The 115678-nt window shown below is 41.1% G+C and overlaps 2 protein-coding genes and 1 pseudogene across 12 annotated transcripts; 1 reads left to right on the forward strand and 2 right to left on the reverse strand.

Annotated features, from left to right (window-relative positions):
• Positions 1-1615: 1615 nt before the first annotated feature.
• On the reverse strand, positions 1616-2403 carry LOC125174713 (60S ribosomal protein L7a-like; annotated as a pseudogene).
• Positions 2404-21447: 19044 nt separating this feature from the next.
• On the reverse strand, positions 21448-29040 carry ANAPC13 (anaphase promoting complex subunit 13). Of its 2 annotated transcripts, XM_047874372.1 has the most exons (4): positions 28902-28919; positions 28158-28248; positions 26307-26432; positions 21448-21838 (listed from the first exon to the last, which is right to left on the reverse strand). In XM_047874372.1, the coding sequence occupies exons 3-4, from the start codon at positions 26403-26405 to the stop codon at positions 21713-21715; spliced, it is 225 nt and encodes a 74-aa protein (XP_047730328.1). In that variant the 5' UTR covers positions 26406-26432; positions 28158-28248; positions 28902-28919; the 3' UTR covers positions 21448-21712. The 2 variants fall into 2 exon arrangements, with proteins under 2 accessions (XP_047730328.1, XP_047730329.1); XM_047874373.1 differs by lacking the exon at positions 28158-28248 and having other exon boundaries at positions 28902-29040.
• CEP63 (centrosomal protein 63) lies at positions 28683-108154 on the forward strand. Of its 10 annotated transcripts, none has more exons than XR_007155527.1 (17): positions 29210-29438; positions 39123-39191; positions 40122-40299; positions 51184-51279; positions 52506-52628; positions 57292-57405; positions 72264-72497; positions 72936-73075; positions 73896-74033; positions 75789-75903; positions 76766-76963; positions 86019-86105; positions 90056-90261; positions 91035-91314; positions 93701-94068; positions 96460-96487; positions 108024-108154. XR_007155527.1 is itself a non-coding variant. In XM_047874370.1 (15 exons), exons 1-15 carry the CDS (start codon positions 29278-29280, stop codon positions 93857-93859), a joined length of 2298 nt encoding a protein of 765 aa, XP_047730326.1. In that variant the 5' UTR covers positions 29210-29277; the 3' UTR covers positions 93860-94092. The 10 variants fall into 10 exon arrangements, 2 of the variants coding, with proteins under 2 accessions (XP_047730326.1, XP_047730327.1); XR_007155528.1 differs by lacking the exon at positions 108024-108154 and adding an exon at positions 99311-99951; XR_007155529.1 differs by lacking the exon at positions 108024-108154 and adding an exon at positions 32116-32153 and having other exon boundaries at positions 29317-29438; positions 96460-97464.
• Positions 108155-115678: the final 7524 nt, after the last annotated feature.

The following is a 115678-nucleotide window of genomic DNA, read 5'->3' on the forward strand; positions in this document are numbered from 1 at the left end:
TATGTGGCTTCAGAATGACATTCATCTCCAATTTTACCTGTTTCTTGGCTTGGTTCTTCTCTCTTCTGAATATTCAGGTCATTCTCAGCTATGTACTCACCACATAGTTACAAGATGGCTTCTAGCAGCCCACATGGCTATATCCATTCAGTGTGTGTGTGTGTGTGTGTGTGTGTGTGTGTGTGTGTGTGGTAAGAGGTATTCACCTCTGCTCCATGTTCACAACTAAGAAGATAATCAGTTTTCTGCTTCTGATGTGAGGATGTGTTGCCCAGAGTTGTGGCCACTATATTGTGATCATGAAGGGAGCAGGCTGACAGCTGAGGAGGACACAAGAACCTTAAAGATAGATAAGAACCTGGGTTCTGGGTGATTTTATTTAGTTGTGGAATTAATCAGCCGTGGATCTGGATTGGTTATATGAAATAATAAATTCCCTTGCTGCTTAAACTTCTGTTAGTTGAGTTTCATTTTACTTGCAACTGAAAGCATTCCAAATGATACAATGATATTGCAGGTTTCCTTGTTGGATACAGGATATTACCTGGATACAGATTTGCTTCTCTATTTGACAGCATAATACAAATTGGAGCCCAACGTTTTTTGGCTTGTAGTTTTCATTAGAATTATTGTTGAAAAGCCCAGCTTCACCTGGGCATTTTGACAAAAACAGAAGTGATACTCATCAGTTCACATATTATAGAGCATTTGAGTAATATTTCCAATATTTCTGGTTGCTTCTTCCCATGAAGGCTAGAAGCAAACCATAGGGACAGGGCAGGGAGGGGGCAGGAAGGGGTTTGCAGGGTGCACCTCACTCAGAGCATATCCAGTACAGAGGCTTCTGCTCATCCAGTGGGCACAGTCTGGAGTTGGTCAGAGAGGGACGCCTTGCCTGGAGAACACTTTCTCATGGCAAACATTTGGGCACCTGGGCTGAGACGATCTTGTCTAAGGCCTTTCAACTCAGGCTAGCACTGTGTGATGTAATGGTGTGGAGATCACCATGCCCACAGCGGGGGCCCTTTCTCTCAGTGTAATAATCACTGAAGTACTGAGCACCTGAGTAATGAAAGTTGTTTTTAACTTTTTTTAAATGTTTATTTATATTTGAGAGAGACAGAATATGAGTGGGGGAGGGGCAGAGGGAGATGGAGACAGCATCCAAAGGAGACGCGCGTCTCTGAGCTGTCAGCACAGATCTTGACACAGGGCTCGAACTCACAAGTCATGAGGTCATGACCTGAGCTGAATTTGGACATTCAACGGACTGAACCACCCAGGTGCCCCAATAAAGGTCTTTTAATAAAGATTTTTATAAAAGGATAAAAGTTCTTTTTTAATAAAAGGTTAAAAGTGATTTTTAAAAAGGTTTAAAGAGGTCTTTAAAAATCACTGAAATTAAAAAAAAAAAAAAAAAAGAAGAGTGTAATTATTACTGAAAACACCAGCCCATGGTTTCTCATTGAAGACTAATGTTTTCAAGGGCTAAAGGAATAACAATTTGGAAGTGCATTGGCTTCTCCCATCGTTATGCTCTATACACTCACTTTTTTTTTTTTTTGAAAGAGAACTTGTAATTACTTTAATGTACAGAAAACTCAACAGCATCCACTTACCCTAGTTTGGAAGCCAGTTCTTTGGCCTTTATCTTTTCCAACTTGGCAATGCAAGCCACCAACTTTGGACTCAGGGCATTGCCTCCCCAGTGACAATGGATCTCATCATATCTGTCATTGTCATGGGTCCTGATGGCTTCTACCAGCTTAGCTCCTTTGTCTTCCAAGTTAACTTGTGTGAAGGTGAGAGTGGTGCAGGTATTCCTGTGGACCAGATGCCCCAGCCTGGCCTTCCTCTTGATGATGCAGGAGGGAACCCCATCTTACGACATAGGGCAGCCAAGAAGACAACCCCAGCTCAGTGGGATCCACAGCACATGCAATCACTACCAGCTGAGCCTTCTTGTTTTCCACTAAGGTGGTGACAGTATTAACCCCAGCTTGAAGGACAGGTGGCCTCTTAATGGGGACATCCCCTTTGCTGGCAGCTTTCTTCTCAGCCTGGGCCAATGATCTCTGCTTCTTCTCTTGCTTTGTCTTGCTGTCTGTGGGCCAGCTTCAGCAGTTGAGTAGCTGTTTCATGATCCAAGGCCTGGGTGGACTGGTTAATTGCGGGAGGCACTTTTACACATTTATAGAGAACAGCCGTTTGCCGCTACAGCCCAACGTAATGGGGCCATTTGACCCAGTGGGTGAGGTCCCTTTTGGGCTGGATATCCTGTCCGATGCCAAAATTCTTGGGCTTTTTCTCAAATGGGATTGACAGCTTCTTGGCCTCCTGCTTCTTCACCACAGCAGGGGCCGGGGCCACCTTCTTCCCCTTAGCTTTTTTTCTTTTTGGCATCTTTGGTGGCTGGAGGAGAGAGCTATACTCACTTCTTTTAAAGAAGTATATGATGTATATGAATAGTTTTTGCTTGTCCCTCTAGCTTTTTAAAATGAAAACGATTTTAAAATGAAAATGGTTTGGAGGCACCTGCGTGGCTCAGTTGGTTAAGCGTCTGACTCTTGGTTTTGGCTCAGGTTATGGTCTTGCTGTTCCTGGGATCAAGCCCACATTGGGCTCTAGGCTGACAGTACGGAGCCTGCTCCGGATTCCCTATCTCCCTTTCTCTCTGTCCCTCCTGCATGCATTCATTCTCTCTCTCTCTCTCTCTCTCTCTCTCTCTCTCAAAATAAATGAGTAAAAACAGATAAAAAATAAAATTTCTAAAAAATTTTTAAAAATATGGGTGCCTGGGTGGTTCAGTTGGTTAAGCGTCCGACTTTGGCTTAGGTCATGATCTCGCGGTTCCTGGGTTTGAGGCCTGCATCCGGCTCTGTGCTGACAGCTCAGAGTCTGGAGCCTGCTTCAGATTCTCTGTCTCCCTCTCTCTCTGCCTCTCCCCTGCTCACGCTCTATGTCTATCTCTTAAAAAATGAATAAAAGTTAAAAAAATTTTTTTTAAATAAAATGAAAACAGTTTTACTCCTTCCCTCCCACACACACTTTCTCACGAGGAGATACATACTTACATGAATACTCTCAGACATCGTGTGGATCCACATATTTTGGGCATGTATATAAAGCCATTTATAGGGATTTAATCCATGAATCATAAACAGAAGATTCTCATTAGGAATGAGCAGTGGCCTCTTTAAGCTTGCATAGTGCTTATAGTATTTGAAGATGGAAAACTCTCAACGTTTTATAGGAGGCTTATAGATGCACAGTGGACTCTGCATTTTAATATTAAAAACTTAGAAATGGTAGTAAGTCCAAGAGGCAGTAATAATCTGATACGATAGCAGTGCTGTATTCAGGGCTTGGCATAGAGTAAGTTGTCAAAAACATTTGCTGAGAAAAAAATGACACTTTCTCTCCCATTTTTAATGACTGAAAAAGAGAAATAGTAGAGGTTTTCAGGGTAAAAAGTGACAAAGCAGAGCTTTCGGGAAAATCAGTGACTTCAGGATAAAATAGCAGGTATTCCCAGATCGTTAAGCACTGAAGCAATTTTTAAGTTACTCTGTAAACTTCAACAGGGCTGTGGACAGCCTCATGCAGATTTGTTATCTTTCAGTGAATGAAATTTCTTTTTTAGTGTCAAACTGGCTCTGTGTCGTGAGCCCATTTTTCTGGGACTGTAGGTGTTTTCAGCAACCCACACAAAGCCCTCAAGGGCCTGGGCACTCACTCCACTGCTGAGGCTTCCACTTTCTCCTCTTTTCTCTTCTTGCTCTCAAATTAGTGTGACTGAAACCCTATCTTTATGTGGGTCAGGGCTTCCTTTTTCCTTAAAATGTCTTTTTTTTTTCACTTTAAAAACAAACAAACAAAACCACTCTTCTATTTCCAGAAATTCTTTGCACTTCTTTATTTCCTGTTGGCTTATTCAGAGGCATTTTTTGCTAATGAAGTTTCAAGATGATTTCTTGAAACTGTTATAAAGTTATGTAACTTTGCTGATTTAAAACTATCTTCTTTGCTAACTTCTTAACTGTTGAGTCTCTTTCTCTTTTCAGAGCAAAGGCTCCTTCTTTTTTTTTGTTTTTTTCTCGATCTGAATTAGAATTTCTTTATTTTATTTTTTATTTTTTTTAATTTACATCCAAATTAGTTAGCATATAGTGCAACAATGATTTCAGGAGGAGATTCCTTAATGCCCCTTACCCATTTAGCCCATCCCCCCTCCCACAACCCCTCCTGTAACCCTCCGTTTGTTCTCCATATTTATGAGTCTCTTCTGTTTTGTCCCCCTCCCTGTTTTTATATTACTTTTGTTTCCCTTCCCTTATGTTCATCTGTTTTGTCTCTTAAAGTCCTCATATGAGTGAAGTCATATGATTTTTGTCTTTCTCTGACTGACTAATTTCACTTAGCATAATACCCTCCAGTTCCATCCACATGGTTGCAAATGGCGAGATTTCATTCTTTTTGATTGCCTAGTAATACTCCATGGTATATATATATACCACATCTTCTTTATCCATTCATCCCTTGATGGACATTTGGGCTCTTGCCATACTTTGGCTATTGTTGATAGTGCTGCTATAAACATGGGGGTGCATGTGTCCCTTCGAAACAGCACACCTGTATCCCGTGGATAAATGCCTAGTAGTGCAATTGCTGGGTCGTGGGGTAGTTCTATTTTTAGTTTTTTGAGGAACCTCCATACTGTTTTCCAGAGTGGCTGCACCAGCTTGCATTCCCACCAACAATGCAAAAGAGATGAGCAGAGGCTCTTTCTTAACTGATGATGGTCATAACAGCAAAACTTAAGTGGATTTTGCACTATATGGATCTCGGTTTCTCAGGATGTCAATCCATTAGGCATATTCCCCACCCTACTCATCCCTGTACCCCCGAGTCTGATCCCAGATTTAATAATCCTCTGTTCTGCAACAATTGTTATTACCTCCTGTTTTAATCCTGCTGATTCATACCGTTTCGCCAAAACCTACCTGTGGACTCCGAGGGTCTACTATGGGCTTGTTTGGGGGCTCCCGGGACATGCTGTCAAGAAAAGAACCTTGTACTGGATTTGGGGCCCAGTGCCTGATTCTGCCTTGGTTTCCCCATCTGCAAAGCATGGAGCCTGGAGTGGATGTCTATGGTTCCTTTAGTCCCAGGCCCTCATCTGCCCAAGGCATGATGCCAGCCATTCTATTTTCAAACACTTCAGAGAAGAAAATTCTAGAGTCCATGGTTCTTTAATTTTTCAGTCCAGTAATTGTACAAATTTCTTCCTTCCATCATAGAAATCTTTTCCCATTCAATCAAGGCCTGCTTCTGCAGCTACATGGTTGAGTGGCATTTGCACACCAATAGATGTAGGAGGCTTTCCTAGTCTTCTTCATAAATGCGGAATACCACAATTATTCATTTGTTTCCAGAATAAAGATTACAGGTACAATGGCATGGTGCAAGGAAGATGGGCTTGGGCTGGGGCAGAAAGCCCCTCTGTTTCTGGGAGATCCTGGCTCTCAGAATTTCATTTCCCCATCTGTCAGGTGGGGATCTGGCCATCCTGGCCGCAGGGCTGTTTTGAGGATGCATGGAGAGGATGCACCCAAATAAATCCCCACAGGAGGTGGCTATCCTCAAGGTATGGGATTATGCTGGAGTGAAGTCAGGGATCTGACTGTGCACCGAGACCCCTCAGGAGCGGCTTTCACCCCACGGAATCTTTGGTGGACTGCGGTGGGTTATAAACAAATGGAAAGAATAAAGTGGAAATAGAGCCTCCCAGAGAATCTGGCTCCCTGTGACTCAGTTGGGGGACTGCGCAGGGAGCCATTTATTTGGAACACTGTGGCTCCCTCCTGTGCCTTCCTCAATCCCGGGTTAAAAACAAAAGAAAACAAAAAAACAAAACAAAACAAAAAAACTTTCCCGAACTTTCCCATTCCTCTATGGCTTGGCTGCGAACTCTGAAATTCCATCCCGTATTTGTTGTCACCCGCGGGCCCGTTTCCATGGTTACCCAGATTCCAGGCGCTGGCCCAGGGCCCACCACAACCCATCCCTCAAAGTCTCCTTGGCGGAGGAGAAACATTCCTTCTCACTGCGCGCTCCGTCCCTCCGCAGCCCTGTCGCAGCCCCGTTCCTGTGTGATGTGCATGTTCCAGTGTTCTAGGTGGTTCTGTTCAGCATTGGTTTGAGGGTAAGCGCAACATAACAATTTGCTCCGTGTCTCTTTTTCCTCATTTAAGCTGAGGAAACACTTTCTTGTACCAAACATTATACCCTTGGCAAACTCTCCAGATGGTTCTCATTAAAATTCCAGTTCCTTTTTTTGCAATTCCTTTTTTCCCCATTCTCCACACACTGTTAGGTCAAAAATAAACACCAGGATGAGGACTGAATGGGAGGTCTTGAGTATAGCAGCTCAAATGAATGGAATCTTTTCAGAGCCCCCTGGTGTGGGCAAGAAGGAGCCCCCAGGTCCCCTTCTTACCAATGGCCACTTCCCCTTTCATGGGGCTTCATAAATATGCACTGGTGTGTGGGGGGGTATGTATTTGATATTAAAGATGCCCTTGGCCATGAGCTCTGCAGGCCTCTAGAGAGCCAGCTAGGTCCCTGCTCCCCAGCAAGTCCTGGCCCTGACTGTGCCTGCAGAGGGACTGGGCAGAAGCCTGCTGTCAATCCCAGTTCATGCACATGGAGGCCTCTGAAGGTTACTCAGGACACTGTCTTCAGGAGTGAGGCACTCTTGCTCTAAGAAGTCAGTGGGAAGGATCGCCAATGCTGTTTTGCTTTTCAGCAGCTGTGCAAGGCACAGGCTTTGCCCCCACCTCAAAAAAATCTGCTTGCACAGAAAAAGTGTGTGGGGGTCCACGGACGTGTATTTGATGTTTTAATTTCCAACTTTATATTATGAAAAAAGTTTCAAATCATGGAAAAGTTGAAAGAAGAGTGCAATGAATACCCATATCACTTCACCTAGATTCAGTGCATTACATTTTGTCATATTTGCTTTCTCCCTTTCTAGATAAATAGATGATAGGTGGATAGCTGACAGATCAGTCAATCTCTATATATCTTTTGCTTAGGCATTTGAAAGTTGGAAGCTTGCCCCTACAGTGTTTTATAACCTCTTAATTTATGTATTAATATAATTACATAATATATGACATTCTAATAAAATACATTCCTACTGTAAATTATTCAGACATTCAAATAGTGTAGATAGGAGGCACAAGTCCTGCCCAAGTCCCTCCTCCACCTGCGTCCCCCACCCCACAGAGTAGCTTGGTTTGTGTCCTTCTGACCTTTGGCTGTGTTTATACAGATATATGCATGTTTAAATAGAAACACATTGTGTTATATGTATTTTTAAACATAAATGAGATCATACTATACGTGCTGTTTTGCCATTTATTTTTCACTTGGAAGTATGTCTGGGATCTTTCCATATTAGTGCTTGGAGCTCAGCCTCATTCTTTAACTGCTGCAAAGCGTTCCAAAGAATGGCTGTGCAATAATTTTCTTAACTGTTCCCTCTTAATGGACAATCCAGCTAGTTGTTATTTTCTTTCCATTACTCACAATGATGCAGTTAATATCTGTGGAAAATGTGTTTTTGAGGACATGTAGCAGTACAGCTCTTCGGCCGATGCCTAGATGGCTGATGCCCTAGCTGGGTTAGATATGATGCTCACTTTATATTTGTGTAGAGTCTGCCAAACTGCTCTTCAGAATGGTTGCAACAACATACACAAGCTCCAAAATAGAGCCCATTTCCCCTTACCCTCAGCAACACTGAATTTTATCTTTGTTTTTTGTTTGTTTGTTTTTTTGTTTTATTTTTTTATTTTTTTATTTTTGAGAGAGAGAGAGACAGAGTGTGAGAAGGGGAGGGGTAGAAAGAGAGGGAGACATAATCCGAAGCAAGGATCCAGACTCTGAGTTGTCAGCAGAGAGCCTGATGCGGGGCTTGAACCCACGAACTGTGAGATCATGACCTGACAAGTTGGATGCCTAACCGACTGAGCCACCCAGGTGCCCCTATCCAACTTTATAATCATTCACATTCTTTTTTTTTTTTAATTTTTAACGTTTATTTATTTTTGAAGTGGGGGGCAGAGAGTGAGGGAGACACAGAATCTGAAGCAGGCTCCAGGCTCTGAGCTGTCAGCAGAGCCTGATGTGGGGCTCAAAAATCACGATCTGTGAGATCATGACCTGAGCAGAAGTCAGATGCTTAACTGACTGAGCCATCCAGACACCCCTATAATCATTCACATTCTGATCAATGAGAAGTCATTTCACTGTGGGTTTAGTTTGCATTTCTTTGATTTTTAATAAGTCTGACCATTGTGTCAGAGTTCAGCTGCAGATGACAGCAGCCAGTCTGCTTAGTTTATGTAGAAAGATCAGTAAAAAGAGAGTACAGGAACTGCTTGATTTAAAATATGGAATCAGATGCTTACAGTTTGTGAGATCAGATGAAAAAGTAGGACTGACCCCCAGAACTCCAGCTCAGAACCAACCTGCCAGAGGAGCCTCTACTTCTGCCATGACCAGGAAACTGGGATTCGGGAGGCTGTGCCCCAACTGCCGATTTGGTAATCTGGAAGCCTGGAGGCCTCAGACATACCTGGTATCCAGGACCACGCTGCCTCAGCTGCATTGTGGATACCTTACATCCTGTCCACAGTATCTATGGAGCTGGAGACTACATCTAGACAGTGAGATTGCTGCTCTGTTGATGCAGGAAAAAAAAAAAAAAAGCAAACCAAGCAAAAAATAAGCACCTCCCTTAACCCCGAGTGTCACCAGAGTCAGTCAGTCTCTTGAGGGTATCTATGGCCAGGGGAAGCCTGATTACATTTAGAAGCTCAGCTCTAAGGGAGCCTGGGAATTGTAGGCATTAGCTTTTTAGGCTCCAGCATGCAGCAAGCTACAAGGTAGTAGGCATGGAGTTGAGTGAATCAATCTGAAATATTGGCCATAATCCTATTTTCATGTTTCATATCTTTTTTTTTCTGCGAATCGCCTGGTTATACCTAGTGCCCGTTTGTCATTCGGGGTTATCTTTTTCTTATTAATTTATACAAAGCCTAAGCTTGGTAGGCTATCTGGAAAAGAATCTTTTGTCTGTTATGTATGTTAAAACCAGCTTCTACTCTTTTACCTTTTTTGTTATGTAGAAATCTTGAGCTTCTCTATTTTGTACTTTATGGTTCTTCGGTTTTTACTTAGGAAGGCCTCCCCTGCCTCAAGGTTCCTAAAGTATTTAACTACATTTCCTCCTAACATCTTTAAAATTTTTTTAGGTTTAATTCTTTAAACCATCTTGAATATATGGTTTGAGGTAGGGATCTATCTTAGTTTTGTTTTTGTTTACCCAGATTGTCCCAGCATAATTTGTTGAATAAATTTTTTTTATCATACTTTAAATCTGGAGAAGTTTGTAAAATATGGAATGAGCTCTTAGCTTTCTCTGATGCAGAACAAGGCAGTGTAAAGCTTTGAAAAAATTAACTTGTTATCATTTCACATTTTAGTTCTCTTTAAAAATAGGGGGTTGGCATTTCTAAAGCACAGATATGACAAAAACCTGATCAAAAGCCTGGTCAAAAACCTGATTGTGTCTCCTTTTCCTCAGGACCAAGGTCTAATCTCTGTTAAGAGGCTCTCTGTTCAGCAACCCCTATGGGCCTTTCCAGTATGATTTCCCTGCTTCTTCCCTAGAAGGGAGGTCATATGATTTGATTTGGCCAACAAAAACAGAAAACATGTGTAGATATCTGTGTCAGCACTTTCTCTGTGACACTGTAATAATTTCTTTATGATACTTCTCTTACTTACTGGTATTTCTCAGTGTGGTCACCATCGGTATCACAATTCTTTATTGCAATATATTTAACAGCCCTGGCCAACATACCACTAAATGCAGCAGTGTTCTCTGACACCCACTTCCCCATCATCCCAGTCATCGTGACTGCCAAGAAAACCTCCCACCTGTTTCCAAACATACCAGCTCTACTCTCAGTGAGAAGGAAGGAAGAGAGGGAAAAAAACACTGGGATTGAAACAGAAATGACAGGATATCATTACCATAAGGCCCTTTGCCAACTTTGCCTCTCATCTCTAGATGTCTAAATCTAGACTTTCAAAAGCTATCTTTTACATAAAGCTTTCCTAAATACCCATAGCTCTAGATTATTCCTTTTCCTTTTTTTAAAAATGCAATCCCTACCTAATGGGGGAGCTCAAACTCACAACCCCAAGATCAAGGGTCGCATGCTTCACTGACTGAGTCAGCCAGGAGCCCTGATTATTCCTCCTCTGATTCCCCTCTTCCAAGGCATTTTTTCTATATCTATTTATCCATCCATCCATCCATCCATCCGTCCATCCATCTATCCAATAGGTATTTAGTGAGCACTTATAGTGCACCAGGCACACTGACCACTTTTCTTCTTAGATTATTGCCCTTGGCATAAGTGTTTTATCTGGTCTACTATGTTGTAATCTCAGGTAGACTCCCACATCTGATCCACCTTGGCATCTCCTAGAGTGCTTTGCATAGAGCTGGCACTCCTGCGGAATGTCAGCAGAATGAAAGTTACTGAATGCTGATGCAGGTTTTAACACACACCCGAGATGTACATTCAAAATCAGTGAGAATATTTTTTAAACAATGCTATTCTGATGTTCACAGTATCTACATTATTAGTTTTTAAAAATTACCCATAATCTCACCACTTTTTCAGGAAGTAATGTTAGATATGACAGTTTCCTTCTTGGTCAGTCTGACCTTGTCCTTAGACACAATGACTGCCAATAATTGGCTGCCTTTCCTTCCAGACTTTAAAAAACATGTTTATGCAAATTCACATACAGATATGCCCACATGCACATGTATTATATTTAAATTAGCATTAAGGGGTTGCATGAAACACGAGTTTGAGCCTCAGTTAAAAATTTACAGAGTATGGGGCACCTGGGTGGCGCAGTCGGTTAAGCGTCCGACTTCAGCCAGGTCACGATCTCTCGGTCCGGGAGTTCGAGCCCCGCGTCAGGCTCTGGGCTGATGGCTCAGAGCCTGGAGCCTGTTTCTGATTCTGTGTCTCCCTCTCTCTCTGCCCCTCCCCCGTTCATGCTCTGTCTCTCTCTGTCCCAAAAATAAATAAACGTTGAAAAAAAAATTTTTTTAAAAATTTACAGAGTAAATAAATTATGATATCTAACTTAACTATATATCGTTTTATAACTACACCACAGTTTTGAGTACACTGTACTTATTTCACTCCCAACCCCTGGGATATAGGCTCAGAAAGGCTGCCACACAGGCTCCTGGCCACACAGTCAGTAAGTGGTGGAGCTAGAACTTGAATCTAGACCTTCTGCCTCCTAAGTCACTGCTGTTCCTACCATGCAAAATTTTTAATTCCCGAGGACTATTTTGGGAATGATTATTTACACAATAAAATTATTCTTTGCTTGACTTCAGAGTATCAATGTAGAATTCCTTTGAAATGCTTAAATGTTTTATTTTGTTGAAAACCCACAATAGCTAATGTTTTTCAAGTGCTCACCATATGCCAGAAACTGTTCTGAGTGCTTTACTTGTGTTGGCTCATTTGGTACCCCAATAAGCCTATCATGTGAGCAGTATTGTCAACCCTATCTCTGATCCAAAAGCAGGTTCAGAAAGGTAAATGACTTGTTTGGGAACAAGTAGCTGGTGCATGCTATGCTGGGTTCTGAACCTATATTTTTCTGCCTCCAAACTCTGTACTTTTAGCTGTTATATTTTGCAGCAGCCTGTATATGGTTTCCTTACACGTCATTTCAAGTAAGTAACTTATGTAAAATACACAAGGTGCAAGCCTGACATGTGTTCTACTTTAAAGGTATTTGTAGCATGAAAGAAGTCTAACGTGGAGGAAGATGTTTAGATAAGTGCTTAAATAAGAGCAAAAAAGCAAGAAGGAGAGGAAAGACACATGCACAGAGGAGTCTTGCCTGCTTGGTTAACTGAGAGAAAGCGGGAAACTGGGTGAGATGAGAGGCAGGTAGCAGTCCGTGGGCTCTGTGACCCAGACTGGGCTCATTTTTCTTGTGTATAACTGGAGCCACTGCTCCCTGTCCTCCTGGGCTGAGAACTCAGATTCGTGAGCGCCTCATCTCCCAGACGGCAGCCCTGGGTGAGCAGGAGCTGTGAGTGGAGGGGAAGGAGTAACTCTCAGCATCCACACAGCCCTGAGAGCTGAGAGCCAGAGAAGATGGGAGGAGAGCAGGGGGGAACACAAGAGCCAGAAAGATGGGACTGGAGAGAAGGGCCTCCCCAGGACAGCCCACGTCCCCATCTGTCTGGGCTGAGCTGGGGGAGGCCATATGGGGTCCTAGCTGATGATAGGAGTTAGGGCATCCCCACTGGCAGAGAGGCAGGGATGCTGCCTCCTCTCTTTTCCTCAAGAAGTCCCTCATAGTTAGATGGTGTGCCAGTGAGAGTGAGTACCAGTCCGCGTGCTTGGTGGTAGGGGCAGGGAGACTGCTTGAGACTAAGAGGACAGGGCAGGAAGCATGGGCAGAGATGCTAAGAGAGTGGAAGCAAGATCATGGCGTGGGTGGAGGAAAACCCCCTTTGCCCTTGGGTGGTGGCCCCAGGATAAAGGGGATCTGAGTCATCAGGGAAGGCATGGAGTAACTGGGATGGGTTTATACATCAACCACCCTCACTTCCTTTGGAGTCACTTGGTTGTTTTCAAATTCTCCACCCTTTGCCAGCTCCTGCCTCCCCTCATCATATCCAGTGTGTGTTGTGTGTGTATATGTGTGCAACTGGCTCTAGGTAAGAATAAAATTAGCAAAAAAAACCCCAGGAAAGTGTGCCTATTTTTGACCTATAAAAACAGCTTTTTAAAAAAGTTTATTTATTTTGAGAGAGGGTGGAGGGGCAGAGAGAGAGAGAGAGAGACAGAGAGAATCCTAAGCAGGCTCTGTGTTGTCAGCATAGAGCCCAACATGGGACTCAATGTCACAAACTGTGAGATTATGACCCAAGCCAAAACCAAGAGTCAGCTGCTTAACCAACTGAGCCACCTAGGGTGCCCCCAAAACAGATTTTTTTTTTGGTATGGTTCAACACAATAAGGTAAACTGAAATAAAAACCCAGGCAGAAGCCCTTCATGAACTTGTGTGTTGACCATTGTTCTCAGCTCTGTAATTGTGCTCTCATATCTTATTTCAGTCAGGGGCTCTATTCTGAGACAGCTAGGGCAATGGAGTGTAAGTTCATATAGTATTTGGCCAAAAGCCAGATAAGATTTAGGCACAGACATGCCCTGGGATTGGGTGATAACCTTGCTTCAAGTTCTCTCAACTGTCTACAAAACCTTTCTTAATGTACTTTGTACTGCTTCTTTATCTACCCTCTTACCCCATGGGTAGGATGGCAACAATGACAGAGGACTCAGTCAAGCTCAGGAAACAATTTCATCAATAGGTCTATAGGTTTTCATGAGGAACAGGAACAGCTTTCAGGATGCCTGGAGGTCTGCCCCAGCTTTTCTCCCATTGCTTCTCCTGGATGAGCCTACTTTTCTGATAGCCCGAAGGCACACAGTTCGTTTCTTGAATTCTCATTTCCAGAAATGTGAGGGCATTTTCTGGGTCCAGTTGGTCACTGTCCAACATGGAACCCCTATAGATGGCTGCCATAGTTTTAAGGACCATCATTGTCATTTATGGAGCCCCTTGTTCAATAATTGTTAAGAATCTCAAGACAGCCTCAACAGGCTGTTCTGAGTGTGAGCCCTGTGTTGCCACATGGGCTGCATGTCCATGAACTGGGTCCTGGTTGGCCCAGGTGCAGAGGCCAAGGCCACAAGATGTGAAGTCTCCTCAAGAGACCATCCAGTTGCCTTTCCATGCCAGCCACTTCCCCCCTTCCACTACTTTCTATACGAGCTCACTGACGGTGTGGCATGACAAGGAACTGGGGAACCGATTTAACTGTGCATAAAACATGGCCAAATCAGGACAGGAACTTTGGAAAGCAGTTTTTCTAGAGCCTAATGTATCATTCTAGAATGATGCCTAAATTCTCCAAATAATTTAACACAGAGAGCTGGGAAATAGCTTAATGAAAGTCCCCAGGCCTGACTATAAGTATGGGTTGGGGCCACAGGCTGGCACAATTCCTGATTCTGGCTACCTGTTTCTGTAATCAAAGTTCTGAACTGCCTTCACCTTCCGTGTGCCCTTATTTGGCTCCCCACAAAGCACAAGTGAGGAGCCCACTAAGTGAGCTGCCCAGTCCCAGGGTGGCCGCCCAGAATCCCAGGGATTCACACAAACCCCTGCCCAGCATGCTGGGCAACCAAGACCTGCAGAACCACTTCCAAGCAAAACACCACATTTATGCAGTGTCTTCAGCCTGTTCTACCAAGACCTGCCTGCGATTCAGACTTTCTCAAAAGAATTGTGCGCCCCCTGCTGGGAAAATAGCACTGACATTAAGTTGTTCACTATGGTCGCCCCAAATCTGAAAACACACCTTTAGGGAATTAACCTTGTATAAACCCAGAAACAACAGTATGACTCATAGTGATAAAGTTGTGAGTTATAGGAGTTATATACGGATGTGGCAATAAGTTGAATTTTTTAATGTTTTATGGCTCCTGGGTCCCTCACCATTTTTTTTTTTTTACCTCAATCATAGAAACAAGGTAAACATTTTGAAGTTCTAAGTGTCCCAATAGGATTTCCTGCCTATTTCAGAGAGGACTGGTCACAGAAGATTTCACAGGAGAGGCCACATGGTCCAGGGAGAGGACATGGGTTTGGAGATCAGCTAGCCTAGGTTGCAATTCATTTACTACTTAAGTGGCTTCAACTTGAGACAAGTTGTTCAATTTTGAGTTGCCATCTCATGATCATGAGTACAATAATATTCACCTTCAAAAGTGGATGTGAGGGCTAGAGATCTTGTGCCTGAAGCACTCAGAAGTGCTCAGTTTAACTGTGGCTGTTGTTGATTGTTACTCTATTGTTAAGAAGTGGGTCTAAGTGGGCTTCAAAGGATGGGCAGCTCCTGGACACAGATACTACCTTCCCGGGGGGTGGAGGCTGCATCTGGAGCCCTGTGTCTGGTTCAGAGGATTCACCCCTGGGTCATGATGCCAGTGCTCACACTGGGCACTCTAGTCTCTTTTGAACCCCACAACCATGCTTGGGGTGCTGGTGTCATGAAATACACCTCTCACTGGGCACATCTGGACAGTTCTCCCTCTAAGAGATAACCCTGGTCTAATACCACCTCCACCTTGTTAGCTCAAGCCACTGTCATCTCGCTCTCGAGCCAATGCAAAGCTCTTCTGTCATTCCACCTCTGTTCTCACCTGCTCAAATCCAGAGTAAGTTCTTTTTTTTCTTTTCAAAGTTTTATTTAAATTCTAGTTAGTTAACATGTAGTGCAATATTAGCTTCAGGAATAGACTTCAATGATCCATCACTTTCATACAACACCCAGTGCTCGTAACAAGTGCCTTCCTGAGCACCCATCACTCATCTAGCCCTTCTCCCACCACCTCCCTCCGTCAACTCTCTGTTCTCTGTATTTAAGAGTCTCTTGTTCTTTGTTTCCCTCTCTCTTCTTCCCCCCACCCCATATGTTCATGTTTTGTTTCTTAAAATCCACAGATGAGTGAAATCATATGGTATTTGTCTTTCTTTGATGTATTTCTCTTAGCATAATACACTCTAGCTCCATCCACATGGTTGCAAATGGAAAGATATCATTCTTTTTAGTTACTGGGTAGTATTCCATTGCATATATATACCGCATCTTTATCCATTCATCAGTCGATGGACATTTGGGCTCTTTCCATACTTAGGCTATTGTTGACAACGCTGCTGTAAACATCAGGGGGCACATACCTCTTTGAATCAGTATTATTGTATCCTTTGGATAAATACTTAGTAGTGTAGTTGCTGGATCTAAGGCTAAGACTTATAAGACTTGTAAGTCTAAGACTTAGCCTTATTAGTTCTATTTTCAGTTTTTTGAGGAACCTCCAACAATTTTTTCCAGAGTGGCTGCACCAATTTGCATTGCCACCAGCAGTGCAAAAATGTTCTCCTTTCTCCGCATCCTTGCCAACATCTGCTGTTTCCTGTGCTGTTAATTTTAGCCACTCTTACAGGTGTGAGGTGGTATCTCATTGTGGTTTTGATTTGTATTTTCCTGATGATGAGTAATGTTGAGTATCTTTTCATGTGTCTGTTTGCCATCTGGATGTCTTCTTTGGAAAAGTGTCTGTCTATTCATGTCTTCTGCCCATTTCTTGACTGGATTATTTGGTTTTTGGGTGTTGAGTTTGATAAGTTCTTTATAGATTTTGGATATTAACCCTTTATCAGATATATCATTTGGAAACTATTCTCCCATTCTGTCAGTTGCCTTTTAGTTTTATTGTTTCCTTTGCTGTGCAAAAGCTTTTTATCTTGATGAGGTCTCAATAGTTCATTTTTGCTTTTGTTTCCCTTGCCTCCGGAGACATGTGTAGTAACAAGTTGCTGCGGTCGAGGTCAAAGAGGTTGGTGCCTGTGTTCTCTAAGATTTTGATGGTTTCCTGTTTCACATTTAGGTCTTTCATCCATTTTGAATTTATTATTGTGTATGGCATAAGAAATTGGCCTAGTTTCATTCTTCTGCATGTTGCTGTCCAGTGTTCCCAGCAACATGCAGAAGAGCAAAGAAGGAGACTTTCTTTTTTCCATTGGATATTCTTTCCTGCTTTGTCAAAGACTAGTTGACCATATAGTTGTGGGTCCATTTCTGGGTTTTCTATTCTGTTCCATTGATCTATGTGTCTGTTTTTGTGCCAATGCCATACTGTCTTGATCACTAAAGCTTTATAATGTAGTTTGAAATCTGGAATTGTGATGCCTCCAGTTTTGGTTTCCTTTTTCAGGATTGCTTTGACTATTTGGGGTCTTTTCTGGTCCATTACAAATGTTAGGGTTGTTTGTTTTAGCTCTGTGAAAAATGCTGGTGGTATTTTGATGGGGATTGCATTAAATGTGTAGATTGCTTTTGGTAGGATAGACATTTTAACAATGTTTGTTCTTCCAATCCATGAGCCTGGAGTGCTTTTCCATTTTTTTGTGTCTTCTTCAATTTCTTTCATAATTTTCCTATAGTGTTCAGGGTACAGATCTTTTACTGCTTTGGTTAGGTTTATTCCTAGGTATTTTATTGTTTTTGGTGAAATTGTAAATGGGGTCAATTCCTTGATTTCTTTTTCTGCTGATATGTTTTTAGTGTATAGAAATGCAACAGATTTTGTGCTGATTTTGTATCCTCAGTTTTGCTGAATTCCTGTATTCTAGCAATTTTTTGGTGGAGTCTTTCAGGTTTTCTCCTGAAATTGGCAAATAGTGAACGTTTGCCAATTAGGATGTCTTTTATTTCTTTGTGTTGTCTGATTGCTAAGGCTAAGACTTCCAGTACTGTGTTAAATATTAATGGTGAGAGTGGCCTTCCCTGTCTTGTTCCTGCCTGTAGGGGAAAGGCTCTCAGTTTTTCCCTATTGAGAATGATATCAGCTGTGGATCTTTTGTATATGGCCTTTATGATGTTGAGGTATGTTCCATCTATCCCTACTTTGTTGAGGGTCAAACCTAGAGTAACTTCTATTTGACAAAATAAGATCTGATTGAGGCCGCTCTCCCAGCCCTCCCCCCAGCTTACCTGCCAGCCTTGAGTGTTTTTTTGTTTTGTTTTGTTTTGTTTTGTTTGTTTTTTGTTTTGTTTTCAATATATGGAATTTATTGTCAAATTGGTTTCCATACAACACCCAGTGCTCATCCCAAAAGGTGCCCTCCTCAATACCCATCACCCACCCTCCCCTCCCTCCCACCCCCCATCAACCCTCAGTTTGTTCTCAGTTTTTAAGAGTCTCTTATGCTTTGGCTCTCTCCCACTCTAACCTCTTTTTTTTTTTTTTTCCTTCCCCTTCCCCATAGGTTTCTGTTAAGTTTCTCAGGATCCACATAAGAGTGAAAACATATGGTATCTGTCTTTCTCTGTATCTGCCAGCCTTGATTGTAATGCCAGTCTCACCTTTGGGCTTTATGCAATTCACTCTCCCTGCCATAGCTCCTCATCCCTCAAATTCCACCCCCCGTCCTACTCTTTCCCACCCTTCAGGTCTTGTCTCTGAACTCAAGGTGGGTACATTAATTGCACACTTTCTTATTTTCTCCAGAGCAAATTGAGTCTTTTTGGTCTCATTCCGCTGTGCTACAGCAGAAATTATATCTGTGGTCACTAGGGTATCCTTTCTTCCTTTTAAGGTCTCACAAGCATTTGGGATGTTCATGAATGACCTCAAAAGTGGGTGAGGACCTCTACTCTTAAGCCCATCTGGGTCACTGCTGCTATCCTCATAGCCAATTCTGAGGGGCCCTGGAAGGAGGTGGCTTCAGTGCTTGGGGTTTTGCCTAGGCTGGAAGACACCTCAAAACAATGAACCTCTGAAGTACATCTCACTGGGTCCCACCAATGACTGGGGCACAGCCTTCCTCCACTACTCTTGAGAGGCTCCTCCTCCCCCTCTCCCCTGCATCCAAAACTAGGGGTAGGGTTGTTTTTGAACACACCTGTCCTCTGAAACAGCAAGCACAAAGCAACCACTTACTTGGAGTAGGAAAAATTCATAAACAAAATTAATATTTGAAGTTACGTGCTATAAAAGCTACTTGTCACAATGTCACACCGTGATTATCTAATCTAAGTCAGGTCCCCCCAGTCCCACTCTCTATACCCTGTAGTAGTTGCTATTGGGGCCCAGATCCCCTTTCCCTGGTCTGTCTGTGCACCCATTCTCTGACTACTTGCTCTGTGTTGGATGCCAAGAGCTCATGGCGGCATGTACTCTGGAGAGCCTCGTCCCCCAGCAACGCCTGGGTTATGCCCTCCCTGGGGGATGGTGGGAGGGGCAAGACCAATGACTGCACACTGCCCATTGAATACAAAGGCCCAGCCCCTTGCCTCAAAGTGGGAAAACTCTTGGTGACATCACATTGCATAGCACCTGTGGAACCTGGCTGAGGCTAGACTGAAGCGTGAGGCTGTATCTTTGCTCAGCTTTTTCCTCTGCTCTATCCTGTTTCCCTCTCGAGCCCCTCCTGATATCACAACCTCAGTAGATCCCCTACACAAGAAACTGTGCCTCAGGCTTTGCTTCTAGGTACCCAGCCTAAGTGACATCCTTTCCTCCCTTCCTAGCATGTCACAATTTAAAAGCATAGATTTGTATAACTCTTGGTTTAATGCCTGTTTTCCCCACTAAAAAAGGCTGGAGCCACGTGAGGTCCCTTTTACAGAAGACAGCAATGCACTGATTTGAACTGGAAAGCCACACGAACATAGCCTCTCAGGCCCTGCTCTGCAGACTTTCCCTTTTTTTTTTTTAAATTTTTTAATGCTTTATTATTTTTGAGAGGCAGAGACAGAGCATGAGCAGGGGAGGGGCAGAGAGAGAGGGAGACACAGAATCCGAAGCAGGCTCCAGGCTCTGAGCTGTCAGTAGAGTCCAGTGGGGGCTTGAACTCACGGACTGTGAGATCATGACCTGAGCTTAACCAACTGAGCCACCCAGGCACTCCCAGACTTTCCTGTTCAGGTGTTCTGGTACATTTGCTTGAAAAGCCAACCTACAGCAGCCACCTAGAATCTCTTGTGGCCATCTTCTTCAAGCCAGTCCTGGATAGGCAGATTCCAGAGCCGCAGGTGACAATCTGATGGGCTCTGGATTGGTCACCTAACTCCACACAATGACCCGTAGTTCTGGCACCACATCACAGATCAAACTTGGCAGACAGCTCTCAGGTGAGGGTAGAGGTCAAGCAGATAAATCAACAGCTATTTTACAGGCATCACAATCTGATTCAATGGAAATCAAGACAGCTTTCTTGTTTTACTGGCCTACCAGCATTCCCAGGAAAAGCTGGATTCCTATGAACATCCGCGGGGTTCCTAGATGGCAGTGTCTTCGGTATCACATACCTCAAGTAGAGTCATAGTATAACCCTTTTATTTAGAATCTGGAAGAACTGTGGCAGTCTAAGTACTTCCAAGTTTTTGAAAAACTTTTCTCTTAGTATAAATTTTTTCTAAACATTATAATTCTCTTTTCTATTGGGTTGTCTTTCATTATTGACGGACCGATGACTTGGGGTCTTTATTCTGAGAAGAAAGACTTCTAGGCAAGACACTGATGCACAGGGAATTAGCCTGGATGTATTTGGATTACAGGAGAGTTGCTACAACTGTTTCTGATGGAAACCCTAGAGCTACTTCTGACATATTTCTTCCTAAAAGCTAGGTAAACAGAAAGACCCCATAAAAAAAGATGAGAGACTTTTTTTTAAACATTTATTTGTTTTTGAGAGACAGAGTGTAAGTGGGTGAGTGGCACATAGAATCCAAAGCAGGCTCTGGCTCTAAGCCATCAGCACAGAGCCCAGTGTGGGGCTTGAACCCATGAACTGTGAGATCATGACCTGTGCCAGAGTTGGACACTTAACCAAGTGGGCCACCCAGGCGCCCCTAGTGTTTCTAGTTTTTGAAAGAGGGATACAGAAATATAAGCCAGGGGCTCTTTCTACAGTTCACAACCTGGGTAAGAAAATAAGAAACACCACTCAACAGAAGCATAATGACAGGAGATAAATGTCCATGGATATGTTTTTCACAACACGGGTTCTTATACAAAAGTGTAGCTGAACATGGACTTTGTGGTGTTTCCATTGTATCTGAAAGGACTCTTAGAAAATATGAAATCTTGTTACTGGGTAACACTAGTGGTCCGGTTTGCCAAAGGTCCTTTCCGGTGGCACCAAGTTAACTAGTAGGGAGAGCAGAGATACCTGCCAGATAACCTTTAATCTATAAACTTACCCAAAGTTTGAAAATGCCATGGAGAATCTTAGGAATCCCACCAATCAGCCAATAGGATCATCTAGACACGCGTTCCACCTGCAGGTGCTACAGGCCATTGCTCAGACTGCCTCTCAGAGGGAGGCACAGGACAAGTTAACACTCTCCTTACGTCTGGCTTCCTGTCTTTGCCCATCCCTCTTGTGTTTTTAATCACCTGTGTCACAGGACACGTGTAAGTAGTTGGCATGTGTTAAACTCTGAGTAGAGCAAAATCAGAGTTAAAGGTAAATGTTGAACCACTTACATTCAAACACAAGCTATTGAATGAAGAACTTTCGGTTCAAGGGCCAAATATTCTGCATTCCTGAGAAATCTGTTTCTCATTCTGTTAAGTATTTTCACATTGCACTTTGCTTCCACAAACTAAGTGGGTGTACATTTTTGAGTGTAGCTTTATCACTTCAAGATCTGAATTAGGAGAATGAAAGAAAATATGTAGTTTTTAATTTTTTAAATTTTTATTTATTTTAGAGAGAGAGAGCGCACGTGCATGTGTGCACCTGGGGAAGAGGCAGAGAGAGAGGGAAAGAATCCCAAGCAGACTCCACACCGTTAGCATGGAGTCCAATACAAAGCTCTATCTCAAAAACGGTGAGATCATGACCTAAGCTGAAATCAAGAGTTGGATGTTTAACCACTGAGCTACCTTAGTGCCCCTACATATTCTAAAAAAAATCCGTCCATGCAAAGGGAGCCAGGTGTTAGTTTCCTACAGGGGGAACATTCTCATGGAGGTACTGTAAGGCCAAGTCGGTCCACTTCATTTCTTGCTCTTTAACAGATTCTGTGGTGCCACCGTTGTCCTGTTCCGGTTCAGGAAGCTCATTCTGAAACGGTACAATGGACATTCAGAACGCTGGTATACTCTGCATTAATAAGCCCCTTAAAACTCAAGAGTACTTAGAATTAAAACCTGTGAGTTCTTAGAAACAGGCAGCATAATTGACAGAAATGTATCGTAAAGAAAGAACTAGGATAAAAAAACGTGAGGAAATATCACATGTATCGCTCACATGTGCCCTGATGTCTGTAGTAGGGAACGGCAGCACCACGACTCTGGTGCTTGTGCAAGAGGCAGTGGTGGCAGAAGGATGAGAGCACAGGCTTTTGGAAGCCACTGGGATCCAAGCCCACAATTCCACCCTTTGCTGGGTTACCTGGGCAAGGTATTCAGACTCCTGGAGCCTTTGTTTTCTCTTTGGCAATGGGAGGAAAAAGGAGCCATCACCTCATAGGATAGCTATGAAGACCAAATGAGATCAAGTAAATGAGATCAAGTGCTCACCACTGTGGGGGCCATCCAATGCTCAAGAAATAGCTGCTGTTATTACTAGTGGCTAGGATCACTGAAAAGACCCCCTACTGACTCTTTTCTGGGGAGGCTGCCTTAATAGAATACCACATTTGCTGGAATATTCCTTAAGCACAAGAAATGTATTAAGATAAAACAAAACAAACTATCCTGTCCCCAACATGCTCATATTATTATTAAGTGGCAAGCACTGAAAATGTAACATGATAGGTGAGACTTCCCTCTAGTGATGGAGCATAGCAACATAAATCCTGCAAATGACCAGTTCATATCCGGCCAGCAATTTTCTTAGAATGGTAAATCATGGGCCACACTTAGTATAGAATCTGACATATAGATTTTTCAGCATGAGATTTAATTTACATGTGACACTGTATAAGTTTGAGGCATATGACATGATGATTTGATACATGTATGTATTATGAAATGATTATTGCAATAAGGTTAGTTAACACATCCATCACCTCACATAGTTAGTTAACCATATTTTTGTATGTGTTGAGAACTTTTGATAGTTTCCTTGTAGTTTAAATTTAAATTTATTACTACCAGGATTTTGCTTTGTACCAGAGTTCACTGACACCAATATATGTCTTTTTAATTACCTGAATTTACACCTTTTGAGGGGGGGCAGCAAAGTGTTACCCAATACTGAGACTTAGGATTTCCCACTGAATTCCATTTTGCAGTATATGAATATAGTAATGTTTTTATCCTTTAAAATTATTCAAAATAGTGGGGCCCCTGGGTGGCTCAGTCGGTTGAGCACCCGACCAGCTCAGGTCATGGTCTCACCATCCATGAGTTTGAGCCCTGCGTCGGGCTCTGTGCTGACAGCTCAGAGCCTGGAACCTGCTTCAGATTCTGTGTCTCCCCCCATCTCTGCCCCTCCCCTGCTCATGCTCTGTGTCTCTCTTTGTCTCAAAAATAAATAAAAACATTTTTAAAAATTTGTAAAAATAAAATAAAATAATTCAATATATATAAAATGATTTACTTACAGTTTGTACGAGTATTATCTGAACCACATACATCTTTTTTTACAACATACAACATAATACTGAGATTCAAACACATCTGTACAAACTGCAAAGAACTATCATTTACTGTAACACAATGATACATTCAAACTTAAAGAGAAAGTTTGTTTCCAGTAATTATTTATAGCTGACAAAGCATAAACAAGTCCTTTGCTAATGAATTATGTGATTGGCAGAAAAGCAACTTTACTTAATTTCACCTTATCCGTGGTATATGTTCTGAAAAAGTGTCTTTCATTTGGTCACTACTGTCTCTTGCAATGAATGCCAAGGTTAAAAAAAAAAAAGCGTATGTGCTTGGAAAACAAATGCACAGTATCCTGAGGTATCATAAACCCAACCATCCATTATATGGTATACTGCCAAATGGCCTCGATTCTTGGCAGCTACTCCTATGAAAAGGCAGAGTCCTCTTTCCCCAGTTTCAGGTTGGGACTGGCCAAGTGCCTTACTTTGGCTAACACAGAGCAGCTGCAGTGTCAGTGGGCTCGCTGTCAGCCTGAGCTCCAGGCAGCCTCACCGTTGGGTCTCCTGCTGCTCTTGGAACCCCGAGACAGCCATGTGCAGTCTAGGCTGGTCTGCTGGATAATGAGACTTGGGCCTAAGCACCTCGCCATCCCAGCTGACGACCTGCTACCTACCAGATTATGTGACAAGTCTCCCGATGACCCAGCCTCCAGCTGGCCTGCTGGCTGACTGCAGAGCACAAGCAGATCCAGCAGGGATCAAGCTGGCAAGGACTGGAAGACCCTCTGAGCCCAGCCACAAAATCATGAGGTAAACTGCTATTGTTTCAAGCCACTCTGTTTGGGGGAGATTTGTTAGGCAGCAACAAAAGCTAACCAGTACACACATTGCCTCAGAATCACAAGACACAGGAAAAGACACAGATTCACAAGCAGGCTAGGCTACAGCCTGGATGTTAGCATAGAAATTTCTCTCCCTCAACCCCTTCCACAGCAGTGGTCCCCAAATCCTGCCATGAGCCTGTCCAGAATTAACCAGCTCCCCTCCAGTGTCGTGCCTTTGTTCAGGCCCTCCTCCCCTGCTGATACACTACTGCAATCACTTCCTTACTGGTCCCTCTGCCCAGTCATTTGCCCTCTTCTCCATGTCACACATCCTCTAACAACACTGCTGAACTGATTTTCCAAAACTCAAATTTGAGCATGGCAGATTTCTATTATGAAGACCACTTATTCCTGGCTATCCTCAGAATGAGGTTGAAGCATCGCATCAAATACTCCTCTCAAAATCTGGTCCAAGCCCATCTTTTCTGCCTACCTTAGATGACAAATATTTTCTCCATCCACAGTGAATGTCTCACCATCTCAAGCCTTCAAAACTCTGAGCCTTTGAACTTCTGTCCCCTCTGTTGGAGTGCCCTTGTCTATCCCCACTAAATTTCTGGCCCTCCCTTATGACCAGCCTAAATATTATATTCTCTCTAAAGCCCTTCCTGATGCCGAATGGGCAATCAGCCACTTCCTATCCTATGTAGCTGTTTACAACCCATTTATAACACTTACTGTAATTATTTATGTATGTTGCCTCTCTAGCACCCCAGGGGCAAGAACTATATCTGACGTTCACATAGTCTTATGGCATACAGTAGGCTTCAAAAAAATGCTTGTCGAATGAAAAAACAAAAGTTTATAAGACAGGATCTGCAGCCTTCACACAGACCTAGGTAGGAAGTCCCAACTTACCAGCTGTCGGGCTTTGGACAAGTTCCCCTCTCTGATCCTATTTCCTTACTGTAAAATAGGGATAACACTACTACTCTTGCAAGGGTGTTTCAAGGGTTAGAGATAACATACATGAAATCTCAACCTCGGTCCAAGGCATAAAACTGGTATTGAGTAAGTGACAGCTATAATTCTCATTATGCACTCTCTTTTGACTATTTTTCTAAACTTGAACTAAGCTGTGACTTATTATTTAATATGTGTATTATTCATTGAACATATTATCATCTCTTAACCTTAAATGAAAATGTAGGTGAGTTTAAGTTTATTTATTGGTCAACAGCAGTAGCAGTCTACTTGTAAGCTGTATTTCATTAACAGCTCCTCTCAAGGCACTTGGTGTGCTCTACAGAAAAAGTTCCCAGAGCCTGTTCTCTTTGTTTTTTGTTAGGCCTCTATGACATACATAGGATTTTAAATAAACATTTATAAATGCAAAACTTTTATGTTTTATTTTTTAAAAATGTTTGAGAGCAAGAGAGTGCTTGTGAGTGGGGGAGGGGCAGAGTGCAAAGGAGAGAGAGAATCCCAACATGGGACTTGATTCTATGAACTGTGAGATCATGACCTGAACCAAAATCAAGCGTCGGATGTTTAATCAACTGAGCCATGCAGGCGCCCTTACAAACGCAAAAACTTTTAGATCATTTATTATTACATGAGGTTCAACAAACACCTTGCAGGACAGTTCTCCAGAGATCAGGAAAGAAAAGAGTATCACAGGGCCCTTTTGGTTTAAATGCAAAAAAGCCAGGTGTCTTTCAAACATTTTCCAGGAAACCTAGGATAGGTGTGTATTTCAAGAGTGTGTCTCTAAAGATGTCAATTGATCAACCACAGGTAGACAAGTAGGAAATACAGAGTAAATGCCACTGCTTCGTGTTCCACTACATCTTGTGCATTAAGGTCTCATTATCTGGTTTACTAGCTTTGGTGCAGTGGACAGAATGTGGCTCAGAAGGCTTGGGTTCCAGTCCTGGTGTGACCCCTAACTGAACTCCTCATATCAGCTCTCTGAACCACATTTCTCTACAAATAAAAAGGTCAAGCTATCCAGGGTCTTCTAGAGTTAGAGGAGTCCACAGCTTTCATTTCTTTGCCCTACTGTTTTATTTGTCCATTGATATCCTACATCTACTAGCACACTCCAGATCATATGTCTAAGCCACCATCGCTGGCACAAATTATAGCCTACCAGTGGTATTGCAACATCCTCATACGGCAGCTTGTCTTCTCGCCAGGCATCGTCAATCAAATCCAAGATCCTTCCATCTCTCTGTACCTCACTGTCCATTCTTCTGCAGCTTTGATCTTGTCAGATCTATAAGCCAAAGAGGTGACCTCTTAAACATGAAGGCTGAAGGGATGATATAATCTAGCACTAGGACTCCCCAGGCTTTTTAGCCTGGATGTGTCTTTTGGTGTAACATCACCCTGGGAAATGGGAGAGACTCATCTTCTCATTTGGGTCAGGTGACAACTTATTTATAAGATCACAGTCTCTCCGTTCTGCCTCCCGCTCCCAGCCCTCCCCACTGCTGAAGGATGCTTTATAGCATATATAGGACAGAAATCAGATATAGCTCAATTGACAGACCAGTGTGACAGTGTGACCTTGTGTACAAGGCCACGGTATATCTGGAATGTAGCTTTTCTCTCCTAATATGCATGTTCACCTTTCCCTGTTCGGGATGCCTTTGATGAATCCCTGATTCATAACCAAATCTCTTCTCTGTCCCCTTTAGCCTTTTCCTGAAATATTTCTACAAGTCTCCACCTGCCTTGGCTCTAATATTAGCATCCTTAGGCACAGGAGCTAAATGAACACACTGAGATACTGAACTGGGCCACACAAAGTAACCAACTACAGATCTGACAGAAATCCTCAGCTGAGTTTGTAAAGGAAAACTGCCTCCCTTCTTAAAACAGTGCCCAACCAGAGTTCTGAAAGGAGCACCACCAGGTGAACAAGAGTAGCAGGACCCCATGCTGCCCATTTCTGCTTTCCTTTGGGGTTCCTTCCTGATTTTTTAATGCTGTACTCCCTTCAATGCCTGGACCAAGTGGTCAAGATGTTACTTAGCTCCTTGGCCATAGCTGATTCTCCATTTTTCTCCTAAACAGCTGCAGCCAGCATGGAGAAAACCTCTGGTTTCCCTGTTTCCAAGTTTGGGCTCTGCTCCTTCATTATGGGTTATCACCCTACTGTGCTTCCTGCCACAAAGTAGCCATCCTGATGGCCTGGAAGCCAATGGCACCGAAGGCACTTCCAGTCACTCCTAGTTTCTGAGGCTATGAACATTCACACAAGGAACAATCTTTCGGGGTGGACTCCAACTCCTTCAGACAGGTCTGTGCTTGTCCCCAACAGCATGATTGCAAGATAGCCCTAATGCCTAGGTAGTAATTACACAAGTTGGGTGGGATAAGAGTTTTTGACCTCATGGTAAAGATCCAGGCAAAACTGAAGCAGAAGGTATCCAGCTAGTTCTGTCTTCAGTGAAACAGATGAAGCCTTGATGTTTCACTCAAGAATTAATTCAGTACTACCCAGTAGATAACTCAAAGCAAGTATAAGGATATTGACTTTAGGAAACTTACATACAGTTCCAGTTATATTTTTGGAATCCCTGTCCTGTAAGAGCCCTTTTTCCTGCTGCCATTCCTTTGCCCTTGCTGCTGTCCCCTGGGATACCCTCATTTCTCTAGTTGATCAGAACTAGTTAATTTTCCCAGTCACACATAGATTGTGTGACTTTCTGTGAAGTGTTTTTCAAATCACTCTACCTTTAGCAGGCATTCTGCCCTTGAATGTTTCCTTCTTGTCCTTAGGACCCACCTAACAGGTTAGGTAGTCTTTCCAACAGTTTGCCAGGTATCCTTGTCTCCAATTAATATGTGTAAATTTTGCAGCAAGACTCAGCACATCTTTCCCAAATTTCGCCTCAATCTTTTTTTAGCCGTCCCTCTTGGAAACACCACTAACCCTGCCACACTTTCCAGACTTTGCACGTAAAAGCCTTTTTCCCCCATCACTAACGCCTACTTTTCCTTCCAAACTCAACACTGGGATCAGCTCATCTGGTCAACATTCCACTTCCAGAGTCAGACGCTAATGTGCCTTCACTCTTCAAGGGCTGGAAGAGAGGAAAGCATCGTAGATACGCAATGTCCCACACAAGGCCCCCTGTCCCAAGCACTTGCCACACTCGACAGAATGAACCACTACTACCTTCCTGAGCAAACTTTTCTTACACATTTAACAGTCCCAATGCCTGGAACGCTCTTTACAATCCCTTTGTTTCCAGCTAACCCCTAGTCAGTCTAAAAAACTTGGCTCCCAGGTCGTGTCCCGCAGGAGCTTGTCACACTGCTCATTACATGGTTTTCCCAGACCCTCCGTGCGTCCGATCCCCGGAGCAGGGGCACGTTTTATCTCATCATTGCACTTTATCGCTCTGGGAACAGGTAATTAACAAGATCTAAGTGTGACGGCCTTTTCGCCCTTACTAGAAATGACCCTCGCAGGCCACCACCATCCGTAAGAAGCGTGGGGCGGCTCAACAGTCCCGGCTTCCGGCTCCAAGATGGATACACCAAATGTGGAAGCGGGGGAGGCCCAGAACCGCCACGGAAGTGCCTTTCCACCCGCCCACGGCGTGCACCGGGGAAAGTGATTGTAAGGATGAAGTGAAGCCATCGGCCTCCACCCACGGGAATGGGGAAAGGGCGACGCTGAGGAAGCAACGCGTCGGCGTCCCTCCAGCCTAGGGGCGCAAGAAAGTCTTACCCGCGCGGGACCCAGCGCCGCACCCGCTTCTACCAGACCCCACCCTCAGCATCACGTGACCCAAGCCCTTTTCTCTCCGACTCCCGGATGTGGGTGAGCCCATTTGTTTGCGCGGAGGGGAGGTCTGGGAGGACGCAGCTTCGATTCAAAAGCGAGCGGGCAGTGGGCGGGACGAACGTGGAGACCGCGGAGGCTGGACGTCGGGTCGGCGGAGACGCGCGTGCGCGCCCCCGGCCGGAGGTAACGGCGGGAAGGCTCGGGGGCGCGCTCGCGGCGGCCCAGTAACTGCTTGTGCGCTTGTACGACGGGCGAGGGGCGGGCGTGCCCTAGCCCGGAGGCGCCCTGGCTGCGGTGGCGCCGCGGGCTGCGCGGCCGTATGGCCCGGGGCTGGCCTCCGCAGCAGCCCGCCGGCCACCAGCCCCGCCTTCGCCGGCCGGGGTCCGCTGCGGCGCCCCGCCCGTCCGCCTCGCTTCGTGTGCTGTGCGGACCCGCGAAGGCGAATATGGCCCTGCCCGGCACACAGTCCGGGCCAGCCAGGTTGTCAACCCCTCCCCCGAGGCCGGGCCGGCGGGAGGGCGGCCGGGGGTGGGGAGGGCGAGCTGCCGCCGAGCCCTCGTCTTCCGTGGCGGAGCCAGCTGCGTGCCGCTCTTCCTCTGCAGAGGAGGAACCCCCGGCACAGCCCTCCCGCCTAGGCTGCCGTACCTGGTTAGCTTCCCAGCATTGTTGTGACAGGCCCTTGACGGCACCTGATGCCGGTTCTCTAATGGGGGGGAGGGGGGGGGAACTTAAGCAGTTTTTGAAGTAAGTTAATGTCAGTACAGGAGGTACGGAAATGTGACAGAAATCGTGAAGGACTGAAGTTACGGATTGCTCCAAACAAATCAGGGGTGGGAAATAATCATATCTTAGAGTGAGGGTTTAAAAGGGACAGTTCCTTAGGAGCACTTCAATCTTGAAGATACTTGAAGACAGGAAATTCAAGCTCAATGGTTTTTTGTTTTTTTTTACGTCCCTTACAACATTAGAGAGTAAAAACGAGTCTGCTGGTAGTGACTAATCTTCATTTATAATTAGAGTACACTTATTTCCACAAAGTAGTTTTCGTTGAGCCTTACATCGGATTCATTAAGTTATTTTATTCCTTTAATAAAGCAGTACTGTAGGGTACGTGCACTGCTGTTATAGTTACCCACATGCTTGCATTTCATTTTATAGCTATGGAGAGGAAGTCCTAGTAAGGATCATCAACTACATGTAACTTTCAGATATTTATATTTAAATTTTTTTTTTAACATTTATTTATTTTTGAGACAGAGAGAGACACAGCATGAGCAGGGGAGGGTCAGAGAGAGAGAGGGAGACACAGAATCCGAAAGAGGCTCCAGGCTCTGAGCTGTCAGCCCAGAGCCCGATTCGGGGTTTGAACTCACAGACCGCGAGATCATGACCTGAGCCGAAGTCGGACGCCCAACCGACTGAGCCACCCAGGCGCCCCCAGATATTTATATTTAAACTTATAGCTGTAGTTTAATAAAGTGTATTCTCTTATTTGAAGTGCAGTACCGCCTTTAGATTTGTATCAGCTTCTTTCCCTTTATATCATTATCAGTGATTAGTAGAGTAAAAATGAAATTAAAATGGGTTAGAAAAAAATTAAAGTGAAATGAGTAGAGATTTATAAACATTTAGACACACCGTCCTTTAAAAATGTATGTAGATTCAGGTTTTACAAATTATTTGTAATATATGTATCTTAATTGTACTGAGGCCATTTTTCTCCCATTAGAAGGTGGACTTTTGCTTTGTCCTTCCCATTTTCATTTATGTAGTAGTGGTGGCCAGTTGAGTCAGCATCAGTAATCCACTCTATTAGAGATCGCTACTTTAAAAAAAAAAAGTCAACTTGATTTGAAATTCATCTGCAGCCAACATGAACAGTGGTTGCAGGGATCGAATTTATTTTTATGTTAGTTTTTTTTTTTTTTCCTCTGAAAGTTAAATTTGCTTTTTTGGTTTTATAAAACGACAATAGTGTCATCATACCTGTGAAAATTTATAAAAGTACCACGATGTCAATATTCAGTTTGGGTTGTTTTTTCCAACTGTCCCTTAAATGACTGTTTACAATTAGTTTGTTCGGATCAAAATCTCATAGAGATCCACATGTTGCATTTGGTTGATACATCAGTTAAATCTTTTTTTTTTTTTAATTTTTTTTTCAACGTTTTTTATTTTATTTTTGGGACAGAGAGAGACAGAGCATGAACGAGGGAGGGGCAGAGAGAGAGGGAGACACAGAATCGGAAGCAGGCTCCAGGCTCCGAGCCATCAGCCCAGAGCCTGACGCGGGGCTCGAACTCACGGACCGCAAGATCTTGACCTGGCTGAAGTCGGTCGCTTAACCGACTGTGCCACCCAGGCGCCCCCATTTAAATCTTTTTTAATAGAGCAGTTCCCTCATGTCCCTTTCTCCCCATAATAGTCTAGAGTTAACTGATTGTATCCACATGACATCCTTTAACATGTACATCCCTTTATTTCCTTTAAACCAATAGTTAGATTTAGAATCACATGATCCAGTATAGTAGCCACCAGCCAGGTATTTAAATTAATTAAAATGAAATCAAATTAAAAATTCAGTTCCCTAGTTTCATTATCCACATTTTAAATGCCCAATAGTCACAAGTGCCTGGTGGCTAACCTTGGAATGGTGTAAACATAAAATATTTCAATAATCACAGAAAATTCTGTTGAATAACACTAGAAGATTAGATTCAACCTTAATTTTTTTTTTTTTTTGGGGGGGTCAGGGTGGTGGGGGTAAGAAGATTTCCTAGGTGGTGCAGTAGACAATCTATTGCATTAATTATCAGAGAGGCATGAAATGCCTGAGTTGTCTCTCTTGTGTTAAGATTGAGCAGTGTAATGCGTTCAGGTATTGTTAGCCCAATCCATCCATCGTGAAATTCCCTATGAACTTTTCACTTAATGGGGAAATCTTTTCATGGATCTAGATTGCCTGTATCCATTATTGCATTAGGGATTGCAGAATGCTGATATTCTAATTCTCTCATTCCTTCAGTGTTTATTAGCTAGAAATCTTTTATGAAGAACAACTCTCCCCCACCAGCCATTTGACTACCATCAGCTATTTGAAATGTAGTTTGTACAGGAAAGGCAAGAAAAATGCTTAATTCTTTCCCTCTATTTTCAGACTACAGTAATGAGTTGGTGGCCTAGCAACCTCCAAAGGTAACCATGAGGGTTTTTGCATTTTTTTAAAAAATCATCATGGACTTGAATATATTTAAACTGTTTCAACTTACTGCAATTTTGTTTTTTGTTTTTTAATACCCAAATTTTCCTACCTTTGGGTAGAGGCATCTCCTTTAAGTTGGCTCCTGTCCACCTTGATATGACTAGTAGCCTTTGATAATTCCCTTTTTTCTGGTAAAAGCATGTTCCTCTCTCATTTATACATTAACGGCCACCAAAAAGACCTGGTTCCTTTGAGTGGAAGATGGTATTTAGAGACCACAGCCTGGGTGCTCTTGCTGCTAGTTTAGTCAATGGCTCTAGGATTTACGATGGCCAGAGTTAGAAAATACACTTATTGGGGCGCCTGGGTGGCGCAGTCGGTTAAGCGTCCGACTTCAGCCAGGTCACGATCTCGCGGTCTGTGAGTTGGAGCCCCGCGTCAGGCTCTGGGCTGATGGCTCAGAGCCTGGAGACTGTTTCCGATTCTGTGTCTCCCTCTCTCTCTGCCCCTCCCCCGTTCATGCTCTGTCTCTCTCTGTCCCAAAAATAAATAAACGTTGGAAAAAAAATTAAAAAAAAAAAAAAAAGAAAATACACTTATTATCATTTATTATTTTTTATTTAAAAAAAATTTTTTTTTCAATGTTTGTTTATTTTTGGGACAGAGAGAGACAGAGCATGAATGGGGGAGGGGCAGAGAGAGAGGGAGACACAGAATCCGAAGCAGGCTCCAGGCTCTGAGCCATCAGCCCAGAGCCCGACGCGGGGCTCGAACTCACGGACCGCAAGATCGTGACCTGGCTGAAGTCGGACGCTTAACCGACTGTGCCACCCAGGCGCCCCTATTATTTTTTAAATATGAATTTTTGAGAGAGGGAGAGCATGCGCGTGTGTGTGTGCGTGTGCGCGCGCACACACACACGTGAGAGAGGGGCAGAGAGAGAGGGACAATCTGAAGGAGGCTCCAGGCTCTGAGCTGTCAGCACAGAGCCCGATGCGGGGCTCAAACTCACGAACTGTGAGATCATGACCTGAGCTGAAGTCAGATGCTTAAATGACTGAGCACCCAGGCACCCCAGAAATACATTTTTTAAAACAAATATACAGAATTCACACTGATTATTTACATTTTAGGGTTTTTTTGTATTTGTTCTTATATGTGTGTCTTTTTGGCTTGCTGAAAATCTTAGAACCACATTAGGTTAACATAATTACTTTTTTCCTTACCCTATATTCTACATATTGGTTTTAAGTTAATGATACCAATTTTATTATTAACCATATGATTCCTAATAGTGTTTAGGATTTCTTTGCAGTTCTTTTTTATCTTTAATATATATCCCGCTTGGGCTATGTACAGTAAAACTTGCATTTTAAAGGCATATGAAACAATTGGCTATATGGTTTGTTTGCCAACTTGATAATCTAGTTGATACTTGTTTCATTTTGTTTCCAATTTTTAATATTCCTTTTTTAATTTGGATTTTTTTTACATATGTAACAAATTAGCATAGTTCTCAAAACAAGTACCTGTAAAACACAGATATCCAGACAAGTTTAGCTTTCATTCCTCTTTTCTCCACCCTGTTTCCCTTTGTTATAGGTATCATGTTTACTGGCTTTGGATTTATCCTTTGATAAAAACAAATGCATTATCTACTTGCTTTCCCCGTCTGGTAATATATGCCTTGTAGATCCTTCCATAGGAGTATGTTATCCCTTTTGACAGCTTCATAACATTCCATTGGTGGATGAATATTAAACTAGTCTCTCTCTCGATAGGGTTTTGTGCTATGTCCTACTGTTGCACATTGTGCTGCACCGTGTGTCCTTGTGCATGTGTGACTTTGTATTTTTGCCAATGTGTCTTTGGGATAGTTTCCTAGAAGTGGCATTGTTGGGTCAAAGGGTAAACGCATATTTCTCAGTTGCTAGGTATTGCCAAAATCTCTACAGAAATTATACCATGCTATGTTCCAAATTTGCCTACCATGTATGTGAGTGCCTGTTTTTCCATAGCCGTATCAGAGTATATTGTTAAATGTTTGAGCTTTTGTTAATCTAAATATAACTTCCTGTATTTTAAATTTGTATTTCTCTTACTTGTGAGACATCTTTTCATGTTTTAACTTAATTAAGTTTTTATTTTCATTTCAGTTAGCATACAGTGTTACATTAATTTCAGGTGTACACCTTAGTGATCGGTGCTTCCATACAACACCTGGTGCTCATCACAGCAAGTGCCCTCCTTAATCCCCATCTCCTATTTCACCCATCCCTCCACCCATGTCCCCTCTGGTAACCATCAGTTTGTTCTGTATAGTTAAGAGTGTTTCTTGTTCTCTCTCTCTCTCTCTCTCTCTCTCTCTCTCTGTCTCTCTCATCCCTATGCTCATTTGTTTTATTTCTGAAACATAGGAGTGAAATCATATGGTATTTATCTTTCTCTGACTTATTTTGCTTTGCATTATACTCTCCATCTCCATCCATGTTGTTGCAAATAGCAAGATTTCATTATTTTTTATGGCTGAATATTCCATTGCGTGTACATACCACATCTTCTTTATCAATTGTTGGACACTTGGGCTGCTTCCTTATCTTGGCTATTTAAAATAATGCTGATATTTTCATGTGTTTAAAGTCATTTGCATTTCTTTTTGTGTGAACTGCTTGTTCATATCTTCTGCCCATTTTCTATAGATTCCTCCCCCTGTCTGGTTTTTATTTATTTATTTATTATTTTTTCCCCTCAACTTTTAGGAAATTTTTATATATTGGATAATTTACCCCTTGTGATAAAACTTTCAAATACTGTTATTTATCTTTTGACTTTGCTTATTGGCATTTTCCCTATGTACAAGTGTATCTTTATCTACTCTGATTTCTCGGTCTTTCTTCTTATTCTTTCTGGACTTTGAGTGATAGTTTGGTCAATGTTTTAAAATTTCATTTTTATTTTGGAAAATTTCTTTGATACTTTGTGTTTTTTCCCTTAAGTTTAAGTAGGAACCTTTCTGAGGAATGATAAGTTATATTGATTGTTTATTGGAACAGCCAGTTTATCAGCCATAGTAAATCTGACAGAACCATGTCTTTGTAATCATAGTAACACCAAGACAGGTAAGGGACAGAGCATTGTTACCCTCCTTTAAATGAGACGTGATGGGTAGGCATAACCCTTTTATTAGTACATATCAATTCATAATTCTATCTGGAGTTTTATTTTCTTCATGTGTCCCATTTTGTGAGTAATTTGATCTTGGGCATATACTCTGAATATTTTTCCTGAATTGTAAAATGAAGAGGTTAAGTAAGAGGCCTTCAGATCCTTTCTAGCTCTTAAATTTCAATATACTAATGAATTTCAAAGCTATGCCTGTTATTAGCTATCCTATGTGGATTCTTTTTCCCCTAAGACTTTAAGTGTCTTTTCTCTGTTTCCCACCCTGCATTTCCTTTAACTCTCCTATTCTAGATATCACCACTTTAAAACAGCCTTTATTCCAAAGAAAAGTTGTAATTAATAACTTAAAAAGAGTTAACCATTAATAGCTTATGTCTGTTGATGTCTTGGTCTAACTGCAGAAATGACCATTGTAGAGCTACACCATTTCCATTTAACCACATTTAGTATTTTATGTTAGTGGCAAGGAGTAGCAGATGATCAAACAGTAATTAAATTGGTATTTAATATTATGAACTAAGAATATCTATATCATTATCACGTGGCACAGGCAAAGAAGAAAGCAAAGTGACATAGTACCTAGAGTTGAATGAAGCTCAGTTTGGCTAGCAAGGAATCAGTGATCTAGCCATAAGAAACTCAAATTAGAAAAGTCCATAGAAAATCTGGGTCCTTGCTGTTTACCTGATCCCAAGGAATGAGAACTGATGGTGTTTGGCAGCTATACAAATAGATGGTGAAGGTATTGGTAAAGAAACACACTAGTAAGATTATTTTCCACAGAGAAGGTTGATGGTTCCCCCACTCCACCATCATCCATTTTTGTAAAACAGAAATGTTTTTGTTTTAGTCTTAAACCATTTTTACTTCTGAAATGGCAGTTTTCCCAGATGTGGACTGTTTTCATTATTGTGTTACTGCCATCTGGTGTCCATGGTGTTGAGTTTGCATTTTTCCTGTATTCAGACTTTTTCGTTCGGTTTCATTTATTGCCAGTAAGACACTATTAAAGCAAAAGAAGATATGAGGGTATTTTTAGATCTGAAACTGTAAAATATATAAACATTGCACATTGGTTGGGACTTGGGAGTCGCACTGCCTAGGTTTGATCCTAGGACTATAATTTGTAGTTTACTGTAGTCAAGATAGCCTCAGTTTCCTCAAAGTAGTAGTATCTTTTATGAGCGTTGTGAAGAATGAATTTGACTGTATATACAACACAGAACAATTGAGCATTCAATGGCTGTTACCTTCTGTTATAAATATTGTTAGTTATTAATAATATCCAGAAAATGTTAATGTATATTAGTAAATGTGTATTACTAATACATTAATGTTTAAGAATTATGTGACCTAAAAAAGTATAATTTTACTGATCGTAATTTTGAATAACTGTAGTAGCACTGTCCTTAGGAATAGCTCTTTCTTTCTTTTCCTTTTTTTAAATTTTTTTATGTTTAGTTTTGAGAAAGAGAGAGAGCCCATGAGCGAGCAGGGGAGGGGTAGAGAGAGGGAAACACAGAATCTGAAAAGACTCCAGGCTCTGAGCAGTCAGCACAGACCCCAGTGCGAGGCTCAAACTCACAAACTGTGAGATCACGACCTGAGTTGAAGTCAGACACTTAACTGACTGAGCCACCTAGGCTCCCCAGCAATAGCTCTTTCTTACAGATTTAATAAATACCCATGTACGGTAGTCAAGAGCATGCTACTTACAGTGCACATTTGATGGGCTATTAGAATCCCATGAAACCTTGGAGATGATAGTTCATACCCCCTCATTTTACAGATGCAGAAACTGAAGTCCAAGGACACAAAGCTGCCTAGTTGCAGAGCAGGGCTATATCTTGGGTTTTCATCTACATGGTGCTATGTGAACTATGCACTGCCTCTCAGCTCCCCAGAGGGGAATAAAACATGGAATGTAGTTATACTGTAATTAACCATATGATGGTTTGAAAGAAAGTGGATTAGAACGTGACATTCTTTTTCTTTAGGTTTTTATTTTATTTAATGTTGGTGTAATATAATGGGAAAACCAACTGGAGAAAAACCCTCTCTGCCATATTTGTGCACAAATAGTTAGTTTAATACTCCTGTTAGTAACTTTAGAAATAAATGCAAATAACATGCAGTAGTTGTATTTTCCAATCTTGCATTCCTCTCTGTGTCTCCAGGACACCCTGTTCTCGCCTCTGTTGATAACATTTGTCACACGGGGGGGAACATTTTGGGTTTAATTTTTTCTTTCTCAAACTGGACTATTAATTCCTTGAAAAGGACCATTTCTTTCATCATTATGTACCTGTGGTTAGTACAACACTGAATTCTGTGTTAAATGAAGGAATCCCCTTCTCTTGTCTTTATAATAGATGAGGCGTTAGTACAAAGGGGCAGAACCTCCCACCACAGCCTTTGAGAATTCCGTAAAGACTAATTCAGGGTTGAGCCTTTGAAGGGTTAAGGAAAACAAGTAGTTCCTCAGGAATGAGAAGTGGTTTGACATTGGTTAATAGTTTTGTAGAGGTGAAGAAACCTACAACAGGTACTTCTTATTGGCAGGCACTTCCAAATTTAAGGGTAATCTTTCCCCTGTCCTTCTCACCTTCCTTTCTTTATGGTTCATCTTTACCTTTCTATGGCAGTCTGTTCTGTCTCCTTCCATTCTTCTCTGCTAGACTCTCCTCTGCAGTTCTCCAGCTATGACCAGGTTGCACAGAGGGATAGGGAAAAGGGAGGAGAGTTGTGATAAGTTCAGCCAAAAACATCTAGCATTTGCCATCTGAAATGCTACACTAAGCTCTGGAGCTGCAGAGGTGAATAAAAATCAGTTTCTGCCCTTAAGGGTTAAATAGTAAGGAAAAAGTGTGCAAAAACCTCATTCCCTGTGTAGTGTAACTCCTATGAAAGAGCTCTTAAGGACTCGCAGTGGGGGAAGCACAGAGGAGGGAGGACCCGTGGGGCTGCCTTTTGAGGGAAGGGAAGGTGTTCTGGGAAGCCTCACAGGCCTGCCATTTCAAGGGTGGGTAGGATCTCTTGTGATGGACCAAGGAGTTCAAGCTCAGGGCATTTAACCTTTTTATAGTATCAGTCTCTCTCTCTTTTAAAGGGCAGAGATCTTTACCTCTTTTTTTTTTTTTCTTTAAGTCTTTTCATTTATTTTGAGAGAGAGAGAGTGTGCCCACATAAAAGAAGGGCTAGAGAGGGAAGGAGAGAGAGAGAGAGGGAGAATCCCAAGCAGGCTCTGTACTGTCAGCTCAGAACCTGATGCAGGACTCAAATTTACAAACCCGAGATCATGACCTGAGCTGAAACCGAGAGTCAGATGCTTAACTGGCTGAGCCACCCAGGTACACCAATATCACCTTTTTATAATATCTCTTTTTTTAAAAAAGTAAAGGTATATTTTTCCTCTGATGTGTGTGACCCCTGATTACTTCCTCTCATTTTGTGAGGGGCTTTGTTGTTAGTGTCCTTCTGGGACACAGAACTGGTTCACAGGAATGCAACAATAAGGTATGATTTCTATCATGTGGGAAGGTTGTCAGTAGCATTCAGATCATTGTAAGTCATTTTCTTGTAGTCTGAAATGTATTTGGTCCTAGTATTTCTTGAAGGGATATTCCTGGACTGCTTCTACACCCATCCTAAGAAGTGGCTGCATTTTCTCATTGTTATTTGTTATTGTATGTTTTCATTCACATTCTTAGGTTTGTAAGTTGGAATGTTAGAACTTGAAAAATGAATTTTCTCCTGACTGATTGTTTTTGCTTTCCCAGTTGCCAAGACAAAGGGGATTTGGCGATGGAGGCTTTGTTGGAAGGAATGCAAAATCAGGGACATGAAGGGTAAGATTGCTTTTGACCTTAAGCTCCTCACTGAGTTTAAAAAGCGTATCCAAGTTATCCCTCTATTTTGTGCTTTGGCTACAGAAGCAAAAGTGCTGAGCAAAAGCCCAGTTGATCCATGTCATGTTTGTGGACGGCATCTCTCTTTGGGGTGTTGGCCTCATCTCAGTAGTGAAGCCAGTGAAGCTGGCTACTTGTTTTCATCCCCCTCTAAATTTTCTCCTCCCCAGAAGCAAACGTAGAAGTTCAGCAGTTTTGTACACTAAGAACAAATGCTTAAAAAAGTGTTTAAGCCTTAGTGATGATAGCTGTCTGTGGCCATTCCTGGACACCTGTTTGAACCCAGTGCACCTATCTATGTTTACTTCTTTTTCTGCCTCTGTAATATCTGGCACCTCCTGTAACTGTGAAGGATGTCAACAAGTTTACAATAATAAGGTCGGCTGCAGGAAGTTTCTAATAATAAGGCGGGAAGAAATCATTGAAATAAACCTGGCTCAACGATGAGTTTCTTGAAACAGCTCTTAAAATTGTATTATCACCTTCCCACTAGCCTACTCACTTCCAAGGCTTTTTATTTTTGTTAGCTAACAATGTGACAAGCTCGCCTGGATTCTTCCTGATAGCTCTCCTAAAACATTACAGAAGAGCTACTTGTTGGTCATGGAAGCCCCGCTCACAAGCCAGACTTAAACATCATCTCGTGTTTGAACAAACGATTTAGGCTTTAGGGTTGGCTATGAGAGGAAGACAGAACATGCAGTGGAATAAGTAATCATCTTAATATGAACATTAAAAGGAAAAGCTCGGAAGTCCTTTTCTTTGCTTCTAATAATTTCTTTACTGACACTGTTCCACCTCAGGTGGGTTTATGTCTGCTACGTTTTTACATGCGAAGGATAAGTCATGGGCATATGATCTTATTTACAGGGGATTTTTGACATCCTGTGAAGCAGAACTACAAGAGCTCATGAAACAGATTGACATAATGGTGGCTCATAAAAAATCTGAATGGGAAGGGCAGACACATGCTCTTGAAACTTGCTTGGGCATCCGTGAACAAGAACTGAAAGCTCTTAGGGGTCAGTTGGATATGAAACACAATGAGGTAAAGCCGTTGATTCACTCCTCTTTTTGATATTTTGACCTTGGCTTTTGTATTAAATATGTTTCTAAAATATTTGTTGAAGAAAGCATTTGTGTGTTGTTTCTGTATTACTTCAGTGGTTTCTTTTAGAAGAAAAATTCATTGTGAAAACATGTAAGAATATTAATATTTATTTCAAGGATCATGTTACTTTGGTCACATAGAGCATATAACCTCTTAAAGAATGTGCAAAGGGTGTTACACGATCTTTGTATAACTGTCATCCTATTAATGTTTGTATTATCATTCACCGAGTTTAGTGAACGTTGTTTTTGGCCTCATTGTATGACTAGTGTAAAAAAGTTAAGCCCAGAATTCAATAATTTGCCTCTCTGGGTTCCATTTAAAAAATCCAGAAAAACTTAAAGTTTTTTTTTTCTCTGCCCTTGTTGAAAATTAGGGGAAAAGAAAGGAAAGAGGAAAATAAAAATTCCTTGCAATCCCACCACCACTAGTTATTGGTGATTTGGGGGGAAAGTTTTATAATGTTTGTTGATTGACTTCCATAGTTTAGCTGGTACAGTAAAAAGAAGAACATTAAATATTAGAAAGGAAGCAGAAAGCACTTCTAGGCCCAAGAAATGCTTATAATGTCTCGCATGAGTGTCAATCTGAGAAGGATTGCAAAAGTTGTAGGAAGGGCCTGGCCCCAACCCTGACTCTGATGAATTTTCCCACCAGCAGGATCACCCATGTATGAGTGCTGTTACTCTGTTTATTCAGGAACACTCCTGTGAGGGTATACACTGAGATTGTGATGCTTTTTTTTTTTTTTTTTAATGTTTGTTTATTTATTTTGAGAGAGAGAGAGAGAGAGCATGCATGTGAGTGGGGAAGGAGCAGAGAGAGGGGGGAGAGAGAATCCCAAGCAGGCTCCATGCTGTCAGCACAGACCCCCAATGTGGGGCTCAACCCCATGAACTGCAAGATTGCAACCTGAGCTGAAATCCAGAGTTGGATGCTCAGCCACCTGAGCCACCCAGGTGCTCCAAGATTATGATTCTTTTGATGACAATTATCAAAAGTATTTTAGAAATGTTTCACGTAACAAGGAAAGAATTAGGCTTGTTATAAAGTGGTTTATGCTTGTCAAGGGAGTCTGTCAGTGGTTGGCCGTTTGCACTTTGGGTCAGAGCGGTACAGAGTAATATTGGCCGTGTCAAATTCAGTTTTCTGTGAAAGCCATTTGCCAAGCTAGAATGTGTTTTAAAATTTGGTAGAACTTTGAGAATGTATTTTAAAATTACACTTAATGCAAACACGTAGAAGGTGGTAAAAAAGTATATGGGATGGTAATTGTATTTGATCTTTTTAAACACTGTAATTTAGGTAGGGTCAATGCTCCTTGTCTGGTAAGCTACTTTAGCTACCACGTCTTTATTTCTCCTAGGGCAAAACAAAAGTAGTTTTGTTTAGTAAGTTAAATTGATTGTGGTTTCCTAGCTAAGAAAATCACCGTATGTACACATAGGTATCTAAGTCGTTTATTTTGTGAGAAACCCATTAAAGAAATTCCTATGTGTGTGATTTTGAGAATATTTAGTCACTCTGAGGCTGTTTAAACTTATTCCTGTAGCTTAGTTTTGATGTCAAGGGCATTATTGCCGTTACTTAGTACCTCAAAAAGAAATTAAAGGGATTGAATGGATAGGTTCCATGGTAAGGATTTGAAGATTACAATTCTGGCCGGGGGACATAAAAGAAATTTAGAATTGTAGCTGTCTGGTCAATTTACTGCTTCATTGATTGGGCTGCTGAAACTTGATTAAGTTTCTAGAAGTAAAGTGCTTTTACCAAATGCTAGTAATGAGAATCTATCCCATAGAGTTCATCTGTGAAATTGTGTTGGTATTAACATGTTTATAATCTGCTTTGATATAAGAGTTAGAAAATAGGACTTTAAGTTTTTGTCATTCTTATTTGTTTGAAAGTTACAGGCTTAGAAGCAGCCCTATGGTATGAACAAGTGCTACCCAAATGACAGGTGCATGGTGAGATACAACACTTTGACCAGAATGGACATCAGCACGTTGCATCATTTACTTCTTAGAACGTTTTGCTACATAAAAAATGCGAGTTACACTAAACAGTGTGTTTGGTGACATAATTGCTTCACATTCTGCCTCAAGCTCCTTATCTTGTGCTGGATTGCTGTAGTAACCAGCTCCAGCCTGTGTGCGCATGCGTGGTACTTGGAGGAATACTAGTATAAACAATTCATTTTGTAAGTGAGTGCTTTATGTGTTTTCTGATTACACTGTTGGGATTGAGTTGTTTGTTTTCTTAAATTTATTTATTTTTATTATTTTTATTTTTATTTAAGAGAGAGTGTGGGCAAGCTGGGGAGGGGGCAGAGGGAGACAGAATCTTAAGCAGACTCCACACTCAGTGTGGAACCTGATGTGGGGCTCAATCCCATGAACCTGGAATCATGACCTGAGCTGAAATCAAGAGTTGGAGGCTCAACTGACTGAGCCACCCAGGTGTCCTGGGATTGGGTTGCTGTTTTGGTTTTGGTTTTGGTTTTTAATTTTATTTAAATCCAAGTTAGTTAATATATAGCATAATAATGGTTTCAGGAGTAGAATTTAGTGATTTATACCTTACATATAACATCCAGTGTTCATCCCAACAAGTGCCTTCCTTAATGTCCAACACCCATTTAGTATATCCCCCTACCCACCAACCCTCCAGCAACCCTCAATTCTCTATAGTTAAGAGTCTCTTATAGTTTGCCTCCCTCCCTCTTGTTTGTAACTATTTTTTCCCCTTCCCTTCCCCCATGGTCTTCTGTTAAGTTTCTCAAGTTCCACATATGAGTGAAAACATATGGTATCTGTCTCTCTGACTGACTTATTTCACTCAGTGTAATACCCTCCAGTTCCATCCATGTTGCTGCAAATGGTAGGATTTCATTCTTTCTCATTGCCAAGTAGTATTCCATTGTATGTATAAACCACATCTTCTTTATTCATTAGTCGATGGACATTTGGGTTCTTTCCATAATTTGGCTATTGTTGATAATACTGCTGGAAACATCAGGATGCATGTGCCCTGTCAAATCACCATTTTTTTATTGTTTGGATAAATGCCTATTGTAATTGCTGGGTTGTAGGGTAGCTCTATGTTTAATTTTTTGAGGAACCTCCATACTGTTTTCCAGAGTGGCAGCACCAGTTTGCATTCTCACCAGCAGTGCAAAAGTGTTCCCCTTTCTCTGCATCCTTGCCAACACCTGTTGTTTCCTGAGTTGTTAATTTTAGCCATTCTGACAGGTGTAAGGTGGTGTCTCATCGTGGTTTTGATTTGTATTTCCCTGATGATGAGTGATGTTGAGCATCTTTTCATGTCTCTGTTAGCCATCTGGATGTCTTTGGAAAAGTATCTGTTCATGTCTTCTGCCCATTTCTTGACTGGATTATTTGATTTTTGGGTGTTGAGTTTGATAAGTTCTTTATAGATTTTAGATAATAACCCTTTATCAGATTTGTCATTTGCAAATATCTTCTCCCATTCCGTCTGTTGCCTTTTAGTTTTGTTGATTGTTTCCTTTGCTGTGCAGAAGCTTTTTATCTTGATCAGGTCCCAATAGTTCATTTTTGCTTTTATTTCCCTTGACTCTGGAGACATGTGTAGTAATAAGTTGCTACAGCTGAAATCAAAGAAGTTGTTGCCTGTATTCTTCTCTAGGACTTTGATGGTTTCCTGTCTCACATTTAGGTCTTTCATCCATTTTGAGTTTATTTTTGTGTATGGTATAAGAAGGTGGTCCAGGTTCATTCTTCTGCATGTCGCTGTCCAGTTTTCCCAACATCATTTGCTGAAGAGATTGTCTTTTTTCCATTGTATAATCTTTCCTTCTTTGTCAAAGATTAGTTGGCCATACATTTGTGGGTCCATTTCTGGGTTGTTTATTCTGTTCCATTGATCTATGTGTCTGTTTTTGTGCCAGTCCCATACTGTCTTGATGATTTCAGCTTTGTAATACAGCTTGAAGTCTGGAATTGTGATGCCTTTGGCTGTTTGGGGTCTTTTGTGGTTCCATACAAATTTTAGATTGTTCTAGCTCTGTGAAGAATGCTGGTAATATTTTGATAGGGGTTGCATTGAATGTGTAGATTGCTTTGGGTCATATAGACATTTTAACAATATTTGTTCTTCTGATCCATGAGCATGGAATGTTTTTCCATTCCATTATTTCTTCAATTTCTTCATAAGCTTTCTATAATTTTCAGTGTACAGATGTTTTACTTCTTTGATTAGGTTTGTTCCTAGATATTTCATGGTTTTTGGTGCAATTGTAAATGGGATTGATTCCTTGATTTCTTTTTCTGCTGCTTCATTATTGGTGTATAAAAATGTAACTGATTTCTATATGTTGATTTTATATCCTGTGACTTTTCTTAATTCATGTATCAGTTCTAGCAGTTTTTTGGTGGAATCTTTCAGATTTTCCATGTAGAATATCATATTGTCTGTGAAGAGTGAAAGTTTAACTTCTTCCTTGCTGACTTGGATGCCTTTTATTTCTTTTTGTTGTCTAATTGCTGAGGCTAGGACTTCCAACACTATGTTGAACAACAGTGGTGAGAGTGGACATCCCTGTCACGTTCTTGACCTTAGGAGGAAAGCTCTTAGTTTTTACCCACTGAGGACGATATTAGCTGTGGGTCTTTTGTATATGGCCTTTATGATCTTGAGGTATGATCCTTCTATCCCTACTTTCTTGAGGATTTTTATGAAGAAATGATGCTGTATTTTGTCAGATGGTTTTTCTGCATCCGTTGAAAGGAGCATGTGGTTCTTTTTCTTTTATTAATGTGATGTATTATGTTGATTGATTTGCAGATATTGAACCACCCTTGCATCCCAGGGATAAATCCTGTTTGATTTTAATATGTTGTTGAATCCAGTTTGCTAGTTTCTTGTTGAGAGTTTTTGCATCCATGTTCATCAGGGAAATTGGTCTGTAATTTTCCTGTTCAGTGGGGTCTTTGTCTGGTTTTGGAATCAAGGTAATGCTGGTCTCATAGAATGTGTTTGGAAATTTTTCTTCCATTTCTGTTTTTTGGACCAGCTTCAGAAGAATAGGTATTAAAACTCTTCTTTACATGTTTGGTAGAATTCCCCTGGGAAGCCATCTGAATATATCTGTTAAGTCCATCTGATCCATTGTGTCATTCAAAGTCATTGCTTCCTTGTTGATTTTGCTTAGATGATCAGCCCATTGTTGTAAATGGGATGTTAAAGTCCCCTACTATTATGGTATTATTATCAACGAGTTTCTTTATGTTTGTGATTAATTGATTTATATATGTGGGTGTTTCAAGTTGGAGGCATAAATATTTACAATTGTTAGATCTTCTTGGTGGACAGATCCCTTAATTATGATATAATGCCCTTCTTCATCTCTTGTTACATCTTTGTTTTAAAATCTAGTTTGTCTGATATATGTATGACTACTCTGGCTTTCTTTCGATATCCATTAGCATGATAGATGGCTACTTTCAACCTGCAGTGTCTTTAGGTCTAAAATGAGTCTCTTTTAGGCTTTTTTTTTTTTTAATGTTTATGTATTTTGAGAGAGCATGAGTAGGGGAGAGAGAAGAGATTGAGAGAACGAGAGAGAGAATCCCAGCACAGAGGCTGACATGGTGCTCAGTTCCACAGACCATGAGATCATGACCTAAACCAAAATCGAGTCAGACGCATAGCCAACTGAGCCACTGAGGCCTGTGGATTGGTTTTAACGGCCATTTCTGCTAGTGTTACCTCCTGACACCATGCAGTGCAGGTTGACCTAATGAAACAAACAAGTAAGGAATTTGGAGTCCTGGCTGTGCCTCTTTCCAGCTGATTGGCCTTGGACAAATATTCTAACTTCTCTGAGCCTGTTTAATCATGTGTAAAATTGGAACATAATGCTTATGTCCCAGGGTTGTTGTGAAGAGTGAGTTACTATTTAAGAAATCTTTTTGAAAACTTCCAATTGTGTCTAAAACGATCCGTTATTTCAGTTTTTTCTTCTGTCATCCATAGTGACAGTTTCAAACCTTGGTTCCCATTTCTCTGCCTAATGCCATCCCTTCTCAGCATTTAACCTCTTTTTTTCCTCTAAGAAATTGAAATATTGTTGAGTGCCCATTATGAACAAGACCCCTGGTACATAAATAAAAGTAAACAGTCTTTTCTTCACATTTAGTATTTATGCTTGCCACATGGAGTAAGTAAAAAGAAAAATGGTTCTGCAAGGTTGGTAAGAAAAAACAGTAATCACCTGGCTTACCCCTCTGAAGCTGGAATTCTGGCTGCTCGGAAGCACTCATTTCAATGCCTTTAAGTCTTTTGGTATTCTCCCCATGTTTCTAAGTAACATTTGATACTGATTTTTTTTTTTTTAATTTTCAGTTTTAGCTATTTATCTAATGACTTGTTACCATGAAATATAAGGGTTTTACTCTTTTACATACAATTTCCATCCCCTCATCCTGCCAGGATTGTATATCTTAATTTTTGGTTAGATCAGTATTTCATATTTACATCATTAAGATGGTAGATATTATTCACATCTGAGACAGATAGTCTAATGGTAAGCATATTTCTTACATAATTTTTTGTTTTCCTGGGAATTAATAATTATCTCATTTTCATTTACTTTTTAAAAATGTACCTATCACTGATTCTTCCCAAACTCTCTGACCCAAGTGTAAGTCTTCTCTGTGTGTTCAGACGTATCAGGTAATTTATTTATTTTTTTTTCTTTTTTGTGAAGATGTCTTTAGTGGAACTTGTCATTCTCGAATAAGGATAAGCAACGCTGTAGGCTAGCTGGAGAGCTGTCATTTTGGGAACTCCCTTCACCAGTATTCTAGAGTTTCTTATGCTTTTCTCCTTTTTGTCTTTGTATTCTGTCATATTCTTAATTAGTTTATTTCTTCATTTTTGGTAGAACATACTTTTGAGATCTTCTATGTCTAAAATAACCATAGTCTCTTTTTATGTCAGATTGAGAGTTTTATCAGCTGTAGAATTCTGCTTTCAAAGTAAATTTTATACAGGATGTTTTTAGTTAAATATGAATCTTTTAGGCTTTAGCATCTGATAATGATAGACTGGTTAATTTTGACCAGCCCACCCACTGAGAATAAGTAGGTAAGTTAGATTAAAAAAAAAAAAAAAAAAAAGTCTGCTTAAAGTAGAGTGCTAAACAAGCCGGTGAAGAATTTACCAGGCCAGGATCTGGGCTAAACCAGAGGTTGAGGCAGGAGCCCAGGGTTGGGGCAGTTATTAGCTGGACCTAGAGAAGGTAGCTCAGAGGGTAGAGACTGAATGGGGTTTTTGATAACTTCAAGGAGCTAAGAGAATAAAAGATTTGGTGTCCAAAGCAGCTGTGAACCCCTCCTTACTGTGGGTTGGGACCTCAAAAGGCAGCACCCTAGGAGGAAGGATGGGCTGGATATAAAACAGGCCCTCTTGAAATTGTCACTCAGCCACAGACATTTAGATCTCTGAAACAGTTTAAGGTCACCCTAGAGTGCTTCTGTCCCTAGGCATCTCCAAAGTTCTAAGTCTTCCAGGAACCTGGAAGAAGCAAACTTAATTTTTTTCCAGAGGGAAAAAAACCCCACTGTTCTGGGGCTTGAATTATTTCTTCAAATAATTTTTGCAAATACAGTGCCTGATACCCACTCAGAAAGTGACCCCTGACACACAAGAAGATAAGCAACAAAAATGCGAAAAAGCAGAAGCGACAGAAGATAGACACAGATACATGGCAAATCTAGATATTGGGCAAATACCATGCTCCAACTTTGCAATAGCTGTGTTCACTATGGTCAGGGAGGTAAAAGATAAGATTGAGCACTTCAAGAAAGAATTGAAAACTCTTCATATAAAATTTGTCATAAAAAATGAAATGAGGGGAAATTATAATATTGAAAAGTAAAATAACTCAAATTAAGGCCTTAAAGATTAAGAGATAATTAAGAGAGCTTGGATATAGGACAGAAGAAAATGTTTAGAATAAAGCACGGGCAAATGATGGAAAATATAGAGGGAAGATAAGAGAAAGAGGATGCAGTGAGAAAGTTTAATATGAGTGTTTTTGGAATCCCTGGAGGAGAAGAAAAGAGTATGAATGAGCAGAAGCAATATTTGAAGATAAATTAACCAAATGTGAGGAAGGCCATGTATTTATGAAGTCAGAGAATCTCAAGCAAGATAATAAAAAGGTTAGTAAAAAAATATTTACCTATGTTGAAAGCTAAAGACAAAGAGGAAGTCTGAAAGCAATCAGAGAAAAAAAAAAAGATTATTTAACAAGAAAAAAAGATTATCTATAAACAGCTCTGAACAGCTGACTTGTCAGCTAAAACAGTGAAAGCCGGAAGACAATAGAGTGATCCTTACAAAGAAATGACTGTTCTCCCTTGCCAAACCAAAATCTATATCCAGAGTAAAGATGACATAAAGATATTTCAAGTCAATAAAAATTGAGAGAATTTGTCATTGACAGACCAGCGCCAAGGAAATACTAAATGTTCTTCAGGCAGATGGAAAATGATCTCAGTTGGAGTTGAGCAGATAAGGAAGAAATGAAAGACAACAGTAAATATGTGGGTAAATCTAAATGAACAGTGACTGTATGTAACAACAGTAGCCTTTTCAGTTTTACATGTATGTGTAATTATGATGGCATTTAAGTCTGGTTGGGGGATAAATGGAATTAAAATATTTCTGTAGTCCTTGGGTTGCCTGGGCATTGGTAAAATGACTAACACTGGATTTGTTAAGTTGCAGACCTATGTTTTAATCTCGAGAGAACTATTAAAAGTATATATTGATATATTAATAGAGTATATATTTTCCAAGCTACTAGAGAGAGAATAATGAAATGATCAGAAGTTACCATTTCCAAAGAAGGCAGGAAAGGAGAGAAAAAGGATCATTGTGCTTATTAGGTACACATTGTACTTAATAAATGATAGATTTAAGGTTTCCCCTGCTATCTGAAGTTTCACCTTACACCACTTCTGCTTTTCAAAAGACTTAAGTTAGTACCTGTCTTTGCTAACTGAAAAAGCTGAAGAGGATTTTTACTTTTATGAAGTGATCGTTGCTTCTTTGCTTTATGCCATCTTGGCTTGTGAACATAGGTTTCATAGGAAGGCTTTCAGATAGTGGGGGGATCCTTGCAGGTCCATTAAATGTAATTGCATAAATGGCCTAATTAAAAGATACAAATTGTCCAACTGGATACAAATAATTAAACTCAATTATTTGGTGTTTATAAAGATGCACCAAAATTGAATTGTTCTTAAAAGAATTTTGTTTCTGTTTTTTTAAATTAAGATAAAACATTATATTGATTTCAGGTGTACAATGTAACGATTCAGTAGTTATATGTATTCTGAAGTGATCACCACAATAAGTCTAGGTAACATGTGTCACCATACGTGCTTACAAAATTTTTGTGTTTGTGATGAGAACTTTTTTTCCCCCAAAGATTTAGATGCCTCTATTTTCTTCTTTATTGATACTGCCTATTAGGATATGAATCTCTGAGGTATTTGGTGATCAGTATTTTTATCTTATTTTATTTTAAATTAATACATACAATATTATATTAGTTGTAGGTATACAACATAACAATCTACACATTACAAAATGCTCACCATGATAAGTGTAGTTACCATCTGTCACCATACAAAGTTATTATAGTATTATTGACTATATTCTCTATGCTGTACTTTTCATCCTTCTGGTTTATTTTATAATTGTAAGTTTGTAGCTCTTAATTCCCTTCGCCGATTTTGCCCATCCCCCTGCCTTCCTCACCTGGCAACTACCAGTTCTCAATATTTATGAATTTGTTTGTTTGTTTTGTTTTGTTTTGTTTTTTAGATTCCACATATAAATGGGTGATGAGAACTTTTAAGATGTAATTGTTTTGTTTGCTTTTTTTTTTTTGAATGTTTATTTATTTTTGAAAGAGGGAGAGAGAGAAAAAGCACAAGTGGGGTAGGGGCAGAGAAAGGGAGAGAGAATCCCAAGCAGGCTCCGTGCTTTCAGCGTGGAGCCCAATGTGGGGCTCAGACCCACGAACCGTGAGAACATGATCTGAGCTGAAGTTGGATGCTTAACCAACTAAGCCACCCAGGCGCCCCTGTTTACTTTGTTTTTTAACTTACTATATTGTGATTATTACCTCCTGTTCCCCATTCTCCCTCTCCCTCCTCACTAATTAATAGATGAAATTCTAACTGGTTATGGAGAGATGTAGAGAGAGACTGATGGGTATTGATGGAGGTGAGGGCTGATAACTAGCTGTGGCTGGTATCAAGCCATTGAAAAATGGTTGGGATAATGCCCTTACTCTGGTTGCTGGAACTGATTTCTTTGAAGTGGGGTAAATGGTAAAGCAGGTTCAAGCCTCCTACTGTCTTTGCATCTAACATGACTATTCTGCACTTTGATTTCTATATCTTTTTCTTGAAGTCTTACTGATTTTTGTTCAATATTCTTAGTTTCCAAGGTTTTTACAACCTTGTATCTCTTAATTTTTTCATGAGTTTTTTTAAATAAAAAATGTTGGAGAGAATAAGTCAAACAGAGCAAGTTTTCATGTAAATCTAGAAATTTTAGAAAGGTTCTATTTTCCATTTTTTGTCAGTGTTATGGATTTTTAAGTAATTAGATGTTTGATTTCCTGAGAAGTGGGGTATTACCATATACAGTTGAGAACTTGTTTTTACAGGTAAGTGCAAAGGTTATTTCCTATTTTAAGGTTTCAAGGATATTGTTTCAATGCCAATAATGAAAAATACTACACCTTTTGGCTTCTAGGTTGTAATGTTGCGTCAACAAGTAGAAGAACATGAAAAAGTTAAACAAGAGATGGCCATGGACTATAAGCAGGAGTTAAAGAAACTACATGAAGAAGTAAGATTTTAATTATATTATGTGTTGCATAATTCTCTCTTTAACCCTTAGAATTTTGTTAACGGGCCTGTTTGGACTTCATAAAACGAGAAGTGTATATATTCTCTGGGAGGTATAGGGTTAGAAATTTATTTCTTTGTTTTTAAATTCAGGCATAGAGTCTTGTCTAATTATATGTTTGGTGCTACCTAAACAGGGATTCTAAAATGTGTTTCTCAGTTGAGTACCTGAAAGAAATAAAGCCGTTTTTGTATAATACTATAAAATATTGATACCAAGAACTTATGTAAAAAAATTTAATGTTTGAGTTAAATCAGCTAGATTTTAAATAATGGAGAATCCAAAGTTTTCAAAAGCATTTTGGGATAAATAAGAAAAGTAAAAATTGTAGCAACTCAATGTTGCTAATTAACTCAATGTTGAGTTAAATCAGCTAGATTTTAAATAATGAAGAATCCAAAGTTTTCAAAAGCATTTTGGGATAAATAACAAAAGTAAAAATGGTAGCAACTCAATGTTATTCTCCAGATTAAGAAAAAACAACAACAACCTGCTTTTATTTTTATTTAATTCCAAAGCATTCCTCTCCTGCTTACTGAGTATCAGTGTTCCACAGGAGAATGACTCAAGAACCACAGGTCTAGAGAAAAGAAAAAAGAATTTTTATTTACTGCTTTTATCATGGGTGTGGTTTATGGGGTCCTTAAGTGCAAGGCTATTGTAATAAAAATTAAAGTTTTGTTTAAAAAATATTTTTCCCTTGATTTTTTCTTTGATGCAATATTTTTCTGTTCTAGTGTTTATTTATTTTTTTTTTTTAATTTTTTTTTTTTTTTTTAACGTTTATTTATTTTTGGGACAGAGAGAGACAGAGCATGAACGGGCGAGGGGCAGAGAGAGAGGGAGACACAGAATCGGAAACAGGCTCCAGGCTCCGAGCCATCAGCCCAGAGCCTGACGCGGGGCTGGAACTCACGGACCGTGAGATCGTGACCTGGCTGAAGTCGGACGCTTAACCGACTGCGCCACCCAGGCGCCCCAAGTTCTAGTGTTTATTTTTTATATGCAAGTTTGAGTCGTTTGTATTTAATTTGCAAATCTAACACACTCAGTCTATTTTCAATAGTCCTGTTTAGCACTGCTCTTGCTTTCATAATACCAATTTGTTCCACCACGACTGTTTACAAATTCTTAAATTTTAAGTCTAGAAATAACTGTGTCTACAGTTAGGCAGACTGAAAAGAAGCTATGAAAGACTACAGAAAAAGCATATAAGGGACTTCAGAGGAAACACCAAAAATCACAGGGAAGATCGATCTGAAATTGAGAGGTTAACTGGAAAAATAGAGGTATGTTCATGGTAATAATTTCTTCATAGTGGTTGGCAGACTTCCTGTAGGAAGGTGCTCTTTCTAGAAATGGTACTAGTTCTGAACCTGGTTTTCTGCCGTCTCCAGGACTGGCGTGGAGCTATTTCAGAGGTACATCCTGTCATCACCTGGTCTTCTGTGGTTAATGGGGTTATTACCTATCAGTAGTTTCCAGTGGGGCACTACCACCCTTTGAGGGCATTTGGAAATGTACAGACACATTACTTTGGTTGTCCAAATGACTGGGAGTGAAACTGGTGTTTAGGGGACAGGGACTAGGGATTCTAAACATGCCCAGGGCCACACTACACAGGAAGGGTTACTGTCCCCAAAATGCCAATATTGAGAAACATTGACCACCAGTCACTACCAGTCCTCCATGGGCAATGTCCTTGTCTTATTTACCACCTAATAGAATAGGGGTTAGTAAATGTTGAAATTACTTGGCTTTTTGTACAGAGTACTGTGCATATCAGATTGCTTATCCTCAGTTCCCATTTAGATGTAGTAAGCCATTTACTCCCTTCTTTGCTAACTTTCTTTTTATTAAGGCAGAGTAACTCTGGTTATTGTGTATGTTGATTTCCAGAGGACCTAAGGGAGGTGGTGAGTTAACACTGCCAAGAGTGAAGGAAGAAACAGCATGAGGCTGTCACTCTTTTCCGTGGTATCTGCCTCTCCCCTCCTCTGTCTATGCCATTGGTCCTCCAGTGTACTAAGAATCACCAGAGTCCTCTTTAGGCTGTCAGAGATTCTGCTCCAGTAGTATGATGTGGGGCCTAGGAATCTGTATTTTATCTAGCTCCCCTGGGTGTTTGTAATTTGAGAAGTATTGTTCAACATCTCTCTATGATTAGTTACAATTTTCTCAGAGCATCTGTCACCCACAAATACCATTATTACTATTTAGAATTGTAATTTCTATACTTAGTGTTCTTTTACATCATAATATTTTTCTACATTCGAGGAGCCTAGACTCAGAGGACTATGCAGATACTGCTTCCTTTCTAGGCATCTTCAGCGATACCTGAGGTTTTCTCCCCAGACTCCTCATCTTCCTCTTGTTCCTCATTACCACTTCCTGGCCATTCTCTTTTCTACCTTAAGACCCCATCTTTTTTTTTTTTTTTTTTCCAACGTTTATTTTATTTTATTTTTGGGACAGAGAGAGACAGAGCATGGACGGGGGAGGGGCAGAGAGAGAGGGAGACACAGAATCGGAAACAGGCTCCAGGCTCTGAGCCATCAGCCCAGAGCCTGACGCGGGGCTCGAACTCCCGGACCGTGAGATCGTGACCTGGCTGAAGTCGGGCGCTTAACCGACTGCGCCACCCAGGCGCCCCAAGACCCCATCTTTGATCTTCATGTCTTCAGCCTGTATCCCCTACCAGTATACATACAACCAAAGTCGTCATCTTCTGATCCTTGGGTTATTTCCCTAGCTTAGAGGTTTCAGCTTCCAGGACACTGTCACTGTCTCCAATAATACACTTACCATAATTCTTAAAGGTTTCAGTATCTACAAGGATGATACTTATATGACTCTGGTCTTTGAATTCCTTGTTGTTCTTTCCTCCATGGACATATTGATCTCCTCCTTATCTCATCCACCCATTCCCGCTACTGTTCCTTAGGTATCGTCATGACCAAACTTGCAACCCTCCTGGAATCACATTTTTAAGCATTTCATTCTTTGACTACCATCCTTCTCTTTTTAGCTCACTTCCTCTAGTCCCTTGACTCTCAATAGTCACTTGATCCCATCCCCAAGTGATTGAACTCTGCCACCTTTTCACTGCTGCATACCTATCTCATGCCTTCATGTGTCAGTCATTACCCAGCTTCAATTCCATGGTAACATTCCTTATATTCCCCTTCAGCTCCTGTGTCCCTCTCTTACTTCATCATATTTGCTTGGCAAAACCATAACTCTAGTTAAATCCAGCTTTCTGCCCAGTCTCTACTTGCCATGTGTGGTAGACCGTGGCTGGAGAAAAACATAATCATGCTGACTGGCCTCATTTTAAATTCATGGTCACTTCCTCAAATAAGTCCCAATGCTACCCAGAAACATACTATATTTCCCTTCACTCTGCTACTTTCCATAATGACTATTTCATACTTTCTCTTTTCTCAAACTTTCAACACTTTTTTCCACATTCTTATATTTGGGTGATGATCTTGCTTTCCATTTCATTGAGAAAATAGAAGCAATAAGAAGAGATTTTCACAGACTTCTGACACTGTATCTTCCCACCTATTTGCCTCTGTGCCCATATACTTTGCCTTCTTGCTGATGGAACTGCCCATACTCTCCCCGATCCTTACCCAAGACATGGCTCCAGCGATTCTTCTCTCTTCTGCATCCTCCCTTCCTTCATACTGGATATTTCCACCACCATCCAGATTTCTCCCCTCTTAAATCCTCTTTTGACCTCTCTTTCTCTGGATGCTGCCCCATTTTTTTCTTCATTTTTTAAAAATGTTTGTTTTTGAGAGAGAGAGCAAGCAGGGTAGGGGCAGAGACAGAGGGAGACACAGAATCTGAAGCAGGCTTCAGGCTCTGAGCTGTAAGCACAGAGCCCAACACGGGGCTCGAACTTTTGAAATCATCTATGACCTGAGCTGAAGTCAGATGCTTAACTGACTGAGCCACCCAGGCACCCATTTTCCTTCATTTTATAACTAAACTACTTTAGGCATCTGTACTGGTCTCCAATTCCTCATTGTCCATTTTTCTTGCACTCGCTCAATAAGGCTTTTGCCCCCTCAACTCTACAGAAGCTATTTACTTGGAGGTCACCAATGACTTGTACCTGAAAATAGTTCCTTGATTTGACTTAGAGAACAGCCATACTTTCCTGGGCTTTCTCCTACCTTGTTAACCAGTCCTCTCAATCTCTTTTGATCCCCAACCTTTTACCATTGGAATACCCTAGGGTAGTGTCATTGGACCTCTTCTTTTTTCTATCCATGCTCCCTCCCTTGGTGATATCATCCAGTCTTGTAGTTTTTAGCACTGTATATATGTTGATAATTCCCACTTTTATATATCCAGCCTTGACCTGTCCTTTTTGCTACAGAATAATTTTTCCAACTGCCTGTTTCAGCTGTTTCACATCTCCACCTTGATACCTAAAGCTGTGTCACACTTCATACTGGTTTTCTCTTCCCCATCTACCAACACCATTCCTGTTTCAGTTAATGGCAACTCCATTCCTCAACTTTTCAAGCCTAAAACCTTGGAGTCACCCTCGACTTCTCTTTTCTCCACACAGCAGCCAGAATGATTCTGTTGTAATTATGTCAAATCATGTCCTCTCCTCTACAAAAAACCTTCTAGTAGCTTCTCTCAAAAGCTGAAGTGATCCTGATGACCTACACAGTCTTGCTCCTTGTTAACTGACCTTTCTCTACCTACTTTTCCTTTTACTCCATTCAAGCCATACCTCGTTGCTTGCCCTTAAACATACCAGGACATTTCTACCAGTTCAACCTTTGTACTTGCCTTTCCATCTTCCCAGAATAGTATGACTTCATCCCTATCTCCCTGGGAATTTAAATGTTACTCAGTCTGGCCATCCTTTTTTTAAAATTGCAACTCCCAACTCTGAGCACTGTGTGCTCCATTTTCTCTAAAATAGGTATTATCATGTAATGTATTATATAGTGAATGTGTTGTCTATTGCCAATTGAATGGGGCTAGGATTTTGTTTGTTTTTGTTAACTGTTGTATCCCCGATCCCTAGAATAGCCCCTGGCATATATAGGAGAATGAATGAATGAGTGAATGAATGATTATCAGAAAGCTGGTTAACTGTGATTACCCCCAAGTTAGCATGAGACTTCTGGAGTTGAGGGTCCTAGAGAACAGTGATAGAAATCCCTTTGATTTTCATAACTCATAATTTCATATTTTATATTATCATAAATCATATTTTCATAATCATATTTTCATAAATATTGGGCTCATCTTCTTTGTTGTTCATGCAACTTGTAGTGACCCATCATTAATTTTGACTGTTCCACTTTGGGTTACAAATACCTGTTAAAATTTAGTACAGATCTCCCATTGTTATTCAAGTTCTTGCAGTTGTTCTGTTGAGACAGTAAAAATCTGGATATCAAAGGGTATTCTACTTTAGGAATCTATTTGGTTCCTGAATTTCAGATACTGAGAAGAATTGGGCTACGGAGGGACTCACCTGAAAATTTATTTGATCTGTTCAGTTTCTGTGTTTGGATATCAAGAATTGGTAGCAGGATCTCCTCATAATCATATTTTGAAATTTTAGTTCTCTTCAGATCAGTTTTCTGAAGAACATCACAAAAAATGATAACAACCTTTAGGTGGCAGCAAATCTGTGAAAACCATCCTGGACCCAGTATTCAGCATCTGTGCTTCATACTCTTCACCATTAGGGTGTTAAATTTAGAGAGACAGATCTCCAGAGGCTCAGTATGTCAGGAATTTAGTGTTGCTCTCCAGTTCTATCAGCTAAGTGAGTAATGGAGCTCCTGCTGGGGAGTAAGGTGTGTGTATACCCAGGGACGAGGGGAAAAATTAAAGTAAGAATGAATCTGGGAAGCATGACAGTAAGGAGAAGCACTTAGAAGTTAAGTACCTTAATTGCCTCTTCAGGAATTTCGTCAGAAATCACTGGACTGGGAGAAGCAACGCCTGATTTATCAGCAACAGGTATCTTCTCTGGAAGCACAGAGGAAGGCTTTGGCAGAACAATCAGAGATAATTCAGGTAGGTTTAAACCATTTTTAAAAAAGAGGCGGAGAAGTCTTGATGACATTGGCACTAGCTGAACGCAGTACACAGGTGCTCTCTCATATCTGCTCACGTCTTTGTGCCACATGCTCCTTTGCCTGCTCCCTCCCTCCCTTGTGCTCTCTTGCCCTCTCACTCTGGCTGTCTGGTTCTCCTGCTCACTACATGCTCACGTTCATGTCATTCTCCTAATCTTGGTCTTCCCTTTTTCTCCCCCTCTGTCCTTCCCCTTCTCCCTTTCTCTGCCTCTGTTCTTTCTGTTTTCTTTTCCATTTCTTTGGTGTTTGGCTGTTTCTGGCTCTTGCCTTGGCTCCACTTCTGTGTCTCGCTCGGTTTCTGATAGCTGGGGTACCTTGGCTGAGATGCCTCCACCAGGGAGCCTCAGATCGGCTGCTGTTTGCATACAGATACTAAGAGATTCATACTGCACTGATGTGCATACCAACTAAAAGTATCTTTGTGGTGACAGATACTTTTTAGAACTGTAGGAAAAACCTTTTTTTAAATGAACTGATGGCTTAAGCAGAACTAAAAAATTGCTACCTAATTTGGGGATATTGCTTCTTCGAATACACTCATTTTGTATGCTTTTCCAATTAAAAACCAAGAACATAAAAGGAAATGAACATAGAGGGGAGTAAATATTTGTGACCATTCATTGTGTGCCAGACAGAGTCTCAGTGCTTCTTCTAGAAGCAGTTATCTGGAATATATTGTTCTGTGTTATCTCTTTCATTTGATAATCTGTCAAGGTTGGTAGTTATCTCCGTCTTACAGAATAAGGGAATTACTGGAGAAATTACAAGAGCTGAAGGAAAACCTTAAAAAAATATATTAAAAAAAAAGTCTGCATTATTTTCTACTTTAAGTCTCAGTAATGTTTTGGCTTTTAATCATTCCCCTGAAATAACAGCTGGCTGATAACGTACCATGAATGCTGTGCTGTGAGTAACTTTGGTCAGGTGGCACGAGGGGCCTCCAGCAACCTCAAGGAGGAAAATTATTTACTAGGCTGCAGCAAGCTATGCAGTCAGAGTGGGCCAATAAAATCCTGGATGTCTAGACCAGAGTTTTTTTTTACCTGAATGCTAAAGCACTGTGCAAACATAAATAGTTATAAGATATTGTTAAATTCTTTTTTTTTAATGTTTATTTATTTTTGAGGGAGACAGAGCTCCTCCAGGGGAGGAGCAGACAGATAGGGAGACACAGAATCAGAAGAGGCTCCAGGCTCCGAGCTGGCAGCACAGAGCCTGACACAGGGCTCGAACCCACAAACTGCGAGATCATGACCTGAGCTGAAGTTGGACATTTAACCGACTGAGCCACCCAGCTGCCCCTATTATATTCTAATTGTAACCTTCAGGTTGAAAAAAAAAAAAAAAAGGAATCACGTCCTACTTTTTAGTTCTCAATTACTCATCTGTGGAGTGTGCTTACTATTGATTGCAAATCCTTTTTTCAAATTACTATTGTGATTACTCTGCATAATTAAACCTCATTGTTGGTAAAAGTGAGATTTTTATTTACCGTAATTCAGCTAGGCTAGAAGAAGAAGCCTTTAAAAAGCCAGCACTTGTTTTCCCTACTAAGGGTGTTTGAATTATTCTTCTGATACTCTGCCTGTTTAACTCAAAAAATGTTACTGATAATATATTTCTCTTTCTTCCTTAGCAAGCTAAACAAAATTAAATCTTCATGTGATTCAGGAGCGTCATTAAAAAAAAGAAAAAAACTTTTAAATGAATTTCTGTATAGTTGTTACCCAACATTAGATGGTTACCATCATTTTGTCAGTCTTTTTTTTTTAATTGTGGTAGAAAACACTTTAAAATTTACCATGTTAATGATTTTAAAGGGTATGGTATAGTAATGTTAACTATATGCATAGAGTTGTGTAACAGGTCTCTAAAACTTTTCTCACTTACAAAACTAGGCTCTGTACCCATTGAACAACAGCCCATTTTGCTAGTCTTATTTCATCCTTCTCTACTTTTTTATCTTTGGCTGGAATATTGCAAAGCAAATTACAGAAATTGTCATATTTCCCCACAGATAAGGACTTTAAAAAATTATAATATACTAGTACTACATTAACAGAATAAATGATCTATTAACATAATTCAGTGCTTACTCTATTCGGACTTCCCCGGTTGTCTGAAATTATGTCTTTTTACAGTTGAATGTTTAAATTGGAATCCAGTCAAGGTTGACACATTACATTTTGGCGATATGTGAATCACCATTGAACAATAAAGGGAGAAAATCTGGGTGATTGGATAAATGGATATCACATCTACACTTCCCCAAGTTTTTAAAAACTCTTGATGTAGACTTTTTTCTTATCCATTTTTTAACATTTAAAAGTGGAGTTCATAGTAACTTCTCAATCTTTGAGTCATTTATTTGTTCAAGTTCTTTCTTCTGGTCAGCTATTAAAGTTACATAATACATGTTCATTTTAGAAAAATGAGAAAATGTGGATGACATGAGAAGTAAATAAAATAACCCATAATTCTGTCCTTTAGAGAGTTAGTTACCATGATTTACATGTTGGTATAAATTTCTTCCAACTTTTACTATGCTTATCTGCAGTTATATACTGCAGTCATGTACCTTTAGTAGGAAAACATTGTTATGTGTGTGTGGGAATATGTATCCTTGGTTTTTAGATTCCACATATAAGTGAAATCATACAGTTTTTGTCTTTCTGTCTGACTTATTTCACTTAGCATAATGGCCTCTAGGTCCATTCATGTTGTCACAGTGGTAAGATTTCATTTTTTTTTTATGACAGAGTAATATTGCATTATAATAGAATATGAATATGTATGCACACACCCCACATCTTCTTTACCTGTTTATCTATTAATGGACACTTAGGTTGTTTCCATGTCTTGGCTGTTACAAGCAGTGCTGCAGTGAACATAAGGGTACATACATCTCTTTGAGTTGATATTTTTGTTTTCTTCAGCTAAAGACCCAGGAGTGGAATTACTGGATCCTATGGCAATTCTATTTTTAATTTTTTGAGGAGCCCTCAGACTTTTTTCTGTAGTGGCTGCACCAGTTTATATTCCCACTAGCATTGTATAACGTCTCCCTTTTCTCCACTCAGTAATACTTGTCTTTTTGATACTAGCCACTCTGACAGGTGTAATGTGATACTTCATTATGATTTTGATTTGCATTTCTCTGATGATGAGTGATGTGTAGCATCTTTTCATGTGCCTGTTGGCCATCTGTATGTCTTTGGAAAAATGACTATTCTATTTTATTTTATTTTATTTTATTTTATTTTATTTTATTTTATTTTCCTCTGCCCATTTTAAAATCAGGTTTGGTTTTTTGATATTAAGTTGTGTAAGTTCTTTATATATTTTGGATTTTAACTCCTTATCATATGTATGACTTGCAAGTATCTTCTCCCATTCAGCAGATTGCCTGTTTGTTTTGTTTATGGTTTCTTTTATTGTGGAAAATGTTTTTAGCTTGATGTAATTCCATTTGTATATTTTAGCTTTTGTTGCCCTTGCCACAGGAGACTGGTCCAACAAAATATTGCTAAGACTGATGTCAGAGCTTACTGCCTGTGTTTAGTGGCCCAGTTTCATTCTTGTGCATGTAGCTGTCTAGTTTTCCCATCATTTGTTGAAGAGACTGTTTTTCCCCTTTGTATGTTCTTGTCTCCTTTGTCATAGATTAATTGACCATATAAGCATGGGTTTGCTTCTGGTTTCTATTCTGTTCCATTGATATATGTGTCTGTTTTCATACCGGTATCTTACTGCATTAGTTACTATAGCTTCGTAGTATAGTTTGAAATTAGGGGCCATGATACCTCCTGCTTTGTTCTTCTTTCTTAAGATTGCTTTGGATACTTGGCATCTTTTGTAGTTCCATAGAAATATTAGGATTCTTTGTTATAGTTCTGTGAAAAATGCCATTGATATTTTGATGGGGATTGCCTTGAATTTATAGATTGCTTTGGGTAGTATAGACATTTTAATTCTTTTAATTTATGAACATGGAATATATCTTTCTATTTATGTTGTTTTCAGTTTCTTTCATCAATGTCTTATGGTTTTCAGTGTACAGATCTTTCACCTTATTGATTACATTTATTCCTAGGTGTTTTATTCTTTTCGATGCAATTGTAATTGCAATTATTTTTGCAGTGGCATTTTTCTGATAGCTCATTATTAGTGTGCACAAATACACTACTATGTTAGTATGTTAATTTTGTATCCTACAGCTTTACTGAATTCATTTATTAGTTCTAGCGGTTTTTTCTGTAGTCTTTAGGGCTTTCGTTATGTAGTGTCATGCTATCTGCAAATTGTGACAATTTTACTTTTTCCTTTCCAATTTTGATGGCCTTTTATTTCTTTTTCTTGCCTAGTCACTGTGGCTAGGACTTCTAACACTATGTTGAATAAAAGTGGTGAGAGTGGGCACCTTGTCTTATTCCTGATCGTAGAGGAAAAGCTTTCAGCTTTTTACTGTTGAGTAAGTAGGTTAGCTGTGGATTTGTCATTTATGCCCTTTATTATGTTGAGATATGTTTCCTGTATATCCACTTTATTAGGAGTTTTTATCATAATGGATATTGAATTGTCAAATGCTTTTTCTGCAACTATTGAGATGATCCTGTGATTTTATCTTTCATTTTGTGGTGTCTCACATTGATTGGTTTGTGGGTATTGAACCATCCTTATGTTCCAGGAATAAATCCCATTTGATCATGATATATGATCCTTTTAATGTATTGTTGAATTCAGTTTGCTAATATTCTATTGAAGATTTTTGCATCTGTGTTCATCAGGGATGTTGACTTGTAAATTTCTCTTTTTTTGTGGTGTCTTTGGTTTTGATATTAGGGTAATTAATGCTGGCCTCATAAAATGAATTTGGAAGCATTCCTTACTCTTCAGTATTTTGGAATAACTTGAGAAGGGTAGATACTAACTCTTGTTTAAATGTTTTGTAGAATTCACCTATAAAGCCTTCTAGTTTTGGACTTTTGTATTTTGGGAGTTTTAAAATTACTGCTTCAATTTCATTACTTGTAGTTGGTCTATCCAGATTTTCTATTTATGTGTGACTTAGTCTTGGAAGGTTGTGTGTTTCTAGGAATTTATCCATTCTAGGTTTTCCAGTTTGTTGGCATGTAATTGTTTGTGGTAGCCTTTTATGATCGTTTGTATTTTCTGTGGTGTCATTTGTAACTCTTTTATTTATTTTGTCCTTCTCTCTCTTTTGTTTTTTTTCTTATGAATATGGCTGGAGGTTTATCAGTTTTGCTTATCTTTTCAAAGAACCAGTTTTTAGTTTCATTGCTCTTTTCTGTTTTAAGTCTCTATTTCATTTATTTCCTCTGACCTTTATTATTTCTTCCTTCTACTAACTTTAGGCTTTGTTCTTCTTTTCCTAGTTCCTTTATGGGTAAAGTTAGATTGTTCATTTGAGATTTTTGTTTCTTGACTTAGGCCTCTATCTTTAAGAACTTCCCTCTTAAAACTACTTTTGATACATTGTTTCCATTTTCATTTGTTTCAAGGTATTTTTTTCTTTCAATTTTGTTGTTGTTGTTGTTGACCTATTAGTTGTTTATAGCGTGTTGTTTAGTCTCCAGGTGTTTGTGTTTTTTCCAATTTTCTTCTTGCAGTCAATTTCTATTTTCATATTATTGGGGTCAGAAAAGATGCTTCATATGATTTCAATCTTATTGAATTTATTGTGGTTTGTTTTGTGGTTTAACATGTGGTCTGTCCTGGAGAATGTTCCATGTACACTCGAGAAGAGTGTATTTTGCAGTTTTTGGATGACATGTTTCGTTTATGTCTGTTAAATCCATCTGGTCTAATGTGTCCTTTAAAGCCAGTGTTTACTTACTGGTTTTCTGTCTGGCTAGTCTATTCATTCAGGTAGGGTGTTAAAGTCATCTACTATTTATTATATTACTGTCAGTTCTCTCTTTATGTCATTTAATCTTTTCCTTATTACGTAGGTGCACTAAGCATTTTATAATACAATATTTTATTTAACTTTCACACTTAAGCTTTTCCTTTTTAAATATGACAAATCAACAAATGTATAGTAATAATGATTGCAAAGGAGTCCAGTCTACTATTAAATGTACCATAATTTACGTAACCAATCCCTAATTATAGAACATGTAGTTTTTTTTACTTTTTCACTCTTGTAAATAGTGCTTGGTTGAATGTCTTTATATAAACATCTAGGAGAGTATGTCCATTTATATTCTTAAGAAATGACCCTAGAAGTGAAATTGCTGCATCCGTGTAGTTGTCTTAAAGACTTTAATATATATTGGCAAAGTACTCTCTAAAGTTTTGTTGATACAGACTTTCACCAGCAGTGTTTGAGACTGTCCATTTCCTCATACTTTACCAATGTTGGGCACTATTATTTCTTTTAATTTCCCCTACTTCTAGACTTGTCTTTGCCAATCTTATAGGTGAAAAAATATGGTATCTGATTATTTGTTTTTAATTTGCATTTCTTTAATTATGAATTAGGTTGAGCATTTTTTCATGTACTTGCAGGCATTTCCAGTTTTTGTAAATGTTTTATGTCCTCTGCCCATTTTTCTTTTAGTATATTTATATTTTACTATTTTGAAATAGCTCTTCATACATTACCTATATTATTAGCCCTTAGCCGTTTTGTTGCAATTGTGGATATTTTCCTATTTGACCTTAATTTTTGCCTAATAGTTTTTTTTGGAAATACAGTTGTTTCATAAATAATTATTTAGAATTGCTTAGTTCTATTAATTTTTTCTTTAGGGTTTCTGTCTTTGATGTCATACTATAAAGCCTTATCTAAGCCAAGATTTCTTCTGCTTTATAATTTCTTTTTTATATATTTGATCTGAAAATTATTTTGTGACATGGTATTTGATACGCTAATTTTTTTTTTCTAAATGGTTATCCACATAATTTATTGACTGTTAGATTTTGAGAACTTGACAGAATGAATCTAAAATTGATGTGGAAAAATAAATGAATGGTACTAGGCAACATTTTTTAAAAAGAGGGTGATGTTCTATCAAATATTAAAAAATACAGTTGCTAAACAACATGACATTAGATACAATGATAGAATGATGGTTATATTTGCATAGGAAAGGATCCATTTAGTCACTGAAACATAAGGTTATTTCTGTGTGGAAGGCAAGCAATCACCGGCTGCTTTCTCTCTTGCCCATATACAAGTGTTGCAAGGAGATATTAAGGGAAATCTTAGAGAACATTAATAACATTAAAAAAATTAAAATATTAAGCCAGCACAGAGTATAAAATATTTAGCCCATAAATGGTATGTGAGAAAAATAGAGGCTGCATTAAATATATATGTTTTCCTTTTGAAATATTTAGATGAGCTGTATGATATTGTACGAGTCAGTTCTAAATCCACTTTTCAATTATGTATGTGTGAGTATAAATGTAATATTTTTTAAAGCATCATATTTCTCTCACAACTTACAAAGAAAAGATGATCCTAACTCAAATGTTAATCCATTGTCTAGGGAGAATTATCCGAGTTAATTAAATTGGCTCAGACCTACTGTTTTAAAGTTTGTGGTGACATAGACACGACAGTGATAAGAAGGTGTTACTGGGAGCGGTTCTCTTAATGGGCTCGTCAAGCTGCTACTTGGTGGAAATGCCGCAAGGCTGTGGCTGCGCTGACACGTTTGGAGTTGACACTGATGGGGAGGTTGGTGAAGATGGATCCCGCCGTGGCCATAGCTTCATACTGGGATCCTTTGGAAAATAAAAGGCCCTTGTTTCCCATGACACTGTTCTCAGGAATCTTGGCGGTCTGGGAGAGCCACACCCTTGAAGCACCAGGATTACAGACCCCAACCCAGCGAAGGATTTGACTGCAACCCTGGTTCCTAGCCCCTTCCTTACTCTTACACTTCAGCTGCACACCATCGGCTTTTATTTCCATCTCCCTGACAGAAATGGTCTTTTTTTTTTTTCAACGTTTTTTTTAATTTATTTTTGGGACAGAGAGAGACAGAGCATGAATGGGGGAGGGGCAGAGAGAGAGGGAGATACAGAATCGGAAACAGGCTCCAGGCTCTGAGCCATCAGCCCAGAGCCCGACGCGGGGCTCGAACTCACAGACCGCGAGATCGTGACCTGGCTGAAGTCGGTCGCTTAACCGACTGCGCCACCCAGGCGCCCCCAGAAATGGTCTTTTTAATTGTTTCTTTACTTTGAACACCTCTGCTGTGAGCTCTGTTGTTGAAATAATCCCACTCATTCCAATAGGATAGTTAGGATGCCACATGTTAGATTAATAAGAGGAAGTTCTGGATTCTGGTTCAAAAACTTAATGGCCGTGGTTAGTGCAAAAAAAAAAAAAAAAAACAGTTCAGAAATATATCAGCCTTCAGATACCTCTAACACTAGATATTTGAGAGAAATAATCATTACTTTATTTTTTTTTTTTCAACATTTATTTATTTTTGGGACAGAGAGAGACAGAGCATGAACGGGGGAGGGGCAGAGAGAGAGGGAGACACAGAATCGGAAACAGGCTCCAGGCTCCGAGCCATCAGCCCAGAGCCTGACGCGGGGCTGGAACTCACGGACCGCGAGATCGTGACCTGGCTGAAGTCGGATGCTTAACCGACTGCGCCACCCAGGCGCCCCAATAATCATTACTTTAGAAGTGATTTATATGATTGCTTCTGACTGTTAGTATTGGAAGAGGTATTTTTGAGATATTCTAGTGTAGTTCAGTGGAAATGTAATGAGAATTACATCTGTAACTTCAAATTTTCTTGGCAGTCACATTTAAAAAGTGAACAGAAAGAGGTGAAATTCATATATTTAAGTCGGCATACCAAAAAAATATCATTGAAGCATTTACATTTTTTTTGTTGACTGAGTCTTTGAGATCCAGGATGTAGTTTACGGTTTGTGTTCATCTCCTTTCAGACTAGCCACAGTCCAGGTGCTCAGTGGCAACACGTGACTGGTGACTGCCATATTGGACTGCGCAGGCCAAGTGTGTTAACTCTAGTTAATGAAAATTGAGACTTTGTACTGGAATGATTAGGTACTTCTTACTGTGCCTAAACACTGTACTTGTGTGCTACTGAAATAGTGAATCAACAAAAGAAGGTGGGTCCTTGATTCCTTACAACTAAGAAATTGGTGAGTTTTTAAGTGTCAGATCTAGACTCACTGGTTAAAGTATAACTTAGTTAAATTGTGACTCCAACCTTGAGTTTAAGAACTCAGATTTGAACTAAATAGTATTAAATAGCTATTGCAGTGTTAAAACGACAGTGCTAGTGTTTTGCAATTACGAATTTTTTCATCCTGAGAGGCCATTTGGGCAGAGGTTTTCTAGCTGTGTTCTGCCAAGGCCAGGGGCTGCCGTGCAGTTTAAGGTGGGCTTGGGGAGGTTCGGCCATCTCAGCAAGTTGGGCCCCCTCGCTTTCCTCCTCACCCTCGTGGCCCAGTCTCTTCAATTATTTATTCTGCACAAGATTCTGTAGAAGAGTTTCCCTTGAGGAAAAAAAAAAAGTTTATGTTGTATTTTATTTTATTTTTTATTAAAAAAAAAATTTTTTTTTCAACGTTTATTTATTTTTGGGACAGAGAGAGACAGAGCATGAGCGGGGGAGGGGCAGAGACAGAGGGAGACACAGAATCGGAAACAGGCTCCAGGCTCTGAGCCATCAGCCCAGAGCCTGACGCGGGGCTCGAACTCACGGACCGCGAGATCGTGACCTGGCTGAAGTCAGACGCCCAACCGACTGCACCACCCAGGCGCCCCTATGTTGTATTTTAAAAGTTTGGAAACTGTTGCATGCTTGGCAGTTGTTTTTACAGATCTAAAAATTCTTTGATATCCTTCTTTCACACTATTTTATGAATCTGGTAGAAAAAGGTTTTGGTTCTTTATGCTGGAATCTTGATCTATAATTTACACAAATACTATTTGTCTGTCTCTTTGCCTTTCTCCTTCCAGCCTTTCTCTGGCTTATGAGCATTATTGAGCATGTACTTGTGTGACCACAGTATAGGATTTTGGCCCTGTACAGTATACAGTAAAATCTTTCATCTGTAGCATATTGATTTCTCAGCTGACATTTCAGCTTAAATTAAAAAACATTTTTTTAATGTTTATTTTTGAGAGAGAGAGAGAGAGAGAGAGAGAGCGAGAGCGCGCATGAGCAGGGGAGGGGCAGAGAGAGAGGGAGACACAGAATCTGAAGCAGGCTCCCCGCTCTGAGCTGAGCTGTCAGCACAGAGCCCGACGCGCGGCTCGAACCCACGAACTGTGAGATCATGACCTGAGCTGAAGTCGGACACTTAACCACCGAGCCACCCAGGTGTCCCATCAGCTTAAATTTTTAAAATAAAATTGGATACCTTTACCTTTTAAAAATACTTAATTAGGGAAGTTTGACTTACACAGACGAATTATGTCCATCTTTGGTACGTAGAGGAAGTACCTATCTGGATGCAGGGTTAACACTTGTGAAAACTAGAAAGTTGGGAACTACAAACCAGTATAGCTGGGATACATAGCCTAGGAATTACCTAAGTCTGCAGGAATTTTATACTGCAGGTCTGTGAGATAGTCACTAAAGTGGTGTTATTTGTATGTACCTCAGTAGGTAAATCACTAGAAGAAACTAATTTGAGTGCAGTATGTTTAGTGAAGTCTTTTAGCTCAGGGAATGTCTAAAAATTGGTGACAGAACCAGTCCTTTCTCTCCTCCAAGCACAGCACCTTTTTCCTCGAGGAACAAAATTCCCCACTTCCCTCTACCCCAAATTTAAACATTTTGTGGTCAGTTTGAATCATCTGAATATGCATGTTTGTAATGTATCTGAAAATACAGAATAATTAACTACATGCAGCATGTTCTAGGGTGGGGAGAGAGGAGAATTTGACCTGGAAATTTAAGATGTTTAGTGGTTAAAAAAATGTTTATGAGCTTCCATAAGAAATAAAATAATGCATTATAGTTTCTATTTCCTATGTTGTAAAGAAGAGAGAAATCCTGTTTTCGTATATGATGACTCGTAGATGCAGTTAAACTTCTGTGCAGTGGGTAGAATAATGCAGCTGTCTTTGCAGTAAATGGGTAGCATCTCTTCTCCTGAGGAATCCCTTTACTTTCTTAATTTTTTATTACCCCTTCTCCTCAAGATATTTATTATATAATTATTAAGACTTTATTTATTTATTTTTTTAATTTTTTTTTTCAACGTTTATTTTTTATTTTTGGGACAGAGAGAGACAGAGCATGAGCGGGGGAGGGGCAGAGAGAGAGGGAGACACAGAAGCGGAAACAGGCTCCAGGCTCTGAGCCATCAGCCCAGAGCCCGACGCGGGGCTCGAACTCACGGAGCGCGAGATCGTGACCTGGCTGAAGTCGGACGCTTAACCGACTGCGTCACCCAGGCGCCCCAAGACTTTATTTTTTTAATGATTCTTTAAAAATTTTTTTTTAATGTTTATTCATTTTTTGAGAAAGAGATGGAGACAGAGCGCGAGGGGAGGAGGGGCAGAGATAGAGAGAGACACAGAATCTGAAGCAGCTCCAGGCTCTGAGCTGTCAGCACAGAGCCTGATGTGGGGCTCAAACCCACGGACTGAGAGATTGTGACCTGAGCCAAAGTCGGACGTTTAACCGACTGAGCGCCTCCCCCCTGCCCAGGTGCCCCAAGACTTTATTTTTTTAAAAGCAGTTTTAGATTTACAACAACATTAAGAGGGAGGTACAGAGATTTCCTGTATCGCCTCCTCCATTACCAACATCACTCACCAGCATGCTACATTTGTTACTAAGGATGAACTTACATTCACACATCCTGGTCACCCAAACTCCATAGTTTACTTCAGGTTTTATTCTTGATGTGTATGGCCTATGGGTTTGTACAAATGTGTAATGACATATACCGTCATTGTAATAGCATACAGAGTATTTTCACTGCCATAAAATCCCTCTGTGCTCTGCCTATTCATCTCTCCCCTCCCTCCACATCTCCATAACCACTGATATGTTTATTGTCTATATAGTTCTGCTTTTTCAAGAATGTCATATAGTTGGAATCATATAGTATGTAGCCTTTTGAGACTGGCTTCTTTTACTTAGTAATGTGCATTTAAAGTTCCTTCATGTCTTTTCATGTCTTGGTAGCTCATGTTTTTAGTGCTGAATAATATTCTATTCTTTGGATATACCAAAGTTTATTTATCCACTCATCTACTAAAGGACATTTTGGTTGCTTCCAAGTTTTGGCATTTATAAATAAAACTGCTGTGAACATACATGTGCAGTTTGTTGTGAAAACAATGTTTTCAGTTTCTTTGGGTAGATGCCAAGAAATACAGTTGTTGGATTGTGTGGTAAGAGTATATTAAATTTTGTAAGAAAACACTAAGTTGCCTTCCAAAAAGTCTGTAACATTTTGCATTCATACCAGCAGTGTATGAGAGGTCCTGGTGCTCTACATCCTCACCAGCTTTTGGTATCATCAGTGTTCCAGATTTTGGTCATTCCAGTAGATGTATAATTATTGTATTAATATGCATTTCCCTGATGACATCTAATGTAGATCACCATTTCATATGTTTATTTGCCTCTGTATATCTTTTTTGGTGAGATGCCTTTTCAGGTCTTTGGCCCATTTTTTAACGGGGTTGTTTGTTTCCTTATTCATAAGTTTTAAGAATTCTTACTCTAATTTCTCCCGGTCTATGGCTTGTCTTCTCATTCTCTTGATATTGTCTTTCACAGAGTGGAAGTATTCAGTTTAAATCAAGTTGAACTTATCAGTTCTTTCTTTCAGGGCTCATGTCTTTAGTGTTGTATTTAAAAAAACATTCCTATACCCAAAATTATCTAGGTTTTCTTCTATGCTATCTCCTAGGAGTTTTATAGTTTTGCATTTTACATTCACATCTTTGATCCATTTTGAGTTGATTTTTGTGACAGGTAGAAGGACTTTGTCTAAATTTATTTTTTTGCTTGTGGATTTCCAGTTGTCCCAGCACCATTTATTGAAGAAACTGTCTTTGTTCCATTGTATTGCCTTTGTTCCTTTGTCAAAGTTCAGTGGACCGTATTAATGGGGGTCCATTTCTGGACTCTGTATTCTGTTCCATTAAACTTTTTGTCTGTTTTTTCACTAGTACTATACTCTCTTGATAACCATAACTTTATAGTAAATCTTGAAGTCAGGTAGCATCAGTCCTCCAACTCTTTTCTTTTTCTTCAATATTGTTTTGGCTTGTCTGAGTCTTTTGCGTCTCCATATAAACTTTGGAATCAGTTTGTCAATATTCATAAAATAATTTGCTTGGATTTTGATTGTGATTGTGTTGAATCCATAGATCACATTGGGAAGAACTGACATCTTGACAATATTGAGCCCTCCTATCCATGAATATGGAATATCTCCCCGTTTATTTAGTTCTTCTTTGATTTAATTCATCAGAGTTTTGTAGTTTCCCTTATACAAATCTTGTGCTTATTTTGTTATATTCATACTTTAATTTTTTCAAATGTTATTGTAAATAGTGTTGTGTTTTTAATTTAAATTTCACATGTTCATTGTTGGTATGTAGAAAAGTGACTGACTTTTGTGTATTAACATTCTATCCTGCAACCTTGCTATAATTGCTTATTAATTCCAGGAAGGTTTTTTTTTTCTTTTTTCTTTAAGTTTTTATTTTAATTCCAGTTGGTTAACGTACAGTGTTATATTAGTTTCAAGTGTACAACATAGTGATTCAACAATTCTGTGTATCACCTTGTGCTCCTTGTGACAAGTGCACTCCTTAATTCCCATCACATATTTAAGCCATCCCCCATCTTTCTCCCCTCTGTTAACCATCAGTTTTTATCTCTAATTAACAGTCTGTTTTTTGCTTTGTCTCTCTTTTTTCCCTTTGCTCATTTGTTTTGTTTCTTAAATTCCACATATGATTGAAATTATATGATATTTGTCTTTCTCCGACTGACTTATTTCTCTTAGCATTATACTCTCTAGCTGCATCCATGTCATTGTAAATGGCAAGATTTCATTCTTTTTTATGGCTGAGTACTATTCCATGGTGTGTGTGTGTGTGTGTGTGTGTGTGTGTGTACACACACCACATGTTCTTTATCCATTTATCAATCAGTGGATACTTGGGTTGCTTCCGTATCTTGGCTATTGTAAATAATGCTGCTAGAAACATAGGGGTGCATGTATCTCTTTGAATTGGTATTTTTGTATTCTTTGGGTGAATATCCAGTAGTGTGATTACTGGATTGTAGGCCAGTTGTATTTTTAACTTTTTGAGGAATCTCCCAGGGTTTTTTTTGTTGTTGTCGATTCTTTCATATTTTCTACATAGATGACCATGTTATCCTTGAGCAAAGACAGCTTTATATCTTCCTTCCCAATGTGTATACCTTTTATTAACTTTTCTTGCTTTATTGCAAGGATATCCAGTTGGTGTTGAAAAGGAGTAGTAAGAGGGGATATCCTTGCCTTGTATCTGATCTTAGTGAGAAGGTTTTGAGTTTCTCACTGTTAAGTATGATGTTAGCTGTACAGTTTTTGTAGATAGTCTTTATCAAATTGAGAAGGTTCCCCTCTATTCCCAGTTTTTATCATGAGAGATTTTTGTTTTTTTGGGTCACGAATGGGTTATTATAAATGAACTATTATTTTATGTTTTTATGCAAGTACAACTGGGTTTTATTTTAGTCTTCCTTATTCATCATTTATTCTTTTATTGTTTCCCTTTTATCTATTGGTAACCTGTGTTTCTAGGCTCAGCTTGCCAATCGGAAACAGAAATTAGAGTCTGTGGAGCTGTCCAGCCAGTCGGAAATTCAGCATCTGAGCAGTAAGCTGGAGCGGGCCAATGACACTATCTGTGCCAATGAGTTGGAAATAGAGCGCCTCACCATGAGGATCAATGACTTAGTGGGAACCAATATGAATGTTATACAAGAGCAGCGGCAAAAGGAAGAAAAATTAAGGGAATCTGAAAAACTGTTAGAGGTGTGTTTTAAAATTACTTCCATTGCGGGGGGAGCACCTGGGTGGCTCAGTCTGTTAAGCATCTGAATCTTGGTATCAGCCCTGGTCAGGATCTCATAGTTTTGTGAGTTCGAATTCTGCTTTGGGCTCTATGCTGACAGTGTGGAGCCTGTTTGGGATTATTTCTCTCCCTCTCTCTGTCCCTCCCTTGCTCAATGCTTTCTCACTATCTCTCAAAATAAATAAATAAAATGTGTGTATGCATGTTTTTAAGAGAAAATAATTAACCTCGAACTAGGTTCCAGAATCCATGGTTTCTTTCTTACTCTGCTGCCAGCGGATCAGACATTGATAACTTTATTAATATGGTACCTGTTATAGTCTGACTCCCTGGCTTCCTTTCCTCATGAAATAGAAAAATTGTAATAACAACTGATTTTTTTCCTGAGCATTTTTCAGATTCTCCAGGAAGAAAAGAGGGAACTGAAGGCAGTTCTTCAGTCTCAAGAAAATTTCATCCATGAGGAAAGAATGCAGAAGGAGAAGCTACAAGCAAAATTAAAGCCAACTGACAGTCAACACACAGTACAGGCCGTGAGGTATATTTAATCCTAAATATTAATTGTAGCCATTTGGTTGTTTGGCATTGAGCACCAGTTTTAATACTGCATATTCATAATTTTGTGTTTGATCACATTATGGGTTTTCCTATTCAGTTTTAATTTCTGAGTTAAGTTTTTATGGTGTTATAAAATTTTGTGTGGTTAGTTTTTTTCTGCCTCCAGTTTGGGTCCTTAACCAAAAGACTGTAATGTTTAGAACGTTAGAAAGTGCTTGGTCAATCTGTAGCCTTGGTGAAACTCCAAATGTGAAAGGATTTAGAGTCCACATCCCCTGGGAAGCCTCTGTTCCTTGGTAAAATAGGTCATGATTTGTAGCTGCTTATCCACATCATTAATAAGCCAGCTATTGAGATAGCCCTTCTTAAAAAAAATCCTAAAACTCATTTCTATATATGAATTATTGCCATGAGGTTTGTAATAGAAAGTAATAGAGGAACTATGCTCCTGATTTAAGTCTGGTACACATTTCTATTCTTTACAGAACTTTCCTGTAACTTTTTAGTTTCTTTGGCTCAACGTGTCAAGCGGAAACCAAATTTTTGTTTTTTTTGTCTTTTTCCCTTGAAAAACAGGCCAAATCCCAGTTGAGAAAGGAGTAAACTGCTGCCGACTTCTTTGAGAAGCATCATCTCTTCCTTCTTTACTCTCCCAAATGTTCTCTTTGTAAAGCAGGAATCAAGCTGAAGAGTTCTAAAGAGTTTCATTACCAAAAACAGTTGAGAAATATGAACTGATTGTGCATTGTTTATTTGCAAAGATCAGAAACCTTGAACAGTCCTCTTGTGTCCTTTGTTAGGTCACCAGACGAGCCGCAGGCAGAAAGGAGGTACACCTCGCAAGGGCAGGAGGACTTGGGCAATGTGCTATCTCAGCTGGATCTCACCCACAATAGTGAAGAACTTCTGCAGGCAGAGGTGACTCGTTTGGAAGGCAGGTAGATAATTACATACCCTTTCAAGAATGTTCACGTTGTTAAAAATGATTTTTGATCATCATATTGAGAAACTAATATAACAGTCTTATTGAAAAAATAAGGTTTTTTCTCTAGTTTCCACAAAACTTCTTATTTCAGTGAGAAAACAGAAGTAAGAAAAGGAGGGATTCTTGATTTTTCTCCCACCAAATCTACCGGTCTGCCTGCATCTGTGCCCTTAGTCTGTTAGAGTGGATGAGTGGATGGATGACATGTCTGTCCCCTACCACTTCACTTGTGTCCTGTTCTTCTCTCTTTTACATTGTCAAGCTCTTCCTCTCTGCTCAATCATTCCCATGGGTATAAAGTAGGCTTAGTATTTCCTGTGTTGGGAGAAAATGGAAACCCTTCTTGAATCCTGTATCCCTGTCAAGTCGTTTCCATATTTCTCTCTTCTCCTTCAGAGTCAGATCTGTCAGAAGAGTTGTCTGTACTGATGCACTAATCTTGATCTTGCGTTTCTCCCCGTAGAATGCCTTCAGTTAGGCTCTACTGTCTAGCGGCCACCTCACTGGAGCTGCTCTCAGCGAGGCACCCTGGGCACGTGGCGCTCCTTCCTCCTATTCAGAAGTGCCCTTGGGTTGTTTCCTGGGTGCCGGTTGAAAACCTGATCTGTGCTGTAGTATGCCCATGCTTGCTTTGTTGTCATGCTTGTGAACTGTTTTTGTTTGTCATACCTCTAAACTTTGTGACTGGGAAGAGTTTGATATTTTGTGTGAAACATGAATCATGATCATTTGTACATGAGCACTTTCTGTATGTAAAAGATTTTAAACTGTACAAACTATTAGCCTTTAGGCAAAAAAAACAACAACAAAAATATTCCCATTTTACCCTTTTGAGTAAAACATTTTTTTGTGTTTACTGTTATTTCTTTGGTTGTTGGAAACCACCAAGTATTTTCTTTACTTATTAAATATCATGTGTGCACATATGTATGTGTGCACACACATACACATAGTTTATGCTTTATTTCTTTTGTACCTTGGAATACTTAACATATTCTTGGTTATCATTATCGGGGTGTATGTGTACACTTTAGATTGAATAAAATAAAGGTTATTATTCTTTTTGACATTGGAACTAAAATTTACCTTCCTATCATAGATTTTCCATCGATGCACTTTTTAGTATTTTAGGTATGGTTTACCGTGCTCCCACAGGCTCTAACGACTTACCTCATGTTTCTGACTTGCAGTGTGACCTTGGACCTGTAGCCTCTTTAAGCCCCCGTTTTCCCATCTCTAGCTAAGACAAGAGTATCTGTGATTCTTCTCTCTCTGCCTCAGTGTTTGACACACTGTACTTACATACGGGTACCAAATAAACAAGCATTCTACCACATTTAGAAGTAGGTAAACTTGAAATAAATGGACACAAACATCAGTGTTCAGTAATAAACAATGCCTTTAAAAATATTTTCTCTATCAAAGGCAAATTGAAAAAGGGACCCTTTTTTAGACAGTTTATTTATGTCATTCAGTTTGAACAAAATATTCCCTGAGAAAGGAGCAGAAGGATGTTATTAGCAGAAATGAGTGGTGAGATAACAGAGGCGTGGTGCCCTGAGGTTCTCATATCTGGTGAGGGATTGATTCTTAAGTAAGGGTGACAGGTTGGAAACTGTTTAAAGAAGAGTATTTTTTAGGTAATCAGTATGTGGGTTTCAGGATTTTTGCGTTAACGTCTGTGATCATATTTTTGTCATGCACACAGTTTGGAGTCTGTGAGTGCAACATGTAAACAGCTGAGCCAAGAACTAATGGAAAAATATGAAGAACTGAAGAAGATGGAAGTATATAACAACGAGTACAGGGCAGAGATTAAGAAGGTAAAAATCTGCCTGCGTTTGTAAAGTTGTGTTTATAGACTGAGCTGGAGGTTTGGAGGTCATCGGAGTTATTTTTAATGAGAGAAAAATGCAGTACAAAGAGCCACTTGATATTCAGGATTAGCTATGCACCTGGAATGTGCTTCGGTAACGTCTTCGTCATCCTCAGGGATGCTGTAGAAATGTTTTTGAGATAATTGAAGCCTGTCCTTTTTGAACGCTATACTTTATTTTAAACGTGTTTTGATGAAAAGCTTTCTAAAAGTTATACACTTTTTTGCTTGCTAAAAGATACTATATGAACTAGCATTTAATATTTTCTTACTGACTGGAGCTGGTTATGGCTGATTTTCCCATGCTGTGTGGTGTGGTTTTAATACCCTCACTGGCTGTTGAGGTATCAGAGCTGACTGTTTCCACACTGATGGGCCTTGGCTGTTACGTTTGTTGACTCGTATTTTTTATTACTTATTTGAGATTACTTCTAGTTTCTTCCTCTTCCATTTCTATTGTCTTCTGTGGACAAGGAAGCCATATAAACAAAGTTTTTAGTTTTGTACCTAAAGAGAATCACAGGTGTTGTCCTCTAAATAATGTGTGCATGGATTTTGACACTGGTTTTCAGCATTTGACTAACACATCTCTCCCTGATTTGCGATTAATAAATTATCATGGGTATAGCCATTAGACCTTTGGTGTAGACATACAACTTGGTAAATTGCTAATTTCTTGCAGACTTAAGGTAAAAATTCATGTCTTGAGGTAAGGTAAAAATTACCTTACTATTTTAACTATTAACATATCTGTCTATCTAATGTGCTTTGTCTTCATTTTTTATGCTTTCCTTTCTGTTTCTTTGTAGTTGAAAGAACAGATTCTGCAGGCTGAACAGAGTTACAGTTCTGCATTAGAAGGAATGAAGATGGAAATCTCTCAGCTGACTCGGGAGTTACACCAGCGAGACATCACTATTGCCTCCACTAAAAGCTCCTCCTCTGACATGGAAAAGAGACTCAAAGCAGAGATAAAAAAGGCAGAAGAAAAAGCAGTAGAACATAAGGTGAAGCTTGAACAAAAACTCTCTTCATTTGAAGTGTTTTTGAAGACTGAATTGAGTACAGAGATAATTTCCATAGTATTTTTTTTTAAATGTTTTAATGTTTATTTATTATTGACAAAGACAGAGCATGAGTGGGGGAGGGGCAGAGAGAGAGGGAGACACAGAATCGGAAACAGGCTCCAGGCTCTGAGCTGTCAGCACAGAGCCTGTCGTGGGGCTCAAACTCACGGACAGCGAGATCATGACCTGAGCCGAAGTTGGACGCTCAACCAACTGAGCCACCCAGGCGCCCCTCCATAGTATTTTTCTAAAAAAATGTTTATTTACCTTGAGAGAAAGAGTGTGAGTGGGGGAGGGGCGAGAGAGAGAAAAGTGAGAATCCCAAGCACGTGTATGGGAGCACTGAACCTCGAGCCCGACTCGGGGCTTGCTCCCACGACCTGTGAGATCATGACCTGAGCCTATATTAAGAGTTGGACACTTGGGGTGCCTGGGAGGCTCTGTTGGTTGAGCATCCAACTCTTGATTTCAGCTCAGGTCATGATCTTATGGTTCATGAGTTCAAGTTCTGCATCAGGCTCTGTGCTGACAGTGTGGAGCCTGCTTGGGATTCTTTGTCTCTCTCTCTCTCTCTATGCCCCTCCCCTGCCCTCTCTCTCTCTAACTAAATAAATAAACTTAAAAAAATTGTTTAAAAAGTAGTCAGACACTTTACCGACTGAGCCACCTAGGTGCCTCTCCATAGTATTTAATTCAGGAAATTTGTATTAGACTCCTGCTTTGGGCTGAGGGTGTGCTGGTTAACAAGCATTCTGTGAGGATCAGTGGGGAGGTGAGAGTGACTAGAGTAGAGAGGCTGTGTCTCTTGTATCTGGTGAGAGTGCGATGTGTCTGCGTTGACAGACTAGAGCACACAAGGGATGGGACTGGGAAGCAGGAACTCCTGAAGGGTCCTGCCAGCTTGTGAAAGGTTTTAGTGTTCTCTTGAGGCCACTAGACAATGGCTGTAAGCGGGAGTCAAGGGTCTCTATGGTTGTCATATGGAGAGTGAGCGAGGAGGCAAAGAGACCACTACGGATACAGGAGTGACATGGTGGCCTGAGCAGTGGGCAGGGAAGGTAGAGGGAAATGGAGGAATTCTGAGGTATGTGGCTGGTAAAATCAACTGGGCTTTGTAGTTGCTTGGACCCAGAGGGCAAGTTAGAGTTAAGGGAGGATGTCACTCAGGATTGCAACATGGGCAATTGAGTAAAAGTGATGCTCTTTAGTGAAATAAAAGATGGGAGCAGATTGGGGCAGATACTGCATTTGTATGAAAGTTACACAAAATAGGGAAGCTGGTGGAGGGAACTGGTTTGAGATAAAGGCTGGACTTTCATATGGAAATATCTAATAGTTGATTTCACAGAAGGCTGGAGTTCAAGATTAAAATCGAGGTGAGGCATTTGGCTGTGGAAATCTCTGCATGGAGATGGCCTTTCAAACACCCTGAGAGACTGAGAAATGGGAAGAAAGCATAGAGATAAAGAGCTGAGACTGAACCAAACTTAGGAAACTACTCATTTAGGGTAAAAAGGTTTTGGAATAGAGCTGAGAAAAGAAGGGGATAAGGAGGGAAATGAGATAGTTTTCACAAAGGAAGCAGGAAACCAAGGAAGGCAGGAGTCTTTCCAAGTTGGAATGGCCAAGCAGACAACTTGAGGAGAATGAGGACTGAAGGTAAGTTACAGGCATGCCTCCTCTTTTTGCACTTTGGTTTGAGCCCTGTGATAAGCAAATCTCTTGGTGCCATCTTTCCAACAGTATTTGCTCATGTTTCTGTGTTACATTTAGGTAATTCTTGCAATGTTTCGTAAATGTTCTCATCATTATTATGTTTGTATGGTAATCTGTGATCAGTAATTATAACTTGCCAGAAGTTCAGGTGATGGTTAGCATCTTCTAGCAAAAAAAATATTTTATTTTCATTTTTTAAAAATTATTTATTTATTTATTTATTTTCAACGTTTTTATTTATTTTTGGGACAGAGAGAGACAGAGCATGAACGGGCGAGGGGCAGAGAGAGAGGGAGACACAGAATTGGAAACAGGCTCCAGGCTCCGAGCCATCAGCCCAGAGCCTGACGCGGGGCTCGAACTCACAGACCGCGAGATCGTGACCTGGCTGAAGTCGGACGCTTAACCGACTGCGCCACCCAGGCGCCCCAAAATAATTTATTTTTGAGAGAGAGAGCACACACATGAGCAGGGGAGGGGCAGAGAGAGAGAGAGAGAGGGAGAGAGAGAGAATCCCAAGCAGGTTCCACACTGTCAGCTCAGAGGCAGATGTGGGGCTTGATCCTGTGAACTGATCCCATGAACTGTGAGATCATGACCTGAGCTGAAATCAAGAGTCAGAAGCTTGGGATTCCAAGAGGAGGGAAGATGGCGGCATAGGAGGACGCTGGGCTCACCGTACGTCCTGCTGATCACTTAGATTCCACCCACACCTGCCTAAATAACTCAGAAAACCGCCAGAAGACTAGCAGAACGGAGTCTCCGGAGCTAAGCGCAGAAGAGAGGCCCACGGAAGAGGGTAGGAAGGGCGGAAAGGCGGTGCACACTACACGGACTGGTGGGAGGGAGCCGTGGTGGAGGGGCAGCCCGCCGGCCAAGCAGAGCCCCCGAGTCTGGCTTGCAAAAGCAGAGGGGCCGGATGGAGTGTGTTCGGACAGCAGTCAGGACTTAACATCTGGAAGGTTATAAGCTAACAGCTCTGCTCGGAGAGCGGGATGGCTGGAGGGCAAGGGGAGAGAGAGTTGTTGAGCCCCAGACGACAGAGCTCAGCTTGGCGGGGAACAAAGGCGCTTGCCAGCGCCATCTCCCTTGCCCATCCCCCAGCCAGAATCCCAAAGGGAACCAGTTCCTGCTAGGGAACTTGCTGGCACCGCGCAAACACCCAACGCTGTGTTTCTGCGGATCCATCCCTCTGGCGGCGGGTCTGACTCCCTCCCGGTGCCGCAGGGCCCCTCCTGAAGCGGATCACCGAAGGAAAAGTGAGCTGAGCCTGCCCGTCCCGCCCCTGTGCACCTTGCCAATCCACCCCAGCTAATTTGCCAGATCCCCAGCACCACAAGCCTGGCAGTGTGCAAGTAGCCCAGACAGGCCACGCCACCCCACAGTGAATCCTGCTCTTAGGAGAGGGGAAGAGAAGGTACACACCTGTCTGACTGTGGCCCCAGCAGTGGGCTGGGGGCAGACATCAGGTCTGACTGCGGCCCCGCCCACCAACGCAAGTTATTCAAGACAGCACAGGGGAAGTGCCCTGCAGTTCCGCACCACTCCAGGGACTATCCAAAATGACTAAACGGAAGAATTCCCCTCAAAAGAATCTCCAGGAAACAACGACAGCTAACGAACTGATAACGAACTGTTATATTTAAACAATATAACAGAAAGTGAATTTAGAATAATAGTCATAAAATTAATCGCTGGGCTTGAAAACAGTATAGAGGACAGCAGAGAATCTATTGCTACAGAGATAAGGAATGGCCAGGAGGAGCTAAAAAATGCTATAAATAAGCTGCCAAATAAAATGGAGACAACCACAGCTCAGATTGAAGAGGCAGAAGAGAGAATAGGGGAATGAGAAGATAAAATTATGGAAAAAGAGGAAGCTGAGAAAAAGAGAGATAAAAAAATCCAGGAGTATGAGGGGAAAATTAGAGAACTAAGTGATGCACTAAAGAGAAATAATATACACATAATTGGTATTCCAGAGGAGGAAGAGAGAGGGAAAGGTGCTGAAGGTGTATTTGAAGAAATCATAGCTGAGAACTTCCCTGATCTGGGGAAGGAAAAAGGCATTGAAATCCAAGAGGCACAGAGAACTCCCTTCAGACATAACTTGAATCGATCTTCTGCACAACATATCATAGTGAAACTGGCAAAATACAAGGATAAAGAGAAAATTCTGAAAGCAGCTAGGGATAAACGTGCTCTAACATATAAAGGGAGACCGATAAGACTTGTGACTGATCTCTCTACTGAAACTTGGCAGACCAGAAAGGAATGGCAGGAAATCTTCAATGTGATGAACAGAAAAAATATGCAGCCGAGAACCCTTTATCCAGCAAATATATCCTTTAGAATAGAAGGAGAGATAAAGGTCTTCCCAAACAAACAAAAACTGAAGGAATTCATCACCACTAAACCAGCCCTACAAGAGATCCTAAGGGGGATCCTGTGAGACAAAGTACCAGAGACATCACTACAAGCATGAAACCTACAGACATCACAATGACTCTAAACCCATCTCTTTCTATAATAACACTGAATGTAAATGGATTAAATGTGCCAACCAAAAGACATAGGGTATCAGAATGGATAAAAAAACAAGACCCATCTATTTGCTGTCTACAAGAGACTCATTTTAGACCTGAGGACACGTTCAGATTGAAAGTGAGAGAGGAGAACTATTTATCATGCTACTGGAAGTCAAAAGAGAGCTGGAGTAGCCATACTTATATCAGACAAACTAGACTTTAAATTAAAGCTGTAATAAGAGATGAAGAAGGCATTATATAATAATTACAGGGTTTATCCATCAGGAAGAGCTAACAATTATAAATGTCTATGTGCCAAATACGGGAGCCCCCAAATATATAAAACAATTACTCACAAACATAAGCAACCTTATTGATAAGAATGTGGTAATTGCAGAGGACTTTAACACCCCACTCACAGCAATGGATAGATCATCTAGACACACGGTCAATAAAGAAACAAGGGCCCTGAATGATACATTGGATGAGATGGACTTGACAGATATATTTAGAACTCTGCATCCCAAAGCAACAGAATATACTTTCTTCTCGAGTGCACATGGAACATTCTCCAAGATCAATCACATACTGGGTCACAAAACAGCCCTTCATAAGTATACAAGAATTGAGATCATAGCATGCATACTTACAGACCACAATGCTATGAAGCTTGAAATCAACCACAGAAAACATCTGGAAAACCTCCAAAAACATGGAGGTTAAAGAACACCCTACTAAAAATGAATGGGTCAACCAGGCAATTAGAGCAGAAATTAAAAAATATATGGAAACAAACGAAAATGAATATACAACAATCCAAATGCTTTTGGATGCAGCGAAGGCAGTCCTGAGAGGAAAATACATTGCAATCCAGGCCTATCTCAAGAAACAAGAAAAATCCCAAATACAAAATCTAACAGCACACCTAAAAGAAATAGAAGCAGAACAGCAAAAACACCCTAAACCCAGCAGAAGAAGAGAAATAATAAGGATCAGAGCAGAAATAAACATATAGAATCTAAAAAAACTGTAGAGCAGATCAACGAAACCAAGAGTTGGTTTTTTGAAAAAATAAAATTGATAAACGTCTAGCCAGGCTTCTCAAAAAGAAAAGGGAGATGACCCAAATAGATAAAATCATGAATGAAAATGGGATTATTACAACCAGTCCCTCAGAAACACAAGCAATTATCAGGGAATACTATGAAAAACTATATGCCAACAAACTGGACAACCTGAAAGAAATGGACAAATTCCTAAACACCCACACACATCCAAAACTCAATCAGGAGGAAATAGAAAGCTTGAACAGACCCATAAGCAGGGAAGAAATTGAATCAGTTATCAAAAATCTCCCAACAAATAAGAGTCCAGGACGAGATGGCTTCCCAGGGGAGTTCTACCAGACGTTTAAAGCAGAGATAATACCTATCCTTCTCAAGCTATTCCAAAAAATAGAAAGGGAAGGAAAACTATCAGACTCATTCTATGAAGCCAGTATTACTTTGATTCCCAAACCAGACAGAGACCCAGTAAAGAGAATTACAGGCCAATATCCCTGATGAATATGGATGCAAAAATTCTCAATAAGATACTAGCAAATCGAATTCAACGGCATATAAAAAGAATTATTCACCATGATCAAGAGGGATTCATTCCTGGGATGCAGGGCTGGTTCAATATTCGCACATCAATCAACATGATACATCACATTAATAAAAGAAAAGATAAGAACCATATGATCCTGTCAATTGATGCAGAAAAAGCATTTGACAAAATTCAGCATCCTTTCTTAATAAAAACCCTCGAGAAAGTCGGGATAGAAGGAACATACTTAAACATCATAAAAGCCATTTATGAAAAGCCCACAGCTAACATCCTCAATGGGGAAAAACTGAGAGCTTTTTCCCTGAGATCAGGAACACGACAGGGATATCCACTCTCACTGCTGTTGTTTAACATAGTGTTGGAAGTTATAGCATCAGCAATCAGACAACAAAAGGAAATCAAAGGCATCAAAATTGGCAAAGATGAAGTTATGCTTTCACTTTCTGCAGATGATATTATACATGGAAAATCCGATAGACTCCACCAAAAGTCTGCTAGAACTGATACATGAATTCAGTAAAGTTGCAGGATACAAAATCAGTGTACAGAAATCAATTGCATTCTTATACACTAATAATGAAGCAACAGAAAGACAAATAAAGAAACTGATCCCATTCACAATTGCACCAAGAAGCATAAAATACCTAGGAATAAATCTAACCAAAGATGTCAAAGATCTGTATGCTGAAAACTATAGAAAGCTTATGAAGGAAATTGAAGAAGATTTAAAGAAATGGAAAAACATTCCGTGCTCATGGGTTGGAAGAATAAATATTGTCAAAATGTCAATACTACCCAAAGCTATCTACACATTCAATGCAATCCCAATCAAAATTGCACCAGCATTCTTCTCAAAACTAGAACAAGCAATCCTAAAATTCATATGGAACCACAAAAGGCCCCGAATAGCCAAAGTAATTTTGAAGAAGAAGACCAAAGCAGGAGGCATCACCATCCCAGACTTTAGCCTCTACTACAAAGCTGTAATCATCAAGACAGCATGGTATTGGCACAAAAACAGACACAGAGACCAATGGAATAGAATAGAAACCCCAGAACTAGACTCAAAAGTATGGCCAACTAATCTTTGACAAAGCAGGAAAGAACATCCAATGGAAAAAAGACAATCTCTTTAACAAATGGTGCTGGGAGAACTGGACAGCAACATGCAGAAGGTTGAAACTAGACCACTTTCTCACACCATTCACAAAAATAAACTCAAAATGGATAAAGGACCTGAATGTGAGACAGGAAACCATCAAAACCCTAGAGGAGAAAGCAGGAAAAGACCTCTCTGACCTCAGCTGTAGCAATTTCTTACTTGACACATCCCCAAAGGCAAGGGAATTAAAAGCAAAAATGAACTATTGGGACCTCATGAAGATAAAAATCTTCTGCACAGCAGAGGAAGCAATCAACAAAAGTAAAAGGCAACCAACGGAATGGGAAAAGATATTCGCAAATGACATATCGGACAAAGGGCTAGTATCCAAAATCTATAAAGAGCTCACCAAACTCCACACCCGAAAAACAAATAACCCAGTGAAGAAATGGGCAGAAAACATGAATAGACACTTCTCTAAAGAAGACATTCGGATGGCCAACAGGCACATGAAAAGATGCTCAACATCGCTCCTCATCAGGGAAATACAAATCAAAACCACACTCAGATATCACCTCACTCCAGTCAGAGTGGCCAAAGGAACAAATCAGGAGACTGTGGATGCTGGAGAGGATGTGGTGAAACAGGAACCCTCTTGCACTGTTGGTGGGAATGCAAACTGGTGCAGCCACTCTGGAAAACAGTGTGGAGGTTCCTCAAAAAATTGAAAATAGACCTACCCTATGACCCAGCAGTAGCACTGCTAGGAATTTACCCAAGAGATACAGGAGTACTGATGCATAGGGGCACTTGTACCCCAATGTTTATAGCAGCACTCTCAACAATAGCCAAATTATGGAAAGAGCCTAAATGTCCATCAACTGATGAATGGATAAAGAAATTGTGGTTTATATACACAATGGAGTACTACGTGGTAATGAGAAAGAATGAAATATGGCCCTTTGTGGCAATGTGGACAGAACTGGAGAGTGTGATGCTAAGTGAAATAAGCCATACAGAGAAAGACAGATACCATATGTTTTCACTCTTATGTGAATCCTGAGAAACTTAACAAGAACCCATGGGGGAGGGGAAGTAAAAAAAAAAAAAAAAGAGGTTAGAGTGGGAGAGAGCCAAAGCATAAGAGACTCTTAAAAAATGAGAATAAACTCAGGGCTGGTGGGCTGGTGGGAGGGAGGGGAGGGTGGGTGATGGGTATTGAAGAGGGCATCTTTTGGGATGAGCACTGGATGTTGTATGGGAACCAATTTGACAATAAATTTCATATATTTAAAAAAAAAAAGTCAGAAGCTTAACCAGCTGAGCCACCCAGGTGCCCCAAAAAAGTATTTTTAAATTAAAGTGTGTAAATTATATGCCCTGGGAAACCAGAATATTCATTTGACTCATTTTATTATGGTACTTGCTTTCTTGTGGTGCTCTGGAACTGAACCTGCACTATGCCTGAGGTGTGCCTATATTCTCTTGTGTACGGAGCACAGTCCATGTGATGTGGGAGGTAGAAGCCACATGAGAGGAGGCTGATGCTAGAGAGTGGGAGGGATTTACCAGTGAACTCATTCATCTTTTTTTTTTTTTTAACATTTATTCATTTTTGAGAGCTAGAGTGTGAGTGGGGGAGGGGCAGAGAAAGAGGGAGACAAAGAATCTGAAGTAGGCTCCAGGCTCTGAGCTGTCAGCACAGAGCCCGACACAGGGCTCAAACTCATGGACCGGGAGATCATGACCTGAGGTGAAGTCGGACACTTAACTGACTGAGCCACCCAGGTGCCCCTTCTTAGAATATATTAAATGCATGCATGTTAATTCATCTTGACACACCTTTTTAAACAATTTTTTTAGGAAGATATTTATATACGTGTGTGTATGTTTGTGTGTGTGTGTGTGTGTGTGTGTGTGTGTGTGTGTGTGTGTGTATGGAAAATGCGTCTTTACCTGATGAAAATTATGTATGGAAAACTTTTGTAGATGCATTTGATTTATTTGTTATGTTTGTTTTTTTCTGCTTTTCCCTTCTCAGGAGATTTTGGATCAGATGGAGTCACTCAAGTTAGAAAATCATCATCTTTCTGAAATGGTGATGAAATTGGAATTGGGTTTACATGAGGTACATAAATAGAAACTTAAGTCTTTTTCTGTTATCCAAGCCTTTTAAAGAAGTAGCTTTAAATATTGATGTTGTAAAGAGAGAGTTAAGATCAAACAATGGAATGCTCCTTCTGCAGAAACATTCTCAAAGAAGTCAAGACAATGATGGAAATGAGCAAAATATCACTCTCCACTTTAGCAATTGGAAGATTTTTTTTTATTATGCATATGACAAAATATATGTACAGTCTGTGTTCTTAATAGGGAGCGTGTATATAAAGTGCTCAGCATAGTGTCTGGAATGTAGCAAGTATGCAGTAAATGATTTGTTACATACTATTATTACTGTTGTAGGTACTATGTTCATAATATCTTGTCCTTATAAAGTATATCACCTTTTACATAATTTGGTTTTAATTTCTATAAGGTATAATTAATTTAGTCAAATATTCTAGAATCTTTTACATTCAAAGTATTTTAGTAGACAGTGTAACAGACACAAGGATGGCTGAGGATTCTTGCCTTAGGAGAGTGAAAGTAAACCAGTAAGGAGGGTAAGAAGTGTGTACCAGCTCCTGTGAAGCGGGCAGAATATGCTTCTTAACAGTGAGTTATAAACCCTGTGGATGTCCTTTTAGCTGTTTTTTAATAAAATTCTTGTAATTTGCAAAATGACCCATCTGTTCTGACCCATCTCTTCTGACCCATCTCTTCTTGATGTTGGTCAAATGCCCGAAGATTGTAGAAATTCTTTTTTTCTGCACTTCCAGAGAGTGTGTGCCTTCAGAGATGTATGCTATTTGCTATTAAGTAGTTTTAATTTCATAATCATGGTTTATGGGGGCTGGGGTGGGAGAAAGTGCAAAATACAAAATACTAAATGAATACTTTATTTCAAGTAAAAGAAAATATTGGGGACTATCTTTATAATCTTTTGGGACAGTAAGATTCTCTTAGCATCATGAATGCATAAAGAATTTTACAGCATAAACAGTTTTACAACATAAAAATGTAAAATTTGTGGATGGCATAAGACCCCATAAAACAAGACTAATAGAGTTGGGGAAAACAATTTGTACATAGTCAAAAGGTTAATATAAAATATTAATATGGGGCGCCTGGGTGGCTCAGTTGGTCAAACGTCCAACTTCAGCCCAGGTCATGATCTCACGGTTTGTGGGTTTGAGCCCTGTGTCAGGCTCTGTGCTGACTCTCACAGTCTGGAACCTACTTTGGATTCTGTGTCTCCCTCTTCCCTTCCCCTGCTCATTCTCTGTCTCTGTCTCTGTCTCTGTCTCTCTCTCTCAAAAATAAACTTAAAAAATTTTTTTTAATTAAAAAAATTAATATAAGGATTTCCTGCAAAGATAATAAAAAGATCGGATTCCAGTAGAAAAGTGGACAAAGAACAGATAATTCATAGAAGTAATGCAAAAATCTAGTGACCAAGAAAAGCTTATTTAACCTCCCTATAACCAAAACAAAATAAATATTTTTTTTGCTAACTGGCTTGACACTGATTTTTAAGAATGAGTATAATCAGTATTGGCAAGGATATAGGGCAACAGACTCTTAAGCTCTGTTAATGAGAAAGTGAATAGATATGGCCTTTCTAGAGGACAATTTAGCAATGTCCATTAAACTTGTAAATATATATAGCCTATAAAGTCCTGGATCATCTGCATTTCTGATTTTGATAGTCATTGCAGAATAGTTCTCCAGAAAGGTCATACCAGTTTGCATTTCCAAAGAACCCATCTTATAGGAGCAAATGTGCAGAAATGGTCATTTTGATGCTATTTTCAATGTCTAAAAATTTGAAATAAGCTAAATGTTAACCTATAGAGGGATGGTTCATCTGTGCCTATCTATACTATGAAATATTACGTCATCATTTAAGGTGGCAGATGAAAATAATGCATCTAATTTTGCTCCCTTCCAAATCCCTCTAAAACTGTAATGAATGGATTTTTCTTAATTTTGGTAATTTTTTTAAGAGTTTACTTATTTTGAGAGAGAGAGAGTGAGTGAGAGTGTGTGCAAGCGGGGGAGGGGCACAGAGAGCGGGAGAGAGAATCCTAAGCAGGCTCCATGCTGTCAGACCCTGATGTGGGGGCTCCATCTCACGAACTGTGAGATCATGACCTAAGCTGAAATCAAGAGTTGGATGCTTAACTGACTGAGCCACCCAGGTGTCCCATGAAAGGATTTTTTTAAGTGCAAGCCTACAAGGATAGGAAAAAGGGGAGAGGAGACAGCAGTTAAATTGTAAGGGGGAAGTTGGACTCATGGCGAGGAGGGGGGGTGCCAGGAGAGGGAGGGAGGAAGGAAGAAAGGAAGGGAGGGAGGAAGGAAGGTAGATGATTTTTGTTTGCCCTGATAAAGCCAATACTAAGCTAGTAGTGGAGAAAGTCAAGATCCAGCCTCATTTACACCACAGAATCTTCAAAAGACTCAGGATTTAGTAGTATTTGATTGAGAGAATCTTATCTTATGCAGTGATTGCCTATTCATATTTAAGAGTTGGGAACTGTCAGCGGTGCTTAAACCAGACTATGACCAGAGATTCTGTTGAGTTTAATTTCTCCTGAAACCCCATCTAACAGTAGTAGTCCTGTCCTTTCCTTACAAACAGCTGGGCATGTGTGTGGCATGCAGTTTTTATATTACCTTTCACATTCACTTATCTGAATTGTTGCTAATAAAATAATAAATTTGAGAAAAGTTCAAAAGATGCCTGGCAAAAGCAAGCACTATCTTTTTAAAAAAAGTATATTTAATGACATCAAACATCAGACTCTGGTTGGTCAAAATCCCATCAAGTCGTTTAAACTTCCTCTGGTTTTGAAGTTACACACAGTGTGAACATGTTGTATGTATTAAGAATAATTATTAGAAGGTTCCTGTTCGTGGTTTATCACCTAGGAAGGTGGAATTACTTTTACAAATGAATGTTTGGATTAAATAACTATTGTAACAAAATTAATTATCTTAATAATGAAAGCAGTAACTCTGATAAAATAAATTATATGCCACACTTAAAAAATTGACAGTAGTTTGTAGTTTAACTCCTGTATCCTGCAGTTGTTTTTTTTTTTTAAGATTTTATCTGGCATTGGCAACTTATTGAAAAATCTTGTAACTTACATCACTATTGGTACACAGATATTTGGATGCTGCATCTTAAAGTTTATATTTTAAATTCTGTTTGTTAAACCACTTTTGACCAGCTTATTTCTAGAAAATTCTTTACAGAAAAGACCAAGCTAAACATCATATTAAATTCCAAACAAGATTGCATAATTTTTCAAAATGTTAATGAAAGATTTTGTCATTAGAAAAAAAAAAACAAAAACGGTCCAGACTACTGTTTTTTCAGGTACTGTTTTACCAGCAAACACCTAGATGGAAAAGCAATAAAATGAATGATCTTAGAACCTATACCAGATCAGAGTAGGAATCTCCACCTTATACTTGCATGCAGCTCTACCACGTAGTTCATTTGATTTCACGTCCCAGAATAGGTGCCGATGTTATGTAAAAGTCCTGAAGAGCAGAGTACTTTTCAGAACCTTCTGCTCAAATGCCTTTCTTTGAACTAGGTCTCTCAGTCTTCTTTTGTAGATACTCTGGAAGAACCCATGGCTGCTATTTTCTTTTTCTCTTTGTTTCTGACTCTACTTGTAGCTTTCCTCCATCTGAGTTCCAGCCTTCCTCTAGCTCCGTAGGTATTCCTTGGCTCATCAGGGAAGCCCATTGTGCTCCTAATTACCGCCCCCCCCCCCCCCATTTACTGTAAGAGACAACACTTTTTCTCATAGGGGGCCAAACACAAGTATTCATTTTTTCCAAAGTAAAGCTACAGATGAACTAGTTATAACTGAAAGAAATGTAATTTCCTACCACCAGTCTCCCAGATCACAAATATTCTTATACAAATTATGTAACTCTAGCATTCTCTTTTATTAGGCAAAAGAGATTTCACTAGCAGACCTCCAGGAGAATTATATTGAGGCCTTAAATAAATTAGTGTCTGAAAATCAACAACTGCAGAAAGAGTTGATGGATACTAAATCTAAGCTGGAGATTTCTACTCAGATATGCAAAAAAAACCATGAGAGAATCTTTAAACCGACACACAGCAGAGCACCTGAGTTCAAGAATACAGAGTTCAAGTAAAATTTCTTCACAGTTTACTTAAAATGTGTACTACTGTAACTCTCGTTTGAGCACGATTTCAGACTACAGAAATTAAATCTTCCTCAAACGACTCTATGTCTGATTCTGAAGTACAGTGTGGACAAGTAAAGCTGCCATGAGGATAAAATGTGACGGGTGGTTGTATGGCACTTCCTTCAAGCTTTAGTTTCAGACACTCTGGATGCATGCATAAACAACATCCTTCCTCCCCCGAGCCTTTCCATGCTGCCTCCCCCCTCTGTAGCCCCACTTGTACCCTAAAAGTAGAAATTGGCTTTTCACATAAAGAAAGCTTCCTTTGTATTGTTGGTCAATTAATTATAAGCTGTTACCATAAGAAGTCAGCATTCAGTGAAAACCCACCTGGCTTCAGCTCTTATTCTATAGCTGACGTGTTTCCTACCTACCAAAGCCTCTGCCGACCCCTCTCCTCCACTGCCACCTCGACCCCAGATGATGTCAGGCACCCTGCTCATGCGCACAGTACTTCCCTCTGTCCTAGCACCAAACACACTTATGGCAGTTTGTCTCCGCGTGAGGGCTGAGGCCTGGCGGCGGGGGTTGGACGTTTGGGGCCTGACTGGATAGAAAGAGCATGTAGTCCAAGTGGGCTGCTCTTTTAGTAAATTACAGCCTTACTGGTTAGGCTATTCCTTTGTTTTTAAGTGAACTTCCTGCAGCGGTTCTGTGTTGAAAGAGAAAAGTTACTACAATGTATATTTGTTTTGTTTTCTAATCTGCTATCCAGGCCAACCCGTGGCCCGTACAGACACGATGGAGTAAAGACTGAGCGCTGCAAAACAGGTCTTCATTCTCCGAGACGACAGGCGTTGGATAGTATAGAGCCCATGTCCAGAGTCCTCAGCCCCCTGAGCTCTCAGATCAGCCCTTGCAGTTCCACCATCTCTTTGCCTTCTAACTTTCTGTGTAAAACTAGCTCTTTGCCTTCAGTGCTAGATACAAATGATGCCAGTTTTTCTGACACTGTCTCTGAGAGTATAAATGACCAGGAAGAGTTTATGTCTTCGGTATGGAAACGTTCTGATCTTATTAGTTTATTAAGTCTATTCAGTTTGATTTTATTTTTTATTTTAAGGGTAAAGCAGGGTGATGGTTTTCTGTTTTGTTTTGGTTTTTTTTTCCTTACTGGTTCTCTAGCTTAAGTACTCTATTATGTTCATGTATTTCTGTCTTGCAGTTTTACTCATGAAGACACATTTCAGCCATGATTACTTTTCAAAATACATCTTAGTTTTGAAAATTAACATAACCATTCATTTGTATCTTTTTTTTTTAGTTTGTTTATTTATTTTGAGAGAGACAGAGAGACCAGTGAGTGCAGGGGTGGGACAGAGAGAAGGAGACAGAGATTCCCAAGCAGGCTTCCTGCTGTCAGCACAGACCCCGATGGTGGGGTTTGAACTCACCAGGATCATGACCTGAGCAGAAACCAAGAGTTGAAGTCTTACCCAACTGAGCCACCCAGGCACTCCCATTCATTTGTTTTTAACCCTAATTGGAAATTCCTTTCCTGCCTTTTTCAGAGAGGGTCAATTTTGTATTTCAGAGAGGGTCAGTTTGTAGAGGGTCAAGGAATATCTCTGGATGCCAAGATGGTCGTGAGGCCTAGCCAGTGAAGAAGAAAGGAAGCAACTTGGGAAAGGGAGAAAGCGGGTGGGTGGAGGCGGAGGAAGGAACTGCGCCTGACGTGTTCAGACGTGGACTGGGTACCCCAGTGCGACACTCGCTGCTCCGTGTTCCTGCAGCCACTGTGCAGACTCCACCATTTGTCTGCGTTCTCTACTGAAACCCCTGCCTCTGGCCAGATTTTCATTACCGTCACCAGTTACATGGTCCTATCCCTGTGAAAATGCAGTATTTTTGACCTTTGCATATGCCAACAAGTTCATGGAAGAGTTTTCTTTTCATTGTTAAAAGAAGTCTCCACTTCACTTACATGTAATTCTGAGACCTAAAAACATCCTGAAAACTTTCTTCCTAAGTTTGGCAGCAAAACCTTTTTGAACTGAACTGATGTGCTAATATGTATAGACTCTTTATCCCACTTAGTATTTTGCTTCAGAAATATCAGTGTCTTTGATTATGAGACGTTACCTCAGACTCCACTAAGGTAATACAGTTGATCCTTATTTGTCACGGATTCTGTATTTGCTAATTCTCCTACTCGCTTAACTATTTAACACCCTGTTCAATACTTGAGGGATTCCCACAGTCATTCGTGGTCCTGTGAGGAGCTGTGAAAAGGTTGGATCCCCGCTTACACGTTCCCAGCTGAGATTGGTTGAGGTGGTGCTCTGCCCTCCTGTCCAGCTGTCACACAGAGGTGACCAGAGTGGGGACGACGTGGGGACAGCACAGTGTAGCTCAGGGAGCTCAGGCTCTGGGGCCTGGTAAACAGGGTTGGAACCCCAACTCTGGCACCCATTAGTGGGGTGACCTCTGGCAAGTCACTTCACACTTCTGCACCTCGTTTTCTCTTATGTAAAATAAAGAAAATGGATTCTACCAGGAGGAGTTGTTTTTAGGATGATAGTCTGTGTGAGATTGTGTGTGTATATATTTCCCCAAGGAGCAATGATTCTTTATTCACTAACTCAGTGTTTGAGGGGGCTGTATATAGAAAATAACGACTGCACGTGAGAATGGACTGTATGTGGTACATGTCCTATATTACCTTTCTAAAATCTGGATTCTGAAATACCGTGGTCCCAGGAGTTTCAGATGAGGGAGTGTGGACTGAGATTTTGGATGAGGGAAAGCGTTGATTTCACTTGCTGTCTAATCTGTTGTCGGTAGATTTTCTGTGCTTTAAAAACAAAGTAACATATTCAGATTTTAAAAGTGAATTTAAAATAACAGGCATTAGGTATATTCTCTTCTGAGGGTATTAAAGGATATATAAGTCTGAACTGAGATATTCTTTAGGCCCATAACTAACATATTTATGTGACACCTTACATTTATACAACTTGTGTCAGAAAGGAAGAAGTCTTATGTTAACATTTATGGAACAGCTGCTTTTTTTTTTTCAACGTTTATTTTTTTGGGGACAGAGAGAGACAGAGCATGAATGGAGGAGGGGCAGAGAGAGAGGGAGACACAGAATTGGAAACAGGCTCCAGGCTCTGAGCCACCAGCCCAGAGCCTGACGCGGGGCTCGAACTCACGGACCGCGAGATCATGACCTGGCTGAAGTCGGACGCTTAACCGACTGCGCCACCCAGGCGCCCCGGGAACAGCTGCTTTTTTACTAGTCCTATCATTAGGATAAAAACAAATTATCTCTTTGGAAGAAAAAGTATTTTAAGTCACCTTTTAATATTTCTCGTTAGAAAATGTATCTGAGAAATCTACTGTTCAACTTACATATGTCCAAATTTGTTTCTCCTTCAGTGTCCCTTGCCTGTGTCTCCTCTTGGTTCAATAGCTACCAGATTTTTGGAAGAGGAGGAACTGCGGTCCCATCATATTCTAGAGCGCCTGGATGCCCATATTGAAGAACTTAAAAGAGAGAGTGAAAAGACAGTGAAACAGTTCACCACCCTAAAGTAGCCTTTTTAAAAAATCACAAACTTGGAAATAAAAATGAACCCTGAAGAGTTGCTGTCACCCGACGAAGCAGCTTGTCAAAACATGAACATGTAAAAATAGCGAAGATGAGACATCCTAACACTGTTGGGAAGAAATCTGAAAACCTGATGCTTCTCTAAGGCATTTTCACTGCACTGGTTTGTTTGAAGAACTTTCTCCAGCAATAACTTGTAAGAATAAACCACTTTGCTAGACTTCTTTTTTTTCTCACATTACTCTTTATTATTAAGTGGTATTTTCTCTTAATGACTTCACTGTGAATAGCTGTAGACTAATTAAAATAAGGATTTTATGATACAAGTTGAAGAGAAATTATAGAAATGGGTAATGCAAGTATGGATTTCAGAGGCAGACTGATCCAGATTGATGTACCAGTGTTGTTGCTTCTGGCAGGTTGGGTTGGGAGAGTTTATAGGAGTGAAAGAATTGTGACAGAAAGCCCTGTCTTGCTCCAAACAAAGTATAAGAGAGAGGTGGAGGGAGAGGACAGGCTGGTTTTAGGCATGCGTGCCTGTGGAATGTCAGATGGAAATGCTTGGCATGTGCATTTCTGAGATGTTTAAAGCGGAGACAAAGATCTCAGGGTGCAGAAGGTGTTTAAAACCATGGAGAACTGATATGATCTACCAAGGAGGATGTGTAGGGAGAGGAGAGCAGTACGCAGGGCTGGGGGCCCTGAAGGATGCCAGCATCTGAGGATCCCAGGAAATGGATCAGTGGAGGAGCTAGAATGGGCAGCTGGAGACATCAGAAGGCACTGGCTGAGGGAAGGGACAGGGCTTCTGCGACTCTCCCCTCCCCAGTGCCCCTTTCCTCTCAGCATACAAACATCCTGTCATTTCCCCTTTCTTTAAAGCAAAACAAAACCTCAGTTCCCTGTGCCTTTCTGTCTCATACTCTGTATATTTCCTTTCTTTCACCCAAACAATTCTGGCAAGAGTTGTCTGCAGTGATGTTTCTGGCTCCTCACCTCCCTCTTAACCTCCTCCAACCCCACCTCCATCCCTACCATGAAACTGCTTTCTTGCTCTCGAGGTCACCAGTGATCTAATTAGTCCCTGAGCATCATTTCACACATTAGCCAATCCCTCTTCCTCTCTTGGCTTCTATGATCTGTCACTCCTGGTTTCTCTCCTACCTTACTGGCCCCTCCATCTCACCTGCTCTTCTGGCTTTTTCTCTTCCGAAGCCTCTCCTCTCCCTTCACCCCCACCCCGGGGCTTTGACATGGGTTTTCTCACTCAACTTCCCCAGAATATTCCATTCACTTTTTAAGCTTTTAAGAGCATCTATAGGCCAGTGACCCCTACATTCAAAGCTCATGTTGACTTCTCTCCAGAGATGCTGTCTTAGATATCTGACTCCCAGAGCTGCTTTACTCGAATGTCTCGTGAGCATCCTATGTTGAATTTTCACAAGAGAGAACTCTTGGTTCTCCCTCCTCCTAAGATTGCATGTCAGGACAGCTTCATGTCTGCCATTTGCTAGGAGTTCCCCTCATTTCCTTCTTCACCCACACCTCCAGGTCCAAGCCATTGGGATGTCCTATCAGTTCTGCTTCCCAAATCTCTCTTAGATGCAGCCATTTCTCTCCCCAGGGCCACCACCCTGGTCCAGACTAACCAATACTCCCTTCATACTACTCACCACTCTGAACTCATTTTGTTACTTGATTCAAGGACTTTGCCAGTCTGGTTCGCCGTGGGGGCGTCATCACCCAGCACAAGCCCAGCACTGTGGAAGTGCTCAGATTGTTTGAACCAACAGATAAATGTCCTTCCTTAGATGCACCACGTTTTCCCTTTGTGCCTGTGGACGTGCTGTCCCTTAGGTCAGCCTCCTCTTCCCAAACTCTTTCACATGCCCGTATTATCTTGCCTGGCAAAGACTTCCCACAGCCCCCGATCAGACTCAGGGAGAGCTGCTCATTTCTTACAGTGCCTTGTATGTGCCCTTCTCAAAGCACTGACCATACTGTGCTGTCTAATTTCTGTCTCTCCCACTAAATTGGAAACTCCTTAAAGGAGGGACAAGGTCCTGCCTCTATCCAGTATGCTGTCTTACACATAGTAGATACTAAGTGAATACTAGGTGGATAAAAATGGCTACTATTCTGGGCTTCATTGTACTCACCTGTAAAATGGGGATGGTACTTCATGGAGTTGAGAGGATTTACCGAAAATACATTGCTGAAAGGGCTTTGCAGACTCTAAAACTGATGCCCATCTGGATTGGTATGAGGGGATTTTTGAGTGTCAGACTGTCCCATGCTTCCACTTAAAATATGTAGGGTGCAACCCCAAGTTTCTATGGTACATGTTGACTAGGAGGAGCAAGGACAGACACTAGTCACTGGAGATGCATAAAGAATCATGAGGTACTATGTACACCCTTAAACTTATACTGCGTTGTTGGTTGAAGTAAACTGTCTAAATTTGTCAAAATGTTTGATTGCAATTTAATCTCTCAACTTCATTTTTCAAGAAGATATGCCAAATATTAAAATGTGTCAACTAAATTTGAGCTAGTTTCCTAACCCACACTTTACAAAATCTTTCTAGGATCAGGATGCTCACAGGAGATGAAAAGGTAAGGGTGCTCTCATCTACTTTTGGTGTTTACGGATGACGTTGTGTTGGGTGAGTTACCTCATTCCACTTGGCCGGCATTCCCAGTGAAGTTTGGTCTGGATTTCTATGCAGGTTTTAGCTGAAGAGGACAAAGTGGAGTTCTCACTGTGGGGAGGATGCTGCCTTTCAGTGGAGCCTCCTTTGATTTCAATGAGCCGAGGATGCAGTGGGTGTCATTGTTCCCACGTGATTTATGTGGCTTACCCAGGGTCCCAGAGCCAGGCTCTCTTTAGCAGAGGCCAGGGGTAGAGAGTGCAGACTCTGCAGGCTGGCAACCCTGTTCCTAATCCTGGCTCTACTGTTCACTGGCTGTGTGACCTTGCACAAGTTAATTAACTGCTCCATACCTGAGCCTTCTCATCTGTAAAACGGGAAGCAATAATCATGCATCCCTCATAGGGTTTTTGTGAAGATTAGTATTTGTAAAGTACATAGAACAGTGCCTAGCCTAGTAAGCACCATGAAAGTATCTTGTCAAGTAGAAAAAAACCACAACACTGTCTCTCTTATGTCTTCTCAACTTAAAAAAAAAATTTCTACCTTCCTTCTCCTACCTAGACACATATTGCTTAAACTGGGGTGATGGTAATCTGTTTGCAAAACACCCTTGAGTCCAGAAACTAAAAGTTACCGGTGAGAAAAATAACTATAAAATAAGTTCTGTCATTAAGAACATGCATAAACAAACAGGTGTCATGAAAAAGAGATTTGTTGACTTGTTCTAGAAACAGTTTGAGATCGCATGTAAAACGTATCAAAAAGAAACTGGAATCAGGGCAAAGGGAAAATGAAGGCCATCAATGTCCATTCACAAATTAACAGAATATCTAGTTCAGTTGCTGGGGACAGGCAGCAACTTTACCTCTGAGGTTTTTGTTTGTTTGTTTGTTTGTTTGTTTTTTTAACGTTTATTTCTGAGAGAGAGACAGAGCACGAGTGGGGGTGGGGGTGGGGGAACAGAGGGAGACACACAATCCAAAGCAGCTGTCAGCACAGAGCCCGACATGGGGCTCAAACCCACGAACTGTGAGATCATGACCTGAGCCAAAGTCAAATGCTAAACCAACTGAGCCACCCAGACACCTGAGTTGTTGTTGTTGTTGTTTTTTAAGTTTATTATTTATTTTGAGAGAGAGCACATAAGTGGGGGAGAGACAGAGACAAGGAGAGACAGAATCCCAAGTAGGCTCTGTGCCATCAGTGCAGAGTTAGATGTGGGGCTCGAACTCACAAACTGTGAGATCATGACCTGAGCCAAGATCAAGAGTCAGATGCTTAATTGACTGCACCACTCAGGTGCCCCTTACCTCTGAGTTTCTTAAGGGAAAAAGTGGGGAAGGAAACATTATGTAACAGCTTTATGGTGCTGACGAGATCAAAACAGACCATGGGTTAAAGAGAAGCACATCTTTTCTGAGTGCGTGTATGAGCCTTAGGAGAGGTCCTACAACATTTTTGTAACTGATAGTAATAGAATCTGCACAGTTTCCTTACAGTGCGCTTTCATTGTGGGCTGATGGCAAAGGCTGAAGTGCAATCAGAGACCAGTTCTAAGACAATCCCAGATGTGATGGTGTAAAGCTCTCGTGGTCTGGCCTGATCACAGGGGAAAATTTGGAGAAATGATGGACTGCAGGCCTTCAAAGCAATCTTCTATAAAAGCTGTTTCTTTACAGTGTGATTTTGATAATCTCACAGCCAGTTCATTCTTTTTTCCTCTGTGGGAACCTAGAATTTGGGCATTTTATGTCGTCCATTAAGGCCAGGTTCAAATCATTTTGACAATACAATCATTAGAAATAAGTGTACACTCTTCTTATGAAAAGAAAGAACCTTACTAAGGCAATGCTTGAATGGTGGAAGGTCCAGGAACTCCCTGATACTAAATGCAAAATAGACAAATTTGCATATGTACATTTTTCTCTCAGAGACTGTCCATCAGACTCTCAAGGATATCTGTGAACTGGGGGGGGGGGGGGGGGGGGAATCAAGAACCACAACTTCAGGGACTGGAATTTTCCCAGAATGATGTTATCTGGGAAGAGATACAAAATTTGCAGGAGCCTATCCCATTCCTGTTGGGGCTGGGGCTGAGTTTAAAAAAATTTTTTTTTTCAACATTTATTTATTTTTGGGACAGAGAGAGACAGAGCATGAACGGGGGAGGGGCAGAGAGAGAGGGAGACACAGAATCGGAAACAGGCTCCAGGCTCTGAGCCATCAGCCCAGAGCCTGACGCGGGGCTCGAACTCACGGGCCGCGCGATCGTGACCTGGCTGAAGTCGGACGCTTAACCGACTGCGCCACCCAGGCGCCCCATGGGGCTGAGTTTTAAAGTGCAGCTGGATAGTCATTAAAAACTCAAGCTTTTCTGACAAAATTATGAAATTTAGAAGTTTTGAGTTCGAGAGCGAATGGCTAAGCAAGAATTCTTGAGATGTTTTTCGTGCAAAAGTTGATTTTATTATAGCACGGGGACAGGCCCCATGCGCAGAAAGACCTGCACCAGGATTGTGAGGGGTGACTACGTGCTTTTTAATTAGTGAGGTTAGGGATAGCGTAAGCCTCTAAGGAGTTTGGAAGCAAGGCTATCAGGACCTTGAAGGGCTAGCCGCTGTTAAGGTTACTTTTAGTCTTTAATAAAACAAACATTAGGGCACTAAGGCAGCCATGAAGGTCATGCTGTGCGTGGTTCAGGTGTCAGTGGGTTGCAAGCTAGAAGGAGACTTAATTTTGGCTCCATTTCTCTTGCCTTTGTTCTCATCATTTTCAATAATAAAAGGACAGGTAACCCAATTTTAAAGTGGGCGAAGGATCCGAATAGACATTTCTCTAAAGAATATATACAAATGGCTGAAAGCGCATGAAAAGATGCTCTACATCACTAGTCTTCAGGAGAATGCAACTTCAGAAGAATGCAACGCTATGTGAGATAACCACTTCATAGCCGCGATAGTACAAGAGATGGACAATAACAAGTGTTGATGAGGATGTGGAGAAATTGGAACGCTTCTGTGTTGCTGATAGGAATGGTGCAGCCATTCTGGAAAAGTTTGACAGTTCCTGAAAAAGAGTCACCGTTTACCCAGCAGTGCCAATCCTAGGCACGTGTCCAAGCTCACAAGAACACAGGTCCACACGGAAAGTGACACATGCATGTTCACAGCAGCGTTACTCATGGTGGCCAAAAGTTAGAAACAACCTGAATGTCCCTCAACTGATGAGCCGATAAACAAAATGTGCTGTATCCAGACAGTGGAATATGTTTGGGCGTAAAAAGGGATGAAGCATTGCTGTCACAACACTGATGAACCTTGGGAACATTCTGCTATGTGACAGAAGCCTGTCACAAAAGACCACATACGTATCATTTCATTTATATAAAGTGTCTATGATGGGCAAATCTCGAGAGCCAGACAGTAGGTTGGTGGTTGCTAGGGGTGGCGGGGAGGGGGGGAAGGTGGGGGAGGTGGAAGACTAAAGAGTAAGGGGTGTCTTTTGGAGGTTATGAGAGTGTTCTACAATTGATTGTTGCACAAGTCTGAATGTAACAACCAAAAAACTATTGAATTACATGCTCTATCTAAATGGGTGAATTGTATGGTATGTGGGTTATATCTTAATAAAGGTGTTGCCCAAAAAAAGCCTTCCTGATGCATAGCAATGCCTAAAAAATTCAAGTTTATATTCAGAACACATCACAGCACAATGCATGCCAAAGTTTCATGTTTTCTGCTCTGCGTGCCCATTCAGGAGTAACAGTGGTAGCCTTCTTCAGAGAACGGGTGACCAAGCTCTGTCTGCATGATTGCTTGTGAGTGGAGGCAGTTCCTCACTGCCAAGATGATGTGAGTAAGGGCTTTGCCGCAAGCTGGGCATGCTGCAAGCCTCCTGCTCTCCCTCCAGGGGGTGGTCTTGCGCTGCCTGTGAGGGGAGCAGTTTCCAGGATTACTGAGGGTCCTGGCAGCAAAGTCCCTAATAATCAGCCAGGCAGCACTTTTTGGCTACGTATCTTGTATGGAGGGGCTACAGGAATGCTTGGCACGAACTTCAGTGGTGAGGAGGACTGCGTCCAGAACGTTTCAGAGAGTGCTACAGACCAATGATGGGGAAGTGTGTGAATATGGGACACGTGCACTAAGACTGCTTGGCAAATCCTCCAATAGCTCTCCAAGCATGACTGGGAAAAACAGAGAAAGGAAAGCCAGATCCATTACAGAAACCTCTTCATTACTTCAGCTCTGGAACACAGATCAGCTAAGACTGTTTGACACTAGTTTGCCCAGTGCTTTTGTGGAACAACCACTCCTTTGGGAGGCATCTGGTGTGGCTAAGCTAATTGCCAGTTCCCAGAGTTGTCCTAATTCCCATGGCACTGGCTTTGGGAGGCAACGAGGACCTCTCGGGATTCCGTCTCTTGGATTTGTCTTAGCCCTGTTGGATAACATGCCAGTCCCTGAATCTTTCTGCAATCTAGAACACGTTTCAGGTCCTCAGCCCCAAATTAAATGCTACAAACAAGGCAAGAAGTGTTTTCTACCAATTAATTTTAACTGTGGTGGAGGATATAGCCTGCTCCCAGCAGGAGCATGTACTCCCAACTGTGCAGGTCCCCTTACAACCCAACAGAGTGGTGGCTGGGCAGGAGCCCAGTGGTTTCCCCAGTGATCCCCCTCCTGGCTGACAGCCCAGCGTGGAATCCTGACCTGTTCGTATTAACAAGTCCTGGACCGTGAGCGAAGGATAGGAAAGATCCTAGGTAGCTGGTATGTTCAGTGGGCTACCTCCTGCAAAAACTTCCATTTGTATAGTGAGAAGGCATCACCTGATCTTTTTATTTTGCTCCAAAAGGTCTTAATACTATCACTTTTTAATTTTTTATTTTTTTGGATTTGAGGTACACAAATGTGTTTTCTTTTTTTAGTGATTTTTTTATTAACTTGTTTTATTTTTTATTTTTTTAAATTTACATCCAAATTATTTAGCATATAGTGCAACACTGGTTTCAGGAGGAGATTCCTTAGTGCCCCTTACCCATTTAGCCCATCCCCCCTCCCACACCCCCTCCTGTAACCCTCAGTTTGTTCTCCATATTTATGAGTCTCTTCTGTTTTGTCCCCCTCCCTATTTTTATATTATTTTTGTTTCCCTTCCCTTATGTTCATCTGTTTTGTCTCTTTAAAAAATTTTTTTTTCAACGTTTTTATTTATTTTTGGGACAGAGAGAGACAGAGCATGAACGGGGGAGGGGCAGAGAGAGAGGGAGACACAGAATCGGAAACAGGCTCCAGGCTCTGAGCCATCAGCCCAGAGCCTGACGCGGGGCTTGAACTCACGGACCGCGAGATCGTGACCTGGCTGAAGTCGGACGCTTAACCGACTGCGCCACCCAGGCGCCCCTGTTTTGTCTCTTAAAGTCCTCATATGAGTGAAGTCATATGATGTTTGTCTTTCTCTAATTTCACTTAGCTCAAGGCCTTCCAGGTCCATCCACGTAATTGCAAATGGCAAGATTTCATTCTTTTTGATTGCTGAGTAATACTCCATTGTAGATATATATATATATATATATATATATATATATATATATATATATACACACACACATACCACATCGTCTTTATCCATTCATCCATCGATGGACATTTGGGCTCTTTCCATACTTTGGCTATTGTTGATAGTGCTGCTATAAACATGGGGGTGCATGTGTCCCTTCGAAACAGCACACCTGTATCCCGTGGATAAATGCCTAGTAGTGCAATTGCTGGGTCGTAGGGTAGTTCTGTTTTTAGTTTTTTGAGGAACCTCCATACTGTTTTCCAGAGTGGCTGCACCAGCTTGCATTCCTGATTACTATCACTTTTTTAAAGAACACCAAGCAATTCCAGTGTCTTCTCAGGCTAAGCAATTCCCTAAATCCATATATTTCAAGCTGTTTTCCAGAGATCTGAAATTTTTCAGTGTTAATACATGTTCCGTAGAAATATGCCCAAGCAGAATGAGAAATGCTGCATATCGTATCCCCTAGGGCCAGTATAGAATTGGGAGAACTCTTTCCTTCACTGGCCAAGATCCTTCCAGCCCTCCAGCTCTCTACCAGTGCGTCCTCTATTGCTTCCCAAAGCACTGGGAGCTGGTGACCTTAGGCACTTACAGTTCTCAACCTTTTGTGTGCCAGGGACTCCTGTGACAGAGTGGTGAAGCCTATGGACACCTCAAAATCATGACTACGTGCATAAAATAAAACACATAGTGTTAAAAGGAAAGCCAATTATTTTGACGTTCTGTTATCAAAACCTGAGACAAAACAGATTTGTAACACAGTATTCTGTATACTTCTTTATTAACTCATTAAATAACAAGATTGAGTGGCGGGTCTGGCTCCTACTATGCTTTCAAAGCAGTGACTCATGAAAATCATGTTTTGAGATGTCTACAATAAGTGTAATGAGATATAAAAATATCTGTGATTTCTACTGGAATAAAGCTCCAGGTACTGGTAGCTGCTGTGGTTTATGGTCTATATTCTTAATGGAATAAAAACTAAATTTCAGTTAGAGCTTACTGAGAATTAGGATGTCAATTTTTCCCATCCAAGTTCATGGACTCCTAAATTCCATCCTTAAGCACCTTGGTAGGGGGTCTGTGAACTCCAGGTTAAGAATGGAGAGGCTTAGGAGCACCAGGTGGCTCAGTCGGTTAAGCGTCTGACTTCGGATCAGGTCATGGCCTCATAGTTTGTGGGTTGAGGCCCCACGTCGGGCTCTGTGCTTACAGCTCAGAGCCTGGAGCCTGCTTCGGATTCTGTGTTTCCCTTTCTCTCTGCCCCTCCCCAGCTCATGCTCTCTCTCTCAAAAAATAAACAAACAGGGGCGCCTGGGTGGCGCAGTCGGTTAAGCGTCCGACTTCAGCCAGGTCACGATCTCGCGGTCCGGGAGTTCGAGCCCCGTGTCGGGCTCTGGGCTGATGGCTCAGAGCCTGGAGCCTGTTTCCGATTCCGTGTCTCCCTCTCTCTCTGCCCCTCCCCTGTTCATGCTCTGTCTCTCTCTGTCCCCAAAATAAATAAACGTTGAAAAAAAAAATTTTAAAAAAAATTAAAAAAAATAAACATTAAAAAAAAAAGAATATAGAGGCTTAGAACTTTATAAGGTTTACCTCACACCTGGTCAGTCTTATTCTTTGTGAACACACACTTGGGTAGAGGGGGTACTATTTGTACTTAGTATCCCTGACTTACACAAGGAAACTTTTTTTTTTTTTTTAATTCATGGCATACCTTTAGGCATCTTGGAGAACAAGTGTTATTCATTGGCAGGCCAGAGCATCACACCTGGATTATTGGGGTGCCTGGAGTCTTGGGAGCCCTCAGAATTTGGGGCAGCCAGGTCAAGTCTGGGATGGGCAGAGCTCCTGGCCTGGGGCTCCTCAGAGGAGAGCTAGGTTTGGCCATGTAGCCAATAGTCCCTAGAGGTGACAAGCCCAATGAGTGATGTGTGGGATCTTGGGCTTGCTGGATGTGACCAGGGAGCAGCTGGACCACTTGAACATCTTTGACAGAGCTGCAGAGGGTGCCACTGCCTTCTGTAGACATGGTGCTAAAGGACACTGGGGGGGGCCTGTGCTCTGTGTGCCCAACGAGAATTTTGCATCCCAAGTGGAGCCACCTGGGGACTGCAGGGCAAGAGACAGGTGAGGGGTGGTTGACGTAGGGGGGCCTGGTGGTGTTCTCGTGGGTGCAACCCTGCAGCAGTCTCAAATCTCTGTCTTCACAGAACAGTCCAATAGTCTGAAACTTTCTGGAATCTCAAGACCTGTATCTTGGACTCTTGCCCTAAATTAAATACTGCAAACAAGGCAATTATTTTCCAGCAATGGTCTGATAGTTGTAGCTGTCTACTGGTGTACCCTGTCACTTCTTATCACAAGCTAAGCTACAGGTTGACGGCTCCAACGAGAAACAGAAATTGTCCAAATTAGCATTTCATGTGGTTAACACTGGGTCTAAAAGTGTTTGATTGGATTCAAGTCTATCCATAATATTACTAGAAACTTCAACGTTAAATTTGTCAAGAAAGGAATTACACTTAGAGTCTTGAAATACAATCTGTATTGTTGTAATCTTCAAATTGTTGTAAAGAGCATTATCACTACTTGGCAAAGTTCCTCATCAAGGTCTGTATGAAGAATTTAAAGACATTGTTAATTCAGAATGCCTTGATCAGGAATTGCGCATAATGGTTTCAAGAGTAAGTCCTTATATAGAAAGTTAAAGTCACAAAAGAAAGCTCAGGGTTTTCATTAAAAATTTTTTAAAAAGACCGTATTAAGTCATACTAGATCATATAAATCATATAAATTCAATGTCTTCTAATATTTGCATTTTATCTTTATCATCATTACATATTTCAGAGAAAATCGATGAATTTTGTCCCATATAGACACCTTTAAATCCTCTCTTGTTTACCCCAGAGGGTTGTACAAATATTACTGTCTATGCTTTTTATGTGAAGTCTTCTTCGAAATGTTCAGTCATGAGATGAGAGGGCCTCATGGCGGAGCCTGCCATGAGTTCTGGCACGTCATGGGCCTGCCCCTCCTCCTCTTCCTTTATATGCCTCAGCTAAAATATTTCTGCAGTTAAAATCTATTTTGATTAATGGTTAAATATACGTGAGCTACTCAGATGACAGCTCATCCATTTATTAGTTCATTCGTCAAACATTTAATCAAGCAAACCCCTCAACTAGGAGCCTGAGCACCTGCTACTCCCTGCAGGTGCCAGCGCAGGTGACACAGATCCCAACTCCCTTTGCACTCCCAGAACCTGACAGGTGTGCCTGGCGGCCTAGTAACACACCTGCGCCCTGAGCACTTTGTATCTTAAAAGTGCTTAAAGATAGCCCCAGTGCCCAGGGCGATGGGGCCCAGAGAATGGAGTCTCAGAGCAGGGGGGAGCACCTCAAAGCCAGCTCACCACTTAGCAGCTGTACGCCCTTGGGCAGTTTCCTCATATGCAGAGAGTGGACTCTGATCCTTACTCAGCAAGGCTGTCAGGAGACCAGGTGAAAGGCTGAATAGGGAAGAGGACGGAAAAGCTGTAGATGGAGCCTTGTAGGTAACACCAAAGAGGGCAGCTGTAGGAAAGCATCCACTCAGGCATCTGACCCTGGCCTTGGGGTCTGGGAGTCAGAGGGGCAGGTGTGAGGCAACCCAGACAGCCAGCTCATCCAAAGGAGGGGTGGGGGCTGCATTGCAGTGCAGATGCTCACAGACTTCTGGAGAAATGCTGGCCAATCAGATTTCGGTGTGATTTTCCTGATTTTTAAATGTTGGCACTGATTAACTTTTTTTTTTTTTTTAAATACTGCATGCTGAGCAGTTTTCAACCTCTGCCCACACCAGTATTGGGGTGATAAGGATGACCTGGTACCAGGCTCCATTATCCCTGGCAAGGCCCCTCAGAAAGGGGGTAGCAAGGCAGCAGGAGGAAGGGTCATCTTTCTTGCCTGCAGGGCTCCCGGGGAAACTGATGCCACGGAAGGTGGCTGCCCGCCATGTGTTCCATCCTTAATGGAGAATGGGGCTCATCTTGCAATAGAGTGGACTTCTTTAAGAGTTAAAACCAGGAGCACCTGGGTGGCTCAGTCAGTTAAGCATCCGACTTCAGCTCAGGTCATGATCTCATGGCTTGGCTTGTGAGCTTAAGCCCCATGTCAGGCTCTGTGCTGACAGCCTGGAGCCTGGAGGCTGCTTCAGATTCTGTCTCCCTCTCTCTCTGCTCCTCCTCCAGTTGCATTCTGTCTGTCTGTCTCTCTCTCAAATAAAAATAAACTTTTAAAACAATAAAAAAGGAGCTAAAACCATAAAACTTGTAGAAGAAAACAAAATCTTTGAGACCCTGGTTTAGGCAAAGATTATTATTATTATTTTTTTTAATGGTGGCACGGATGATTTCTTTGCCCCTGAATTTAATGAATGCCAACATTTCAACATACATTCTTCAAAATTACATAGAATAAAAGACTACTGAAAATGTCTTAGTTTTGGTCTAATTCCATGCCTTTCTTCTGTCTCCAAGAAGCAAGTGCTGTCCTAGTGATGGTGTTAACATCTCACAACTATATTTTTGTATTTGTTATATCTATATTTTTGCTCACCCACAAAGAATGCACAGCATGACTTCATGTAGTATATAATCTGTATGTCCATATGCTAGAAACAATTAGAAAATGTACTTTAAAATTTATGCCATTTACCACATCATGAAAATACACCTGTAAATACCTAAAAATATATCTAACAAAAGACATTACTAAACACAAAATCTACTAAACATTACTCCTGAGAGAAAGGAAGAATTTCCTACCTCAGCCTCAAAATTGGAAGATGGAAAAGATGGGCGGGGCTAGAATGGCAGGAGATATCCAAACACAGTGTCTAATGCAAATCAGTACTTGACCTTTACATTATTATGACCCTGTAAATACCCGCATATAATATATACCATGATTAATATGACTTTTTTGTACAATATTTCTTCATGAAATTAGTATTTGCTTTGTTTTCATCATAGCTTTCACCAAATAGTCCTGCAAACTCCTCATTGTCACTGTAAAATAGCCCCAGTACCTCGGGTAACTGATTTAGTGGTCCCATTTTATTTTTTCCTGTGATATGCCTCCTGGACTGGTCTGCCCTCTTCCTTTCTAGACCGTGTCCATCCTCATTGTCATGCAGCTGTTCCCCAGATTTGTCCATTACCATCCTCCTGAGTACCCCCCTTGTCCTCCCTTTCTGTAGGAGCTTCCTGGTCCCAGTGCCCACTGTTCTTGGCTTACAGGAGGAAGTGGTAATGCCTTATATGTCATAATCTTGAACATCACACACTGTTATTTCTGTCACATTCTAATTGTTAGAAGAGAGTCACTAAGTGTAGCTCCCACTTAAGGGGATGCAGATTAGGCTCCACCTTAGGAAGGGAGGAGTACCAATGAATCTGTGGAAGTATTTTAAAACCACCACAGGGGCACCTGGGTGGCTAAGTCAGTTGAGCATCTGACTCTTGATTTCAGCTCAGGTCATGATCTCAGGGGCATGAGACTGAGCCCCACATTACGCTCCACACTGGGCATGGAGCCTGCTTAAGATTCTCTCCTCTGCTCCTCAAATGTACCTCACTCTCTCAAAAAATAATATAAAATAAAATAGTAAAAAAATAAAGTAAAACCACCATAGATGCCATTTGCAAACTCTGTGTGTCAGTGTGTGTGTGTGCATGGGGAGGGATCCTAGAGGAATCCCTAGAGGTCTAATAGGGCCCTGGTCCTGTCACTGGAGACCTTGGATTGGTTAGTTTTCTCAAAGAAGAAATGTTTGGAGGGTATAAGGCTGGCAGCCAGGGGCATTATGTGGGATAAGGGCTTGGGGTGGTCTCACCATACAGTATGCAAATCGTATATATTTTCTAACCATTACTTTTCTTCATGTGGTTTCAGATGCACTGGCAGGCTCTCTTGAGTGGGAGATTTTCCTTTTCTTTCCCTGTCTTTGGACTCTCCTTCCTTGTCTAGGTAGATTACAGCTGTTCCAGCCAACTCCCAGAAACCCTGGATGAGCTGGGTTTTGTACCTGGTGGCTCAGGATGCCTGCCATCTAGTGATCTTGGAAAATTCTAGGTATGTTCATGGACCAGGGGGTGGATTGGCTCAACTGCTTGAATTTAAGGCAGTTACCTAGAGGGAAGGTCTTTTAACAGAGCTGTCTAGGAAGGGAATAGCTGTTTCATGGACGGGTGAGCTCCTGGTCTCTGGAAGATTCTAGGAGAGGTAGGTGGCCAAGTGGTGGAGACAGGATTTCTGCTCTTAGAGGCTAAAATCAGTGATGACTAGGATTTCAGGAGGAGCCTGGGACGTTTGGATTCAACACTGCACTGGGAACAACACATGGCCCTTTAATATCATCCTCATAATGCCGAGGACACCCACGGTGTGGCAGTGATGACAGCTGACACTCACCAAGCAGGAGCTGTGTCAGGGGCTCTTCTGTTCACTGTATTCATGTTACCTCATTCAGTCCCCATAAGAAACTTGCATGCTGAGCGCTTTGATTATCCCTAGTTACAAGGAAACCAAGACAGGGAGGATCAGTAACTTGCCGAAAGCAGAGGGAAGTGGCTGAGTTGAGACGGCACCCAGGGGGTTGCGTTCCTGTTATGCCAGCCTGACGTTGGCAGACCAGGTCTGAGCTACAGGCCTTCCCTGGCCTTGGGCCGGCCAGAGCTCAGTGAGAAGGGCTGTTCAGCTAGCTGCAGAGCTTCCCCAAGTTGAACCAATGTTTACAGAAAGAAACCACGGCTTCGATCATACATTAATGGCTCCCGATGGCGCAAGACAGCTTTCAGTCAAACGGGACCAGCAGCTAAGAGGACATCTTTCCAGAAAGAGGCCCATTCTCTTCTTTTTAAAATGGACTTTTAACGCTCTTGCTGAGCTTTAAAAATTTCAAGTGAAGCTTTTACTGACAGAGTGGATTTCCTCCTGCAATCAGGTTAACGTGTTCTCTTCACTGTGTTTCTCCTGGGAGGTGGGGAAGGAGATCCGGCTGCTGAAGAAATGGAGGCCAGAGGGTTCATGGTGCCCACGTTTGCCCAAGTCCCAAGGGCAGAACCATCACAAAGGATATGGGCAGGGGAGGGGACAGCCTCTAAATGCCTCAGGCGTCTTGGCTACACCTAATTTTTTTTATAGTATAATAAATGTTAACTTTCCCATCCCCTTGGTTTCACGTACATACACATACAGCAGCCAGTGTTCAGGGAGCAATTTGTAATCCTGCAGTTGTTTCGATTTAAATAAACGTCTCCCTGTTTTCCCCTGTCACCATTCTTTGTCCATGTGGGAGCTGCCAGGGGCCCTTACATCTGTACTTCATTAATCATGTGGCCCAATTGTTCTTGGCTGTTCAGGGCTGTGGCTGCTCCTGTGCCCTCATGCCCCAAGCGTCTGCACAGTCCTGTCTGCCACCCGGGGCAGGGCGCCACGGCCTCCGTCCCTGCACAGCCGGGGTGCAGTGATGTCTGATTCCTTGTGTCAGAGAGGCAGTCAGCCATCCCTCCTGATGGAAACAAAGCAATCTCTGCGCAAGCTGAGGACCATGGGTTCCTTGAGAAGAAGGGTACTCCTCTGATCGATCTGGTGTCCTGATGGCTTCCTGGTGGCAAACAGTGCGAGCGCTCCCGGCTGGTGGCAGTTTCTGTCTTCCTGTAAACATACATTTCCCTCAAGGCAGAGACACTTGCTGCTGGGCATGTATTTTATACTCAGTTGAGAAAAAGAGGGAAATGACTGCTCTGGATGTTGTAACTCAACAGCCTTTTTGGTCAACAGCCCTGGAAATAAATCCAGTGATCTAGGAATTCGCTTTTGAAATGACAAATTGATGTTTACTTCAGAAACTTACTGATCATTTATTCCAAATGCAGGTGTCATTTAATCATGACATGAGATGAAACAGCAGGAACGTCCAGCCTGGGCTCCTTCTTCCTGGGGTGGTGTATACCTGCGTGCACTTGCGAGCTCCAAGTGGGTATGTTGGGTGGCATCTCCCTGGAGCCCAGAGGCGTCGGGAGGCCTCCAGACCATCCTTGGACCTACGGTTGGGCAGCTGACTGGTTGTTAGTGGGCTAGTTGGCTCTGTTGGGATTGGTGTGGGGAGGGCTGCAGATGCCTTGAGCTATATTTATGTGCTACTAAACAGAAGCACTGAGCTTAGGCTATAGAATCTCCTTTAAATAGGGTCCTGGAAGGGGAAATCTGGGCCAGGATCCACAATTAGGGAGAGGAAAGGCAATTCCATGAAGCTATTCATGGACAAAGAGTCCTGACCACCCCCTGCCACCCACATTCACACACAGGGTGACCATTTTTCTCTTGTCAAGCTGATGCCCTTTGTTTGAGTCCTGTTCTGTGGAATATGCATGTGTTCTCTTTAGAGCCTCAGAAGTAAGTGTGGGCTGCTGGTCTTGGTAAAAAATTCACCCACTTCTTTAAAGACCACCATGAACTACCTCCCCCACCATCCCCAGGGTGGTCATTCCAGTATCTCCCCTGCCTCAGGTTCCCAGCCCTTCCTGGGGTGTGGCCCTCCCTGAAAGCATCTTGGGTTCTCCTCAAGTTCAGGCTGTGGTGTCCAGAGCTGGGCAAAAGGCATGGGGCCAGTCTTGGTGAATTGGAAACATTTCAACAAATGTCAGTGAATTGGTTACTGGACTGCTGAGTTACGTTACTTTGCTGGTCCTGCCTTCATCTTTCCTCTCTGTTTTCCCAATGAAACACTTGCCCAGCATTTATCAAACCACTATTTTGTGCCGTGGAGAAAAACCAAAGTATCTGTGTTCAAACAATTCATGACTAAGTGTGTGGAACCTCCAACAACCCCCACAATCACATAAATCACGTAGAAAGTACCTGGTTAACAGATGAGCTGAAAAAGTGCTAAGTGGAACAGGGAAGGTGGGCAGATAATTCCACATGAGATTGGTTAGTGGGAAGGCTAAGGAAGGGCTGACAAAAGATCTGGGGTTGGTTTGGATCCCTGAAGACCAGGCAGGGCTTCTCCAGAGAGAGGGGGAGGGAGGGGAAAGAACAGCATGTGTAAAAAGTATGGTGGAGGGGGGGTGGGCGTGCAGTGCCTGGGTGGCTCAGTTGGTTGAGCATCTGACTCTTGATTTTGGCTCAGGTCATGATCCCAGAGTTGTGGGATCAAGCCTGCCCACTGAGCCTGGAGCCTGCTTAAGTTTCTCTCTCTCTCTTTCTCTCTCTCTCTCTCTCTCTCTCTCTCTCTCTCTCTCTCTCCCTCTGCCCCTTTCACCCATTTTTGCCCTCTCTCTCTCTTAAAAAACAAAACAAAACATGGTGGTATGAGGGTCCATGGCCTGCCTGGTGTTATGTAGTTAATTTTTGCAAGAAGCATCTCATGGAATCTCTAGCTAAAGTAGAGAAAACATTGTGAAGCCAGAGTGCGTGCTATAGATTGAATGTTTGTACCCCTCCCCCAAATTCATGGTTGAGACCAAATCCCCAAGATGATAGTGTTTGAAGACGAGGCCTTTGGAAGGTGATTGGGTCATAAGGGTGGAACCCTCATGAATGGTATTAGTGTCCTTATAAAGAGACTCCAGAGAGCTCCCTTGCCCCTTCCACCATGTGAAGACACAAGGAGAAGAGAACCATCAGGAAGTGTGTTCTCACCAAACACCAAATCTGTGAATGAGTTGATCTCAGATTTCCTCCAGAACTGTAAGCAATGAATTTGGATTGTGTTTTTTTTTTTTTTAAGAGAGACAGAGAGAGAGAGAGAAAGAGAGAGAGAGAGAGAGAGAGCGAGCAGGAGAGGGGCAGAGAGAGGTGGGGACATAGGATCCAAAGTGGGCTCTGCACTGTCAGCAGCTAGCCTGATGTGAGGCTCAAATTCATGAACCGCGAGATCATGACCTGAGCCAAAGTCAGATGCTCAACCAATTGAACCACCCAGGTGCCCATAAGCAATGAATTTCTGTTGTTGATTAGCCACCCAATCTGTGGTATCCATTATAGGAGCCAGAACAGACTAAGACAATGGGGAACTGAATCTTATCCCTTAGACAATGGGGAGTCGTCGGCAGGTTTTAAGTAAGAGTATAATATGAGCAGATCTTCTGGCTTTAGTGTTGAGGTTGTCCTGGTTGACAGGATCCAGGAGGCCAAGGAGGAGAGGGAAGGAAGAAGCTGCCTTCTATCAAATTGGTCCACAGCACCTTGAAGGTGGCTCTTGGAGAATGCATTCCTCCTGTGCAGAGACAGCCAGACATGGAGCCCGCCCCTTTGACAAACCCTTTGGTGGCATTTCACCAATGATCGCTGGATCCCAGATGGCTTTGGAATCTTCTGCCCCCCTCCTAGAACCTCCACCCATTCTTATCTGAATCCTCCTTGGCAGACACAGAGGGGTGCTGCTCAGATTTCCCTTCAAGAGAGAACTTGCTGATTATCTGCAAGGCGTGTATTGTATCAGATAGTTTAGAGCTTCCAGTTGGCAGCGTCTTCATTGTCCGCCTTAGCTTTTAGACATTGTTGGATTCAAGTTGCTGATTTGGGGGGAAGATTTTTTATATCTGTGTTGATGAGAGATATTAATGTGTTGTTTTCTTATAACGTCTTTGGTTTTGGTCTTATGATAATGCTGGCCTCAGATGAGTTAGGAAGTAAGCCCTCTGCTTCTATCTTCTGAAAGAGATTGTAATAAATTGGTATACCTTCTTTCTTAAATGTTTGGTAGAATTCGCCAGTGCACCTATCTGGCCATGGAGCTTTCTTTGTAGAGGGTTATTTATTATTGACTCAATTTCTTTAATAGATTATAGGCCTATTTGGATCACTTATTTCTTCTTGTGAATTTTGGAAGATTGTGTCTTGCAAGGAACTGGACCATTTGCTAGCCTAAGCTATCAAATTTGTGGGCCTAGAGTTATTCATAGTATTCCTTTATTATACTTTTAATGTGCATGGGATCTGTAGTGATACTCCCTCTTCCACTTCTGATATTGGTAATGTGTCCTTTTTTTCTTAGCTATCCTGGCTAGATGATTATAGATATTATTGATCTTTGCAAAGAACGAAGCTTTTGACTTTGCTGATTTTCTCTGTTGATTTCTTGTTTTCCGTTTATTGATTTTCGTTCTTTTAAAATTATTTCCTTTCTTCTGTTTCTGTTGCTCTTGTTTTTCTAGTTTCCTAATGTGGAAACTAATGTAAATTGATTTTAAGAGTTTTTTTCTTTTCTAATATGTGCCTTCAATGCTCTAAATTTCCTACTAAAAAGAGCTTTTGCCGCATTTCTCAAATTTTGAAAAGTTTTGTTTTCATTGTCATGTAGTTCAAAATATTTTAAAATTTCCCTGGAGATTTCTTCTTTGACCCATTAGCTATTTAGAAGTGTGTTGTTTAATCTGAAAAAAAAATTGAAATTTTCCAGTTCTCTTTCTGTTAATGATGTCCAGTTTAATTCCCCTGTGGTCTGAGAGAAGACAGCACATGATTTCTGTTCTTTTAAATTGGTTGAGGTGTGCTTTATAGCCCAGAATGTGGTCTCTCTTGGTGAATATTCCATGTGAGCTTGGAAAGAAGGTGTAATATGCTGTTGTTGGGTGAAGTAGTCTATAGGTGTCAATTATATACAGTAGTTTGTGGGTGGTGTTGAGTTCTACTATGTCTTTACTGATTTTCTGCCTGTGGATGGGGTCCATTCTCTCACTCCAGATGCAGGAGGGGATTTTTCTCTGATATGCCTGGTGGGACCCAGTGGAGATCTGAGAGATAAAACTCAAAAAAGTATGGGGGCCCTGATGATTGGGTCCCTAGAGAGTTTTCAACTCTCAAAGTTGTCCACATGGAGCCCCAGCAATTTGTCAATTACAATTCAGGTTGTCCCACCCAGGCAATGCTTCCCATGGAAGTTTCTGCTCTGGTGGGTTCTGATTCTCTGTACCACCTGTCAGTCTCTTCAGTTTACCTTGTGACATGACCTCACTTGTCCTACAGACATAAGAAGAGCCGTTGATTTTTCAGTTTGTCAGCTTTTTACCTGTTAGGAGGGAGTGATGGCTTCGAAGCTTCTTACATGCTGGATCAGAAATCATATGTCTGCCTTCGCTTTTGAACTGAGGCCAAGCTCTTTCTGAGAAGCCCCCAGCCAGTGACTGAGCAGACTAGGGTCTGGCCTGGCCGTTTCTGCACAACAAGGGACTCTTCTGTTGTGTTGTCTGAGACTTGGACCACTGCCTGAAGTTATCCCTGCCTGATCCTGCTTCCTCCATTTTTATCTTTTGCAGGTATTACCCTCTGATACCCTGTGTGCATTCCTAACTCTGTCTCAGAAACTGCTTGCCAGGGAATCCAAGTGGTAAATTTGAACATACGCTCGATACTGTTGTTGGTTCCAGGAGGAGAACAAGGAAATCTATGAGCCACAGGATATGGATAATCTGATTTACAAAGTGTAGCTTGCTAACCTTCGGGCTAGGCTCCACCACTTATGGTCACACATCCCCATTTGGCTGTGGTGCTATGAGCCATCCTCCACAGTACTGCCCAGGAGTGAAGACCTCAGCACCTGGCCTCTTCAGAGTCCAGAAAAAGGAGGAGTTTCTGCCCCTCTGTTAAAACTAGTTTTTGTTTCAAGACCTACCTTTTCTACCCGCACCTGACACAAATTATGCTTTCTCCTGAGATGGTGAAGTTCTTCTGGGAGGCTTTCACGGAAACCTTGGCTTAATACACCAATAGTCCTGGTGTTCTTACAAGAGGAAACATGGGCAGTCATGGATCAGGTGGTGGTGGGGGGCCTCGGGTCATCATGGAAAGCAATCACCACAGCATGGCTGAGAGATGACAAAGGCCTGAATTAGGGCAAAGCTGTGGGAGTGCAGTGGATGTGGGGGTGGGAGAGTGGGTCAGAATGGACAAGATTTCATCATTGAGAGAAATGAAGGAGTCACTAGTGACCATCATAAATCTGACTTAGGTACCTGGCGGATGGGGATGTATTTACTGTGTTGGGGACCCAGGAGGAGTTGGAGGTAATTTGGGGGAGAAAAGTGACTTCAGTATCTTTTGACTTGGGGATGCCTGCGGGACATCCAAGGGAGAGCATCCCAATTGCTCCCTGACTTTTAGTTTTCTTTCGTTCTGCTTGCAAAATCAGAGAGAAGCAGCATCCTGTCAGGGGCTGTTGCTTTCCCTTTGGTCCCGCTGCTGGGTTTTCTCCAGCCCCATGCCCTCAGGCAAGAGAGGAGCTGGCAGCGCAGTCTGCTGGGGGCTGCAGGGCAGGCTCTTAACACAGCAGGGCCCTTCAGATGTTCCGAAACTGACAATCTCAGGTCTACCACCTGCCAGCATTTGTTCACAGAGACACAGCATCACAAACTCTCCGGACTGGAAGGGACGTTAGAGGTCATCCGTTCCAGCCTCGGGGTTGGCATTTCCAGACCGTTCTAATAATTTAAGAGTTCCTCCTCCTATTAATGTGGGAGACTTTCTTCTAACTTCCCCTTCATATGCTATTAAAGACATGGCCCTACCCGTCTGTGGGCCTTCTTCCTTGGGAGAAGTGTGCT

The sequence above is a fragment of the Prionailurus viverrinus genome, chromosome C2, assembly GCF_022837055.1.
Source record: "Prionailurus viverrinus isolate Anna chromosome C2, UM_Priviv_1.0, whole genome shotgun sequence".
NCBI classification, from domain to species: Eukaryota; Metazoa; Chordata; class Mammalia; order Carnivora; family Felidae; genus Prionailurus; species Prionailurus viverrinus.

Bases quoted from the DNA above. Each gene is read 5' to 3' on its own strand.
- ANAPC13 (XM_047874373.1), bottom strand. From the start codon at position 26,405: ATGGACAGTGAGGTACAGAGAGATGGAAGGATCTTGGATTTGATTGAC. The intron at 21,839-26,306 runs GTAGGCTATAAT...GTACCGTTTCAG, and splicing joins AGGATGTTGCAATACCACTG to AATGAGCTTCCTGAACCGGA.
- CEP63 (XM_047874370.1), top strand. From the start codon at position 29,278: ATGGCCCGGGGCTGGCCTCCGCAGCAGCCCGCCGGCCACCAGCCCCGC. The intron at 51,280-52,505 runs GTAAGATTTTAA...CTGTGTCTACAG, and splicing joins TAAAGAAACTACATGAAGAA to TTAGGCAGACTGAAAAGAAG. The intron at 76,964-86,018 runs GTGAAGCTTGAA...TTCCCTTCTCAG, and splicing joins AAAAAGCAGTAGAACATAAG to GAGATTTTGGATCAGATGGA.